A 144,179-nucleotide genomic window follows, 5' to 3' on the forward strand; every position below is an offset into this window, starting at 1 on the left:
GCAACAGAGGAGTTGTTGAGAATTATTTAACTAATAAAATAATTTTTAAAAGAAACAAAAGGAGAATCACTCTATTTTAGAGTTAGAATAATTAAACTAGAAAATACAAACACACTGTACTTCTGAGCTTGAGTGAGCATGCTCTCAGAGAGACAATGTGGCCATGAGTCACCTTCTCAACTGTAACGGTGCAAAGAGAGACACAATGAGATGGTATTTATAGGTTAGCTGGATAATAGGAATAAAGCCCTAAATTACAGACAGTTAAGATACTATTTCTTTCATTCCTCACAGGGGAAAGTATGGCTTGTAAGGTGTCATAGGATGTTTGAGCAAAGTGCCTAAGACAAATATGTTACTAAAGGTTGAACACAGACTAATTAACAAACTTAAATGAAGATTTCAAAATAAAAAGCAAAGAACAAAGAAGGGAACTGTCAGATGTGATCTCGGCATATATTACTTGCTGCTGAGCCACTGTTAAAATGTGTCGCCTTTAGGTAAGTGTGCCCCACAGAGGGAAGGCACATAGAAATATTCATAACCACTGTGCAAGAAGGGCAGACAGCAAGAGTGAGTTTCCTTTGGAATGAGAACGGTTGTAGAGATCATGACACACACACAGCAGTGCATTCTACAGTCTACTATTACTAAAAGAAACAATTAGATCTGCATGACATTGGTGGGAACAGTCTCATATAAAGGGGAACATAAAAGCAAGAAGTGGTTAGAGCTGCTTAATGTATGTAATGTATTTTGAAAGCAAAAGTAAAGAATGCAATGGTGGCTTCATTGGCCACCATTGAGAATTATGTGCAATGATGAGCACTACTTTGTTCATAGAGTAAAATCCAAGGGATTATGGGTGATTCAATGTGTAAGTCTATGGGTGTTTATCATCTCAGTCTGTGAGGTCACTGACTGTCCAGGCATGCCCAGCTGGGCAGTTCTGTTCCATCTGATTTCAGTCATGTATTTAAGTCATTTGACAGTTTATAGCCCACTTGGTGACTAGAATCAGCTGAAGCAGCTCATCTTAGCACCACATTTTTATCCTGGGACATAATTTCCCATTCAGCACCCAAGATTCCAAAAGGGTGAGAATAGAAGCTGTAGGTTCTTAGAAGGTCTACTCGTGAAGGATACAATAGTATCACTCCCAGTCAAAGCAAATCATAATGCAGGGTCTGCTCTTGGGTTGGAGAAACATGTTCTGCTCTACTCAAAATAAAGAACAGCAAAGCCACATTCCAAGGACTCCTCTGCAGTACAGCCTGAGCTGTCCTTGCACCTGTCTTTGGAAACAAAGGGATCACAGTGGATAAGTGGTGCGAAAATTCAGCAAGGAGGTGTGGGAAAATGTACTCGATGTTCTATCCTGATGTGAGTAGCTACAATAGTAAGCTATGTACTCACTTTTGAAATATGAAGGCAACTTAATAGCATAGACTACATGAGAGAGAACCCTTTAGTTCTCTACAGACAAATAAATAAACTGTGGTTAGTTTCTTTTGACAGCAAGTGAAGACATACTTTAGAAATCATAATATTTAAAATAAATGTATATTTAATGTGGTGTATACTCTATGAGAAATGATTTTTAAAGTTTTCTTTCTCCAAATTATCCCACATATTCAATGTGATTACATTCATTAGAATAGAATTTTAAATGAGAATAGACTAGTTAATCTTCAATAAGCGCTAAAGAATACATTTTCAGATATATCCGTTTGGTATAATGAAGAAGAATGTAGATAAAAACAGGCGGACAATGAATTCAGTTTATAATAAGGCAAATAGTTCAAGTTTTATGATGAATTAGTTGATGGAAAGATATTAATGAAGAAGAATTTGACATAAGTATCAAACCTGTACATGTATGAACACACGTTAAAAATAGTATTACCATGAAAAAAAAAAAAAAAAGAAAGAAAGAAAGAAAATCATGTATATTGGGATTAGGGTATAAAACAAAGTTAACATTTAAACTATTTTTCACTAATGTATAGAAGCTCAAATACATTAGAAATCAGATGAACACTAGGTAATGTAGTTTTCATTTTTGACCATCAGAGCCGCTAAATAGAAAATGATTGATGACAAATTCTAGATAAATAGTATAAAATTGACTATGTTCCATGTGGAAGTATCAGTGAATAAGTTATATTTACAGCAGTTGATCATTATTCCAACCTTGAAATTATGTAGATTAAATTGACAAAACAGCCTAATATATTATGTATCCTTAACAATTTTTACCAGGTTTACAGTGAAAAATAATTGATTAAATTCATTATAGAAAGTTATATTCCCAAGGTGAAAAATATTGCAATGTTCTTACTTATATTTATATTATTCACTAAAAATAAGAGGCATAGGTATATGAAGTGTTTCAGGTTCAGTTATATTTCAAAATTGCAAGGTCAGGCAGTGGATGTTGGCTCACACCTTTAATGCCAATATTTGGGATTAAAGAGACAGAAGAAGGTTGATCTCTGTTAATTTGATCCATGCTGGTCTATGTAGTGAATTCCAGGGCATCCAGGTTAATGTAGAGAAACCCTGTCTCAAATAGACAGACAGACAGACTGACTGACTGAGAGACAAATGATTTAAAAATACAAGGTTCACTTATGGTAGTATTTACATAAGTGTCAAAACCTTACAAGAACTACTGTTTATATATGGTCCATGTACTAGAAAAAGTAAAATACCATAGATGTTAAGATATATGCTGGCTGAAAACAATTGCCTCTGAGATACAAGGGCAATGAGATGAAGAAAATGATGAGGTTTTCAAATAAACATGGAATGGCTTATTTCTTTTAAGAACATTCCAAGTAAAAATCACTTAAACTTATTCTAGAGAATGGTCAGAATAAATTTTTCTCTATTATTTTCTGTTTGTCTGAAAATAGGTTAAAGGAAATGTTGAATTCAAATTATTAAGTGGCTATAGTCCTGGAAATAAACACTGACCCAAGCTCAAAAATACTATTATTAAGAACAAATATTTCCTAGTTACACATCATTTGCCAAGACATGTTAGATACACAATTTCTGTTTGTCTTTATCAGAACTCTATGTGGTAGGAGTTTTTGTTTGTTTTTCTAAGTAGAAAAGATGAACCATAGGAAGATTAACTATAATGTTGAAATTACCTTGTACCGGCAATCATAGAAATAGAATTAGAAGTAAGATACTGTGGCCTATGACTGCAGTTCTTAAATATCATGTGAAAGTCAACCCTAGGCTTTGAGTTCATTGAAAACTCAGTTATAAAATATAAAAGTCAAAAAACAAGATTGAACAGAATAGCTAATATGGTCCTTGTTAGGAGAACTGGTATCTAGCCAGTGTAAGGATTTCAAAATAAGTAAACAGGAACTCTGATTGGTGATCTCTAGGATGTCCAGCCATAGGAGGCCAGATGGTGTGATTCTTGGAGACAAAATGTTAGTCTGATTTTAATATGAAGTATCCGACAGTCATGAGGAGATAGATGGTAGTCTGTGACTTCAAAACAGTCTCCGATAGGACTGAGAGCACAATTAGGGAGACACCTGGTCATCAGAAACTTTGAAGAATAACTTATAAAATAGACAGCATTAAATCAAGTTAGAAAATTCATTGGCTGTACCACTCAGTACTAATGTAAATATTCTAACACCTGGGCCTTCTCATGGAGACTTGCTGTATAGATATCAAAGAGATACAGGCAACACCCCAAAATCTCTTTTTAATATTATAAGACCGAGTTATTTGTTATTGTTGGTGGTGGTGTATATGCATGTATGTGTGTGTGTGCATGTGTGTATGTGTGTGTTTGTGTGTGTGAGAGAGAGAGAGAGAGAGAGTGAGCAAGAGAGAGAGAGAGAGAGAGAGAGAGAGAGAGAGAGAGAGAGAGAGAGAGAGAGAGAGAGAGAACATATGAATGTAAATGTAAGTGTATGACATGTGTATGTGGTCAGAGAACAACTTTTCTTTGAAATCATTCCACACCCACCCCTCCCCCCACTGCGGATTCTGGGGATGAGATTCAGGTTGTCAGGCTTGCTTTTCATGTGCATCTTGCCTCTGAGCCATCTTCTAAGCTCCATGATTGAAGTCTAGACTAAATCAAGTATATAGACTTTGATTCAGAAGAAGTCTGGATTTTGATAGAAGGTGTAAAATCACATCTCTCATCTCTCATCATTATTTCTCATTTCGGAAATAATGAAAGAATTCATTTTGTGAAATTCAAAATATCAGCTTTATGGTTCCCAAGGCTAACAGGGGAAAGCAGAGTTGGATGAAAACACCAGCAGAGTTGAGCATCTCAAAGAGAGTCCCTTGTAGCCCACCAGAGAAAGATAAGTAAGTGCTTTATTGTGGAAGATTCATTCCACTCCATCAAAAAGGGAAGTGCCGACTTGTCATTCTTCTTCCTCAGTCTTCCCATTGGAAGTGGAGAAGATGTGTTTGGAAGATCTCCCTCTCTCAATTCCTTGAGATAAGGATATTCCATTCCTTGGTGACTACAGTGGGTAAAAGTTCCCTCTCTCCTCCTTTCCTCCCTCCTTTCTTCCCTCCCTCTCTCCCTCCTTCTCTCTTTTGTTTCTTTTTTCCTTTCTTTCTCTTGTTCTTTTGTTCTCACTTTCTTTTTGACATTCAAGGTAGAGTTTCTCTGGGTAACAGCACTGGCTGTCCTGGAACTCACTTTATAGACCACACTGGCTTCAAACTGACAGAGATCTATTTCCTTCTGACTAGCAAGTGCTAGAATGAAAGGTGTGTACTTATCCAAGTGATTTGTTCCATGAAAGTCTTCACTTACCAGGAGATTGTGATAGGTGCGGGGACCTCCTTTTGGGAATCTAGGTGAGAGAGGTACAGGAGAACAGTGAAATAGAAGGATCCAGAGGGTCCTAGAAATGTACAAGAAGAGCATCATGACAGGCAGATCTGGACCCAAGGGAGTTCTGCTAAAACTACTGCACCAACCAAGGACAATACATGCAGTAAATATTGAACCCTTACTCAGATCTAGCCAATGGACAGGAAATTCTCCACAGTCCTGTGGAGAGCAGAGACTGAATATGACATGAACTCTGATGCCCCATTTTGACCACTTCCCCTCGGTGGGGAGGCCAGATAGCACTCAGAGAAAGAATAGGAAAGCTACCAAGATGAGACTTGATAGGCTGTGACAATATGGTGGGAGAGGAGGTCCCCTTCTGTCACAGACCTAGGGGAAGGGATTAGGGTGAAAGAGGGAGCGAGGGAGGAACAGGAAGAAACAAGCAAGGGGATAACAATAGAGGTGTAATCTGAATAAATTATTTTTAAAAAGCTGTACACCACCAAAATGGTGATTTCTTTTTTAAATATTTTATTAATTTATTCATATTACATCTCAATTATTAGCCCATCCGTTGTATCCTCCCATTCCTCCTTCCTTCCCTCCTGCTTTCCCCCTACTCCCTTCCCCTATGTCTGTGACTGAGAAGGACCTCCTCTCCTTGTATTTGCTCATAGGGTATCAAGTCTCTTCTTGGTGGCCTGCTATCCTTCCCTTGAGAGCCACCAGGCCTCCCTATCAAGGGGACGTGGTCAAAAATGGGGCACCAGGGTTTGTGTGAAAGTGAGTCCCCACTCTGCACTCAGCGGTGGACAATGGTGATTTCTACTGCAAGTCAAATATGGAAGAAAGATTCTGCTCATCTTCCATTATCCTTCAAGTAACGTACCTGAGCAAAACCCCACATTTCATTGCACTTTCTTGGCATTACTTTGCTCTCCAGTGGCAGAGAATACAGCAGCTATCAGCCAACAAGGCAACTGCCTTACTATAAGTAATCATTTGAAAAAAATCCAGGTTTATTTAATTGCTTGGTGCATCATTTTTTCATGAGCATTAATTACTCTTAAAATGCCAACCTTATTAATGACTGATAATGTTGCGTGTGTTATTGTCAGATAATACTTATTATTATTACTCAACTGAAAATATCTTAACCTGGCTTAAATTTCATAGAACACAACAATATGCCTCTCAAGACAATGAGAAGAGTAAAAAGAAAATACATACACATTGGTAAATACTTCTTTTTTTTTTAACATTATTTTTTTTTATTAATTTATTCTTGTTACATCTCAATGTTTATCCCATCCCTTGTATCCTCCCATTCCTCCCCCCCCCATTTTCCCATTATTCCCCTCCCCTATGACTGTTCCTGAGGGGGATTACCTCCCCTTATATATTCTCATAGGGTATCAAGTCTCTTCTTGGCTACTTGCTGTCCTTCCTCTGAGTGCCACCAGGTCTCCCCCTCCAGGGGACATGGTCAAATGTGAGGCACCAGAGTACGTGAGAAAGTCGTATCACACTCTCCACTCAACTGTGGAGAATATTCTGACCATTGGCTAGATCTGGGAAAGGGTTTAAAGTTTACCTCCTGTATTGTCCTTGGCAGAAAGAATCAAATGGTATATACTCACTATATCTGCATACTAGCCCAAGGGGCATGTCCCACAAAAGCCTTCACTTACCAGGAAACTGGGACAGTGGTAAATACTTCTTATCTGAAGCCTTTCTGTAACCTACATTATGGTAAGCTCAGCTTTCCTTCTAAGGAGGGGCTATTGAGCCCTGCTCTTTCCACTAGGTTTGCAGAGGCAGAGCAATAATAGAGAAGAGGGAAAGAATGTGCCAGGGGCTACATAGGGATACTTTAAAGTTTAAAGACCAAGTTAGACAAATTCTGCAATGTTCTCCTCATATGAACCTTTATGTCATTGTTCTCATCTCATTAAAAAGTATAATATTCTAATTTTCATAGTATTCCATTGTGTTCCTTTTATAACTCATGTAGACTAAGTCATTTGAGTTCAGAATATGTATAACACTCTTGCTGATTCCTCTACTACTAATAGGAACCTTTTTTTTGGTATTGAAATTAGTTCAGTATTTATTGAAATAATTAGCAAAAGTATCATCCTAAGTGATTCTTTTAAAGACAAAGATAGCAGAATTTCCAAAACAAAACAAAATAAGACAATTTCCATGCTACATGGGATAAATACAAAGTGAAACTGTGTTATCCTGTGCAGCACCCTTATACCAAGACCACTATTCCTAGCTCATCTTGACGAATCATAATCTATCTTCTGCATTGAAATCACAAACTCAGACTTTGTTACCTGAATCATAAATACTGTTTTTATCTGCAGTGAGATAGAAGACTTAAAGGGGAAAAAAGTAGATTTCATTATACATTATAACAGTTTTTCTTTTTAATATTGGGGTCTCACCAATTGTAGGGAAGTATTCTATATTTTCAGCAACCCCCTCTGACACAGTGTCTGCTTATATGTGTGTGTGTGTTTTCTCGAAGTGGCATCTGGGAATGAACTTCTGGCCCTCACATTTTTTGGAAAAGCACTTTGGTGATTAGCTATCCCCAGCCCTTAGTCTTTTTAGCCTTCATTTTGAGGAAATGATTCCCATTCCTCCCCCCCATTTTCCCATTATTCCCCTCCCCTATGACTGTTCTTGAGGGGGATTACGTCCCCCTATATATTCTCATAGGGTATCAAGTCTCTTCTTGGTAACCTGCTGTCCTTCCTCTGAGTGCCAGCAGGTCTCCCTGTCCAGGGGACATGGTCAAATATGAGGCACCAGAGTACGTGTGAAAGTCATACCCCACTCTCCACTCAACTGTGGAGAATGTTCTGCCCATTGGCTAGATCTGGGTAGGGGTTTAAAGTTTACCGCCTGTATTGTCCTTTGCTGGTGCCTAGTTTGAGCCAGACCCCTGGGCCCAAATCTGCCTATCATAATGTTCTACTTGTACATTTCTAGGACCCTCTGGATCCTTCTCCTTTGCTATTCTCCCATGCTTCTCTCATCTAGAGTCCCGATAGGATGTCCTCCCCTTTGTCCCAGTTTCCTGGTAAGTGAAGACTTTCAGGGGACATGCCCCTTGGGCTAGTATGCAGATATAAGTGAGTATATACCATTTGAGTCTTTCTGCTTCTGGGTTAACTCACTCATTATGATCATTTCTAGCTCAATCCATTTACCCACAAATTTCGGGAATTCCTTGTTTTTAATAGCTGAATAGTATTCCATAGTGTATATGTACCACAGTTTCTTTATTCATTATTCTACTGATGGACACTTAGGCTGTTTCCATGTTCTGGCTATTATGAATAAGGCTGCTATGAACATGGTTGAGCAAATTTTCTTATTGTGTTCTGGAGCATCTTCTGGGTATATTCCAAGGAGTGGGAAAGCTGGGTCTTGAGGAAGCCCTATTGCCAGTTTTCTGAGATAGAACTAGATAGATTTCCAAAGTGGCTGTACTAGTTTGCATTCCCACCAGCAATGAAGGAGTATTCCTCTCTCCCCACATCCTCGCCAGCATGTGGTGTCACTTGAATTTTTTGATCTTAGCCATTCTGATGGGTGTAAGATGGAATCTCAGAGTTGTTTTGATTTGCATTTCCCTGATGACTAAGGAGGTTGAGCATTTCTTTAAGTGTTTCTCAGCCATTTGATACTCCTCTGTTGAGAATTCTCTGTTTAGTTCCAAGCCCCATTTCTCAATGCACCACAGTTTCTTTATCCATTCTTCAGTTGAGGGACATCTAAGCTATTTCCAGATTCTGGCTATTACGAATAAAGGTGCTTTGAGCATAGTTAAGCAAATGTCCGTGTTTTATGGTGGAACATCTTTTGAATATATGCCCAGGAGTGGTATAGCTGTGTCTTGACATAGCACTAGTCTCAATTTTCTGAGAAAGCTCAAGCTGATTTCCAAAGTAGTTGTACATGTTTGCACTCCCACTAGCTATGGAGCAGTGTTCCCCTTGCTCCACATCCTTGCTAGCATGTGCTGTCACTTTAGTTTTTGTTCTTACTCATTCTGATAGGTGTAAGATGGAATCTCAGAGTCATTTTGATTTGCATTTCCCTGATGACAAAGGATGTTGAACATTTCTTTAAGTGTTTCTCAGCCATTCCATATTCTTCTATTGAGAATTCTGTTTAGCTCTGTACCCCATTTTTTAGTTGGATTATTTGGTTTGGTGGTGTTTATTCTCTTGAGTTCTTTACATATTTTGGATTTTAGCCCTTTGTTGGATGTAAGGTTGGTGAAAATCTTTTCCCAGTCTTTAGGCTGTCATGCAAGGAGACCATCAAGTCTGTGGGATCTGGTCCCTGGGGACTGCTCAAACTGTTGCACCAACCAAGGACAATGAATGCAGTAAACCTAGACCTCTGTTCTGATCCAGCCAATGGACAGTTCATTCTCTGAGGTTGTGGGGATAGCAGGACTACCTCTGACATGAACTTTAGTGCCCTGAATTTGATCACTTCCCCTTAGTGGGAAGGCACTGGAGGCACACAGAGGAAAGGGAAGCAGACTGTCTGTATGAGACCTGATAGGCTATGGTCACATGCTGGGGCAGGAGGTTCCCTTCATCAGATGTCTAGGGGAGGGGAATAGGGTGAAAGAGGGAGGGAAGTTGGGAATGGGAAGATACAAGTGAGAGGATAACATTCAAGATATAATCTACTAATTATAATAAATAAAAATAAAAATAAAACAAAATAAAGAAAAGAAAAGTATACTCTTACTAATAAATCTAAGGACTTTTTGAGCTTGGGAACAAGAGAAATAGCCCAGAATAACACTGTCTTACATGACTCTGTCATTGAAGCTGGTCTTTACGATGATTAATTTCTTATATTCATATTTGCCCTCAGCTTCCTATTATGATTCAATAAAATTATTAATGATTAAACACATATGCTGAAGATGTAAAGTAGAAATCAATGATTTTTATATAAAATTAAAGTTTGTGATTCTTTTAAGGTTTTTATAAGATTACCTTTTGAGATAATTAATTCTTTTTTTTTTTTTTAACTGCAAATTGCAGCCTGTCAGTAAAGAAAAGCTGGCTGAGAAACTACCTTGATTGCTCATACTTTGATAATCTATAACAACTTGCTTGTTGCAGGTGCATATGTATTTTGGGAATAATTTGTTTTTCATATTTGTATAAACAAATAATACATAATACCCATAATACATAAACTATTTGATCATTTGAAGGTATTGGGGAACATGTTTTCTCATGTATACGGATATACGCATTGTAATTATTCACTTACAGAAAACTAGAATGTGACCACATTTGTGATTTTTGTACTGCTTGAAAGATTTTGCTGGAATATATAAGATGGCTGTAGGAGAAATAATAAAAGTTGTTAGAACTCTCTCTTCAGAGTTTGATTGGTCCACCAAGATATGTGTATGTGTATGTGTGTGTGTGTGTGTATATATATATGTGTGTGTGTGTGTGTGTGTGTGTGTCTGCAAAGTTGGGTTGGAATCCATTTCCATCTACCCAATATGTGTGTGTAGATTTGTATGTGTGTAAGTATGTATGTATGTGTATATATATATATATATATGCATGGATGCATGGATGTATTTATCTTTATATGTATTTGTAAAGTAAGAGAGGTTTGAACAAGAAGCTTGTTGGAACCTATCTGCTGGAGTCTGTCTTACTTCATCAAGTGTGAGCATTTGTGTGTGTGTGTGTGTGTGTGTGTGTGTGTGTGTGTGTGTGTGTATGGTCTTTTTCTCTCCTTCCATTTCCTTTTTAGATGCTGGCCACCACCAATGGAAGCCCCCATCTAAAAGTCAACAACCTTACCTTCCACTTTCTACAATTAGGTATAATCCCCCTCCAGAAGGCAACCAGCTCTCACCTCCTGCCAAGAACAATTAAGTTCTGGCCCCTCAGTTTACCAGTATCAGTGGAAGCTGCTGTTCCTAACAATCAGCTCTGGTCTATAAATTTGCTTTCAGAAAAAGTCTGCTGGGAGACCAGACAGGATCCATCAATGACCCACTTCAGTTTCCCCTGTTGATATCTAAGCTTGTATTCAAGAAAACCATCTTTTATTTATTTACTTAGCGCTAATGTATTTGACTATTATGTAACCCCTCTATGCCTTAGTCCCTTCATTTGGAAAACTCAGACTATGTTATTATATCTTGAATGATCTCTTTTGTAAACACAAGCAGACCTCACGATAGCATTTGGCAAATAATGACTATAATTATTTTCACATTGTTGTTTTTGCAGATGACTTTGATGATTTTGTGGGGGAACAAATACCATAAAAGAAAACAACTCCTTTCAGTCATTTCAATGGAATTGTATTTATGCGTTAAATGGATCTGGTGATGGGAGAGATGAGATTGGTGTCCTCTGTCAGCCAGTGGCCTTGCTGTATTAAGAAATGAGCATGTCTTTGTCTGTGGATGGGAAAAGAAGCATTTCCCTTCATTTGTTATAATAATCCTCTTATGTGTCACTATTTTCAAAACAAAAATACCAACTCCAGAGGGAGCCTTTAATTTTCAATTGTCACTATTGTCAGGAGGCTTTTAATGGATTATTTTTAAGATTAATATGCAGAAAGATAAAACAAACATAATCACTGCCCTGGAAGGAATTTGATTTGCTGGCTTTTAATGCATGACTTTTTCACAAATGGCACCTTTGTGCGACATCACCATGCCACTGGTTTCATCAGCTAAGGATGCTGAAGACGCGTTCATAAAATTTAGATAACCTAAATGAAATTATATGAAATTTAATGATCAATTATCCAATATAATGAATAGGTAATGAAGAAAATTCAGAAGAAGTTATGTTTGTTTCTGTATTGTATTTTAATTTTTATTGATATCACTAGTCACATGATTATTTTGCTTATGCTCAAAACATGCATTATTCTTGCTTAAGATTGCCCAAGCTTAGAGGAGTATATATCCAATTTTTATATAGACAAATTCTTCTCTACCAATGAAAATCTACACTTTGTAAAAAATGAATTCATGCATTTGAATTGAACATATATGACTAGAGCCAGAATGGAATGGTAAGACGTATTTATAAGAGTTTATACAGAGAAAATCTTTCCAGGCAAAATTGAAACAATGATAGGCACTGCTTGATCTTTTAAATATAGTTTTTTCTATGTAGTTTGCTCTGGTAGGGCTTGGTTTATGTCTTACTATAGAGATGTCAGTTGAAAAACTTGGAAGAATGTACCAGAAGAGGAAGCCAAATGTCTCCATAGAGCATTGAACACATTTTAATGATCAGAGGTTCATTGCGAGTGGAGTGCCATTCAGGATGGCATGTGGTATGGGCAGTTATATTTAAACACTAAGGCAAGAGTGATCCCTATTGCCTCAACTTGTGGAATCTTGGAAGCCTTTGGTAAGTCTATGTTACTTTATTTATGCTAGTTTTACACTAATTTAAATTTGTATTTGACTCTGATTCTTCAGAATTATGTCCCAGATCATTCACTGGTTGCCAGTAGTAGGTATTTGGGAAGACACTGGTTCCATCCTTGAACACATTCCCTGGATGTCTCTTAATCCTTTGCCCATGACCTCTGAATATTACCATGCACTGCAACTCTTTTTTCATTCATTTTACCTCCCAATCATAGCCCCTCCCTCTTTTCTTCCAAGTCCCCTCCCTCTCCCTGTGCCTCCTCTACTCCTCACCACAGCTCTTCAAGTTGCATCAGGACTGAGTGCATCCTTTTCCACAGAGGACAGACAAGGCAGCCCTGACAGAGGGAAGTGACTGAAAAACAGGCAATAGAGTCCATGTTAGAGACAGCCCCTGACCCCCTTAAGAGGGAAGCCTGATGACTAAGTGGCCCATCAGGTACATATGTGCAGAAGGCAGAGGTCCAGTTCATACATGGACCTTAGTTGGTGCTTCAGTTTCCATATGCCCCACTGGGGCCAGGTTAGTTGACTCAGTTGGTCTTCTTCAGTTCTTGTCCCTTCTGGGTTCTTCTATTTTTCCCTCTACTTTTTCACAAGACTCCCCATGCTCCTCCTAATGTTTGGCTGTGAATCTCAGCATCTGTTTCTATTCACCACTGGGTGGAGCCTCGCGGAGGACAACTACTTTAGAATCCCATCTGCAAGCATAGCAGAGTATCATTAATAGTGTCAGGGGTTAGAAAATGGGGTACAGAGCTAAGCAGAGAATTCTCAACAGAGTACTCTCTAATGGCCAAGAAGCACTTAAAGAAATGCTCAAGGATCTTAATGTCAATGATATGCAAATCAAAATGACTCTGTGATTCTATCTTAAACCCATCTGAGTAGCTAAGATAAAAACTCAAGCAAGGGACAGTACATGCTGGTAAAAATGTGAGGAAAAAGGAACACTCTGCCATTGACCAGTGACTTTTAAGTAACTGGTGTTGGTTGCAGTAGAGTATTTGTGTGGCTATATTTTTTTTGCGACAGTGTAGTTATCTACTTCCCATGTAATTTTGGTTGTAGCCTGTCACTTTGGGTTGGAGGTTCCCTTCTAGTAACTTCTGTAAGGCTGTATTTGTGGGTAGATACTGTTTGAATTTGATTTTGTCATGGAATATCTTGTTTCCTCCATAAATGTTTATTTATAGTTTCACTGGGTATAGTAGTCTGGCCTGGCATCTGTGGTCTCTTAGGTTTTGCAGGACCTCTATCCAGGCCCTTCTGGCTTTTTTGGTTTCTGCTGAGAAGTTGGGTGTAATCCTAATAGGTTTGCCATTTTATGTTACTTGTTCTTTTTCTCTTGCTGATTTTAATATTTTTTCTTTGTTCTGTATATTTTGTGTTTTAATTATTATGTACCAGGAAGATTTTCTTTTCTGGGCTATTGTATTTGGTGTTCTGCAGTCCTCTTGTATGTTTATATGCATCTCCTTCTTTAACTTAGGGAATTTTTCTTCCATGATTTTGTTGAATATATTTTCTGGGCCTTGGATTCTGGTGTCTTCTCTTTCCTCAATGCCTATTATCCTCAGGTTTCATCTTTTCATGATGTCCTTGATTTCTTGGAAGAGAGTCAACCCCTGACACTATGAATTGCATCTTTAAGTCCAGCAGCTATTACCAATGACTTTGATTCTCCTCTGGATTTTACTCTAGAAGTATAATTGTTCTTATCCTTATAATTGTGTTCAGGCACAATTCCTAGTGGTTCAAATCTACTTTTAGCAAGAGTAGGCTTACAGTGCTTGCTGAGTACTTTAGATAGAACTTTAGAAACTGAAAAGAGTGAGCAAGAAGCTAAATAATGTTTGTGACTTCCTTGAATGTACTCTACCTATAAATTATGCCCATATGTCCTACTTATCTGCATAAAAATTATCTATGTAAACTCTTGAAACATATTTTGAGGTGAGGAGTCAAAAATGAGGTTTAGTTTCTTGTAATAATCAGCCATGTTGATCTTGAGCTAATAGTGAGTGTCTTGTAGCTTCAAGATTTTGCTTTTAAGTATAAGAGTGTTAGATATATAATGATTTCTGTAGGCTATAAAATTCTACACTATTTAGAAATCACTTAGACTGCTCCTGTGCCCTAGGAAGAGCCCAAAGCACTTGGGCTGTGTCTGGCCTTCAGAACCAAGCACAATTCATTGCCTAAGGGTTTAGGTCTTGGTCTGTCTGCTTTTCTGAAAGTTTTTTTTTTAATAAAGCATGTGGCAGTCTCAAAGCAAGGTGACAACTTTGACTTGTGTGATAGACAGGAAGCCTGTCCTGCTCAGATTTTCCTTGTGGCAAATGGTGTTCTTTTGCTAAAATTATAGCTTGAAGTAAAATACACACAACCAAAATCAACACAAGTAACTTGAAATCAAATTTTTTTTTTTTACCCAAGGTACTGGAGATGAAGCTGAGGGCCTTGTGTAGATCAGGAACTGCTTTTCCAGTGAAGTACTTTTTCAAAACTAGAACATAGCTTTAAAAATCTAAGATTTAAGGCCAGCTGGTAACCTCATCAATATTAGGAATGATCTTTTTAATAGCTTTAAACTTGTATTATTTTATAGTTTCACACAGCGTATTTTCATATTTATTCCTACCCACATACTCACAACTTCATGCACTTATCTTTTTTTTAATAACCCACAGAGTTCCATGTGTGCTGTCAATATAGTCATGATTGGGGCTGGTTCCTGGAGAATAATTGACCTTTCATGGGCCATACCTTAAGGAAAAGTGATTTTCTTCCCTCTGGAAGTCATCAACTATAAATGTAGCTCTTTAGTTAGGGGTGAAGACCCCTCCCTGTCCCAAGCTGCAATGTTGAGTGGTTTATTTGTGTGAGCCTTGTAGAACCAACCAAAGTTTCTGTGAGGTCATAAACAGACTAGTTTTGTCATGTTACTCTTGCCCCACTTGTGATTGAGCTAGAAGTCAGATTCTTGAAGACACCTGTCAACAATACAAATTAGAGGAGCTCAGATTTTTCGCTAAACCAGAAATTATTGAAGACATTCTGAAGATGCTAAAGAGCATCCATATTTCTGTAAATTTTTTTCATAGAATATGATGACTAATTGTATAGTATAGATATTGTAGAAATAAGAGATCAACGGTGTGAGTTTTTTGTTTGTCTATTGCCTCCTTAACTTTTTAGGCAATATAGCAATAAAGAAACATTCTGGTACTGTTGATAATCTTCAACTACTTTTCTTTAAACCTTGGACAAAGGATTGTGTTTAATCATTCTTAATATTTACTATTAGTCAGAACTTTAATAATTGATGCTATTTATCATTTCCCCCAAGACTTTAAATACCAGCTTCAAAAGACTTATATGTATCCCTACGTAGTTACACCACAGCTAATGGAGAAAACATTTTATAGTGAACTTAAAGAATATCCTAATGTCAAAGGAAAAATGCATCCAAACATTTAATGAATACCTTATAAAAATCTTTAAGTCAAAAGTAAGAATTATATGTATCTATAAAACACAGGCCAGTTGATATTGAACTGATGGTTTTGATAGTTGATGACATGAAATTCCTTTCCAATATCCTTGTAATATTCTCATAAAAATGGCACCCCACTCCTGACATCAGGCTATAATTCCAAAGACTATTGCTTTTTTAGAATCAATGTGTCACTACATTGTGTTTATTCTAGTCAGGTTCTTTGTTATTATTTGGTATTTATTTGTTTGTTTTGAAGATAGGGTCTGTGGTGGTTTGAGGTGTGTGGACCCCATAGGCTTATATGTCTGAATACTTTGTTGGCATTTGGTAGAACTACCTAAAAAGGACACGAGTTGTGTCCTTGTTAGAGGGGTTGTGTCACTGGAGGGGAGCTTTGAGGTTTCAAAGTCCCGTGCCATTCTCCGTTGTTCTCTCTCTCTCTCTGTCTCATGGTTGTGTTTCTAGTTGTTGGCTCTCAGCTGCTGCTTCACCACCATGTCTGCCTGCTGCCATGACTCCTGCCATGATGGCCATGGAGTCTAAACCTCTGAAAATATAAACCCCAAATAAACTATTTCTTCCATAAGTTGCCTTGGTTATGGTGTCTTATCACAGAATTAGAAAAGTAACTAAGGCAGTTTTCACATGTGTGGTCAAGGTTTGCCTGGAACTAGCTATATAGATGAACCTAGATTTGAACTTGTGGTATTGCCCCTGTTTCTGCCTTCTGAATACTAGCATTATAGGCCTGTTTTACCACACACATTCTCAGCCTCAGTTCTGTTCCACCTATTGCATCACTCTGTTAATTTCTCTTGTAATTTTATCAAGTAGAAGAGGCAATTTGTAGAATTTTCCAGTAATGTCAAAAGTTTAGAGGCATGTCTATTCATCATCCATCCATTCATTCAAGAAATATGAATTCTCTAGCCACAAAAATTTTTATATAACTATAATTGGTATATGGTTTGGGGAATATGTGCCTACTTCTCTTGTAACATGTAAGCACCAGAATTTCTAGTTATTTTATTTATTTTTATTCTGCTTACCCTTCCTACTTGTACTTCCATCTCTGAGCATAATGCTTGGTGTTTGGTGTATACTCAAATACACACAGATCATGATGACTATTTTGTAAAGTTCATCTTTGCCATATAACAAAATGCTGGAGTTAGAAAATATCATTGTTCATCAATTCATATTCTTTAACCTCATAGAAAAGCATAGAGATGATGATATAGGCAAGGTCTCACTGAGAATTAAATACAGGTTTGAGACTGTTATCTTCCATTCCTTGTAGCATCTATTATAATAGCTCATTTACACTAGCCTCTGTTTTAAACTAATGGTAAATACTCGATAGGATTAGTATTTATAAATATTTACAACCCAAAGTAAATTACAAACATTTTACAAAGTACATTTTAAAGCATATATAATCTGAAGTTAGGCTTTCATAAGATGAACTTTTATTTGATGCTGATTACAGTTAGAACACTAAGTAAAACTAGGTTATAATTTTGTACTCTCAAGTCCCACTATGTCCCACTACAATAACTAATACTAAATATTAAAAAAAATGAGTTCATATCAAAAGTAGAAATAATGACTTCTTCTGATGTTCATTTTGGAAAATGTAGCTTGAAGAAATATCCATAGTCTGGCTCAGAATGAAGCTTTTAGGGAAATGAGGTGTATAATTTTCTTGAGGCAAGAAGAGAACAATAGTATTTGTAGACAAACATTTAGACAGAAAGTTGGAGAGAGAGACTAAAAATAGTGACAATGATTCCTAAAGTTTAGGAGGGTAGCTAAGTTATTTTGTTCTTTTGGTTTGTTTATTTAAGTGGTTTGGGTAATCTTAAAAAAAAAAAAAACTTTCCATGCTGTGTAGCTTACGGTGGTTTGTAGTTTGGCAAAAATTTACAGTGACATTTCTGTGTCAGGACTTGACTTCGGGCATAGTTTTCTCTCACGTACCAAAAACCATCTTTGATGCATTTCGGAGTTTAAATTGTTGTAGAAGTTCTCCTCAATGTATACGGCAATGGGAGACACACTACATTAGATTTCTATAATAGTAACAAGAAAAGATCACCTGTCTACTAAGGGCTGCCCCTGATGCAAAATCTAAGTGTTCACATCTTTTGCGTACTTAAGCCTTTTGTTGCACAAGCAGCATGATTTTAAGAGATAAGAGCAGAAAATGTAGTGTACAGCCAACCACTCAGTGATGTCACTAACCTCTGCTGTATGACCTGTTCTATGAATTCAGCCCAAACTATTCTAGCAGTATCTCAACCACTTCTCTAACGAAGAGAATAAGAGCCAATGTATCTCACCTGGTCTTATTGCTACTAAGTGGTGAAGCTGGGTGTTGGGATTTAACTTGTGCAACTGTTTATTTCATTGGTGCACATGATGGGGTTATTGCCCATGTTTGATCATCATGGATACTGTTGACAGTACAACATACACAATCAATGTAGTAGAAGGGAGTACATTGAATATTGAAGTTTTAATATAACATTTTATATATGGATTATATGCTGAAAGTAAAAGTTTCTAAGATGTTGTACTCAAATTGTAAATTAAATTTCTCTAACTACTTGCATAAACTTCAAAAATAGCAGGCAGTCTAAAGCTCTTTAGAATCATACTAGAGAAGAAAATATATGTGACGGTTTTAAACTTTAATTGAATTTCCTTTAATTAAACACCGAAATTTTAACAAATTGAAGTTAAGGTGTAAATAACACACCCTTTTATATCTCCAGTAAATATTTTACAGTCTCTTTTCCTCTTCCTGTCATCACTTCTTTTCCCATGATTTTCCCAAGAATTTGTGCAACTCTTTAGAATCCTAAAATCAAATCCAAAATCAAAGTTAAACACTTGCCAAGACAGATAAAACACTAGTTCGAAGCACAGATGAAACAGGTTCTCTCCTTTCTCGTTTTTGGGATGTTTACAGTAGCTGAGAATTGTTCACACTGATTACGAAACTATGAAACTTAGTGCTCCCTGACATTCAGGCAGCACATATCTTTGGTACCCCACGACCTTTTCAAAACCTCTGGGTGTCACTGTGTCTTATCACACAGTAGCATTCAGATTATAATGTGAGGGTTTCACCACAGTCACTTTGCCATAAATATTTGATTATTTATAGTGACAGCATAATGTGTTCTTATATAAACATAAGCTAGCTAACATTTTTTTATAAGATCTATCAGTGTACAGAAGGAAGGACGATTAAATACTATGAGAATTTCTAACAGGATTTGCTTCCATTTCCTTTAGAAAATTAGTCGACAAGCATTATCGTGTTTATGCAGTGTCTGAGACATATCTGCATCATGATGTTCATTGGAAAGAAATACTAAAGAATACAGTGGCCTTGCATATTCTAGTGTATCATTGTCTCTTTATTGTTATTGTCTCATCATTCTAAACTCTTGAGTTGCCCTTGGAGGCATTTTTTAAATTTATTTTTTTTACTGTCCTTAGCAAAACTCTTTTTAGTCTTGTGTTAATTTAGATACAGATGATTACTAAGGTTGGTTATAAGAAGTATGAGCAACTTTTTTGTTTTAGTGTGAAAATAAGAATGTCAAATTCTCTCATGGTTAGTGAGGTCACAGGGTACATCTTTTGAGGGTTTTGGATATTTAGAAGCATGCAGCAGTGTGTGGTAAAAAACATAATGAGCCAGCGTTTCGTGGTGACTTATGTTTGTTTATGTAATCTTTGCACTGTGCAATCTCACAGCAAGGAGCTCAAATGCCCTTTAAAGTCATCAAAGAAGCAAATCTTGTAGCAGAAATAGCACAATAATTATAACTGACCTTGATTTTAAGGCATCTAAGACATGTTATTGTATTACAGGTTGCAGATGTTATCATAAGTATGCAAATTTTACTTTACTCATTTTCTAATGTGCAAATCCGAGAGTGCTAACAATGGGTAAGACTTTAATGAAGAATGAATGGAGGTATGTCTATTTTCTCTTCTACTGTAGGTCTCTGGTTTAACCAATGGTGTCAGAAGTAACATTTCTTTGAGATCATATCCTCCTGCTAGTTTACATGTTTAGCAAAAGTGTGGTTTTTTTTTTTTTTTTTTTTAACTTCAACAGGTAATGAAGTGAAACAGTGTTAAGATAGGATAGTGAGCTGTTCTCTCTGTAGTTCTTGTATCTGTAACTCTGAACAGTTTTAAAATGTGTGGATTGATTAGAAGCTTGCATAAACACAAAGAATGTATATGCCACTTTATTTGCTCCTCTGTGCACCATGTTATTCCTGACTCTATGCCAATTTTATGTAAGAAAGTTTTGGTTTTCTTAGAACAATCTATCAGTTACTAATATTCAAAGTTGAGCAGTGGTTACTTAAATGAGAATATAGAGATCTTAGATATAGATTCAGTATTTATATAGGAAACCAATGATTAACTTTGAATTTAGAGACGTCAGACATTTTTTTCTTTTAGAAGTACTGCATTACTGGATATTTTTAATATATTGTGTTTAAGAAAAATTCTGTTTGATTATTACACACACACAACACACACACACACACACACACACACACACACAGAGAGAGAGAGAGAGAGAGAGAGAGAGAGAGAGAGAGAGAGAGAGAGAGAGAGATGATAAAATCTACCCCTATTGCCCACTTCAATTGCATCTATTTAATATCTTCATTTTGCCAGGTAGACCAGTAAGCCCAGTTACTCTTACCCAAATATGGATGGGTATGGAGCGATCCACTGAATCATCAGATCCCTACCAGAGGACACATTCCTAAAAAACAAAACAAAAACAAACAGTGGAACCATTTTTCCGCCTAGGCAATTGTTCAGTTCTGATATCACCTCAGGAAGTGGTCATGTTTTATTTTTGTATTTTTAAAGACTCATTTGTTTGTATCCTAATTAACACTAATATTTCAAGTCTCATTAACAAATTATATGGATGAAATCAAGTTATTATTCATATTTATTCATAACGCACATTTATAAAGATAATAGCTTAACCATCATCTCATTAAATAAGATTTAAAGGTAACTAATAGATCCAGGAATTTTTTATCAAACAGTTGATCTGTTTTGTGGAGTTTAGTTGAAATAGACAATTGTGGTTGTAGGGTTTAAGAATTCCTGGCGAGCCAGGAATAAACATTTGTGTTAATAAACTTTAATTTTTTATCACAATGTATTTCTCCATTCATAAAAGCCAATCTTCAGCACCTAACTTTTCAGTTAGTTCAGCACTTTATTAACATTCATTTATTTATTTACTACCATGAATTGAGGAAAAAATAAAGAGGCGTAATAGTTGAGTTCTTGATAATTTTATAGAAAAATACTAACAGTACAGCAGGGTGACAGTGGTGAGTGTAGAGTAGAGACAGTATTCCATCTGAAGCATGTCCTGGTGAGTGAAAGCAAGCTCGACAACCCTTTGTGTATTGGGAAGATCCTCTTCAATTTAAGGACTTGATTGTTCCTTTAGCCATTATGCAAATTTATCACACAATACCTAATATTTGCATGAGTTACACTTCAGTGCTGAATCTCAGTTGATGTAGCTGTTTATAGGATCCTTACATGCCTGCCATTTCATCTTTCCTGGCTCCTCATGCCTTTAATGAGGACGTTAGCTCAATGATCACGTTACTGTGGCTGGAGGATCCTTCATTCTCTGGGTGACTGCATCAAGTGCTGCTGCATGTCACAGTTTCATCCCACATACCTTGCTTTGGTGCAATAACAACAACAACATCACCGAACAACTCCTGCATGCTATTTTCCAGCAGCAGTTTGTCTTAAAATGTTTTTTGAAAAACGGTCTTCTTTAGATACCATCATAAGCAATAGGAGGCAGGAAATATGCAGCCCTATTCCTCTACTGTTGTTTACAAATGAGCACGTTCAAATCTACCATAAATAAAGGGCATGAATTTGACCAAAGGCCTGGAAATCTAATCCATACAAAATCCACTGACTACCATGTTGTCTGACTGCCAGATGAGTAAATAGTACTTCTGACAGGGCTTGCACATACCTGTGCATCCAATGCTTGCATGAATAATCTTTTTTAAAATTTTTTAATTAATTTATTTTTGTTACATCTCAATGTTTATCCCATCCCTTGTATCCTCCCATTCTTCCCTCCCCCCCCCCATTTTCCCATTATTCCCCTCCTCTACGACTGTTCCTGAGGGGGATTACCTCCCCCAGTATATGCTCATAGGGTATCAAGTCTCTTCTTGGCAACCTGCTGTCCTTTCTGTGAGTGCCACCAGGTCTCCCCCTCCAGGGGACATGCTCAAATGTGAGGCACTAGAGTACATGAGAAAGTCATATCCCACTCTCCACTCAACTGTGGAGAATGTTCTGACTGAAATGCTAAGGAATGGAAGTTTATAGTTACAAAGTAGCTTCTGTGCTCTTTTTAGACAGTCATGTCTTTGTTTTCAGGTTTTATCACATAGAAAGCTGTTTGAAATTAGATTATTTCTATCCACTACTTTGTTCCAGTGGGCCACATATTGGTTTGGGTATGGCTTCATCCATGGTACTTTATCCGGGAGAAAGATACTAAAATCTGGCTAAATATAGACCTGCCCAATGCTACTCTCATATCATCAGTTACTATCGCATGATTTTAGAGTAAAATTTACTACATGATAAAGTATCTACTTGCGGAATTTCTCTTCTTGGAATGGTGCCAGGCTGTGTTAGAAAAATGACTAAAACTTCTAAGGATTTGCACTCTGTTAGCAACTACTTAAAAATGTTTTTTAACAATCTACAATAGTTTGTGCTCTTATGTTTCATAGAAAGTGAGCAGAAGCAGTTTTTACTATCGAGTGTTGTGTTTCAAATTCCACCATTTTTCAATGTTTGAGATTTATGACCTTTTATAATGGTCTCCATCAGATACACGGTATTGTTTTATGCTGTGTAAAATCAATACATAATTTGGAATTGCCCTTTAATTTATTCATAAGGCTCTCATGCATACTGAAAGTATATTACTAGACACCAAAGAGAGGCAAAAATCACTTTTGTCTTCATTGAATCATACTTTCTCATTTTATAATCACATTCAGCCTTTCAAGAAACTAACTCAGATGTGGTGAAATAAAGCTCATGAAAGCCACCATGGTATGAGAAAAAAAAAAAAAAAAACACACACACACACACAAATGAGGTCGTAATCTGAAGATGTTTGAGGGTGAACATTCACAAAGATTTAAAGTTTAAAGACAGAGAAGCTGCAACTGGCACTACAATGCTCAGGCATGCTAGGTTTTACAGATTTTTCACAATTTGAGCACTTTGAGCAGATGACCAATTCTGACTTAAAGTATTGAGTTCCTATTACGTGCAATGGAGCTAAACTGTGTGTATAGTGTCTGTACTTTTTCTCGGGCTATTTACTGGGTCATCTAGACCCTTAGTTCTCAAAAGCTAGCCTTCAGGCTAAATGCCCAAGAATCATCTGGTTTATTTATTAAAGATTTGAAGTCTTGGGTTACACACAAAATTGACTGAACCAAAAATAACCAAAAGTGGTTTCTAGCAATTAATATTTTTATGAGGCTCTTGGGGTAATTATGATGTTTTAGATGTACTGCAGGGCATATTCCACAGTTCACATGATGCATGTCAGCCTTGTTCTACCATTTTCTAAGAGGAGAGAAAGAGAGAAGAGAGAGAGAGAGAGAGAGAGAGAGAGAGAGAGAGAGAGAGAGAGAGAGAGTTGAGATGAGAGAGAATGAATTGCTTTCTTCTAATGGGAACAAAATGCACAAAACTTCCTGCCAGACACACTTTTCCGGGTTCTGTGCCATTTGTTGAGGGACCATTACTCTCCCTAGTCATCATCTGTTATCTTCTGATGAACTCATTCTGTGATTTGAGAGGACAATGAAGCCCCAAACCTGAATAACAGCTTCAGATTTTTTTTTTTTTTTTTTAGCTGTTTTTGTATTTATTTGGAGCGGTGAAATTTCTCAGACCCCTTGACTGCTTTTTGCCTGACAAAATGACACCATAAAAAAAGATTGATATCAAGGTCCTCCACATAATTGTGCAGGAGGAAGCTTCCGGAACCATACATCAGCCCTACTATATTTGTCAACATTTGAGTTAAGTGATCCACAAGAAATCATTTAAAACAAATGAGTCTAAATTTATTTTTCACACCAGTGTTGATAATAGCATTGATCATGAACTTAGCTTTGCACAATGGATAGGCATTAAATCTTTCATAGTCCATGATTGTTAATCATAGTGAGGAAATTTGAAAAAAGAATAATGCTAAATAATTTCAGTGATTCCGACACCAATATGTGAATACTCAGAGAATGCAATAATAAAAGGAAAATATAACCAAAGGCAGTATTCTACTAACTCCAATGAAATTATAAATATTTCCTAACTGGGGAGTTTACATAAAATATTTGACACTGCCATTCATGCATGGCAGCGTTGGTGGACCAAATCATATATGGGAAAAATTGAATTTAACATAAGCTCTTATATTAGTGATTAATGTTTCATTTATTTTTTATTTTCCTTAAGTTATGCCTGCACATCTTTTTCTGGGAGTGTGCATATGGGAAGGTACATGGGGGAGGCCAGAGTTATTGATTCTCCCTTGGAGCTCCATATATAGGTGGCCATAAGTCCACTGGCATGAGTAGTGGGGGAAGGAACCTGAGTAATCCTAAACACCAGTTTCTTGATAAGCCTACTATCTAGCCCTATGTTTCATTTCTTTTTAAGTAAAATGGATTGCTTGTTTTGACATATCCACGTAAACCTGTAATGCTTTTATTTTTATTTTTTACTTTCATTTTTTATTTTTGAAACTATCACACACAAGCACCTTATTTACATAATTTTCTTGCCAAGCTCACTACAATCCAATTCTTCTCATGTCCCTTTCTCAAATTAATTACATCTTTAATTATATATGTATATATGTATGTGTTTATATATGTATATATGTGTGTGTATATGTATACCTGGAGAAGAAACAATTTTCCCTCTGAGATAGGACCTTGTGAGATTTCACCCATTCATGTTGGCCTGCCAAGTGGTATTGTGATTATGCAGATCTTGTGACCTCATGAGTACAATTTGCCTGTCATAAATAGAAGACACTATCTCAAAACAGAGGCCCTGGTCCTCTAGCCTTTACAATGTTTCTACCTCCTCTTCCTTGATGTTCCCCAAGTCTTAGGTGTAAGCCTTGGAATCTCAAGAGAATCCGACTTTCTTTAGAATCCTATGGAGTTCAACACATTCTCACTATGTGTAAGGAGCTCACATTATCAAGCATACCGCATAAAATAAACATACTCCATATGTACCAAAAATAAAGTAAACATAAAATGATGTGTTTTCGGTTTCTCGAACCCTCCATCTACTTTTGAAATTTCCTGATTCCCCATATTAAGTCTTCTACTCATCACTCTTTTAAAATGCAAGCATAAATTTGACTACTGTCAAGAAACAGCCTAGAAAGCATAATGAAATAATAAAAATGCTAGCAATTTATGTTGATGAAATAATGATCTGCTAACGATTTATGTCAATGGGAATATCAGTATTTGAATAATGCAACACATATTTTTGATCTTCTGTGAGTCAGGCACTCTGTTAATTCCTGGGCTTATAAAATACTAATAAGAGTGAATACAAGCTTTAAATGTACCTCCATTGTAATTCTTCTTTATATTCAGACAATATGTACAGTCTCCAAGAGATGAATGATTAGGCTTATATATAATATTTGATGTGTGGGAACAGAAAATATAAAAATATTCTAAATATTTAAGGTGCTTGCTATGCAATTTTGTTGTCTGAATGCTTGATTAGCATGTATATATCTCTGAATTTGATTTCAGGCATGGAATAAACCAAGTGTGGTGACACATGATGTAATCTCAGTAATTATAGAGTAGATATGGGGAAATCAGAAGTCCAAGTTTACCCCTGGCTACTTAGTGAATGTAAGGGCAAATATTTGTCTCAAATTTTAAAAAGTTAAGGATTGCATTTCATATTTTAAAAGCATCATAGAGCTGGGTGTGGTGGTGAACACCTTTAATTCCAGCACTCAGAGAGGCAGTGGCAAGCAGATAGCTGTGAGTTCAAGGCTAGCCTGCTCTACAAAGCCAGTCCTGGACAGATAAGACTACACAGAGAAACACTGTCTCAAAAACAAAAACAAAGAAACAAACACAACAACATAAAAGGAAAAAACATTCAATGGAAAATATTCTTTCTTCTTGCATTAGGAAGATACATCTAATAATCTAGTATTTTGAGACATGTATTTGAGTTTCTCAGATTCTAAGAAGAGTTGGTCCTTGTGTTCTGAGTACACTTAGCATCTTCTAAACCTAGTATAATACTTTATTACAAGAAGGTACTCGGACATGTGGTGTGCAAGAATTCTCAAAATTAACACCTACTCAGGACCCCAGGACTGTACATATTTATGGCACAACTGGCTGTAGGTCTTGGGTAAAGATTGTGTGTGTGTGTGTGTGTGTATGTGTGTGTGTGTGTGTGTGTATGTGTGTGTGTGATCTTAAATCAGCATGAAAAAGGAAAGTCAGCTTCTTAATTTGAGTTTACTGTCAGGGAAGTAAAACAAGGTAATGAAAAATAACCAAAAGCCAAATTACTAATTAATTGTGAAATGTTAACAGAGAATTAGATAAATATTTAAGTACATAAGGAAAGCAAGAAGGAAGCTAGAAAGATATTTGAGGGATATTGTATTGTTTTGGGGTTGTGGGATTTTAGGGGATTTCTTTTACCATCCTCCAGTAGAAGTATTCTGTTTAAGATTTAAAATATTGGATATATATAATAAATCCCATACATTTTTATTGCTTAAGACAGAATACATTTTTTAGCACGAAGAAAATGAGTGTTTTGAGCTTAATAACACTGTTAATTTAAATCAGTCCTTAAATCATTGTCTCTGTTATCTCTTATGTGGGCAGGATATGTAAATTGATATCACAGTCTCAGACAAGGCTGTATGCAATAGATTAACAGTGAACCTGGCCTGTGATGACCAGCATAAAAGCAGCTTGCCATCATCATCTTATGTAAATGATCAGTTTTGTTCTGCCTCTGATTCAACACATCCCAGTAAGTTTTAGAGAGCAGACATGAACTCTTCTTTACATTTGTCCTTGTGAGTTGAAGACTGAATTAGAACATGGAGTAACGAAGCCTTACCTCTGTTGTGAATCAGTTTTATAATCACGGGTTGTGACATCAACTCCCTGGGTCTCCTTTTCCATGGAGATAAAATGAAAGAATTAGAAAGCAATAATCCCTAGCTATATTAATTACAGTGCTAACTCAAGTTATTCTGCATGAGTTCTAAATATGGATGTCTGTAATCACAGTCTAAGCCACACATGCAGGTCAGCATTGTTTCTTCCCTGGATGCAGACAGAAACCTCCTGTCCGCTTTCCTTGCTTCTACCTGACACCTCATTAACACACACTGAAGCTCTCTTAATCATTTAAAAATGGACATTTTAGTATTCTGTTTTATGGCTTACACTTATCTCTGAACTTGGAATAAAATTAAAAAAAATTTTTTTTGTGGCATGTTCTGCTGACCTTTACCCAAAACATTCAGCCATCATGACTGGAATGGTGTTGCCTTGGCTCTCCCTTACCTGAACAGTCTAGGTTCTTTATTCACTTAATAATATTGGAAAAAAAAATCTACTTCTTTGAAATAAAATATTCTTACTCCTGACTAAACACACATATCAGGCCTTATCTTTAATGTCAATTTCTAAGAATTATGCTCTGCAGATTTGGTAACTCCCCTTTGCTGGTGTTGGCTACCACAACTAATTTGGTTTTCTGTCTTCTGTTATGTCCGTACGTCACATAGTTTTAAAAGATATATTTATTGTTGTATTATGCTTATAAATGTTTGCCTACTTGTATGCATGTGTACCATGTGTGTGCAATGACCACAGAGGCCAGCAGATCCTTGAAACTTAAGTTACAGATGGTTTTGAAGCACAAAACGGTACTCAGATCCTGGGTCCTCTGCAAGAGTAAGAGTACTCGTTTTTGTTTGTTTTTTTGTTTTTTGTTTTTTTTGAGACAGGCTTTCTCTGTGCATCCTTGGCTGTCCTAGACTTGCTTTGTAGACCAGGCTGGCCCCAAACTAATGAGTACTCTTAACTGCTAAACCATCTTTGTAGCTTTTCCATACAATATTTTAGCTAAAGAACTGTGATTCATTTTTAAAATATATTTTATTCATTTATTCATATTACATCTCAATTGTTATTCCATCCCTTGTTTCCTCCCATTTCATCCTTCTCTCCCATTTTCTCCTTACTCCCCTCTGCTATCACTGTGACTGAGGGGGACCTCCTCCCCCTGTGTATGCTCATAGGGCATCAGGTCTCTTCTTGGTAGCCTGCTATCCTTCCTCTGAGTGCTGCCAGGCTTTCCCATCCTGGGGACGGAATCAAATATGGGGCACCAGAGTTTGTGTGAGTCAGTCCCCATTCTCCACTCAGCTGTGGAGAATGTCCTGTCTGTTGGCTAGATCTGGGCAGGGGCTCAAAGTTTACTACATGTATTGTTTTTGGCTGGTACCATAGTTTGAGCAGGACCCCTGGGCCCAGTTTTGCCCATCATAATGTTCTACTTGTAGGTTTCTAGAACCCTCTGGATCCTTCTATTTCCCCATTCACCCTTGCTTTTGTCACCTAACGTTTCAATAGGAAGTCTTCCCCTCTGTCCCACTTTCCTGGTAAGTTAAGACTTTCATGGGACATACCCCTTGGGCTAGTGTCCAGATATAAGTGAGTATATACCATTTGACTCTTTCTGTAACTAAATTTATTTTGTTTACTTATTATAATTTTTGACCATCTAAACTTTATTTTATTTTATTTTAGTTTAGTTTTAAGAGAAAGAGATCACATTTGTTTTCAAGGTACAGCTTATGAACTGGTGACATAAAATGTTGGGTATTTTTAATCGATTAAATGGGTGAACATAAACAAATAGGCAAATGAATGGAAAATGGCTAAAAATAAAAACAAAAACCTCGTAAATATATACATGCTTTTGCACTATGGTATTATTTCCAGAACTATAATTTCATTTTACTTAGTTCTGGCAGAATATTTTCTCCTCAAAGACAAGACTATCTTGGCTATAATGTGACTGAAGTTGACAATTTCAGTACTTTGTCTGGATGACAGATGTCAACAGCAACATAATCAAACAGAATTTTCAAATAAATATCAACATCATGGGAGAAAAAGTGACTAGTGACCCTGTGAGTGCTTTTTGATTCATCAAACATATCAAATGGCTTCAAGAGTATGGGGCTTAATATAGCACTAAGTATATTTTTCCTGCTTTTGTCAAGTTTCATTTAAAAATCCATTCCAGGTCATAAACTTTATTGTGTCCTTTCTTCTTTGGTCAAGTAGACATAAGTTGAACTCTTATGTGTATAATTGCAGCTGGCCTCCTCTGGTCGACCTACTGCTTATCACTAACCTCTGCAGTTCAGTTTTATAGGCAGAGTTAAATTGGCATCTGATGGTGTTAGCGATTGTCCCTGTGAAACTCCTGCAAACATTGTTTGTGTTCTTCAAGTGACCTGTCAGATGGCAGGGACCACTGGCTATATTGAGACTTTGGAATGTTCCGTTCTAAATTACACTTGAAAGACAATACCTGTCTGTGAATATGTTCTTCTTCTTCCTTTAGCTTGGTTAATGTAGAATCCTCTATGAGGCCCATGACACATTTGCACTTACTCTTTTTGTTGTGTTCTTTGAGGAAAACCAAGACTGAGTTCTGACATTTGGACACTTTACATGACATGTTTTTTTTTTTTCCTTAGGACACTGGACTAAATCTTTTGTCACTGTGGAGGGACCTTTATAAGATGACATGAAAAAGGCAAAACTCATTCTCATGCTTAGGCTTTGATTATCAGAAACAGGCCTAGTAAAGTAAAACAGGGACTCTAGCTTACTAAAGATTAGCACTGTGGCACATATCAATGTTACTTACTCTAATTATAGAAGGCTTATAAACTGTTATGAATATGTCACTGGTCTCATTTCTATTCAGAAACTCAGAGAAGCTGATTTGCTTTTGAAGAAATACAGAGCTAATCAGTGTCAGAAATACAAATCAAGTTCAGAAAAGCAATGAACAATGTTTAAAATTCTAGAACCTTGGCTATTTTTTTTTATTGATTGATTTTCATTAAGGCAAACCCCTAAAAATGTGTCATACTTCAATAAATATTCTATTCGGAGACAACCAATTGGAGGCTTCATCCCTTGAGAAGACTGTTTCTCACTCTCTCAGCTTTCTTCAGTTGTCTGTAGTTCTTTGTTGGTCTAGATGAGATTTTTTTTTTTTTTTTTGCCTACCTGCTAGCATGCCTTGTTCAGATCTGGTTCAGGCAGCCATATTACTGTGATACTATTGGATAAGCTTCCTTATCATTTATACAAGTCAAAACCTAGCTGCAAAATTTCTGTCTTTCTGTCTTTTACAGTCTCAATCTTCCTTGTACCTTAAATCCAGAAGTTGTGTTGCAGATGAATCAGCTGGGACTAGAAAACTCATGGCCACTTGTCATTTGCATTTTGATAAGCTCTGCTTTTCTGTAATGGCTCCATCTTTTGCAAAGAGAAAATTCTTTGGTGTGTGGTAAGAAATATAATTATCTCTGGAGATAAGGATACATATGACGAAATGGTAAAACAGTGGTGGTTCTCCTCTGAGATCTAGGATCTGAAATCATATATATAAGTAATATTAAATAGACTGATTAGGTTGCAAGTTATATATATATCCCCATATGTGTGTGTAATGATAACAAAAATTGTAGCTGTAATATTGAGAGAGGTTACAGGAAAGGGATTGGAGGTGGAGAGGAACAGAAGGGGAAAATGATGTGTAATTATATATTTTTTCCAGTTCTTTTTTTTTAATTTTTTTTATTAATTTATTCTTGTTACATCTCAATGGTTATCCCACCCCTTATATCCTCTCATTCTTCCCTCCCTCCCATTTCCCCCTTATTCCCCTCCCCTATGACTGTTCCTGAGGGGGATTACCTCCCCCTGTATATGCTCATAGGGTATCAAGTCTCTTCTTAGTAACCTGCTACCCTTCCTCTGAGTGCCACCAGGTCTCCCCCTCCAGGGGACATGGTCAAATGTGAGGCACCAGAGTACATGTGAAAGTCTTTTCCCACTCTCCACTCAACTGTGGAGAATGTTCTGTCCATTGGCTAGATCTGGGTAGGGGTTTCAAGTTTACTGCCTGTATTGTCTTTGGCTGGTGCCTTAGTTTGAGCGGGACCCCTGGACCCAAATCTGCCTATCATAATGCTCTACTTGTAGGTTTCTAGGACCCTCTGGATCCTTCTCCTTTGCTATTCTCCCCTGCTTCTCTCATCTAGAGTCCCAATAGGATGCCCTCCTCTCTGTCCCAGTTTCCTGGTAAGTGAAGGCTTTTGTGGGCCATGCCCCTTGAGCTAGTATGCAGATATAAGTGAGTATTTAAATGGTAATTATATTTTTTAAAAATTTAAAATTTAAAAAGGTTACAGTGTATTCATTTTCTTTCTGCCTCATATGGAATAAGTAATGTCTGTATAACATAAAACACAGTATTCTAGCAAAAAGTTTGGGACCATAAAAATATTGACAGTCAAAAAGGACAGTGGCAGTGCTTTTTTTTTTTTTTTTTTTACCCCATCACTATCTTTATTTTCTTTTAGAAAAAAAAAAAAAGACTTCTGAATCTTTTCTGTCTTGATTTTCTAGTAACAGCAAGGCCAGTTCCTCTGATTTAGCTATTTAGAACGAATCACATAATTTTCAGAGCAGTTAGGATGTATTGTTTCTTTCAGATTCAATTCCTCCTACGTTCTTTTGTTTTTTTTCTTCACAACAACTTCCCACTAAGGCAGTTTACCAATTCTGTTTTTTAAGGAGGAAAAGCCCTGAAGAAGTGAAGTGAGTTGTACCTGGTAATAAAGTAAGTGATTAGCCTGAAGGTAGAGTCAGGATACTAAAATTCCATCTCTTCTGATTTCCAAATATCTAACCCCATTAAGACTTCTTCTGCATATATTCCTTACTGAGCGTATTCGGGGCCATTAGCACTGGGGAAAACAGATGGAGGCAGAAGCAGAGTCCGAGAAGGGCTTGCACCATTGCTCTTTTTCTTTTGTAATCTTATGTGACAGGAAAAGTTTTCCGTGAAAATATTATGCTTTCAGCCCAAATTCTGGAGAGAAAGGAACAAGAAATAAACTGGTATCAACTCATAGGGAGAATAAAAATCCATTTTAAAATTCTCCATCCTGGCGCAGATCTGCCACGTGAGTATAGCCAAGAGCCACATAAGGGTAAATCAGAGTAGATATTTTAAACCACGAGTTTTTAGGTGATTTATAATCAATATTACACACACACACACACACACACACACACACACACACAGAGAGAGAGAGAGAGAGAGAGAGAGAGAGAGAGAGAGAGAGAGAGAGAGACAGACAGACAGACAGACAGACAGACAGACAGAGACAGAGAGACAGAGAGACAGAGAGACAGAGAGACAGAGACAGAGATAGAGATAGAGACAGAGACAGAGACAGAGACAGAGACAGAGAGATTACTGCACTAGCAAGTTCGATGAGGAATAAGCTTGGAATCTTAGGAAACACAGCTATGATTTTTTGGTGCCAGAAATACAAGAATCATTAGATTTAGTAAGATTCAAAAGACAATTGTTTGAAAGCATCTGTATCAAAACATTCCAGTTTTCCATTCTGGGAAAAAAAAAAAAAGCTAAAACAAGACCGTGCAGCAAATAATGGAAAAGAAGACACAACACCTTAAAGGGATCTATAGTGATCAATGGTTCATCCATGTCAACAGGTCCATTTTTTAGCTGTTTTTTTTTTTTTTTTCTGGTGATGCCTCTTTTTTAAATTGTAATAATCCTTTGATTTTTAAAAGCCCCAGATCCTGGAATGCATCAGTTTTAATTCTTACTAATTGAATGACCAACTCAAGTAAAGAAGTGGGGCTTGCCCACAGAATTCCTAGAAAAAAATAACACACTATCTATACAATTAGATAGAGATAAACAGCATGATCTTCACTCTGAACATCAAATTATGCCTGCAGACTGGCTAAATTCCAAAGCAACATTCTGAGCCCTCACCTGAGATGAAACTTATAAAGCTCACCAAGCAGACACCAGGAGGTGAGCACTGTAAGCAACTATTCTCCTTCTCACTGAAGTGCTTCTTGGTGAAACAAACAGACTATCAAATGTAGGACTTTTCAGTAAGGGCCTGGCTCTAAGAAGAAGGAGGAGTTGGTTTCTATTCTATGCATTAGGAGAGAGCCAACAATTTTCAAGTTCCGGCCGTATAGAGAGCACTTTGCAAACACATTATTAGTTTTGAGGACAACGATGCGGACTCTTTGAGAGACTAAGCCACCATGGTTCCCATTATTCTCCATTTAAAAAACTGTGGCATTCACGCAAAGCTAAAGTTAATTTTTTTTTCTTTTGAAGGCTTACATGCAGATGGCACCCACTTAGCAACATGACACCCACAGGAGCTGTTGTTCCGTGGGTGCTGGTGTAGCTACAGAAACACAAAATCCAAGAGTGAGGCACATGAAATCAGGATTCTAAAATAAGAAAGGGTTTTATACATTACTAGTCAAATATTATACATGTGAAAAAAATTTCAACCGCCAATACTGATTGACAATAAGTAGAACTTAGTGACCTGTGATGATTGATGTATTCAGTACTGGTTTGCAATTGTATTGATGTCTTCATTTTCCATAATCAATTATGAAATCCGTGGGATCAGAAAGCAGTCTTCAGCTAGTGTCTATGTGATGCATTATATTAAAAAAATAAAAGGATGGAGAGTATCAGCACAGTACAAAGGGGTGTGTTCTGTTAACAAAGATTCATTTTTAAAAATCTTCCAATAGTACATTCTGGTCTAAGTTCTATATCAGGAAATGGATATGGGTTTAGGTGATTGTGATGTCTATTATAGCATATCTTACATGGCATCAATTATGTGAAAATATAAATTTCTTCAGACTCTGTATATTTTTTGTTAAGGAACCATCACCCTAAGATCATGTTTAACATGGTGAAAACTTTTGTATCCATGCATGATATTTACCTATTCAGTAAAGGCATTAAGAATCCTAAACAAGCCAATCCACTTGATTAAGAACCACTTTGGAAATCTATCTGGCACTTTCTCAGAAAAATGGGAATAGCACTTCCTCTAGACCCAGCTATTCCACCCCTTGGAATATACTCAGAAGATGCATCAGCACACAGCAAGGAAATATGCTCAACCATGTTTATAGTGGCCTTATTCATAATAGCCAGAACATGGAAACAGCCTAAATGTCCCTCAGTAGAAGAATGGATAAAGAAACTGTGGTACATTTACACTATGGAATACTACTCAGCTATTAAAATCAAGGAATTTCCGAAATTTGTGGGCAAATGGATTGAACTAGAAATGATCATAATGAGTGAATTAACTCAGGAGCAGAGAGACTCAAATGATATATACTCACTTATAACTGGACACTTCCCCAAGGGGCATGTCCCATGGAAGTCTTCACTTCCCAGGAAAGCTTGATAGAGGTGAGGACATCCTGTCGGGACTCTAGGTGAGAGAAATATAGGATATGGGGAAATAGAAGAATCCAGAGGGTCCTAGAAACCTACAAGAAGAACACTATCATGGGCAGATCTGGGCCCAGGGGTTCTGCTCAAACTATTTCACTAACCAAAGACAATACAATAGTAAGCATCGAACCCCTTTTCTGATCTACCCAATGGACAGGACATTCTCCACAGTTATGTGGAGAGTGGGGACTGACTTTGACATGAACTCTGGTGCCCCATATTTGACTACCTCCCCTTGGTGGGGAGGCCTGGTGGCACTCAAAGAAAGAATAAGCAGGATATGAAGATGAGATTGGTAGCCTATGACCTATAGTGAGGGAGGAGATCCCCCTCAGTCACAGTCATAGGGGAGGGGAATAGGGTTAAAGCAAGAGGGAGGGAAGAAGGGAGGATACACGGGATGGGATAACAATTGAGATAAAATATGAACAAATTAATAAAAAAATATAATGCAAAAAAGAACCCCATTTCAGACTCTTGTATAATTAGTGTATTACTAAGACAATTTCTGAGGGAAAATCTAAAGAAATTCCCTAAGAGTTCTGGAAGAATATGGATTTTGATAAATGACTCAGTAGTTAAGAGCACTGTCTGTTCTTCCAGAGGACCTTGCTTCATTTCTCAGTACATGACATCTATCAACAGACACTAACTCCAGTTCCAGGGATCTGATATCCTCCTTTGGCTTCCATAGGCACTGCATGCATGTGGTACACAGATGTACATGAAGTAAAAACAAACAAACAAACACTAAACATTTTTAAATTAGAAACTGAAAAAAAAAAAACTTAAGCTTTTACCTAATACAGTTATTTTGGCTTTAAAATCCAAATACAATATAAATATAAACATCTTTAAACTCCTGGCAACACCGAGACTATCTCAAAGACAATGATGAGCACCAAAGAACATCCTTATGGAAATGGCTTCAAATGTGGCAAACAAGCCACTGGGAAAAATGTCCTTATTTCTACCACTGACAGAATTGTGCCTAAAGAAGGGCAAGCCTGGATGCAGACAGAATTGATGGCCGGACTCTGCCAAGACAGGGTAAGCAAGCCCTCAATAGTTCCTGTCTCACAAATATATCTGTCAGATATATTGAGCCAGAAAACTGAAGATGATGCTCCAATGTTATAGAGTGTTTTGGGAGACTATTCAGATAGCAAACTGTCATCTTCTCATTTGGAAAGCTACTAACCTGCACTCCTGGTATACTCAGGCATTCAATTTTATTCCTTCTCAAGTCTCTGATCATGTTGAAGACAGGATAATTTAGGTTTACAGTTAAGCGTAGTTGTTTAGTGGCTAAGATGTTTTAAAGTCTAGATAGATGTTTTAAGTTCATAATGACAAGATATGATAGACATTGATTTACATTCAGAAATTTATATTCACCAAGATAGAAAAGATGTTTTCTTCAAGGTTGCCAAATACAAAATGCCAAAACGCTAAGAATGTAACATTTATATGATTCCTGATTGTGTCATGGTTCTTCTTGCTATAGGTGGTTTATTGTATATATGTGTAGTAATATAAGTGTATATGTAAAAAATAAAAAAAGTTTAATAAAAATAATTCCAGGAAGTAAAAAAAAAATGCTTATTAAGGAGTTTTTGCTTCCCTTACATACTTACCAATTTAAAACATATTGTAAGATTGTTTTTAGTTTGCTCAGAGAGTTGAACAACCATAAAACCAACCCATTTTGAACATTCCATCACTATGAAATGAAGACTTTTAACTTTAGTACATAGTCAGTCTCAAATTTTCCCTTTACCTCAGTTCACCAGAATCCTTTATCCACAATAGCTTGTCAACTTGCTGTCCCTCTATGTTACCTGTTGAAATGATTACCACTAGCTATAATTATGTGTTCTTTGACAAACTTTTCTGGTGCCCCATTTTCTTCTAATCAACCAATGTGTGGTAATCACCACCCTATCGTATACTTCTGGAAAATAAAAACTCAGCTTCCGTTCATGAGGCCATCCTCATGTAATTTTTGAACAATCATTTTCTACATATGTAAATTACATTTCAGTAGAATTTATGATCATATGTTCATATTCATGTTTTTTCTTCTATTCACAAGGTCCAAAAATAGTTGACACTCTTGTGCAAGCCAATGAGTAGGGTTACTGTTACCAATCATTTTTATTATTACATGTTTTGTCATCCTGACTTCTATAGACCTGATTATTAGAGACGTGATTTGTTTGCAGCCTGCAGCTTCTGTATGAAGATCATTTTTTAAACATCTTCCTATTTTCTCTTTATCTCTCTTTCTTCCATCAGAATAACTTAAAACCTCAATTTTCCATCTAGCCTCAGTTGTGTGGCTGTTAAAAAATCCCTATATTTTAAGAAACAGTTCTTGAGGAAGAGCTATGCTACTGGTGTCCCAGCCTCCTTACAATAATTCTGACAGACAGACGTGGTGCTACTTTCCCCCAAGCTCCATCTTTGCCTTACCCATGAAATTGCTCTCCTATGCATTCTGCTAGGCACAAAGTCTTAATTCCCCTTTTCCTGCTGAGAAAAGGAGAGGATATAGGTCCCAGGGTAACCTTATCTGCTGGGAAGGAACATTGAGGTATAATCTTTTAACTCCTTTTGAATCATTTGGCTGTGCTCGGCACAAATGCACTGGAAGACATTTATCTGATCATGAAGCTGAGATTTGCACAAAAGCAGGTTAGCCGTCTTATATTCATATGACTTTTGAGTATTAAGCAAGGCCTGGGGATTAAGAGACAAGGGCCTCAAAATTATTTAGAATTATTGCTAATGGTGAAGGGGTGAATACACATAGAAAAAAAGGTTCAATAACATTTCCTGCTCTGAAGGAGCCTACAATAATTTGTATTGAGAAGTGACAAAATGTCTTGAAATACTGCGATGGAGCTCAAATCACTGACTCTGCTCCGTGGTGCTGGTACTAAGCATGAGTTCTATTGCTGAGTATTGACATGTTTGTTCTAGTTGATAATGAGGGCTTCTCTGACACATCCTTATTGAAAATAACAGGTTCCAAACGTGTGAGCATGTGGTAGAAAATTCCGTTTTCTTCCTTTGCAAGAATTGGATTTCCTTATCATTAGGTCTGAGTTCTGTTCACACTGTGCTAATATAGAGCATTCAAGATCTAGATTAGAGGCAGAGAGTAGCACTCAAAGGTAACAGATACAACTGAGGAGTGGCATACTAAGAAAAGGCTTTCTTGGTCCACACCTTGGCTTGTCTCCTTACTCCCCCATTTTCATTCCATTTTTAGAAAAGAGCCATTAAGATGTAAGGCATATTGTCTGGATGTTATTGACTCCGAATAGTAGTGTAACAGAGAAGCATGAAGGCCCACTTTCCTTCCAGCAGTAATAAAAATCAGCACAAAGATCATTTCATGCTTTGATTTTGAGTTAGGACCCTCAATGGATATGAGGTAGTGTAGTCAGAATTGCTGATTTTTATAGTAGATTGTGTCGTTGCTTCATGTTCAAATTATAATTTTTAATGTACTTCTTATGTAATGTTGTCTTAAATTTTATTTTATTAACATGCATAAATTGTGTAAAAATAATTGGGTTTAGCATTAGATTTCAAATTACACTGATAATTTGCCAACCAAATATAGACCCTTTTTCTCCTCATTTTCACCTCATTTTTCCTAGCTTTTACTAGCCACTATTCTATGGTCACATGGACTTTTAATAGTTTTCATACATGAGAGCCACCAAGAACATACTTATCTTTATGTATATAGTTTATTTCACTTGACATGGTGTCTTCTTATTCTATCTGTGGTGCTGGAAATAAGAGTTTATGTTTACTATGGATTAATAAGAGTCACTGTGTAAAAATAGTAAAACTTTATTTCCCATACATCTATTTTTTTAAACACCTATTTTACTTTGATATTAACATGATATTTATACCTTACCATTTCCTCTCTCTAACTCTTTGTTCTCTCTGAAATTCATAACCTTTTAATTTTTTACATATATGCGTGTGTGTGTGTGTGTGTGTGTGTGTGTGTGTGTGTGTGTGTGATGGTTTGAATGAGGATAGCCAAGATTAGATGGTGAGGTCTTTCCAGAGGAGGTGTTTAACTGGAGGTGTGCTTTAAAGTTTCAAAAGACTGACGCCATACTCAGTGTCACACCTTCTAGGTCAAGATGTAAGCTCTCAATGTTCTTGTCTTTGCTTAGCCATCATGGGCTCACATCCTCTGAAACTGTGTAACTTAAATTTAATGCTTTCTTTGATAAATTATGTTGGCCATGGTAGTTTATCACAGTAATAGAAAAATACCTAAAATTTGGCATATCTGTCTGTCTTTATCATTGTCTATTTGTCTAACTGCCATCTATCTAATCTATCTATCACTTGTAGTATTAATATATTATATTGCAAATCTATTTTTTTAATTTTAAAGGAACTATTATATAATGGCTGCATTAATATGCAATTCCTGCAACAATATTTGACTACTCCTTTTTATTGGTAACTTTTTATCACTATTTATGTTGCTTATTTGATAGTAACCATTCTAACTGGACTGAGATGGCATGTGCTGTGTTTCTGGTTAGCTTTCTGATACTGACCAATGACATGGATAATTTTAAGCATGATATGTTAAAAACCATACTTCATGCACTTAAGTAAATAAGTTAAAACACCATGAATGTAACATTCATATAATTCCTTATTGCTTCATGGTTCTTCTTGCTGCATGCAATTTTTTTATTTATGTGTAATAATTTAAATGTATATGTCAATAAAATAAAATCTTTAGAAAAAAGAAGTTTGAAAAACTTCGTTCTCATTTTTTGTCATTTATTTTTTATTCCTAAGTATATCACATAGTTGTTGAAATGAAGCATGATTACTGTACTCTTTGGGGTTTATACTGAAGAATCAGTATAAACAGTCACTTTTGAGGAACTGCTTATTTTTCTTCCATCATTCTCTGCCACTTCCTTTTTCTTCCTTTCCACAATGATTTAGTAATATCTATTATTAATCTATGTATGTACCCACTGTTCACTGTTTTGACTTTTAGTTGACTATTTGCAATTTTTTTCTATATCAGATAGCAAATTCTTCATATTTGTTGAAGTTTAATGTAATATTGAAAATAATATTTTCTTGCAGTATTGTACTATCCATCATTTTACAAGGTCTGATACAAATAATTTCATACTTAAATATGCCAGCCTTTTCTCCACATACAGTGTCTCAATATTTAATTTTAATTAGTTTCAAAATGGCACTTAAAGGGGATAAAGTATATAGTGATGAAATATTTACTAAAATAATACAATCAATAAATTACCACAGCACATTAGCAATTAAAATTAAATTTCTGCATTCTATTTTAACTCCAAAGGGTAGCTTTCCATGGTGTTCCTCTTGCCTAGGCTGGGTTTACCTAGGTTTTGCCTTTAGTTATAGACTTAGTTGAGTAAATATTCCTAACAAATTCCTGAGTGCTTCTTTCTGTACGCTGTTGGGAATGTCATTTTATGTTGTTTTGTTCATCTTTCTACACCACTCTACACACACACACACACACACACACACACACACAAACAATATATATATATATATATACACACAAACACATATTTCATATATCACATACACACACACACACATACACACACACATACACACACACACCAGCACCACCACCACCACCCCACCACCACCACCACCATGATCTTGCTGCCAGGGATAAACTGTTCCTCTTAGTTACACATGAAGGCCATAGTCTTGGTAGTCTTTTCCAGCATTGGTGAGTTTACGGGACCAGTATGGTTATTTCTAAAATAGACATAGCAGTGAACGTTCAGTTAGTTTTTGAGATAGAGTTTCTTGTATGCTAAACTGGTCTCAAACAATATGTATCCAAGGAAAACACCAAAGTTGTTACCATTCTGTTTATGACTCCCAAGTTCTGGGATTACAAAGTGTGTACCACCATCCCTCGGTTGTGAGTTTCTAGAGATCAAACCCAGGGTTGGTGATGTGTTATACAAACAATCTACCAATTGAGCCTAGTCCTCTGTGTATAAACATTATTTTAAAGACAGGACAGGTGATTTGACTGAAGTTAGCTTTTGAGATCTTCCATAAATCATTGGTCAATAGTTGGCACCAGTGCTAGGAATAAAGATTTCAATATTTTGTAGAAATATTTGCAAGGAGATAAATCTCATGTTTTCTTTATTCCACAACATCAATAAACCATATTGCTTTAGAGTTTGAGAGTATCTACTTTCTCATAATGGAAATAAGAACAGCTTTTCCACCTACTTATCCTTGGATACTGACAGAGGCTATCATTTATTTCAGTTTCCAGGAAAGGGCTTTATTTTATTTTATTTCTGGACAAAATAGGTGGACTGTCAACTGTCTCTCTGTGATGATACTACTTGGCTGAAAACGCAAGTACTTTTCTTCTTGTCTGTTAAAAGCTGCCTGGATAGGGCTTACAATGGAAGCCATAGACTTTGCCCCAAAAACCACATTGTTGAGCATGGTTTGAGCCTGTCCACTTTACAGAAGCCAAAATTGATGATTTATACTGTCTTCTTTGTCCTCAGAGGAGGAGCATTCTTTTTTTTTTTTTTGACAAATATTGCATATTTCTTTTATTTGTAGATGCTATGTTTTATTTATTTTTTTTTTATGCCAGGAGAACTTTATTTATTTATTTATTTTGTGTTGTCTCCTTTTTAAAAATTTTTTATTATTAATTTATTCTTGTTACATCTCAATTGTTATGCCATCCCTTGTGTCCTCCTATTCTTCCCTCCCTCCCCTTTTCCCCTTATTCCCCTCCCCTATGATTGTTCCTGAGGGGGATTACCTCCCCCTGTATACGCTCATAGGGTATTAAGTCTCTTCTCGGTAATCTGCTGTCCTTTCCTTCGATAGCTCAGCTGGTAGAGCGGAGGAGCATTCTTTTTTTTTTTTTTTTTTTACCTTTTTTTTTTTACTAATTTATTCTTATTACATCTCAATGTTTATCCCATCCCTTGTATCCTCCCATTCCTGCCTCCTCCCCCCATTTTCCCATTATTTCCCTCCCCTATGACTGTTCCTGAGGGGGATTACCTCCCCCTGTATATGCTCATAGGGTATCAAGTCTCTTCTTGGCAACCTGCTGTCCTTCCTCTGAGTGCCACCAGGTCTCCCCTTCCAGGGGACATGGTCAAATGTGAGGCATCAGAGTACGTGAGAAAGTCATATCACACTCTCCACTCAACTGTGGAGGAGCATTCTTAAAGGGCATGCGTATTCCAGACTCCATCCACACCAGGTAATTGTGTAGGTTGTGGGAGACAGGCTCAGAATGAGGCCATGGATTCTTTCATCTCTTCTGTGACTAAATGCAGTAAGTGTGTTTTCTCTGATGTGTTGTATATCAATATGCCTGTCACTCGATCAGAACATTTCGTAACCAGCACAGGGAACCTCTTAACAATTCTAAATTGGGTGTACCAGAGTTCATGTCAGAAACAGTCCCCCCTTACCCCACAACTGTGGTGGAGAATGAACTGTCCATTGGCTAGATCTGAACAAGAGGCCTAGGTTTATTGCATACATTGCCCTTGGTTGGTGCAACAGTTGGTATAGGCTCCTCCTGGGTCCAGATCTGCCAGTCTTGATGGCCTCCTTCTGGGGTTTCTGTACTCTCTGGGTCCTTCCATCCCCTCCTTGGTCCAGCATCAAGTCCCAGCATCTGTCATGACCCCCATATGTGTAGGGTCTCTCAGAGGATGTCTATGTTGGGCTAATATCCACTTATAAGTGAGTATATACCACGTGTGTCTTTCAGGGTCCGGGTTTCCTCACTCAGAATGATCATTTCTACTTCCATCCATTTGCCTGAAAATTTCCAGATTTCCTTGTTTTTAATAGCTGTGTAGTATTCTATTGTGTAAATGTACCACAGTTACTTTATCCATTTTTCAGGTAAGGGACAATCGAGGTTGTTTCCTGATTCTGGCTATTACAAATAATGCTGTTATGAAGGTAGTTGAACAAATGTCCTTGTATGGTGAAGCATCTTTCAAGTATATGCCCAAGAGTGGTAAAGCTGTGTCTTGAGGTAGAATTGTTCCAGTTTTCTGAGAAAGTGGCAGATTGATTTCCAAAGTGGTTGTACAAATTTATATTCCCACTGGCAATGGAGGAGTATTCTTCTTTCTCCACATCCTTGCCAACATGTGCTGTCCTTTTCGTTTTTTGATCTTAGCCATTCTGATGTATGTAAGATGACATCTCAGAGTCATTTTCCCTGATGACTAAGGACTTTGAGCATTTCTTTAAGTGTTTCTCAGCTATTTGATGGCAGAGAAAACGGAAGCAGGCTGTCTAGATGAGACCTGATAGGCTGTGGTCATACGGTGCGGGAGGAGATCCCTTTCTGTCAAAGGTCTAAGGGAGAGGAACAAGGTGGAAGAGGGAGGAAGGGTGGGAATGGGAAAATACAAGTGAGGGGATAACAATCGGGATGTAATCTGAATAAATTAAAATAAAACAAATAAAAGGACTGTTCTAAAATCACTAAAGTTTATAAAGATATGTAAAAATTTATTAATTATAAATCCTTTATTCATTTTAAGTGGTGAAATTCATTTTATTTATATTTTTACTACAATGTATAAGTATAGAAAGGTTAACTGCCTTATCAAGAAAGAAGACAGATGAACTGGAAAGGTTTTAGTAGTAAGTCCATACTATTCCAAAACCAGAATAACCTAAAGAAAGATAAGAGTACAGATCAAATGCATTTTTCATATCCGGTCTACTTACAGCCTTTAGAAGTTTCCATACTTTTCTAGTGATTTTTTCATCACATGTGTAATAAATGGATAGCATGACAACTTATCATCTGTATAATGTGTGACCATTTCTGTCGGGAAAAAAGGATTCCTCTTGGAGGAGGAAGGATACTTATGAGGTTCACGAAATTTACAGGAAACTTGCAAAAGACTCATAGGCCTTCAGTAGGATGTGTACATTGTAAATACCTGCTGTGAAGAAATCCAGCCTTTGATTGATCTGTCTGCAGATTGTGCAGGGAACTCTTGCACAAAACATGACACTTAGCAAGATCATCACCCATGCAGAGATGGGCTTCTTGGTGAGAAACTTCCCAAATCACCCGTGATCTGGGCCTCATATATACTCCTAGGTTTCCCGATGTAGTCTTGGGTGGAATGTTTTCTGTTGTCCATCATCTACTCTGTCTCATGAAAATGACATTTGTACGAAAATCAATATCTATCATATGTCATCTCTATTAACTTAAAACATCTATCTGGACCTAAAAATATCTTAACCCCTGACCAACTAAGCTTAATTGTAAGACTAAACTATCTGGTCTTCAACCCCATCAGACTCTTGAGAAGGAATACAATTTAATTACCTGAGTGAACCAGAAGTGCAGGTTAGCAGCCTCCAAAATGAAAAAATGACAGAGACAGTTTACTGCCTGAATAGTCACCCAAAACTCTCTATAACGTTGGAGTCTCATCTTTAGCCTTCTGGACTAATATATCTGACAGACATGTTTGCAAGGCAATAACTATTGAGGACTTGCTTACTCTGTCTTGGCAGAGTTTGTCCTTCAACTCTGATGATAGATACTGATTTTCATTCAGAATTTTAAACTCAACAAGATAGGAAAAATGTTTACTTCAAGTTTGCCAAATACAAATAGCCAAATTGCTATGAATGTGACATTTGCATAATTTCTGATTGTTGCATGGTTCTTTCTCCTGTATGTAGTTTATTTTATTTATGTGTAGTAATATAAATGTATATGTTAATAAGGAAACATAAAAAAGAAAGTAGACATTTGCTCATGTATTTACAAAAGTAACATATAGCAATATGTGACAGTGTAAATGCAAGTTAATAAGCAACACTTTATAGTTAAATACTCCTAGAATGTTTACTTATTTATATATAATTGTGATTTTTTACTGAGTTTCAAATGCTAACTTCAGAGGTATATGAGGAACATATGTAATCTTTTTTTTTGTCTTGGTTACTGAGAAGTGAATCATTGGGAATATGTGTCTATTAAAACGCAGTTCCAAAATTCCCTTTTAATAACTGACAAAAGTAAACTAGAAATAACAACAGATGCTTTTACTGTATGTTAAAACAACATGCAAAGAGTAAGAAGAGGGACCATGATTTTAGCTGTTTCACTTGGTTCTGATACCTTTTACCGGGTCTTTAGTAATAGTGTCATATATGTATAAAAGTGTTCCTAAGTGTTTCAGGTTCTCTGCAATTATTACTTTTTGTTCCTCAGTCCACTGAATGAATGGGAAGAGTAAAGACAAGGTTTTTTTCAACAAGATACCCAATTTTTCCTTATTTCAATTACTTAATATTCGTTAGAGAGGATGGGAATCACTGTTCTCCATTAGCATTATCCATTATCACTATTTTCAAATGTCATTATGTCAACTTTGGGTTACTCAAAACAAAAATACAGTAAGAATCCTTAACCTAGGGTTTAGTTATGAATTCGGTTTTAGGTTGGACTTATTCTACTCTGATTCCAACTGAGTAGGACAAAGTTTTTCTAAACATTATCTCTTCTACTCCTAAGTGGTAAGATTGTCATTTTGATCTAATTATTAATGTGTGAGCTATGGTTATGTTGAAAATCCTCTGAGGACAAATCCCTTCTACAAATCAGGTGGGAAGTATTCCTGATGATATTTCTGAGGCAGATTTTATGCTCTCATATTAAGGCATCTAGTAAACTCTTTTATCCATGCCTAGAGAAGCAGGCAGATCTTTAAATACTCTCTTGGGGTAGTTCTAATTTAACCTAGTAAAAGAAAGCAAATGCATAGCAAATTCTTTCCTTATAGAGTTATAGATAAATATGTTAATATGTAGATATTTACATATGTGAATATGTACAATAAGTCACATATGAAGAACACCAGTAACTTCATCATGTGACATACACATCAGCAGCATAAACATTGACCTAGCTTAGCAAAGGAATGATACTTGTATTGATACTTATGCTTTCTTCCATTGTTCAAGAACACTGTGTTAGTGGCATGTGAAACTGTAATTCAAGGACTGGGCACTGAAACTCTCCTTAGGTAATTCTTGGAGACTTACTTTAAAAATAAATAATATAATTACAGATATGTTCAGAAAAGATAGGACACATTCACATACTGGGACAAGGGAGTACTCAGGAAAGGGGATAAGAGTGGCGTGAGAGTAGAACATCAAAGAGAAACATTATAAATGTTATTTATTCCCTTTCTTCTCTCTCTCTCTCTCTCTCTCTCTCTCTCTCTCTCTCTCTCTCTCTCTCTCTCTCTGTATGCATATGTATTGTTTGTCTTGGTGTATGTGAATTTTTTCACATATTTCTGTTTTTATGGGAAGATGTTTATGAACAAATCTATATGTGCCGCTTTTTAAAATAGTTTCTGCCTAGACTTGATTGTCACCCACCCCAAAATATAAGAGATGCCTTAGGTACACAGCTTAGTTGATAAAGTACATGTGACATAAGCACGGGGACATGAGTTTGACCTTCCAAAATGCATGCTAAAAATTCAGTCACACTGACATGCACTCATAAATCCAAACACTACAGAGGTGGAGACAGGTGGATCACTTGAGTTCACTGACCAGCCAGCAAAGTCTAATTAGTAAGCTCCAGTCCAAAGAGAGTCTGAAGCAATCAAACAAACAAAAGCACCACCCATATCAACAAAACAGAGCAACTGAGACATGCCACTTCTGGCTTCTCTCGTTACAAAGTGTTTCTGTCCATCTCATACATGCATACACGTGGGTAGGCCCCCCAACACACACACACACACACACACACACACACACACACACACACCACAGGTGCATTGAAGAAAGCTTAAAAATATATCTTAGGACAAAAGGTTTAAAAGAAATGTCTTCAAGTATAATGTGCCCATCTTTGTGGTGTGGAGGAATTTATCTATTATATTACATAACTTTCTTTTCATCTAGGGCCTTCTGGGAAGCTGACAGATGAAAATTGTACTTACTTAGCAATTCTTTCATGACACAAACTTTTGTGTTGACTTCTACTATGAAGAGAGGAAGAACATAAAATAAAAGTAAATAAAAACAGGAGGAAGACCTGGACTGACCTGAAGCCCATGACACAATGCACCTTAGTGACTTTGAGGTCTTGTGAATAAGAGAACATGATTAATTCCTTTTACCAAATTTAAGTTAGAAAAAAATATACACGTGAAGAATGTCATTTATACTTCTGGAACATGTGTGATCTATAGAAGAAGGAGTAAAAATCACTGATATCACCCATAGCAGATGAGTAGGAAAATTGACTTAAAAAATGAAAGACCATGGGTCAGGTAGACAAGTGGAAGATGCAGAGTACATAGTTATCTCACTAGCTTGCTACATGTAAACCAATGGAGAAATGATAAAAATTAGTTATGATAGAGTTTAGTGATTATATTACATAGTTTGGTAGTAATACCAATATAAATATACATTGAACTTTTATTTTGTTTCAAATATACCACTTTCCCCTTCCCTGTCCTTCCTCTATGCCCTTCCATGTTCCCCCTCATTTTCTCTTGAATTGGTAGTCTGTTAATTATTATTGTTATTAACACTATATATGCAAACATATATAAATGCAATCTTCTAAATCCATTTCGTGTGGCTTGCAAGTAAAAGCATATTGGGTTAACTTTCATTTGTATATGAAATATGGCAAAAATGGGTCATCATCTTATTTTAAAAACTGCTAATGATGCTCTGTCTCTAATAGAGTCTTCTTCTACACCCCCACGGAGCACAGTCCAAAGGATTGGAACAAAGAGGAATTAGGGGGTGAAAAGTCAGTGGAGCTCTGATTGTGTTTGGCAAGTCATAATGTAGGGTTGGGTGCCCTGCCTCACAGCATCAGGCCAAGGGTTAAACGTGGCCAACGTCCATCCAGCTCATCAACTGCCTGTCAGAAGTTATGTTGATCTGGAGAAAAGGAGGCCTTTTAAAATTCCCACACACATAATGTCATTGTAGTTTTTTAACTATGAAACCCCTGAGAGATTGTACCTTCTAGTTGAAATAAAGTGTTTATAGTAAAAAATAAATAAATAAATAAATAAATAAATAAATATAATTTTCTCTGAGTTTCCAATTCTAAATGCTAGCTCTCCTGTTTTATTTATTTATTTATTTATTTTGTCAATTCAACGTACTAGAGTGATCTAGGAAAAATAATCTCAATTGAGAAAACGACCCCATCAGATTGCCTGTAGGCAAGTCTCTAGGGCATTTTTGTAGTTAGTGATTGACATTGGAGAGCTCAGAACACTGTGGGTGGAGCCGTCACTGGGCAGGTAGGCCTGGGTGGTATAACAAAGCAAGCTATGTGTCTGGAAGATTTTCATTTCTGGTCTATTCTATTTGGTGTTCTGTCTAAACCAGTAAGCAGCATTCCACCACTGTCTCTACTTATTTCTGTTCTTGGCTCTTACTTTGACATACCTTAATGGTAGACAGTAGGTTGTAAGAAGACATAATCTTTCTTTCTTTCTTTTGAAAAGAAGTTGTTTTTATTATCTTAATACAAAAGATATCTTAATCAGCTCATTCTGGTTATTAAAATTTATGCAAACAATAACATTTTTCAGATAAATTCTTATAATTCCTCATTTTCCTAGCTTAGACTAAACTCCAAATTCCATGCTTGAACTCCATTTTCAGGAAAAAAATATTTTTATTAATCATTTGAGAGTTTCATACAATGTACCCTGAACACACTTATTTCCCTTTCTTCCCAGGTCCACTCTTCCACCTTTGCCTTCCAGCGAAAAAGAAAAATGCACGAAGTCCTATTTGTGCTACCCATGTACTCACTGGAGCATGGTCAAACTCTCAGTAGCCAGCGCATTAAAAGTACCTGAGTTCCTTCCCACTCCCTGCCAGAAGTCATCAACAGTGGAAAGCTGTGCTTCTGCAAGTCAGTATAATCACTTTAGTGTCATGTCTGGATTTCAGTCACAGTGGAGTTTTGTTTGTTTGATTTGTTTCTGTTTTTTGCACTAGAAACCTAAGTTTATTCATTTCCTTACATTGTATAACTGTGCCTTTTCCCTTTCCAAAAATGCTAATTAGTGAAAGGTGATGGTACTTTTCTGTGGTGTACAGTTAACCTTCTGCACACTCTCTTTAATTATTATGTCTTATCATCTTATTTATAACTTATTGGGTACTAATGTTCATTGGTAATTAAAGAAAAAATAAATACAAATATACTGAACTTCCAGTCAAAGGTGAAAAATGTATGATATAGTATTTTTTTTTGCATACCTGCTGCTGTGATTTTCAGTGTTGCATTAATTGGCTCTTAATCTCTAATATCCCGTGCTTGTTTACCACACAACAAGACCTTATGAAACGGTTCCCGGGTGTGATCTTTGTGTCATTGTTTAGCACAGGATATTTTCCCTTTATATTTTAAATCTAATTCCAAATACAATCTGCAGGATGAGAAGTTCATATAGTTCATGGGGAACTTGCAGCAACATCTTGTTAACTTAACCCATGTCCTTCCCTTTGGATATTTTCAAAGCTCTTTTTTTTCTGTGCTGTGGAGATTTTCCTGCCAACACTTTATCCACATGTTTTCAAGGAGAACTTTGACACTGGCCCCTCACTCCTCAGCGGCTACAAAACTCTAGCTTGTAGGTCAGAATGTGCCGCTTATGTACAACATATAATAAAGGAAAAGTTTCCAGATGCCATTTTGGACTTTTTCCATTTGGCATACTGAAGACAATATTTCATTATCATACACTGGTTTGTAAATGTCAGATTGTAGAAGCAAGTTTAGCAAGGGCATATTTGTGTCAATTAGAGATCATCACAGCTATTCTACACCTGCCACACACATGTTTATCTGACTAAATAATGAAAATCTGAAGGCTTTTATTCTAAGGCAAAAGCCTTTGGTTTTCAGAAAATGCTAACATTAATTTAATGTCTGACATTTTGCTGATGGATTAGTTGAATGCAAGCTTGAGTGCTGGGGCTGGGTTCTGTTCCTCACTAGATGATTTTTATTAAGCCGTTTACTTTCTGTATATATAATTCTTCTATGTACAATTGTGCTACAAGTCCCCTGTTTCATATCTTCAAATTTATATAAATTATAAGCAGCACTTGTCTGATAATTAAGTTGCGTGTGTAGTTTTAAATTCATGAGACCATATTCATTTATATTAAATATGCTGATATTTTGGTCTTTAAAATAAAAATATTGATTTAATTAATATAGTTCTCAATATATATATATGGTAGATCAATTTTCATTAATTTTTTCCAAGAATATATAGATATCTAACTGTAGATATTATCTGATTTAAATTTTAAAGAAAATACACTCTGAATGAGCATATTTAGAATTTCTTTGAGCACAGTGTAACTTTTTACATATGTAAATTTTGTACATTTTAAATATTTATTTAAAATTGAAAGACCTTGTTTTTAATAGCTGAGTAGTATTCCATAGTGTATATGTACCACAGTTTCTTATCCACTCTTTTGTACATTTTAAATATTTATTTAAAATTGAAAGACCTTGTTTTTAATAGCTGAGTAGTATTCCATAGTGTATATGTACCACAGTTTCTTTATCCACTCTTCTACTGAGGGACACTTAGGCTGTTTCCATGTTCTGGCTATTATGAATAAGGCTGCTATGAACATGGTTGAGCAAATTTTCTTGTTGTGTGCTGGAGCATCTTCTGGGTATATTCCAAGGAGTGGAATAGCTGGGTCTTGAGGAAGCCCTATTCCCATTTTTCTGAGATAGCACCAGATAGATTTCCAAAGTGGCTGTACTAGTTTGCATTCCCACCAGCAATGAAGGAGTGTTCCTCTCTCCCCACATCCTCGCCAGCATGTGGTGTCGCTTGAGTTTTTGATCTTAGCCATTCTGATGGGTGTAAGATGGAATCTCAGAGTTGTTTTGATTTGCATTTCCCTGATGACTAAGGAGGTTGAGCATTTCTTTAAGTGTTTCTCAGCCATTTGATACTCCTCTGTTGAAATTTGTGGATAAATGGATTGAGCTAGAAATGATCATAATGAGTGAGTTAACCCAGAAGCAGAAAGAATCAAATGGTATATACTCACTTATATCTGCATACTAGCCCAAGGGGCATGTCCCACGAAAGCCTTCACTTACCAGGAAACTGGGACAGAGGGGAAGGCATCCTATTGGGACTCTAAATGAGAGACGCATGGGAGAACAGCAAAATAAAAGGATCCAGAGGGTCCTAGAAATCTACAAGTAGAACAATATGATAGGCAGATTTGGGCCCAGGGGTCCCGCTCAAACTAAGGCACCAGCCAAGGACAATACAGGAGGTAAACTTTAAACCCCTTCCCAGATCTAGCCAATGGTCAGAATATTCTCCACAGTTGAGTGGAGAGTGTGATACGACTTTCTCACATACTCTGGTGCCTCACATTTGACCATGTCCCCTGGAGGGGGAGACCTGGTGGCACTCAGAGGAAGGACAGCAAGTAGCCAAGAAGAGACTTGATACCCTATGAGAATATATAGGGGGACGTAATCCCCCTCAGGAACAGTCATAGGGGAGGGGAATAATGGGAAAATGGGGGGGGGGGAGGAATGGGAGGATACAAGGGATGGGATAAACATTGAGATGTAACAAGAATAAATTAATTAAAAAAAAAAAAATAAAATTGAAAGACCTATGACTTTTGTCCTTAACAATTCCAGTTGGTAGCAATGAATTTTGTTTATTTTTAGAGGGTGTATTTATAATGATATATTTCTCATCTTGCTTAATTGTACAATATATACCACACAAAAGCAAAAAGATTGAATATTTTAATATTCCCAATATGTGTTAGTTAGGGATTCACCTAGATTTCCATGCAAGAGTATGTAAGTTAGAAATAAAACAATTAAAAATGCATTTTATATCCTGGCACAGTATTGCCCAGTATAATGTGTATGTTTATAGTACGTAAATATATAATATATAAATATAGTATATCGAGTATATTTAAAGTTCAACTCCTACTTCACCATAACTGCTTTTTCTTGTTTATTGTGAGATCACTGTTTAAGTCTTTGAAAACCTAAACAGGAGTTGATGTGTGCAATTTATATCTCACTATTAAAATATAAGCGCTAGGCTCTCACCATAGCCTCATGGCTCAATGCATGTCTAATCATAAGAGCTGAAGTTCAAGTGAATGCAAAACAAGACACAGAGTGTGCTTGAATTAATGTTTCCCTAGCTGCCTGTGCTGCAGATGATTTACAGTTGCTCCTCATGTCTTCTTGTTCTTCCTAATATTTAGCAATTATTGTCAAGGTGTCAGGGACACAAGATGAATATGGCATATTCTCTCTCATCCACATTTCAGCAAATTTCAATGATTACAAACAGCTAATAGAGAAGCAATTGTTAAATGTTTGAATTTTATAACTAAGGATTCTGCTCTCATTTTCCCTCTGCTCAATCAAGCTAAGAGTGATTGGTAAAAACATTTCAGTTATAGTTTATTGTTTTTATAATAAGGCCAATTATCTAAATAGCAATGATTCTCAAAATGAGAATTAAATAAGCTATGTGCATACACACACACACACACACACACACACACACACACACACACAATTACAAGGTATTTTAAGATAGTTTTGTGTTTCTAGTTTTGTGGAAGAACACCATAGTTTATACAAAAATTTTGGATTTGCAAAATTTTCTTTATAAATTATCACATTGGAGATTTCAAAAGAAGATTTTTGAGTTAATGTTTTATTTTCTAAATTCAGATGGTTTGTATTATATAGTCAACATTAAAACTTAGGAATCCCAGATTTCCCCACTGTTGTCCTGTGTGTTTATTCCCAAGAGTTGCTTCCAGTATGGAACTGATTAAACCTAGTTATAAAAAGTCATATAATCTATATACATAAGGCATTCTTAAAATTTCTCCAGGGAAGACTGATTTTTCAAGCACGTAATTATACAACACCAATAACCCTAAAGTACTTTCAGCAAGTTAGAAAAGTTTATTCACTGGGGTTTCCACAACTCGATATTGAGATAGCCTAATAATGTAGACTAGTCTCACATTCTTATGATTCTAATGCTTCTGTGAATGTGCATTCTACTTGAAAGCTTACATTGCACATTCTACCTGTCTAAACTGCCCTCATAGTTTGGATTCCAGTGTTTATCTGAAGCTCTGGTGAGCCTTGGTCTTTGTGGAGAGGAAATACATCTAATCTAGTAATACAGCTGGGAGAAGAGGTAGCTCCAACATCTCTCATGCTACTAACTCTTTTTTTTTTTTTTTTTTTATTAATTTATTCTTGTTACATCTCAATGTTTATCCCATCCCTTGTATCCTCCCATTCCTCCCCCCCCCCATTTTCCCATTATTCCCCTCCCCTATGACTGTTCCTGAGGGGGATTACGTCCCCTATATATTCTCATAGGGTATCAAGTCTCTTCTTGGCTACTTGCTGTCCTTCCTCTGAGTGCCACCAGGTCTCCCCCTCCAGGGGACATGGTCAAATGTGAGGCACCAGAGTATGTGAGAAAGTCGTATCACACTCTCCACTCAACTGTGGAGAATATTCTGACCATTGGCTAGATCTGGGAAGGGGTTTAAAGTTTACCTCCTGTATTGTCCTTGGCTGGTGCCTTAGTTTGAGCGGGACCCCTGGGCCCAAATCTGCCTATCATATTGTTCTACTTGTAGATTTCTAGGACCCTCTGGATCCTTTTATTTTGCTGTTCTCCCATGCGTCTCTCATTTAGAGTCCCAATAGGATGCCTTCCCCTCTGTCCCAGTTTCCTGGTAAGTGAAGGCTTTCGTGGGACATGCCCCTTGGGCTAGTATGCAGATATAAGTGAGTATATACCATTTGATTCTTTCTGCTTCTGGGTTAACTCACTCATTATGATCATTTCTAGCTCAATCCATTTATCCACAAATTCCAGCTATTCCACTCCTTGGAATATACCCAGAAGATGCTCCAGCACACAACAAGAAAATTTGCTCAACCATGTTCATAGCAGCCTTATTCATAATAGCCAGAACATGGAAACAGCCTAAGTGTCCCTCAGTAGAAGAGTGGATAAAGAAACTGTGGTACATATACACTATGGAATACTACTCAGCTATTAAAAACAAGGAATTCCCGAAATTTGTGGATAAATGGATTGAGCTACTAACTCTTTAAAAAAGTATTTTAGTTGATAAAAACAAAACAATGCTCGTCCATTGGGTAGTTATATACATGAAGACGTCATTCATGACTGAGCTCAGCCTTCAGAACAACTTCATGGGTTGAGCATTATTGTTATCATCATATGCTGTAGATGACGCAAGCTCAGAAGGGCTACAGCATCATCAGCAACTGTGAGTTATTTCAATTATCTGTTATTACCACATGTATTTTTCTGTGCTTGGCATTTTAATCTTTTTAAAGAAACTTATGCAGAAGAGAATTATATTAGCCCATAAGCAATTACATGATTGCTTTTGCTTCGATTCTCTTCAGCACAATCCAAACTCTGGCTATCAGAGTTACTTCTACATGTAGGCTTCTGAGGAAGACCGTGTGTACAGAGCTAGCTAGTGACACTAGGGCTGTGCTGCTAATAACTGCGTTGGCAGCTTGCGCAGGGTGCTGATGCTAGTTCTCCTTTGAATGTGTATGGATGCGGGTGGTGTATGTGGAAATATATGCATGTGTGTGGGAATCATGTTACCCCATGTAAGCACATATTGACATGTGTGTGGAAGCTCCTACTTGATTTTAGGTGTCTTGCACCATTGCTCTTCACTTTATTAAAAACAAACAAACAAACAAACAAAAAACCGGTCTCCAGCTGAACCTAGAACTTGCTGATTTTATCTAGCTTAACTACACAGCTTATCCAGTCTCTTCCTTCCCAGCACTAGAATTTCTAGGGACCAACGTGTATGTCTGGTTTTATGTGAATCCTAGGGATCTGAATTCACTTGAACAGCAAACCATTTATCTACTGAGTTCTATCCCCATCCCTCATGCTAATTTTATAAGAATGGATTCTTGTACCTGTGGTGCTATCATGGTAAAGCAAGCTTTTCCATAGGAAAAAAGCATGACACACTTAAAGAGCATGGAGTTAAAGGTTTCAGCATTGGCTCTGCCTTCTGTTACACAGAGTGTCAGACAAGCGAAACCACTGTATTCCAGCCATGTTTCCACTAACTGACTTGTGCATTCTTTGAGTTCTGCAGTAGAACTTCTTGTTTCTAAATCAAGAATCTCATCTGTGCATATAGGACAACGGTACTGTTTGTCTTGTCCATGTGACTTACATTGTGTATTTGCATGAAGAGCCTTTATGTTTTACTTTAACAATTATTCTTTAAGTTTGGACTTTTATGCTTTTTCACTGTCCTTACATGAAAATGTTAACTATATCATTCTGCTTGGTTGTTTATTAAAGTTCCAAGTTTTTTCATTGATCAACTTTCTGGTAAAATTGTCTAAATAATCAAATAAATTTTATTGGAAACCCAAAGATATTATGAGGTTGGGTATATATTAGTTAGATAAATCTGCCATCTCTTGGTTTTCTTATTCCTAAAAGACATTTTTTTAAATAAAAAATATGTTTGAAAACATGAAGGGAACATGTCTCATTGGTGAGAATGATAGGGAACATGGATGAACTTTAATTGGACTAAGTTAGGCAAACTCACATTCATATTTAATTTAGTCTCGTGATTAGGTTTTAGGGGGACTATCCCTTATGATAAAGTTGACTGTGGTAAAATGATAATTCAAGATATAAATCAAACTACACAGGATACAGATATTATATAACAGTATTCCCAGTGAGATGCAAACAGAAAACTACTTACTCAAGAGAAGGAACTGAAAACAGACAAAAATAGAGGTATCATTAAAGCACAACTTCCTAAGCAAATCATATTGGGGTTAATTATATGAATATGGGTTACATACAGGAGCAGAAATGTCTCAAAACACTACATCACAGAAGTCTACCCTAACATAAGCAACAGCCTATAAAAACGGAAAACGTGGAGTACACTTGACAGCCTGAAGGAAGTTGAACCTGTTGGGGGGTGTCCTTGCTAGGAAGTTCAGTTAGTCTGAGTCTCTTCCAGGAAGCTCAGCTCGTCTGAAAGAATCTGTCTCAGCAGTTCTTCCTACTGCTGTATGCTTGGGGAGGGCAGAAACCTAGGGAATCTGGTCAGTTTCAGGGACTTCCTGAAGCAATTCTAATTTACTATAGGCTTTCACATAGAACCATACAAAAACGATATAAAAATATGTATTTTCTTTTTTAAATTAAAAAAAAATATTTATTACAATTTATTTACATCCTATCCCAATTGTTATTCCGTCCCTTGTATCTTTCTGTTCCCCTCCGCCCTCCCTTTTCCACCCTAATTCCCTTCCCTAGACCACTGGCGAGGGGGCCCTCCTCCCGCACCATCTGACCACAGCCTATCAGATCTCATCTGGGTAGTTTACATCCCCTCCTCTGTTTGCCAGCAAGGCTGTCCAGCCAAGGGGAAGTAATCAAATTATGGGCACCAGAGTTCATGTCAGAGGCAGTTCCTGCTCCTTGGGTATATGTCCAGGAGTGGTATAGCTGTGTCTTAAGGTAGAGCTATTCCCAATTTTCTGAGAAAGTACCAGATTGACTTCTAAAGTGGTTTACAAGATTGCACTCTCACCAGCAATGGAAGAGTATTCCCCTTCCTCCACATCCTCGCCAGCATGTGCTGTCACCTGAGTTTTTGATCTTAGCCATTCTGATAGGTATATGATAGAATCTGATGACTAAGGACTTTGAGCAGTTAAGTGTTTCCTAGTTATTTGAACTTCCTTCGTTGAGAATTCTCTGTTTAGCTCTGTACCCCATTTTTGAAATTGATTATTTGGTTTGGTGGTGTTTAATTTCTTGAGATTTTTATATATTTTGGATATTAGCCCTTTGTCAGATGTAGGATTGGTAAAGATCTTTTCCCAGTCTGTAGGCTGTTGCCTTGTTCTGTTAACAGTGTCTTCTGACTTACAGAAGCTTTTCAGTTTCATGATGTCCCATTTAAAATTGTTGATCTTAGATCTCAGCTATTGGTGTTCTGTTCAGGAAGTTGTCTCCTGTGTCAATGAGTTCAATGGTCTTCTCTACTTTTTCTTCTATCAGATTTAGTGTGTCTTGTTCTATGTTGAGGTCTTTAATCCACTTGAACTTTAGTTTTGTGCAGGGTGGTAAATATGAATCTGTTTGCATTTTTCACGTGTAGACATCCAGTTAGACCAGTAGAATTTGTTGACAATGCTTTTTTTTTCATTGTATGCTTTTGGATTGTTTGTCAAAAATCAAGTGTCCATAGGTATGTGGGTTTGCTTTTAGGTCTTCAATTCGATTTCATTGATCAACAAACCAATTTCTATGCAAGTACCAAACTGTTTTTATTGCTTTTGCTCTATAGTATAGCTTGAGATCAGGGATCCCTCCAGAAGATCTTTAATTGTACAGGATTGTTGTAGCTACTTTAGGTGTTTTGTTTTTCCATATGAAGTTGAGGATTGATCCTTCAAGGCCTGTAGAGAATTCTGTAGGTATTTTGATAGGGATTGCATTGAATCTGTAGTTTGCTTTTGGTAAGATGGCCATTTTTACTATGTTTATCCTGTCAATCTACAAGCATGGGACATCTTTCCATCTACTGATATCTTCTTCAATTTCCTTCTTCAGAGACTTGAAGTTTTTTGTTTTGTTTTGTTTTGTTTTTTGGTTTTGATGCAGTCTTTCACTTGCTTGGTTATACCAAAATACTTCATATTATTTATTTCTGAAGAGTGTAGTTTCCCTAATTTTTTCCAGCCCATTGCCATTTGTATATAGTAGGGCTGACTATGTTTATCAGCTGTTGGAGTCCTTTGGTGGATTTTGAGGGGTCACTTATGTATATTATCAAATCATCTGCAATTAGCAAAACTTTGACTTCTTCTTTCTGATGTGGATCCCCTTGATATCTTTTTGTTGTCTTATTGTTCTAGCTAGAACTTTAAGTACTATATTGAAAAGATATGTAGAGAGTGAGCAGTCTTGTCTAATCCTTGATTTTAGTGAAATTACTTTGAGTTTCTCTCCATTTAGTTTGATGTTGGCTATCAACTTGCTGTATATAGCCCTTATAATGTTTAGGTATGTGCCTTGGATCCTTGATATCTCCAAGACTTTAAACATGAACAAGTGTTGGATTTTGTGAAATGCTTTTACAGCATTTAAGGAGATAATTGAAGAAATTTAGGATTGTAAGAACAACTTTAAATGCCATATTCTGTGTGTCTCTGAGACTTTTGAAGACCTTATTCAACTATTTTACCTCATATATTGATAGAGTCATATCTATCTGTTAGACTTAGGATATATATTCTTGTGTTAAAATCTGCCAAGTATTTGACATGCCCATGTTTTGCATCAATATACTAAATTCTATAGCAATGACTTAGACATAACCTTCATTGTAAGTAACAATTAAGGCCTTGAGTTAAGGATTAGGTTCAATCATCTACCTTTTGTTCTGTCCTCCCTCTATGTTCCTTAATCTCCCCTTCTTTCTTTTCAGCTCTCATTTCCTTGCCTACATATGCAAGATAAAGGCAAAGAGAGATGTTCTAGCATTTCCCCTAATTTTTTCTCTGTATAAGACCAGTGATGACTTATGACCACCTCCCGATGAAAATAAGCATTTGTAGATCAAGCGAGCAAACAGAAACCTCTACAACGCCCCCCCCTTTAGAGGGAATGGGGGCATCGTTCTCTTAAGGTTTCTTCAGGGTGAATTAGGATGAATATTACCATGGAATAGGCCCCAAAAGTTGGAGAGAATGGTTAAGCAATCTGGTGATTGCATTTGTGGTTCAGTTTCTAAATGTTGAGAGATTCCAGGATTAGTAGGAGATTGAAATGGTGGTCCAAATTAGATCAGAAGTTTTCTACAATATTGTCCAGGAAGCTGTCCAAATCTAATGGGTAACAGCAACAGAATCATCTGGGGCTGGAACTAGGAGGATGCAGGTTGTCAGGGTCCATCGTGCTGGGAGGAATGATTCCTGTCATGTCTGATCAAGCTGGTTATTTTATTCTGAAAATATAATTTCTCACAAGCATTATACAGTTCTATCATTATAATTGTATGAAGTATACAGGATGCACAGAACAATTAAAGCTAGTTTTCTGGTCATTGTTTGGATCGACATAAGGCATTTGCAAATCTTCCTTCAAAACAAAACACCAACAATAAAAGAGTATAGTCACATGCTGTTCTAAAACTTTTAAAAGAAATTTTAAAGCATGTGTATCATGAATCACCACGTGACAAAATATGAGTAATTGTTGAGTTATACAAATATCCAATATGTAAAAGGAAAATATAACTATGAATGAGAGACTCAATATAATAAATCAATTTACACATATGAAGCCATTTAAAAATATTTATAAGAAAACTGGTAATTTAACTAAGCTTGCCTAGATAGAAGAAGGGATACAAAAAGAATTATCTGATATGATTCTTGCTATGACAGAAAATTTGATATGATAGGATATGGAATACAATACTGTAATTTTATCCTGTATCTCCATTTTCCACCCCCCAATTTTTACTTTTTTATTTATCTTCTTTCTCCCTCCTTCCCCCTAATACTAGAGAGGGCAAAAAGAAGCATAGAGGAGGGGAAGAGAAAGAGACAAAAAGATCCTTGATTTTAACCTCTACTTTGTTTCTTCCCTGATTATCACCATTAACAACCTGTAATCAACACTCCCCCCCATGACAACACTCCACCTCTTGGGAATAGGGACATTGTGTTCTTATTTTTTGGAGACCCTAAGAAAACTGGGACAGTAGCCAAGTCTTTGCAAGAGCTAGCTATGTCTTTCACAGTCTAGTCTCTGTGGGATAGAAAAGAACAGGGCTTAACTGAAGTTATGGATGAAACAGTTTGTGAGGCTGGACCGTCTGAGAGAGCTATTGTGAAGTTGACCTGAATTCAAATTTTTAAGGAAACAGTAATTGAGGAAGTCTGTGAAGCTGAATAATCTGGGATATTAGCTTTGTCTTTGCTGGTGTCTGGTCTTATTGCTCTGAAAACACACAAACTTTTAAAGGTAATATTATAGATACAATTCTGCATTAATATATGCATGGAATGTCCTGTGTGCAGAAATCAGCTAAAGATGATTTTCTGCCCTATGTTTGAGCAGGTGAAGAGATCTATCAACTTTTTATGTTAGTTTGGACTGCATGACCAAACTCCATCAATGCTATATGAAAAAGTTACTGCTAGTTTAATGGTATGGCCTATGAAATATATATTATTAGGCTTGTACTTACTATGGCAGTAACCAGCTTTTATAATCAATAAAGACATAGACACCAAATGTATATTAGCATAACCTATTTCACCTGGGCCATGGCAGATATTACCTTCTAAGCTACCTTTCATTATCTCCCAGCCTCTATCTCATGTCAGTTGCTTGAATAACTTCTATCTAGGCTACCTCGCATCCACAATTCCATAAGTACTTGCTTATTTTTGGCAGCTTTCCTACATCCTCACCAACTGGGCCATATTTCATCCATGCTAACTCATCATGACTTTCTTCCTTCATCCTTTGATACCTGCATCTTTCTTCCTCTGCTACCTGTATGCTTTCTCTTTGCAAAATCCTTCTCTTCCCGAAAGCCTGTGAACCATTGCCATTCCTACCTTCCTCCAGCCCTGCCCAGGTATTGCATTTATTGGTCAAACAAAAACAATTTCTCAAACAAGGTTTGTACAGCAAGAACAGGAGGACATGAGAATGTGTTCATCTTGGCAACAACTAGATCTTGGGAGCCAGTAACTAGCATCAAAATAAATAGTGCCAGACCAACCTACAACATGAAAGGATGATGTGTAATAAGTCATAAGAACTAGGTATCCAAAATGATTCGTTGTCTATGCAGAAACATTAATGTTTCAGTTAGCAGGAGGTCTTCTCTGGTCAAATCTAATCTATATAAGTTTTGATGGTAACCATATTTTTTCATTCCCTGTAGAACCATAAACAAAACTGCTTCCCAATGTGAAAATAATGTAGGTTTCGTTTTGTTGTTAGGATATATACTATATCCTTATAGTACATAGGTTTATTCAATTATACAGTTTTATCTGTAACCCCGATGTCTCTCAGTATCTGTTGCTCTTTTATTTTATTTATTTTTTTATTAACATGAAGAGAATTTAAAGTTAACAAAACACTATTTCATCTATCCCTGGAGGGGGTCCTTACTCTTCCTTTTTTGTTTTATAAGCATCTCTTTTAACTTATGATTACATCTTTCTGCTTGTTCTGTAGGATTGCATGTTTCATTTTACTAGATACATATGTGAGGGCATTATCAGTCTTAATTTCCAATACATGTGTAATCACAGAATATGGTTTTTCAGAACTCAATGCAGTTACCCGTAGGAATGCCAAATATGTATCAGTGGTATGGGGTGCTAACTTTAGTTTTTCACATGAAACACATCAATCTGGCAAATTTCTTTTTTTTAAATTTTTTATTAATTTATTCTTGTTACATCTCAATGGTATCCCTTGTATCCTCCCATTCTTCCCTCCCTCCCATTTCCCCTTATTCCCCTACCCTATGACTGTTCCTGAGGGGGATTTCCTCCTCCTGTATATGCTCATAGGGTATCAGGTCTCTTCTTGGTAACCTCTGGCAGATTTCTTAAAGCTTACTTTATTTGGGGGTTCTTTAATGCCTCTACCTCCCTTCCAATCTACTACCCTATATAGGAGAGAAAGGTTAATAGGGACAGTGAAACCACACCTTTATAGACTCACTTCCTTGCATCTATTTTATTCTTCATCAGGATTTCAACAGCAATCATAGCAACAGGAACAAGCAGCAGAGGGAGCAACAACAAACACAGAAGTCTCTTTGCAGTCTTCTGGAGAGTGTCTCTCTCTCTAGGAGAGTCTCAAGTAAGAGTGATGAACAGCCAAGTGATACGAAGCAATGCAAAAGTGAAAAGCGAAAAGCCAAGCCCCTGGTTTCTTGGCTTCTATTTATCTCTATTTATTTTTTATCTCTCTCTATATATTTCTCTATTTAGTTTTCTCTTTATAGTCAACTGGCAAAGATCACGCCCTTGCGTAAAGCAGTTCTCTTCCTAGTAGACAAACATTAATAACATGCCATCACATAAGTCTGCTTCACACCCCACAGTTGGGATCAAAACAAAAACATGCTTACATCCACTACACCCAGTGTTACTTCCAGTTGGTAATGGATTTTGGTTATACAGAGAACAAGTAGAACATTATATTATATAGTTTTTGACTTGTTGCCAAGTGATAGGACATATTTTTTGCACTTTCACTTTTTATATGGTGTTTTTCATGAATTTTGGGGAGTTTTAATACATTTCCTATGAATAATTGATCAATTTCCTCATTTCTTTGTAGCAACAGACCTGGCAAACCTGTTGGAGACTGAATATGAATAATATCTAATGGAAAGTATCTATTTCTGATTGCTGCTACATTGCATAAATAACAAAGTTAATTATCAAGAATAAATTCAGCAGTTTATATATACAAAATACTTATTTCTACATAGTGAGAGTCAGTAATTATAGTAGAAGACTCAGGGAAAATCTAATAATGCTATATATTGCATACGATTTTAATTTTTGAGTTGAAATTTATGGGTTGTGGATCACCTTGCTATTTTGCCTGCTATTCCCAACTTATTTGCATCAGTACAGAGAATATGTGCTTGAGAGATTGGTGTCCCCTTTATAATATGTGGGAAAATACAATTAGCTCTTTTTATAAATTGTAGAACTTGCTTTATCATATATATTATTAATTTCTTCAAAAGAGTTTTTAATAAGTTTTTTGCCAATCTTCATTGATTACCCATAATGATATAATCTTAGCATTAGTAAAAGGCACTTCAATTTTGGCCGAATCTGTTTTTTATTCTACCTTTTATGATAAATTCACAAACTTTCCATATAAGTCTTTAATTTTTACTTTGCTTATGTTCTAAGAAATTCCATTCTGTAATACTATCTTCACGTTGCATATTGAGGCTAGAAGGAGAATGAACTGAAGGCAAAATAACCAAAATACAAAAGCTTAGCATCAATTTGATCCATATATGCATCTTGATGTAGGCATAAGGTTATTGTGTAATTCAAATGCTGATTTCTTTACCCCTTCTTCCATGTCTGGTTGCAATCCTTGTTCTGAGAATCTCCTTTCTCAGTGTTGTATAAACACTGCACCCCAATTGTTCCCTGATGCCAATAGAGCAGCTTACAGCCAATCACTGAGCAGGGCAGAGAATAGGAGTGGACATCTTACCAAGCACGGGAGGAGCTAGAAGAGGAACTGATGCACCAAGCAAGGACATTGCAAGCAGAGAACCTAGACCTTCTGTTCTGATGTAGCCTTTGGACAGCACATTCTCCACATGCAGAAGGGGAGGGAAGAGATGGAGACTGCCTTTAACAGGAACTCTGGTGCCTAGGATTTTATCACTGCCCCTTGCCAGAGAACCCTGTGGGAACACAAAGGAAGGAGGGGATGCAGGCTGTACAGATGACCCCGGATAGGCTGTGGTCAGCCAGTTGTGGAGGAGGACCCCACCGCTCAGAGGTCTAGGGGAGGGGAATAGGGTGGAAAAGGGAGAGAGGATGGGAAAAGGAAGATAAGAGAGATGGGATTACAAGCAAGATGTAACATAAATATATTATAATAAAATATGTATAAACATAATAAAAATATGTATAAAACATTTATGTTGGACCTTAAAAATCTAACAAAAGGTAAAAGTCATATGGCAGCTAGATACACTTTACATGTAACCAGAAGAAATAATGTTTTTATGCACATAGAATAGATATTCATAACCCCACAGAATATGGGTTTCTTTTTCATTAATTTGTCATTTCAGTTATTCAGCAAACTATTGTGTACTCTGTTAAAATGTAGTTCTAAGTCTACAAAAGTTGAATGAGAAGATGGTACTTTCAGTTTGGGAGACTCAGGCAGTCGGAGAAACTAAATTATCTCCTGACATTTATAATTATCTCCTATTTTAGTGTAATGTAGTAAATGCTGGTAGGAGAGTGGATAGGTAGCATTAAAAGAAACAGATGAGATCTTGAGCAGAGACAACAGTTTCCCTAGAGAGGCACCAGGCCTTTGGTTTATTTTAGAAAGAAAAGTATGGTTTATTTGCACAGGAGTGGGTGATGGTCAAGATCCTGAGAAAAAAAGTTAAGTGATATAAGGCAGCCTGATGGGGGAAAATGAACAAGTGGCATGGGATAGAATTCTGTTAGGACATTTTCACAATAAATGCAAATCATGGCACTGCCATGTCTGTCTGTTTCACTTGTTCAGTACTGTTTCTAGGAATGGTGTCATGGAGGGTCTTGGCTGCCTCACCCTGTTCTCCAGAGGCTCTTTCACTGTTTGCATTGGAAAGTGAATGTACTTTCCCCACACTCCTCCACCTGTTTTTAGTTAAGACCATGCCCTCTCAGTTTCTTTAGGAAAAAAAACAATTAATGAGCAAATGAGGAGTCTGACTGCTTCACAAGGCAGCATAAATTGTCACAGCACTTCAACCACCGGCTGGGGTAGATTTACATTCGTACTTCAAAGACCCCCATGAGAGTCATTAGAAGGGCAGACATTCCCCGTTTTGTTGTTTCTTAGCTCCTTCCCTTCATCGGTTTAGGCCACACACCTCATGCCATTTTCTCCTACAAGTATTGCTTAATAAATCACTTTCATAAATTCGCATCTCAAGCTCTGCTTCTAGGACCATAGCCAAGACAAGTGGAGTCTGGGTTTCATTCATCTTTGTGTCAAAGTACCAAATAGTGGAGACAGACTGCAAGCGCTGAAAAATGAATTGTTAAGTGAATGAACATGAAAGATACTTGCTTTCGATAGGATTCAAGTGTACAGGATATTTGACATCAGACAATAGTTAATATTTATTGAATATTTGTCACATACCAAGAATGTTGTAAAATTTATTGCATGTATTATTTCACTAAAGTTATTAAATACCCCATGAGATAGAGGGAATGCTATCTACATGTTATCAATAAAGAAACTAGATAGAGTAATCAATTCTTTTGACTTTGAATATCCATAAATAATAAATAATGGCTTATAAAATCACATTTAAGTTTTTATTTTTAGTTGTTGGTGGAAAACTGATAATTAGAATTTCATTAATTATGGTTTATTAGATTTTGTAAGATTTGTTTTTTAAGTCTGAAATTCAGAGATGGAAATGTTTATGAATACTAACTCAGGAGCTAGATACAATGTCTGATGTATTAGAAAATCATTTAAAATGAAAATCCATTAAAAAATATTTAACTCTATCTATGTTTAGACAGTTTCTTAGTTTGAGGCCATCCTGGTGTCCACAGGCAAGCTATGGCTTCATAGCTCTTCCTCAAAATATAAAAAGAAAGACAGAAAGAAAAAAAAAAAGAAATTTTCTTTTCCAAATAGAGTGTCATAATACCATCAATAGGTATGACCATGAAGGATAAATCAGTATTTAGATTACTTAAAATACAGTTGGATTTACTATTTAAAATCAGATCTGAGGGTTTTTTTCTCTGCCAACATCTGATGATCCAGCCTTCCCACACCCTTGTCATTCAAAGGAGTTTTAAGCATTTTGTGTAGTACTTTGGAAATCCATCTTGACAGTACTTCATAATAGAATCAACTATCAAGTATGCTGTTACCAATAGCCTTTCAGACCCCAATTTGAATGGAAAGTAGTGATAATTTCTGCTTGTGAAATAGTCTCCATAACACTTAAGATCAACCATATGTGAAGAGGTACATGCTTTTCAAGGCAACGGCAAAGGAGTAGCTTGAAATGTAGAAACACGCCTTGAGTTCACAGCAATTGAAATGCTGTCAGTTATTAACACTCTCGCTCAATCCAAATCTTGCTAAATTTCACTCATAGCCCTTAGCACAGCTACATTTAGTGAATTAGCTCTCTAAAGGAAAAAAGTAACCTTACTTACAAAGCACCAATATAGTGTTATGAATTCTGAAACAAAATCTATCGCTATCGATAGGAATTCATCTGAACATCTAAAACACGAGTAATCTATTCATTGGGGAAACTACTTGACATGCACTACATGAATTAAACAAACTGAAATTCAGTGAGGAAATAGGTCAGCATGCCAATGTCAAGTGCAAACAACATTCCCCGAGAAATTTCAGTATAATTTTTAAGTATGATTATTTCTGTGTTGTAAAGGAATGTAACATGGGTTGTAAAAAAAAGTTCTCAAATTAATATAAGCAGCACTGCACTTTAGAATTACTTGTATAACTCAGCCAACTTCTGTACAGTTAGCATGTAAGCATTCATGTTGGAAGCTGTGAAGCCTCACATTAAATTTCACACTCATTGTGTTGTAGACTCTGGGACTTGTTAAATTTGTAAGTCACGTTTTTATTATAGCATTATTAAAAATTTTAAGGATAGCTGGCCAGATCTGAAATGAGTTTGATTGGTGAATTTTAAGTGATAGACACTATATATGTGTATACACACACACACACACACACACACACACATATATATATATATATATATTTTAGTATACATATATATACATATGTAGTTTTAACCCTTATGTGATTGATATGTGAAGATATATTTTGCACATGTTTAACACATCTATACATATTGCCTATTGTGGTGATGATCATGTTGTACCATCTAACTTCTAAGATACATGATTACCAACGTTTCTGATAGCAATTATGACTATATGCACGCAGCAGCTGTGCCATCCCTTAACTTTAGGAAAGTTCTTGAGTTTGTTGGATACAGAACTGGCTTTGATCTTAACAGCCTTTCATGTCAGCATTTTTATACCTGAAAAGGATATTTTAGCCTAAGTGTGCCCACTCTGTTGTCCTGAGGCAAAACTATGCTCATGTCTCAGGTGGGTGAAGCACTAAAGGGAAGGGATACCGTGCTTACTGTATCTTAGAGAGGGGAATCATGGTACCGATGGAAAGCTGCAGAAAATTTATTTTATCCTAGTAAGGTGGACATAAAACCAGATGTTACCTGCAGCTGGCCATAAAATTACTCTACAAAGTTCAGAAATACAATAAGTTGTGACAGAGTATATGCCCAAACACTCATTTTCAAGGTATATGTTTGCCTAGAACAGATCTGTCATTGACAGCATGTGTTGCAATGTAGATTTTCTTTTTCATTTTCCTTTCAACAGTAACCTCTCTCATACTTCACAAAACAAAGGAAAAGCTCTAATCTACTTGTGATTTATTGTAGTAGATTGTTCTGGGATGTAAAAGTCTCAGAGGTTCCAAAGGACCAATTCAAAATATCAATGTAGATGCTGAAAAATAATGATCCAGCCTTCTGTGTGGAAAAAATCCTTTTGCAAATCAGTTGTTTCCTAATTTTTATTTTTAACGACATTGAGGGAAGATCACATAAATACGTCAGTGGGGACTTTATTAATAATGATTTTTATTTGGTGTCACCTGCAGTTTGGGGATATACAGGTAAGTAGTTTAAATTTTTTCCCTTACCTCTTTGTTAATGTGAAGAGAATAGGTCATCATACACACTTGCAGAAATGGCCTTAGGGATCTAGGTTTAAGTAATATTTCACCCACATTTCAGTACATATTTCATAATGGAGTCCATTCATATGACCTACAAGAATAGGCTGCTTTCATAGGTTGTAACTATTCTGAAATATAGGCAGCAGCAGAGGTTAGAGTGTCCTCCTGTGTATGGTTGTTTTGAATACTGAGGTCCTTACAGCCCTGAGTCTAGATTCCATTACGATGCTGTGTTGCTTGACCTGTTCAGGACTAATTCAAGATCTTTTGCTTCTGTCTTTTGGTTTCAAAATGGGTACTAAGTTTTACTAAGTTTTGATGTTAGTATAAACATTATCTCTTTATCTCTCTGACACACACATACACATTCCCAGACACACAAAATTAGTTGCTGTTGCTGCTGTGGAGACGCAATTATTTTATATTGATCTCACAGCACTAATGTCTTGTTGTGCACTACCTAGCAGTTAGGTTTTGTTGGGGAAACCATGGTCTATATAGCTAAGCCTGTTATTTATAATTAAAGTCTTACTTCTGTTTTAAAAAACTTTGTTTATTATCCACACTGACTTGTTGTACTTCAGAGGCATTCCAGTAAAATGTGGAAAGGCTTGGAATATTTACTAAATCCAGCATTTAAGATGTTCTCTTGCAGTCCCATTCTGCATAGTTGTATTAATAAGCATGTAAGATTTTTTGTCTATTATTCACCATTATTATACCTATCAAAATTTTATAAAATGATTAATTTTCTAGTGTGTTTAATTAATGTGCTTGCTAGTTTGATTTTAATCTGTGAATAGACATATTTAGTCAGAACACATGTCTGTTTTAATATAACACTTATATATTCTATAAAATACTTATGCTTTCACATAATGCTGTACAATATTGGTATGATATTTTCATTAAGACAGAAGAACATTCTAACTTTATAGATCTGAATTCAGAATCTGTTTTATTTCAATTAAATTTTATTCTGAAAAGACAAATTTATAAAAAAATAAATCATAATTGATGATCAAGAACATAGAAATTTGGGGAGATTGAGTACTAAGTGATGAAATGGATCTAGTTAGAATGTGAAAATGTTCTATTTTTTGAATAACTATATATATATGAAGTGTTTAAACTGTGTAATCGACACTATTCTCCTAAAATGATGAGTGTTACTCAGCAAATTACTCATTAATATATGGAACTTAAAAAATGTGTCACACACTTAAATATCAACATTATACCTTAGTTAATTTTATCAAGTGTTTTCAACTTGAGTGGAAGTTATTTCAAAAGAAGTGTTTTTAAAATGTGCTGCATTTGACATGAAGAATGAATATTAATCTGTTCTGCTCTTCAGTTCTGTAGTCTTAGATGAGTCACTTGCCTTCCCAGAAAAAGCTCATTTGCAATAGAGACCTTCATCTCCATCATCTAGCATTCTTAAAAATTCCATCAAATGCTATTTGAAAATATTGAGGCCAGGGAAGCAATTATAGACATATTCCTCAGAGTTGAAAGTGACATGCTGCTAAGTATCCTCTTTATCTCTTTCTTAAATAAGGCCCCTAGGAACCCTTCACTGAGATGGCAGCTTCAAGTTTTCAAAAGGCGGCCATGCAAAGGAGGGAATTCCTTTTTATTTGCTTAAACTTCACCAGATTGAACTAATTGAAAAAGATTGTCTGGAGTAAAAACAATACAGCTTTATACGACCTCACTGTGTTTCCAGTCACCAAGTCTAAGCTACTTGCCATATATCTACTTGGTTTTGATTGTGTAAGCTACTTGATCTATGCAATCAAGAAGACATTATTAATATCTACGCCATTGCTTATTTCTTCAGAAGGCAGTCTAACCAGGTCCCTCCCTGCTCGTCTGTCCCAGCCACATCCAGAGTGGTGACAAATCGACCAACATTTAATGTGTGGCTACAACCCATACATACATACATACGACTTCCCTTCATTTCAGTCAGCTACTCAACCCTTTCATTGATTCAATTGTCACATGCAACTTTCAACAAATGTCTTTTTGTTTTACATTTGTTATTATTAGCGTATCTTTCCCACAATTATAACTTCAATGAAGTAAAAATAAAAAATGTCATAAGTGCCTAGGCTCAATGGATACACTTAGATCACAGTTCCTTCATCTATGGCTCAGAGAACATTGCAGGGAGAGCAGAAAAATTAATTCTATGACCCAGAATGTCAGGAATTATTCTATGAGACTACCTTTCTTAGAAAGTAATGCATAAGGAAACCTAATCAATGACAACATTAGCAAGGATGTTAACAAAAAAAAAAAAAAAAAAAGAGAGAGAGAGAGAGAGAGAGAGAAAATCCCAATGGTTCCCAACTCTAGAGAAACACATAATTAGTGACTTAAGAGAGTGAGAGAATTAGCATCTTTTAGACATGAGTCTCCTGATTGGGTATTGAATACAAAATCATAGAATATACCAATAGCAGAAACAAACTTATCATGTTGCATTTATATAATCTGTATATTATATATTGAAAACAATAATGAAAGGAAAATGGGTTACAAATGTGAGAATGGAGTTGGGGTCAGAGGAAGAGTTAGCTAAAATAACGGAGGGTGACAGTGGAAAAGCGAAGGGGGAGTGATGTAATTATATTTTATTCTAAGTGTATCTATAAAAATAATATAAGTTAAAAAAAAGAATTCTCAGCAATCTCAGGGTATGACTGTATAGGTTGGTATGAAATTAGACAACCTACAACACAATCTGGGTCATCTGTGCAACAATGGCACAAGAATTGTGGAGGTAACAAATCACCTTCCAAACATATTTGAAGTCTGATCCACAGGTAGAAATTTATACTTGGCTCTGAAAACTAGGTAATAATCCACATCTGGGGAGGTAGTAAGATGCTTACTACAATTGTCTAACTAAACTGACATATCATCAGACCACCTTCTAAATAGCTGTGATTAAACATATAGAGTCTACATGCTTTGTCCATATTATAGACAAAAGCTACTGTTAGCCTCAGACATAGAAGTCTTTCTTTAGAGTGAATATCAGTGAATCCAGAGACTGGTGGCTGCCGATAGAATAGAATAACGGATAGTCAAAGGCCCATCTCTGAACAAGGTATTTGTACTAATAGAAGGAGAAAGTGGGAAGCATCTAGGAACAAAAACAGAGAAAAGAGCTCAAAATACCTCTAGACTTAATTACAGCTATTATAGTGATAAACTCACAACAATGCTATTACTTGCACTGGGAATGTACAAGGCTGGCCTTTTGACCAATTAGTTACAGAGGGAAAAGTGACTCATAAGTCTTTAGTCATTACTGCTGAACTATTGGCTACTGATGAATGCTGGGAGAGGGGGATCAAGACCTTTTTTGAGCATGAGATGCCATAGACAGGAAGTCCTGAGCAATGTCTAAGATTCCAAAGCACTCACAGTGTGGTACAATAGCAGCTGCAGTCTGTCTGCCCAAACCCTCTAAGGTTGCTCCGCAAAGATTCATATAGCTATCTCTCATGCATTATAGAAAAATAACATTAGAAGAGTCTCAAAGTTTCCCATAATTATATAATTTATTCTCCTAGTAAATATTTGAATATTTGGAAGAAAATAGCAGATTTAAAGGCTTAATTGATTCTTTATTAGGAAATTATATTCAGCAATTTGGTACACTATTTCTTCATTGCCTAATCCAACATGGAGAAAATTGACAATTTGCAAACACCAAACAATTTACCAGAGTCAGATAAATAGCAGAGACATTTTAATTATTTTTTGAATATAAATTACTTGCTGTGTTATAAATATTTTATTTTAATTAGATCTACTGAAATCAAATAGATTAATAGTTGTACACTCACATTTTCCACTCTCAGGTACAGAGTGCCAGGTGATTTATTCATTTATCTATCTATTGCTTTTGAATGCTTTCTTTACTTTTATTTACTGCCTGGTTGGTGAGTTTTATCTTCAAATGCAGAAAACATAAAGCTTGTGGTTGCCAGGAACCCTTGAACCTAAGATTCACATACAAAATTTAGGCTTTTCTTATCAAGCACACAGAATAGTTCATACAATAAGCAATATGGAATCATAGGTTTTCAACAAATGTATTATAACATTGCTCTTGTTTTTGGAAGAGACAATAAACAAGTGTTTTAGTTTCCAGTTTTAAATTTCACAGTGCCTAGAAGCCTTGATGTGTGTAATCATTACACATTTCCCTTATATTGTGCAGCTCCTGCCATGTAAGATACAGAATGTCTGGTTAAATTAAAATTTCAGATAAATACTTCATAATTTCTTTTTTAATTAATATTTATTTAAATAAAATTATATTGCTTTCCTCTCTCTCCTGTTTTAGTTCAGGGCATATCAGGTACTATCTTACCAACCCATCTTATTCTCTCCATCACACGTGTGTGTGTGTGTGTGTGTGTGTGTGTGTGTGTGTGTGTGTGTGTGTGTTTCTGTGTATAAAACTTCCTGAGTCCATTTTTGTTGTTTGTTTGTATATGGCTTCAGAGCTGACCACTCAATCTTCCTCTATAAGTCTCTATGATTTGTTGAAACAGGGTCTCTTAGTAAATATGGAACTTGCTGGTTTGGAGGTTCTAGAGAATTATGCAAGCCTCTGGCATCTATTTGTCTCCTCTTTTCTCTCCCCTCCCAGTGTTGTAATTACAGTACACTGTAGCATCCATGGTTTTACTTATGTGCTGATGCTTTAAAGCCATGTTCTTATACTTACTCAGCAAGCATTTTACCCACTGGGCCCTCTTTCCAGAACCTGATACTGTGAAATAGAAAACACATCACCATTGTCATCTGACTGTGCAAGGGAACACAGGATCTTGTAGGAGAACCTGGAATACATGATGCCAGTAGAAGTTATGGAACCCTCACTTGTTTGAAGAATGTGGGTACAATACTCATGGAAACTGAGCAAAGAGTGATTACCAAAGATTAGGTGCAATGATGGGCTAGGAGAAAAGAGAAATGGCTTGGGGGTAGGGGGTTGGGAGGTAGGGGGTGAGCAGGTTCTATGTTACTACTCTTAGGAATCTTTTACTTTTAAAACCAGTTTAAGAATTTTATACTCCGAGGAGTGGAATAGCTGGTGACACTCAGAGGAAGGACAGCAGGTTGCCAAGAAGAGACTTGATACCCTATGAGCATATACAGGGGGAGGTAATCCCCCTCAGGAACAGTCATAGGGGAGGGGAATAATGGGAAAATGGGAGGGAGGGAAGAATGGGAGGATACAAGGGATGGCATAAACATTGAAATGTAACAAGAATAAATTAATAAAAAAAAAGCACACACACAAAAAAGAATTTTATACAAGAGTACACTGCGTGTATATAATTTCCACTCTGTCCTCTGCTTCTTCCAGTTACTCTTATGTCTTCCACACCCCTCTGGAATTCATGTTCTCCTCATCCAGCCATGGTGGAAAATGTGGGGAACAAGCTCTGGAAACATGGTTAGTTGGACACAAAGAAGAGGGGAAGAGGAGAAGAGGAGACTTAACTGGGTTGAGAAGAGAAAGGATAATACAGAGTGAGGAGGAGTGAGAAGAAATAAACAACATAAAAGATACACAGAGAAACCATTTTAGGATTACAGAAAAGACTATCTATCTATCTATCTATCTATCTATCTATCTATCTATCTAATCTTTCTTCTTTATCAACTATTATCTATGTAGAAAATATTGATAAATGATTTGTTTTGTTTTGTTCAAGACATGGTTTCTTCTGTAGTTCTGGCTTTCCTGGACTTGCTTTGTAGACTAGGCTATCCTTGAACTCACAGAGATCTGCCTGTCTCTGCCTTTCAAATGCTGGAATTAAAGGCATGCACAACCATGTCTGCTTGATAACTATTTTTAATTAGGAAGTATGTTACTCAAACACACATGCACAGACACATATTATTACCCAACATGAGGAAATATTGTCCCCCTTCAGGAAACAGACTATACCACAAAAAATTCAGTGCCAAACCAAAGACACCTTCCTCTGAATTGTCTGTTAAAGAGTACAAGAATGCTCTCCCCACAAATAATATAGGCTGTTGCCATTGGTTGCCTTACAGAACTTTATGGTAGGACCCTTATTGATGAAGACACAACACATTTCAGACACAGGACTTAGCAGAATCAAGCTAGTACTGGCTTCATCCTTGTTGTTTAGCTTTCACGGTATAGGCAGATGGTATGTAAGCTGCCATGGAAGAAAAGTCATCCATTCAGGCTCTTCTGGGCAAAGACAGATGAAGTTTTAAAACTAGGGCAATGCTCAGAAGGCAATCAGAAATAACTACCACCATCACCGCCACAGGCAAAACATTTTATTCACAGGCATTAATACCAAATCAACACAGTTTTTTTTTAATTTGTTTAAGTTATACCAGTTGAAAGGTAGCTGAGACATGCTCCATTCTATGTCATCTTGATAATAGAATAAAAGAATGAAGGTGATTGTCATTATGTAGAGTCACAGTGCTCATACAATTATATGTGACACGGAATCAGTGCAGAAATTGAGGGAGAACATAGTGCTGTGTTGACCACTATGAATCTTAATTTTAGCCACATCTTAGCAGTTTCACTTTCAGAACTTCGCTGAATTTATGATGCCCACACACTCTCCGTTTTTAGTAGTTTCTTACTTGTCTAATCTGAAGTGCTAAACTTCAAAAATGCGCTCCTTCACTCCTGGTTTTCAAGAGAACGGCAACACAAATACTTATTGCCCCTGATAAATCCCAAAGATCCCTGGAACTTCCCAGTATTCCACTTCTCAGGCCAAAGTGCAAAGTAAACCCTTAAAAAATGTAAGTAACATGTTTGGTGGGAAGGAACTGGTTGGTCCACAGTCCAAACATGAGCGTGATCGTTTCTTGGCGTAGTATATCATCAACATACACGGAACACTGTGGGAGAAGAAAGAGGTAATAGCAGCATTAGGATAGGTGCCAGGAGGTGAGCGTGAAAAATATCTTTAAAGGGCTGAAGTGATTTTTAAAAAACTGTATTGAAGGACTTAAATGGGGGCTTGCTTAGGTAGATTTTCAGATTATTTTAATTAAATCATGGTGGCTCAGAGTGGAAATCTCCCCTAAAGATCTAAATTGGGCTAAGATCGCTCATCAAGTTGACACTTTTGATTCTTTCTCATTAAGGAAAGCCTGTGTGTGTGCTTTAACTGAGGCCCGACATTCCTTCTGGAGAAGTGCAATTAAGAGTGCTTAAAGGTCTTTTCTGTAAAAGAGTGGACTTAATATTTCCTGCCTGACTCTAGCGTACAGATCTAGGACCAGTGAACTGCATGAAGAGGGCAATCGTGTTCTGCTTAATATAGAAGACAGTGCCCGGAATCGCTCATTAGCTGGAATAGTGTGCCTTTCAAGGTCATAAGCTTTATGTCAAAGAGATGTGCAAAATTTTTGTACTTTTTAATTATGTGGGGGATATTTTTAAATTATTGTAAGGTAAAAATCTCCAAGTTCTTAACTCTTTTACTTTACATTCGATAGGATTGAGCTTAGTTTGTATAAATTTAATGGAAGCTGCATTATTAACCAATCTGTTTTAATGCAGTATCTTTGCATTTATAATGAAAATGGGATAAAAAAATGAATGGGCTCGGGATATTTTAATGTATTAGTTTCTTTTTAAAATTAGGACAAGCTAGAAATCAGTACGCTGAATTTTTTTATGTGCCCAATTACATGCGATAGTGTATGTATGTATGTATGTATGTATGTATGTATGTATGTATTTCCAACTCCCTTATTATACACAAACATATAAGTATACATTATGGATCCTTTACCTCAGTGAAAGCAATTTGTCATGGAGACTTTTAACAAGAGGGCCTACAGTAGGCTGAAAAGAGTAAATTGAGTGCTAACAAGGCAATTGCCGTAGGTTATTTTCCCTTGGGAATTCCAGGATCTTGTAGTCCCTTCAGTGAGAAGTCATTCCCTTAGAACTCAAGTTTCCCTTGGACTAGTAATTCTTTGATAAACCAAAATGGAATTCTCTTTTTATGGACTCTTAAAGGTTTGCAAAGGATAAGACAGGGACACACACTTGATACCCTATGAGCATATACAGGGGGAGAAGGTCCCCCTGAGTCACAGTCATAGGTGAGGGGAGTAAGGGGAAAATGGGAGGGAGGGAGGGAGGAATGAGAGGATACAAGGGATGGGATAACAATTGAGATGTAATATGAATAAATTAATAAAATATATTAAAAACAACAACAACAAAAAAACAGATAGGGACACACTTCATTTGTTTGTGTACGGGTTTTCACCACAGGAGGAGAACTGATGAGTGGTGAGAAGAATCACCCCAAACTGATCAGAAGACCAGGGTAACGGCTGAGTATAGATGGGTACTCATCATTCTCCTGCTGCCGTAACCGCCCATGTGCTCAGCTTCATTCACTTTTCCATGTTGAAATTGCCAAGGAAATAAAATTGAAGGACTCCATGTGCTTTGTTTGTTTGCTTGGTTTTTTTTCCCAATTCTAAATGAAGTCAAAACAGCGATGCAAGTCTCTGCAATATGCAGAGAAATTTACATATTGATTTTTCTTGTGGTTTTTCTACATTGTCATAAATTTTCAATTATTTAATTGAAACAAAGCTCTAAAGTAAGTTTAATAACTTTAAAATCATATCAGTGACTTTATTTTAAACTCTGCATTTTATTTTCCTGTTGATATACTTCCCTCAGACAAAAGTGCGAGAGAAATGTTTGCGTGGGACAAGACTTAATAAGGAAAGGAAAGAAAAATTTGATTAATAAGATTGATTACAACAAAGCACACTTAGTTTTTTAACCAATCTGATAGGTTATACTCTGAACCACATACTTTAGAGAATCTTTTTCTTTTTTAACTTGTTAACTTTACATTCCCACTGCAGCTCCCTCCCCCACCCCCTCTCCCCCCTCCCCTAGTCCTCAGAAATGGGGAGCCCTCCTCCCCTAACATCTGACCTCAGCCTATCAAGTTTCATCTGGAGTGTCAGTATCCTCTTCCTCTGTGGCCTGACAAGGCTGGCCCACAAGGGGAAGTGATCCAGGAGTGGGTACCAGAGTCCATGTCAGAAGTAGCCCCTACTCCCTGTATTATGGGACCCACAAGAAGACTGTGTCCCCAATCTACTACATAACCCAGACCCAGAAAGACACACATGGCATATACTGACTTATGCGTATGTAGAGAATCTTTATAGAGAAACACTACACTTAATACTACTAGCATCCTCATAGTATAAACATTCTTACTTAAATTTAAAAATGATGAATTTGAGCCACAATGTGATTTCAATGACTCATCCAAATTCCCCTGCAAGTAAGTTATAAAGCTGAGATCAAACCAAAGTAGTTATCTTACTTACTATACTGTATTCTTTTAAAATTCTATTTTTAGGATATTCTGATATTTAGCTTGTTTGAGACAAACATTTATGAGAAATATTTATAAGGGAGGAAATAGGGGAGGGGAATAAGGGGAAAATAGGAGGTAGGGAAGAATGGGAGGACACAAGGGATGGGGTAACCATTGAATGTAACAAGAATAAATTAATAAAAAAAATAAAATAAAGGAGGAAAGATTTATTCAGGTAAAAACTTCAGAAATGTTGGCTCCTGGTAGGCTTGTTCCATCACTTTGAGACTGAAGACAGTGTCATGGAAATTGCAGTTCATGTCAGAGGCTGACCATAACATGGTAGCCAAGAAGCTGAGTAGAGAACAATATTTTTTTCTTTTAAAATACATAAATAAATAAATAAATAAATAAATAAATAAATAAATAACTTTACAGCCTGATCCCTACCCCCTTCCTCCTGTCATCCCAGTTCCACTTTCTCCTCCCTTCTCCACCCCCTCTTCCTTTTTCTCAGAGAAAGGGAGGCCCCCAAGGCGTACCAACCCACCCTGTTTCTTCAGGTGGCATCAAGACTAAATGCAGTCCCTGAAGCCAGACAAGGCGGCCCAGATAGGGGAAAGGGATCCAAAAGGAGGCAATAGACAGTCTTTACTACTAATGTTAAGTACCTGCAGAGATTGGATCATCAAGCAAAGAGCACAGGCTGGACTTAGACTCCATACATATATGTATTAGATATAAAGCTATGTCATTGATGTATATTTTTCAAATCCACACCATTAGTCTACAAAGGCCCCAGCTTCTCCCACATACCAATAATCTATTCAAAATTTAGATTTATCATTGAATTAAATCATCGGCTAGGGTATAGCCCACATCATCTATTCATCTCTAGAAAAGCCTTAGGTGGCCTTTCTCAATTGCTAAGCATCTTTCTGTCTGATCAAGTTGGTGTTCATGATTAAATGTCATGGTAATTAATGAGCTATTGGAGTTTCTTCTGATCCAATCAATTCTCCGTATGCAATTAAGGTAACTAATGTGTTTAAGAAACACCAGAATCTCATTATTTCCATGCTGTAGTTGAATTTATATCCCAAATTTAATTGTATATACAACATGTTTCTGCATTATTTTTAATTCATATTCAAAAATCTAATGACAGATAATGCAAGCCAGTAACTTCACTGTACCTCTAGTAATTCATATTTAATTCATTCTTATTCTTGTGTGTATTTTCTTTCTCTTCCATATTTTATCCTGTCTTTTATTGGATATAATAACCCATTTATTACTGTACAATGCAAACTCTATCTCATTTAAAAACCCCTTCTTTCTATTTCTATCACATTTACCTAGGGAAATATATGTCTTTAACTTATCTCATTTTACATTTTGCATTGTATTACAAATAAATAGTTAATGCATAGTACTTTATATTATACATTTAAGCCTTATGTTTAGTAATATTGAGTAACAAAGTAACTTTAGTATAAAGGAGAATGAATGCACTCAAACTATAATATTATTTAAATGATTTAAAATGTTTCTCAGATATAAAAAAAGATCTTTAAATGGTTAATTTTATTTTCTTTAATAATTGTTTTGTTTGCATGTATTTTATAAGTTTAATGCATGAATGCTAGGTACAGCAGAGGCCAGATAGAGTGGTCTATATTCCTTGAATCTAGATGTAGAGATGGTTGTAACCTGATTTGTAGGCGCTGGCATCTGAACCTGTATCCTGTGCATGATCAGCAAGTTCTCTGAACCACTGAGTCATTTTTACAACCCTTAATCTTAGATGTTTAAAATCATGAAAAAATATTCAAGGCTTTACAGATTATCTCTTTCACTATATCCATATAACAATATAGAATGAAATTATCCAACGCCTGTACTGTCTCATTTTTATGCACTCAAAATAGTTTGGGACCATTTAAAAGCAGAATTCAGGGCTGAAAAGATGGCTCAGTGGTTAGGATTCTTGTTGCCCCTGTAGTGGATCAGAATTGAAGTTATAGCACTCAGGTCCAGGATCTTGAAACTGTCCTGTAATTCCAGGTCTAGAGGGAACCCCCTCACACACAATCATGTGTGCTAGTGCACACACACACACACACACACACACACACGCACACTGAAAAAAGTTAAAAACTGACAGTAATGTTACACTGATATAAATGTTGTGTAATTTGTGGGTGTTCACTTACTATCTCTTAACCTGAGTGCCCTTCTAGAACAGATTTAGAGTATGGTGTCTGTTCCCTGTGGTTAGTTAAAAGCACAACATCACCTCTGTCTCACTGTAGTAACATCCTCTTCGGTCTTGCTTCTCTGTTTGTTGTTATCCTTTATACTCACCATGATTTAATTCATTCTAAGCATTTTTAAAAACCTAACATGTAGGAGGCATTTCAATCTTTTTTTCTTTGATATTGTGTCTATATTTATTAAATACCGTCTAGAAAACTGATCTGAATGAAATTTAATACTAGAAGTATGTTATGGAAATGTTAGGAATTAGAAATGCTTGGAGAACAAAAGTAATTTATAAAGAAAAGAAATGTTCAGCAGAGTGCAGTCATGGCAAGAAGCTGTGAACTGTGCCCTGGACACACGGGGATTAATAAGGAAAAGCATTAATGTCTGTGGGCCTCTCAATAGAGGAAGCTGCTGTTGCCTCTGGGCTATGATGTGGATGAGGTACAGGTGTATTCTAGGAAAAGAGGATATAGACACAACTGCTGATGCCATTTATATAAGACAAAAATCTGTGAAGTGATTTGGCACAATGTTGTTTTCAGAAAGTCTCTCTTGGAGTAGTGTAGTACTTGGCTTGTTGCTTTTGAAGACCATAGTACACCATCAAGTAGTCTCAGGGTGAGACAGGTTGTAAGGTGGTGATCTGTTTCTATCTCTGTTGGATGTTGATTGTTCTAATGTGGCTGGAGTTCTGGTCTATAAGTCATTTTCAAGTTTTCAAAATTATATATATTTGGTGTTCCAAAGTCTTAGTACAGAAGGAAAAAGGAAGCTGTTGAAAACACATACATAGTGAGTTTTAAATTAATTTCTGCCTTTACTGGTTTCCAACATTTCTACTCATATCCTATAGCCCTACTATAGTAAGATTAACACTAGCTTCCCTTTTGTTTACTGTGAATTTGTCAAGAAGATGCAAATGGTACCATCATAGCTAAGTCTAGGAGAGCATGAGCAGTGGTGCTGGTCACTGGCCAAACTCTCCCTACTTTGCTTATGTGTAGCTTTTTGTTGACTCTTTAAATGTTTCCTAGGATTATGAGGCTGACAAATGGAAATACACTTTTGTGACAGAAGACTGATACTGCCTCCAAACAACAGAGGGCCTCATAAGGTCAGATTACCTCTTAAATCAAGATGATCACCCATGATGGTGTGGATTCCCTTCAAGGGAGCACTAAGAAAAGTGTGGGCATCAAGTTGTTCTCCTCAAGTGATAAAAGAGATGACAGTAACACCAGATACCCCTGCAGAGCCAGAACTGAAGTAATGATCAGAATTTCCTGGTTGTCCATCATGTGCAGGCTAACTTCAACCTTTGTTGCCATTTTCCAGAAAATTCCAATGCTCCTGTTAATTACTCTAGGATTGACTTGAGGCCATGAAACTCCTATTTCTTTCCCAATCAACCGAGGTGATTAAGTCTATTGTTCCCCCTTGTCTGCTGTTTATCTCATTGATTGGCGCACTGGGATAAGTGACTTGCTTAATCTCTTGAGAATGCAGGAACTGGGGGTCTTTGAGCAAAAACATATCCTCTTCACACATAATGAATGGAAACATTTTCCATAGGAAAGAGAAGAAAACTTGCACTCAATCTCATCTTGGATAAAAGATCTTTTCATATCTCTATCTCAGAAATATTTGGTCAGGAAATTAAAATTTTAATTGAGAGAAATAAAATTCTCTCTCCCAAGTACCTAGGTTACATAATCAAAATGGATAAAATAGTACCAATGATACCTTCCATTTCAGAAGTAGGGAAAACTAATGGCACACAGGAATTATAAATATTATCTATAGATATTATAGAATTTGCTTTCGATATTTCTAATTCTGCCTGAGAGTAGTGAGGTTTTCCCAGGTGATCATAGTTCTATATTGTGAGATGTTTTTGTGGCTCCTAGTTCCTGCTTCTATCTCTGAAAAGTTTTCCTTTCTCATTTCTTTCCTTCATCAAGAACAACAAAGACATTTAATGATATGATTTATGTTCCACCTTTACTCCACCTTAAAAACTGGGTACCTCTGAAATTATTTTACACCTAGGCAGGCAGCATTTTGTGACTGTACAACTCACTCAAGAACTTTGTCTGTATAATATTCACTAGACTCCAGTAAGGGCAATTACACCAATAGCCTGACCCATGCATCTTTAAAATAATGTTAGTTTCTGTGAGTTAATAAATTCCATACTGTGTATTTTGACCATATTCACTTGCAACTCCCCCCATATTAATTCACCACACTCTAACCTCCCTACCCAGTCAACTTTGAGTTTTCTTTCCCCATCTAGCTCTTAAGTCTTCAAAGCAGTATGTAAGTCACTTGATTTCATGAAAGTGTCACACTGATATCATTTTTTTTGATACACTGTGTCTGTCTATAAGAATTTTGAAAACTTATTAAGGCTGCTCAACTTTTTAAACAAATCACTGGTGACTTCACCTATCCATTATCTCTCCTTGTAAGCCTCTAAATTTCTAGAGGCTCTTTTCCTTTTCTTGAAAGCCAGCCGAACATTTTGCTAGCTAATCTATTTCCTAGTGTAGCTTGTAAAGTGTTGCTAATTTTAAACAACCAAACCAAACCAAACCAAACCAGAATCACCAGATGGAGTTAAACAAACACAGAAAATGCTTTCCTATGGGTCAAGACTACTGCAGTGGGGGAAGGATTATATTTAACTCCTCTGTGAAGAAAAAGAAATTAGAGATTTTAAATGCTGAGTTTAAGAATGGAAAATTACTGGAAGATGCTGGGGCGAGGTTGAGTCAATAGGATTAGACCCTCCATATTTGCTTAAGCATGCTTCATCAAAAAGTTAGACACCAGCTCTCCTCTAGAGACTGAAAAATGGGAGCCCTGCCTTTGCTGATGATAGCATTTCAAAGGTGTGTTTTCTCTCCTTGGGAAAGACATCCCTGGACTATAAGTGTTTTACAATTTAAAGCTGTAGAGAACAAATTTACAATTGCAGGTTTTCTGAGATACTTGCTTTAAAGGACAGAGAAGGGCAAGTGGTCAGAGCCACCAAACCTCACCAGGTGTCTTTCGTAGTCTTACTCTGGCATCTTTTACAAAAGCCAGAACTCAGCACACCCTGCTACCCTCCTTACAAATAGCCACCAGGAAATACTTTACAAACGACTTTGCATCTTTTGCACATAATGTGGCTGTGTTTCTAACATTCTCTGACAAATTTGGCCTTCCCCTCCCCACCCCCCAATCAATCCTACAATCCCAGAAGCAACTGCCACATGTTTTAGGCTGATCTCACAAAAGAATCTCATCTCAAGTGACAATTTTACTAGATTTTGCTTCACAGCCTGAAATATAAATGGCTGATACATACATTTGTTTATTTCTCACTTATACTAGATGTCATTAGCTATGAATTTCTTGTATCTTAGTTGCATGTATCCTCTATTCAGGAACTCAATTTGAAAGACTGCCTGTGTTCAAACCATGCTGTTTTCTTAGAAACCGGTCAGGGTAAGAGTTGGCAAGATTACAAAAAAGTGAATTAGACTTCTATATATGATCCACTTGCCCCACACCTGACCCACATTTTGATGGCCAAAGAAAGCCAAATGGATTCATGAAATTGCTACCATGAGAAGTCTCCAGAAGCCACATGGGCAAGAGGATGTTTTTGATTAAAAAGGAGGCATAAACATTTTAGAGCAAATGTACTGCCTGTTATAAAAGTGCGTTGTAAGAAAGGACTTGAGAGCCTGGGGACAGGCAGACAAAAACAACATTGGATTTTAAAATATTGCACCGAATCTTAATTTTACCAATACTGATTGCTTTGCAGAATGCTTGTGCAAAACACCACGTGATCTTGTAATTGCAAAACATTTGGGAAATCAATTTTTTCAGTGAGTAGTTTAATGTTTAAGTTCATTTGACTGAGGTCTTGGTCAAGTGGCAGTCAGTTGAATGAACTGGAAAAGATCGGAGAATAGTGTTTGGCTCAAGCCAATTCATTTTGTTTTACTGCTCCCATCCACGGGCTCATAAATATTCATGACATTTGAACATGGAAAGGAAATAGGTTCTGCAGAGCAAGTGTTATGAAGTAAGCACTTCCTGTCATATATATATATTCAAATAAGAACATACAAAAGATGTGACTGTGTTTTGATTCATGCCAGTAATTTCAGTGGTTAAAAATGAACAAACTGTAAAATTATACTGCACTTAGGGTTAAGAATAAGAGAAAAATACATCACAGTAGAGACAGATTCAAGTGATTTTTCTCCTAAATTTGAACATATAAACTAGGTGGGTTTCTCTACTGAGGTATGGGAGCTGTGACTGTGTATATTTACTATGAAATGACATCCAAGGGGCAAAGGCAAAGACCATGAGATGAGAATTGAAGGCCTTACTGTTATTCTATCCCTGGGGGCTAAGCCAGTTTCTCAGGAACCAAGGACAGGTAAACTAGAGCACCAATGGCATGGCTTCTGATTAACAGGTGTGATATTAATGTGTTAATTTTAGAGGATTAGAATGATTTAGTGAAATATATAAAACTCTACTGATTAGAATTGCAAATGACTATAAACCTAGTCTCCTGACCTCATATAACTTCTCCAATTGCTACTGTGCATTTCCCACTTTGAGGTTTATCTCAGCAGAGTGAGGCATATACTAAAACCATTCACTCACATATAGGCTGTGGGTGTGTTATGCAGAATTGGATAAATAGTTAGATAGACTCAGTGCATATTCTTTACATTTTGGGTATCTGTGTCCTTCTCCCTACTTGGGCTTCTTGGTCATCCAAAATATAGACTGAAGAAAGAATCACTATTTCTTTCTGATATTTGCAAAATATATTTAAATTATGGAATCTCCTGGATTTTTATTATACATATTAAATAAAGGAAAGACCTCTATGGGACTATATATTAGGGGGTAAGGGATGGGAACCATGACTTGGTTTCCTTTCAGCCTGTATGGTTACTGCAATCACTTGCATGCTCACTAGTTCCTTTCTGAGGTTAAACCCCCAGTGGAAACAACTTCTGACTCATGCTTTGGCTCCAGACCTGGAAGGTTGTTCATTCCATGGTGAATATTAGTGACAGTACAAATCTCCTGAGGACAAAAATAAAGAACAATGACAGGCCCTGAGGAGCTGGTTGTTGCTCCAGGGTCTCCAGGCCTCACTTTGCTTTACCATGGAGTTCCTGAAGGACCTGCCAGCAAGCTTGGCCTTGCTGCCCAGCTCTTCCTCAGTTCTAAGGATCTGATTGTACTTGGCCAGGTGCTCAGATCGGCAAGGAGCAGCAGTCTTGATCTGCCCAGTGCAGAGTCCCACCACCAGACCAGAGATGAAAGTGTCTTCAGGCCCCCTGAGAGCGATGGTGTGGGTTTCTTTCTCTGGGAGGCTGGGCTGAGAATCTGGTCAGAGCTTTTGTCAGCCTTCTGGAGGCTAGCTGAAGAAGGCTCTGTCCTGAGAACTGGTCAAGAAGAAGAGCTTCTGGGCAGGGAGGGAGCTTTCTGGCCAGATTCCCCAGCTTGAGGGAGTGCAGGGCAGCCAACTGGGATTGAGACAATGGGAATCCAAGTCTCTTTCAGCAGGGGAAAGAAGCCTCTGACTTGTGAAAGGGTAGATAACCTACTGCACTTGATTAAAATACAATCAAGATTCAAAGAGCTAGATTTTAATTCACTAAGTTTAATGATAAAAGAAAGACAAAGGCCAGGCTTGGTGGTGCATACTTTTAATCCCAGCACTCAGGAGGCAGATGCAGGCATATCTCTGTGTTAGAGGCCAGCCTGGTCTACAAAGTGAGTCTAGAATAGCCAAGACTACACAGAGAAACCTTGTCTCAAAAATCCAAAGGGGGGGGGGGGGAAGAAAGAAAGAAAAAAAGAAAGAAAGAAAGGCTAGGACAGGGAGCTACAGAGGGAGAAACGGGGAGTGCACTTGCCAACCCCCCAACCTCTGGGCTTTTTAAACCAAGGGTTCCTGAATAGCAGGAGACACTCCCAGGACACTTCCAGGGTTTGTCTCCAGGGTACCTTTTATATGTTTTCCTTCAAAGAATCAGCTTTTGACACCTTTTGGCTTAGAGTTTGCTTTAAAATGTCCCTGTAAGGAACTAGTCTTTTAACACATTTGGGACCTGGTGGGTTGTTAATACCTATGTTCTAGCACTAAGCTTACAGGGCAGGAGCTTCTTTTCAGCCTGCAGACAAGGGCCCACATGATGGGACACCATGGTGCCCCAACCTGGAGCTCCTGGAGCCACCACCAACTGCTTAGATCCTGTCCCTAATGTCATCAAGGCAGCTCAAGGCTGCTCCAGTGTTTTCTCTTTCCATGTCACTGCTTCCTTAGACCACCTGGAGCACTGCTGGAAACCCCAGCTTTGTAGTCAAGTGATTGGTCAGAATCATTGTTTCTGCCGCCTCACTTCCAAGCTAGTGTCTGGAGCCCTTGTGATTCCAGTGCAGTCTCTACAGTGGCCCCAGGCAAGAAGCCCACGTAGTTCTACATGCAAGATAAAGGCAACAATTAACCCTTTTTAAAAAGCTAACGACAGATAGAAACACATCATCCCAGAACACAGGTCCTTTCTGTCATGTTCCAAAATAATCATAAAAGGGTATAGGAAGTCAGGAAAGCTGGATGACAGCCAGTTGCAAAAAAAAAAAAAAAAAAAAAAAAAAAAAAAAAAGAGATTTGTGATTATGAGATTTCTTAGTCTAATATTCTATCATTGGTAAAGCAAGAGCTCATCAGTTTTTTAACAACCTGGGAAAAAGCTGTTATATTATTTTTGATGCATATTTATAAGCTATGATTTTAAATACACTTTAAAATTCTTGCCACTTTATTATTAGCTGTGCTACTGTTACTTCTCATAATTATGATGAGACTACTATTTCCTATATCATATGTGTCTGAAGCTATATAGATGATATGGAGGAAGAAATTTAAGATACTTATGGAAAATAATACATAATTTCTTGTAAATCAGTTCCATTAAGTCACAATTGCTTATGTTATATTGTAAGGACCAGACAAACTCCATTTTGAAAAAGAAACTTCATTTTGTCTTAAACCTGGCCAAGGGCTGAACCCAGATTCCAGGAAAAATCACAAAGTATTCTGAACAGAAAAATATTCCCTAACAACACAATCAGATCACCTTGGGAAAGTACAAATATACTTTCTGTTGGTCAAGCTGACCAGCAGGTGTTCCGTCACATAGCAACAACCAGTTAGGAGAAGCCAGGCCCAAGTTCCTAACGCCCACATGCCTGCTTCAACCCATCTTCTCTATAGGTCAACTTGCCCTGTTCCTATTACCCAACTACAAACTGCCAACGCTTGTAACTCCCTGCAGCTTTTCTGCCCAAATGTCATCCAATCGTATACTGTAAAACCCATTTCTTTGTCTGAAACCTATAAAAACCCCTCTCAATTGAGACTCAAGGCCACTTCCCTGCATCTCCTGTGCCAGTGCATAGAAGGTGTGGCCCAGGCTCAAGCCTGTAATAAAGACTTCCTTTTGATTGCATTTGGGCTTGGCTCTTGGGTGGTCTGTTTGGGAGTCTCCCAAAATTTGGGCATAACAATATTATAATGACAAAATCTGCAGTTTGTACAGATAACACATAAAGAGCTGTCCTTAATGCAACTGTCAGATCTGTGTATTATGTGTGCATTTGCTACAGAGTAGTTGTTAGAAAATCACAGTGCTTGCCAGTGAGGGTAGAGAAAGAGTCTAACTCTGACTGTTGAAGTATAACACAACCTCTGTTCTCAATCACTCATAACTTCTCTCTCTCTCTCTCTCTCTCTCTCTCCTTGTCTCTTGCTACACCTTCCTCTCTCATTCTCCTTCTTTCCTTTGTTGTTCTCTGTCACCTTTTATTACTCTCATTATCTTCTGAACACAGAAAAGGACAAATAATATTCCATATTCATAAACATATAAACCACTAAAGGAACTGTTTGTAAGTACTTGAAATAATAATGATGACACAAGTACATGAGCATAGTAGTAATTTTTAATCATAATAGGTATGGTTTTCCCCAAATGTTTGTACTAAAATATTTAGAAAAACACAATTATATATATATATATATATATATATATATATATATATATATATATTTACTTTACCTAGCTGTAGTTATAGTGGGGAATGGGTGGAATGTTTTCTGCTTCACCACAAACTCTTACGAAGTGACTGATACTCTTAGAGTTAACATCATAAGAAAGCTGTTATTAATAACTTCAGACACTTGCTTAGCACCTCGTGGGCACCAGACGCATTCAGAGGGTTTTACTATAAGTTCATTTTATTATCCATAACTCCACTTTGTCCTGAGCTGACCAAAAAAGAAAAAGAGCTTGAGCAAATGTAAGGATCCTGCAGCTGATCAGCAGAACTGTAATTTCAACTCAGGCAGTTGAGGCCCCAGCACCTGTGCTCTTAACAGCTCTAACAAATTTCCAGAAATGTGCTGAGTTCACTCTGTAGTCACACAACTCCACTTGGCAGAGCTCTTCTGGAGCTTTGGAATCTGAGCAGTATCTAAATTTAAACTCAAGACCTCCCTCACTTCTTCAATCTGCTTTGCCCTACTTTGGCTTCCCTTCTGCTAACACTAGAATCTGGACTAGCAGAGGTCACACCTAACAGTTCCAAAAAAATATTGTAGTTTTATTGTACGTGGTGAGAATCAATTTTTTTCTTCCACCCGCTCATTTCATTAGTCACCTTGGCCTCTATCAAGATGTTTACTTTATAGATAAAATCTGTGTATGTGTGTGTGTGTGTGTGTGTGTGTGTGTGTCCGTGAGAGAAAGAGAGAGAGAGAGGAGAGAGAGAGGAGAGAGAGAAAATGAAGATCCATTAATTTGCACACATCATTAGAATACCCAAGTCTGCAGAGCATATAGAAGTATTTGCTGTCTGCTTACTGAAAGCTTGCATATTTTTTTTGATTAATGTAGGCAGAATCTTTGATTAGAGCAGAGGTTCTCAACCTTGGGGTTGTCACCTCCAAAAGACCATGGGAAAATGAAGATATTTACATTACCGTTTATAACAGTAGCAAAACTACAGCAATGAAGTAGCAATGAAAATAATTTTATGGTTGGGTATCATCACAGCTTGCAAAATTGAATCCAGGGCTCACAGCATTAGGAAGGTTAGGAAGCGCTGGGGTAGAGGGGATGGTTCTCATATTCTCTCCTACCTTATTCTTCCTCTCTTTGTTACAGACTAAATCTAGGTTTTCTCTTTGTCTGTAATGTGCCTGTTTCTCTTAAAAGTGGTGCAGGACTTGTGAAGGAGATGGCCTCCTTGCATGGGAAGCCTTCCAGCGCTCAGCACTCTAAAAACACAGACCAAGATCTCCTGTGGAGTGTCCCGGGAAAGCAGAGTTTCGGGTTCTGCTCTTGTACTTTAATGAGAAATAGATGAATCTAACATGTACAACACCAAATATACAATTATATCCCCTAGCATTAAACCCAGAACATAAAGAAGAAGGATATACCTATTTCCCTACTAACTTCCAGTGATTTCTACTAAAAGTAAATGAGCCTATCAAGTGGCTCCTTTGAAATTTTTAATAAGCCAGAATAAGTTTACATTGACTGAGATATTGATATGTTATCATTCTTTCCATTGGTGAAATGAGCTAGATTTAAAACAAGGTGAAGTATATAAATACATATTTATTGGGAGCAGCTCTAGATATGTTCCCTGGTCTGGAAGAACTGGGCCAGACAAGACACCATGCAGGAGTAGATAAGAAACTACACAGAGAGGAGAGAGAGGGAGGAGGAGAGGAAATGCAGGAAAATGGAGGCAAGGTGGGGGGTGGGGGATAGGGGTGGGGCAGAGACAAGAGTGAGAAGAGGAAGCCAAAATGTCTGGATTACTTTGTGAAGAGACTCTGGAAAGCTTTGCTCCTGAACTGGAGATTTCAGGCTAGAGGGCAGGGTATGCTGCCTATAAATGTATATGTAGAAAATTAAAAAAAAAAAAAAACAAGTTTAATTAAAAAATAACTTTAATTAAAAAAAAAAGAAAAGGCATCTTAGTTGTTTGTCCTGGGTCTGAAGCCCAAAAAATATAAAAAGACTATTTGAAGACTCAAACCAAATAGAACAAGATGTTAAAAATAAATCAATGTTAAAGTATATTTGAACCCACATGATATTCTAATTGTACGGAACCGTGTTCAGTAAGTACTAAATCTTAAAGACCTAAATGAGATTAATTTGTAGCAGAGGCTTCATTAGAGAAACAGCCATTGGGGAGGAGGGCTAAGTTTTTCTAGACAAGGCGCAACAAAAGCCCTGAGAGTAGTTAGAGAAAGAATGGATGGCATCCCAGCAAGGGACTAAGGATGGGCTTTATAATGGAATGGTTGTTACTTAACATCTCCAAGCCTCAGTGCCTCCTCTGCAGAATGAGACCACTAATAGCATCATCCTCAATGTCCTGGCTGTTAAATGAGCTGATAAGCATACAGCTTTTAAAAGAGCCCTTGACACATAGTATGTGCTCAACCAAAGTTAAATGACATCATTACTACCATTGCTAATAGTATTATTCAAGAGGGACCATGACAAGGACAGTAGGACTTTTTAAGTTTAGGAAGACCTGTGGAAAACAGCATTTGTATGAAACTGAACATTTCAAGAAACAAGGAAGAATATAGTTTGGGTATTTATTGAGGATACTGATTGAAAAGTGATTGATAAAAATGTATTTTATTAGAAAATATTTAGCAATGTGATTGAAATCTTTAATTTCCTTTGTCCTAACATTTCACTGGTTTCAGTGTACATACCTGTTTTTGGAATATCTGGCCAGATTCTGACTTAGAAAATCCCTGGTGGAGCCAGACGTTATGCACTTATAACTTAAGTGCATATTATATATGTATATAATATTCCCCCAGCAGGCCCACGTGGTAAACACATGTAACCCAATATTACATCTATGTTTCAAAAAAAGTATTCTTCCTTTACAGAACCTGCCACAAGACGAAACATTAAGTCAATTAATTCACACATTACAAGTCTTCATTTCACCGCTTATATTATTCCTTATTCTCTTACAAAGCATTTTAATTAACCCAACATCTACACACTACTCTAGGATTTCTTAAGAATCGAAGCTGTTTTCTGGAAAGGTCACTCTGTGCTTAAAAGCACTTACTATTCTTCCAGAAACCCCAATATCATATCTCAGCACCCATGAACTCCCAAGGACCTACAGTTCCATCTCCATGGACATCTGACAGTCTCATCCCTCTTTGGAAACTGAACTCACTTGTACATATACACACAAACACACATGCGCATGGACACCCATGCAGACACACACATACATACACATGCACACATATACACACACATACATACACCTCTACACATACACAGAAACATACACACCCACACACACATGCATACATGAAAGTACTTGCACACTTAAAATAAATCTTTAAAAGAATAAGGCAACAGAAGATGTGCCAGTCTTTCAAAGGATTATCCTAATTATCCTTGTTTTCTTCTGTAGTCCTTATAAGTAAAGCAATACGATGAGGCCCAGACCATCAAATATCTCAGAAACAGCCATATAGCACTAAACATTACAGTCTTCCTCAGCTAACTAAATGAATTTACCTTGTGTCATTTTCTGCAAATAAAGGCGATTTTAAATTCAAATATCTGGTTAGCTTTATTTAATGAGGATAATGTTCTATTAGGGTACATTATGTTTTTGGAGGATCTGTACTATTTTCAATATCCATTGTTCATAAATGATCTATTTTTGTAGGTAAGCCATAAATAAAATCAGAACTCATACATGTTAAAAAGGCAGACTGAGCCTGTCACTTTGACTTCAACTTCGGTTGAAGTCAAGAAAATGTGTTTCTGGTTCCACTTAGCTCCTCATTCCTTTTGGATTTTTCCTGGGTTAATCTCATCCTGTCTGAACATTTGCTTTTTCTAATAGCATCAGTACTAAGTAGCCTCTCTGGGGCCCCATCTCTGAAGAAAAGTCACTCTTCCTGATCCCCTTATGCCGTTCATTCTGTGCTTTTAGCTGGCTTAATCTTGTCTGGGTTTTGTACATACAGTCACAGCCCATGTGAGTTCATGTGTGCAATGACACTTTCACATCCTGAATATACTGTTTCCCTGTGTGTGTGCATGTGTGCATGTGTGAGTGCATGTGGGTGTATGTGTGCATGTGTGTGCATACATGTGTATGTGTGTGTGTGTGTGTGTGTGTGTGTGTTCCAGTGCCTCTGGCACTTATCTTTCTCTTCACTCTTTTGTGATTCCCCTTGAGCCTTGTTGGGAGGTGGTGTGATATAAATGACCCATTTAGAGCTGAGTACTTCACATATCCAATTCTCTGCATGTTAGCCAGTAGTGGGTCTTTATAGTATCTTCTATGTACTACAAAATTAATCATCTCAGGTGAGAGCTGATAGATGCACTAATCATGAAACAGTATATAATTCTATACACATACACATACAGGAAGCAATAAGAAGATATAATAGGTTTAAAAGAAACAACACATGAAATTGGGGGTGGAGTGGAAAGGGTATGGAAAGAACTGGGAGGGACAATGGAAGGTACATTTTATCAAAACAAACATATCTTATATATGCATGAAAGAGAAACAATAAGTTAAAGAAAATGGGGTACATGCTTGCCCACATTATATATAAACTATTAAAGAAAAGAAAATCCAATGATTTAAAGCTATTGGCTCTTCTGACTTAGTCACCTGTATCCAATTCTCTCCTACTTCCTATCTTTGTCAATATCTTCACTGACCAGTTTTTCACTGCTTATTACTCCATGAGGAAAATATTAGACTGTAAAGATTACTATTTCTTTTTTGGTTTGTTGATTTTAGGAATGAAACTTTGGCTTGTACATGTTAAATGCATACTTTACTACCAAGTTAAAACTCAAAACCTAGCATTTCTTTTCTAAAAAATATACTTATTCTTTTATAGCTTTGTTTATGTATACAATGAAATATGATGTAATCCACTCATCCTCAATTCTCCCCTTGAAGGTTCCCAGGCTCCTCCAACACACCTCCTTCCAAAGTCATGCCCTCTTCTTTTAACTTTTATTTTTAATGACCTACCAAATGCACTTAGTGATACCCATATGTACAAAGATGTGGAGCTGTCCACGGAAACACCTGAACCTATCAGTTCTAGCATAAGATTTATTTTTCTGATGTTTTACTGATTGATTTATTTCACATTTTACATTGGGAATAATAAATGCCTATTTTAATTTGTTTCCAAAAGGACTTTTATTCAGAAAAAGCACTTTCTCAAATTTAACTCTGCAAAATAGAAAACTAATAGGCATCTATACATTTAAACCCCTTTGCATTTAAAAATAATTTTGAAAAAAATTAATAGATTAAACTGGTAAAAGATCATGTGACCCAGTTAATAAGCCTTGCTTGCTATCATCTGGAGTTTTTACAAAATTATCCAATTTTAGTCTCTAACACTACTGGATTACTTCAGGCAGTTTTTTTTTTTCCTTGCCAAAATGCCTGGTAACAGGATGTGTATTTCTCTTGAATTTGTTGAGTGCTATTTCTGGCTTAATGTTTTACCATAAGAATTACTTGACTCATTAGTGAAGTGATCCATGTTGACAATGCACCTTCAAATATATTTACTGTGTTAAATGATATTTAACATTTAATTAATACTGAGTATTTGTTTCTCATTATATCCTCTGGGTAGCTAGTCGCTGTGACTAATGATGCGTCAAGAATATGTTTTAAGCCACTGTTACAGCTTTCCCAATGCAAGCATGCTAGTAACCTAAGTAACATTATTTTCTTAATTCCTAAATATGTTCCTGCCATTGTACTGGTTTCACGGGGATTTTGTGGCAGCATATCACAGGTTGGTTTGCTTACACATTATAATTTTTCTTTCTTATAGCTTCAAAGTTAAAGATATAGAAGATAAAAATCAATGTGTTGCCAGCTTTGGGAGTTACCATAATGCTGGGTCATCAGATCAGTTTGTGTATGTAGGTGTTTATGTTCTAAGTTCTAGTACAAGAACATAAATCATATTGCGTTAGAACTCACCAGTCTAACGTGTTTCAGGTAGGTAGCACTACTGAATGCCATCACAGTTTCTGTATGTTATCTATTGTTCTTCTATCACTTGTTTTTCTTTTTCTTTCTTTTAGAAAGAAATTAAAGTCTCATACACACAAGACTTGCATTTGTGGTGAGATGTATTTAAATCAATAAGTCAATATGTGCCCAGGTGTTATAAGATATATACTTATTGCTAACATAATTTTCACTATAGTATCTATAATACCTTAAAGGTTGTAATTCTTAAATACCTGGACCAATAAATCGGAAGAAGGTATGTTTAGTTCAAATTTTTTCTTATTGTCTATATTTACTATCTAAGTATGAATATTTTACATTTGCAAAAGAGAGGGAAAGTGACCACCTCAATCTAGGGTCCTTGAATCTTCATTCACCTCCATCCGTTTCCAGGTTCTTTCAACATGTCATTCTGCTAAATCCTAGGAGCATGAGATCAACTCACGTAGCATTTACTAAGTGAATCAGGGAAAAAGTAACATTTTTGCCAATATTTTCCTTCACCTAAATAAAGATATTAATATAAGGTTATTGACATGATTAATTATCTCATGAACGTTTGGTGTTATTCAGACAATTTTTAATAATGCTTATAACTTGTATAAAATTACTAGAAATTTCAACTCAAGGAATACATTGAACAAGGTAGTTATTCAAAGTTTAGTTGTTTCCTGATTTTCTGAAGTTTGCTCTAACTCTGCTTAAAACAATGTATTAGTAAAAACAAAGAAAATATGCTACAGATAGTTTCCACATGGAAAAGTTAAATGAGTTACAATTCACTATTCATGGTCTACTATTAATTAATGTCTGTCTTAGGCATTAGGATAATTAATGGAAACACTTTGGGGAATCAAAAATTGTTAACTCCACACCTTCTGCAGAGTCATTCATAGTTATTCATAGTTGAGAAGAAGAATCTTGAAAATGTTTCTTGCACATATTCTCTTTTTGTACATTAAGATATTTGTCATTCAGTTTCTCAGGCTTAGCAAGAAGGAGGCCCTCTAGCTGGAATCTAAGACACTGTGTTTGCTTGATAATACTATTTTTTAGTTAAAATGTACTAATAGCACTAGGGGAAATTAAATATTTTTTACTACTAATTACTATAAAACAAATCCTAAAAATTAAAAAAAAAAAAATCAGGTAAAATGTAACCCTGTCTGTTTGTCTATGCAGCTGTCTGTATATCTGCTTACCTACCAATCAATCACCTATCTTTATCTATCTATCATCTGTCTGTGTATAATATAACTATCATGTATCTACTTACGTAGAAAAGTTTACAGAAACACATTACCGTAGATATCAGAAGTCATTGAAAGCATTTAAAAAAATAAACCAAAATTATAAAAATTATAGAAATGGAATATAACAGAATAAAAAGAGCAAAATATAGCATAGTAGAAAATAAAGAGAGTAGGTAAATTTTCATACCAATATCTAAAGTAATTCTGTGTGTGCATGAAAACACATAGCCTGAAAGGGCAATTTGTGAAACAGCAAGCTGAGATCCATTATTCTAGGCTCCCTAAAGGTATATGGTACTGCTATGAGCTATGTCACAGTAAACAGAACAGTAATCAATAGCCTGTTTTTACCTGAGAGCTACACTTTAATTTTAGTACATGGCAAATTAGGCTTTTACAGTCTTGAATCTCCCTCAATGTAAACATTGATCCATGTAGGCATGAGTTCCCCAAACTAGGATGAATATAAGGCTTCTATTTAAATATAAGGAAAAAAGGAGTAGCAGTCAAAAAAATAAGAGGGAGAGAGACACAGGGTACTTTAAAATAGATTTATAGGACAATAAGCTGTTGAGAACACGGCACGAAGATCCTTGTGTCCACAGATCTTTAGAGAAACTAGGAGTGTTAAGCAAACATGATTATCTTTCCGATGGGAAGGACAAAAAGACCAGTTTTTCCATCCAGAAGGTGAGGAATTGGAAGAGGTTAATAGCTTGATGATGTGAGATATCTGTTGGGCCAGCGATATCAAGCTTCTCCAACTAGGCCTGGAGGTGGCTATAAATCTAAATAATTCTTATATCTCGGGGTTCCTCAAGTTCTCCCAACCAAGACCAGAGATACATAATAGTCTAAAGGACTGCTGCAATATCTGTGTAGCTAGATGCTCCCCTAAGCTCTCATAACTAGAACCAGAAGTGGCTTAAAGCCCAAATGACCTCTACGCTCTCTGTAGGACCAAGACTAGGCCAGGCCCTTCCTTAGACCATTAAGCCAGTATGGACAGACCATCTCTAGAATCCACCTTCTTGGAAAAAATGTAACGTACCCTGAGTCAAGTTTCAATCTAATTATGCTTCCATTGCACTGGGGATTGTTTTACACCAGGAGGGATTTTTTTTTTTTTTAAATTGTAGTGTGTTTTAAATATGCTGACAATGAATTCCCTGGCATCAAACTCTTCAGAAATCTTTATCCAGGTTGAAAAAGTCAATTTGAAGTAAGTTTTCATTCTCACCTCTTCGTGGCTCCCATTCCTGACTGACACCTGCAGAGACCCCACCATCTTAATAAGCCTAATAGAGAATAGATAACCATGTTTATAAATTTGGAACTAGTGAATTCTACATATATTAACTTATTGAATTCTGAGTATGGATCAGTTACAGCATATAGTATTTGTATTGGTGGTAAAGATAAAATAGTAACAGTTCATTAATGTATGCACTCATCAAAGACTATTTTTTTGATTCCTCTTGCCTTGCAAGCCCATGAGAGGGAATGTGAGTGGTTGTCAAATGTCTAAACTGACTTATAAATATCATATTATACTCTCTTGATCCAGAAATTCTCACAAAATCGTGAAAATTAATATGTAGAAATCTTTGTGTTGACTCGTGAAACTACACACATCTGCAAGGCGACATATACTGGAAAAGCCACTGAGTGTCTGAACTCTGTCACTTAGCAGCAGTGTATGTCATTCTAAGAGGACAATGGCGTGGTTAGTAGGTTTCCCCAGAACAAACAGTGGGGCTATGCACAAAGTACTCAGCCTTTAAAAACATGCTCAACTTTTTTTCTTGCAGGTGTTTAAAAATTTACAGAGTAGTGTGGAACTTAGAATTTTGACCTAGATATTCTAGTCATTGAACATTTCTAAATGTATCATACCCACAATGTGCTTACTGCTAGTCAGATTAACCCATACTGGAACACTTTCTACCAGTGGAGCGTAGTTTCTCAAAAAAGGAACAACTTGTTCCTAAGCAAGAAGAGTAGTCTGCAAAAAAGAGAAGGCTATCCTTAAAGAACCAATGGAACTAAAGAAACCTCTGACCAAGGGACAAATTCAGCACACTACATATGCAATTACAGGAAGAAGACAAGACAGACAAATTCAAGAAACCTATCAGAAAGTGGGCTTCAAATAATGAAAAAAATAAAATATTACAAATCACATTAGGATAGTTAACATTACCATAGCAACAATGGGGACCGAAAATGTAGGCTACCTAGAGACCTAAAGAAAAGAATGATTAACTGGACAAATGATTTGCATTTAAAATATCTAAAGAAGCATCTACAAAATATCTAAGGAATAAATAACCTGAATATTTTTTTAAAAGCCTGAATTGAGTTGATTTTAGAAGAAGAAATTTCAGATGAGAAGATTTTGATTAGGAAATACCTGGCTTCTGCCTCTTAGTGAATTCATCTATTGCCAGGTAGGTCTTACGCAGAACAACTACACTGGAATTTTCAGCTATTCACTAAATACCACAGTTTTGGATGACTTGAAAAAAGTTCTTGAAACACACCAAAGCGGTAACCCATCATGATCAAGTAAGCTGCATCCCAGGGACCAAAGAATGGTTCGGTATATTAAAACCCATCAATGCAACCCACCATATAAACAAACTGAAAGAAAAAAAAAACCACATGTTCATCTCATTATATGCTGAAAAAGCCTTTGACAAAATCTAACACCCCTTCATGTTAAAGATCTTGGTGAGATCAGGGATAAAAGGCAAATACCTAAACATCAAATTAAATGGGGGAGAAACTTAAAACACTTCCACTGAAATCAGGACCAAGACAAGGCTGCCCACTCTCTGCATACCTATTCAACCTAGTACTTGAAGTCCTAGCTAGTTCAATAAGACATCTAAAGGAGATCATGGGGACACAAATTGGAAAAAAAAGTCAAAGTAATAGCTATTTACAGATGATATGATAGCATACATAAGTGACCTCCAACATTCTACCGGAGAACCATAGCTGATAAACTTCAACAGTGGATGGATACAAAATTAAATAAAAAGCCTGTAGTTCCTTTTTGTGTTAGTGATAAATGGACTGAGGAATACCCTTCACAATAGGCATAAATAAAATAAAATAAATGAATAAAAGACCTGTATGAAAAATCTTCAAGTCTCTGAAGAAAGAAATGAAAGAAAATAGAAGATGAAAAGACCTCTGATGCTCGTGGATCAGTAAGATTAATACAATAAAAATGGTCATTTTACCAAAAGCAATCTACACATTCAATGCAATTCCCATCAAAATACCAACACAATTCTTTACAGACTTGGAAAGAGCAATTTTCAACTTCATATGGAAAATTTAAAAACCCCAGGATAGCTAAAATAATCCTGTATAATAAAAAACTTCTGGATGTATCACTATCTGTGATTTCACACTGTACTGTAGAACAATAGTAATAAAACTGCATGGAATTGGCATAAACATAGGTCAAGCTGTGCATTATGGCTAATGCCTTTAGTCCTCACACTTGGGAGACAGAGGCAGGCGAATCTTTATTAGTTCGAGGCCATCCTGGTCTATACTGTGATTCCAGGACAGCCAAGGCTACATAGAGAACCCCTGTCTCAAAAAACAAAACAAAACAATAAATAAATAAATAAGTTAAAAAAAATAGACAGGTTGATCAATGGAATTGAAATGAAGACCCAGAAATAAACCCACAGACCTATGGTCACTTGCTTTTTGATAAAAGAGCCAAAACCAAGAAATGGGAAAAAGAAAGCATCTTCAACAAATAGTGATGGTCTAATTGGATGTCTGCATGTAGAAGAAAGCAAATAGATGCATATTTATCATACTACACAAAACTCAAATCCAAGTGGATCAAAACCTCAACATAAAACCAGATATACTAAGTCTAATAGAAGAGAAAGTAGGGAATGGCACTGAACATATTGGAACAGGAAACAGCTTCCTGAATAACACCAACAGCTTAGGATCTAAGATCATCAATTAATAAATGTGACCCCTTGAAATTAAAAACTTCTGTAAGGCAAAGACACAGTCAAGAGGACAAAATAGTAACCCTTAGAATAGGAAAAGATTTTCACCAGCCCTACATCCAACAGAGTGCTAATATCCACAATATATAAAGAACTCAAAAAATTAAACATCAATAGATTAAATATCAATTAAATAATGGGGCATAGGCTAGCCACAATGGTGCACTTCTGTAATCCCAGCACTCATGGGGGTCGGGCAAAGGCAGGTGGATCTCTGTGAGTCTGAGGCCAACCTGATCTACAAAGTGAGTCCAGGACAGCCAAAGCTATACAGAGAAACCCTGTCTCTGAAAAAATAGGGGGGGGGTGAGGGGGATAGGCAGCAGCACAGAGATGAACAGAGATTTCTCTCTCTCTCTCTCTCTCTCTCTCTCTCTCTCTCTCTCTCTCTCTCTCTCTCTCTCTCTCTCTCTCTCTCTCTCTCTCTCTCTGTTATTTGTTTTTTTGTGTGTATGTAGGTGTGTGTGTGTGTGTGTGTGTGTGTGTGTGTAGGTGTGTGTGTGTGTGTGTTAGGACAGGGTTTCTCTTGTAGTCCTGGCTGTCCTGGACTTGCTTTGTAGACCAGGCTGGCCTCAAACTCACAGAGATCCCCCTGACTCTGCCTATGGAGTGCTGCGATGAAAGGCCTGTGCCACCATGTCAGGCCAATAGAGAGTTCTCAACAAAGGAGTCTCTAATGGCTGAGACACACTTAAAGAAATACCCAATCTCCTTAGTCATCAAGGAAATGCAAATCAAAATGACCGTGAGATTCCATCTTACAACCTTCAGAATGGCTAAGGTCAAAAACTCAAGTGACAGCAAATGCTGACAAGGATGTGTAGGAAAGGGAACACTTCTCCATTGCTGTGGGAAGTACAAACTTGCACAATCACTTTGAAAATCAATCTGGCGTCTCTCATTTAGAGTCCCAATAGGATGCCTTCCCCTCTGTCCCAGTTTCCTGGTAAGTGAAGGCTTTCGTGGGACATGCCTTTTGGGCTAGTATGCAGATATAAGTGAGTATATACCATTTGATTCTTTCTGCTTCTGGGTTAACTCACTCATTATGATCATTTCTAGCTCAATCCATTTATCCACAAATTTTGGGAATTCCTTGTTTTTAATAGCTGAGTAGTATTCCATAGTGTATATGTACCACAGTTTCTTTATCCACTCTTCTACTGAGGGACACTTAGGCTGTTTCCATGTTCTGGCTATTATGAATAAGGCTGCTATGAACATGGTTGAGCAAATTTTCTTGTTGTGTGCTGGAGCATCTTCTGGGTATATTCCAAGGAGTGGGATAGCTGGGTCTTGAGGAAGCCCTATTCCCATTTTTCTGAGATAGCACCAGATAGATTTCCAAAGTGGCTGTACTAGTTTGCATTCCCACCAGCAATGAAGGAGTGTTCCTCTCTCCCCACATCCTCGCCAGCATGTGGTGTCACTTGAGTTTTTGATCTTAGCCATTCTGATGGGTGTAAGATGGAATCTCAGAGTTGTTTTGATTTGCATTTTCCTGATGACTAAGGAGGTTGAGCATTTCTTTAAGTGTTTCTCAGCCATTTGATACTCCTCTGTTGAGAATTCTCTGTTTAGTACGCATGGGAGAATAGCAAAATAAAAGGATACAGATGGTCCTAGAAATCTACAAGTAGAACAATATGATAGGCAGATTTGGGCCCAGGGGTCCCGCTCAAACTAAGGCACCAGCCAAGGACACTACAGGAGGTAAACTTTAAACCCCTTCCCAGATCTAGCCAATGGTCAGAATATTCTCCACAGTTGAGTGGAGAGTGTGATACGACTTTCTCACGTACTCTGGTGCCTCACATTTGACCATATCCCCTGGAGGGGGAGACCTGGTGGCACTCAGAGGAAGGACAGCAAGTAGCCAAGAAGAGACTTGATACCCTATGAGAATATACAGGGGGACGTAATCCCCCTCAGGAACAGTCATAGGGGAGGGGAATAATGGGAAAAAGGGGGGGGGAGGAATGGGAGGATACAAGGGATGGGATAAACATTGAGATGTAACAAGAATAAATTAATAAAAAAAAAAAAAAAAAAAGAAAGAAAATCAATCTGGCAGTATCTCAGAAGGTTGGAAGTAGTTCTTCCTAAAGACTCAGATAAACCAGTCCTGCGTTATACCCAAAAGATGGACCACCATACCACAAATTACTCAACTATGTTCACAGTAGCTTTATTTATAATAGATATAAACTGGAAACAAAGATGTCTGTCCACCAAAAAAAAAAAAAAAAAAAAAATGGGTAAAGAAAATGTGGCACATTTACACAATGGAATACTACTAAGCTATTAAAAACAAGGACATCAAGAAATTTACAGGTGAATGGATGGATCTAGAAAATATCATCCTTAGTGAGGTAACTCAGACATTGTTTATTAGTCATATAGTACAGGATAACCATGCCTCAATCCACAGACATGAAGAGGGTAGGTAACAAGGAGAGTCCAAGGGAGGATGCTTGAATCTCATGCAGAAGGGGAAATAAAATAGACATCAGGAGCAGATTGAGGAAGTGAACTGGGTGGCACAAATTGGGGGAGTGGATAAAGAGATGGGGATCAGATGTAGGGAAAACAGGGGCCACGGAGAGGAAAGGAAAGCTAATGGAGATCGTTAACAGGCATCTCCAGCTTGTCATCAAGCTGAGAGTCTATGGGGGTGACCCTAGCTGAGATTCCTAGCAGCAGGAGGTATGGAGCCTGAAGTGGCCACCTCTTGTAGCTAGGCAACACTCCCAATAGAAAGAGGGTGACATCAACCCACCTGCAAAACCTTTGACCCCAAATTTGTCTTGCCTATAAGATGTGCAGAGACAAAGATAGAAGAGAGATTGAAGAAATGGCCAACCAATAACTGGGCCAAATTGAGACCCACCCCATGGGAGAGAGAGCCAACCCTGATATCTGCTGTGCTTGTAGACAGGAACCTAACATAACTGTTGTCTGAGAGGCTTCATAAAGCCAATGATGGAAACAGATGCAGAGACTCACATCCAAGTAGGTGAATTTTGTGGAGGAAGGATTAAGGGAGCCACAAGGATGAAGGACACTACTAGAAGACCTACAGAGCAAACTAACCTGGGCCCATGTAGGCTCACAGAGACAGAACTGGCAACCAAAAAGCAGGCATGTGCTGGACCTAGGTCCTTTACACTTATGCAGCAGATGTGCAGCTTGGTCAACATAAGAATGCCTTAACAATTGGACTAGGAGTGGGATGTCTCTGATTCTGTTGACTGTCTTTGGATCCCTTTCCCCTAGCTGGCTGCTTGTCTGGCCTCAGCAGGAGAGGATGCTCTTAGTCCTGCTTTGAATTGGTCTGCCAGGGAGTGTTAGTACCAGGGTCCTCTTGTATTCTGAGAGGATGGGCAGAGGATGGACAGTGGAATAAGAGGAAAGGTTATGAGGGTGGAAATGGAGGGAAAGAGGAAGAGGATGTGAAGTGAAATAAATAAATAAATAAATAAATGGAACAACAAAAACCAATTTCTTTGTTTGCCACAATACAATACGGATTTGTATGCCGTTTACATGACATGTTTGAGATAGTCCTGGGGACAATCTCTCATGTTCCAATTTTTTGACAGTGAGAAGCTTAGAAAGTTATGTCATAAAAGAATGGGGCACTAAAGAAAATTGAGGGTTTTTTGTCCTTGTTCGTTCATCTCCTACATTACTAACAGTATGTAGTTTGTATGTTTAGAGAAAACTTGGAGGGCTAATAGGAGTCCTGGATTTGGATTTCTATCACAAGAAGCAAAAAGCTGAGCACACGAAACCCTCATCTCAACTGAACAACGTGTCAGGGCCATGCAGTTGCTGTCCTTCACTGTGATGTGCAGTCTGTATTTTAAATAACACTGTGTTTGCATTTACCATCTGTCAAATCATAAGCACATTCTGATTTGTGAATGCTAGCTCACATGTGACCCTCCCTCACTAAAAAGGGGCTTTCCTACTGAAAAGACCTTGCCATGACCCTGTGTTGTGTCTGAATTTATATATAAATCAACTCTGATCTGTATTCATTTGTATCTGTTGAGTTATGATACATGCTTCAACAGTGATACCTCCAAAGTGCTGTGGGAATTTCTAAGACAAAGCAATCATAGCGAATGACTTTGTTTTCCTTTAATGTTGCACAAGTAAATAGGGCACCATTATTTTTTTATTTTTTTTATAACAAATCTTTATAATGAAAAAGAACAGAAAACACATGCATGTCTTACCCATGCTTCTACCTTAGACATGCTATTAACACAGCAGAGAAAAGCCTGACAGTCTAGGTTTCTTGCTTCCCAGAACAGCTTTCACCCAGCTCAGCCTGCCTCTTTATAAAGTCAGACTGTAGAGGTCTGGAACTGACAAGGCAATTGACCCAGTCCACTGGGCTTGTGATGCACAAATAATAGATAATGTTTTAAACACTTCTGCCAATTTCCACAGTGATAATGCCAGAGAAGAAGAATTTCTGCAGATTGTGAAAATAGCTCTGTTGAAGGTGATTTCACAGCCTTCGAGTCAATAATTAATTCTGCCAACAGGTAGTCTTGTTATTCTTCTCTGAAGGTCATGTCGTTGCTCATCTTTTATTAAGATTTTATGAAAAGGAAACAAATGACCCCTGAATCAGCTCACATCAAGGATTTTCTGATAATACCTAGCATTTGCACAACACTATTTCCCACTGTGCCTGCTTCTGGGTCTACTGAAGCCTTTAATATTGGGAAAATTCTAGATCATTATTTGTTAATATCAATTTCACAAATACCTGTTTTGATAAATCATATTTTACTGAGCTTATTCAATATGGATAAGCTGCAATAGACAATAGTCATATTTCCATCTGGGTGGTTTTAATTGAGAAAATAATTCACTAAGCATTTCCAGGAACTAAATATTATCTTCTAATAATATCGATTCAGAATTATATTTTAAAGGGTCTTTTAGTGCATTTATTTGTTACTTTTCTTATTTGACTAACCCATTTGTACTTATTTCTGAGGAATTTAGCTTCTTTTTTGAATACAGAAAATTTTGCCTTAAAAAATTTCATGGTAAGACTCAAGGATATGGTTCAGCAGATCTCTGTAGCACCCAAATCTATGTAAAGGTGAGGAAAGCCAACTGGCTCCACAAAGCTGTCCTCTCACTTTACCAGTTGCTCTGTGATGCAAATGTGTCTATGAACACACTTTGCACCAACACACATGATAATGATAATAATGATAATGATAATAATGATAATAATAATAATTAATAATAATAATAATAATAATAATAATAATAATAATAATGTTATTTAAAGATATTCTATTGTTTCGGAAACACAAATGCCAAATATCTAGTAAGTAAGTAGATACACAGTGTTTAGATTATTCTCAATTCAGAGCATATAGTCTTTCTGTTTTCCAGTTTGGTGATTCGGTTAATATCTCTGCAGTCTTCATCTGTGTAATAAATTGAGCTTCATTGTCTTAAATTTTTCCATTTGGATTTCACTCAAACCTTTCTTGGCATATGGACGCTGTCTAGTTGCTCTGTGTGTCTTAAATTCTCTGGGGAAGATGAGTCCACTAGCACCGTTGATAACCAGCCCCAGCGTCTAATGGAACATGCACATCAGTGTCGATGATATTTGCAATTATACAGCACATTTCTTCTGAAAAGCTTTGGGCACTTTCAAATAGTGTTTCTAGAAGTAGGTGGTAAGCTTCATTATGCTCCTGGAGGGTACAAACAATGTCCTTGTACATGCAATATTCAGTGACCAGGACAAGGGAAGGCTTTAGAAATGTCTGATAATCAGAACAGTAATTTTACAGACTGCTGGATTGAGAGAGAAGAGATTTAACTCCTCTCTGAGTATCTAATATACGAAAAAGTTGAGAAGCCCTGACTTACATAGTCTGGGGGAATGTTCTTCCATAATCTTTTTCAATGTTTTTATAACTTGCTTAAAAGCCAGACTTCCCCAATGTAAATAGACCTACTCAGTTATCATTTACATATATTTGTCATGATGCAGTGAGTGCTGACTTGTGGAGGCAAATAAATTGCAAGTTAAGAGAACTGGCTCATTTTGGTGTCTCTGTTCTCAGGAACTGCTAGACTGTGCCTCTCTCGATTGCCTGGGAAAGAGCCATTTTAGATTGTGTTGAATATTGGCCTTCTCTAAATGACTTCTGATTCTTTAATTCTTTTGCTGGTTAAAGTATCCCTGATGTATGTTCTCATATTATTTGGGTCCCGGTCTGTTTGCACAGTGCTCTCAAATATCCACACATGAAATCCTCCATGGTCTTGGATCATGGAATGTATTTGAATTTTTACAACGTAGCTTTGAGAGCATATTAATTTGATTAGGGTAAATAGGAAAATATATTGAGAGGAGTTGGTATCTATAATTATATTGATGCTTATTGATACAGTCTTTGAATGGGAACCAAAATAGGCACTTGGGCTCATTAACATGGAAGACATTAACATTTCCTTGAAGACTTAACTTTGTCACACCAATGTTAGTAGCCAGGGATATTTGATTTGCTTAAAATAATCTACTTATCTTACATAGCCATTGGGGGGGGGCCTGTAGTGACTCAAATCATTTCATTGTCAAATTAGTTACTAGCTGATTTCCTTACTTATTTCAAAAGAAAATATTCTTATCATCTTCTGAGTAAATATGCATGTGAGATGCTCATGTTTACTTGTTTTTTCCTGGATATTTGGAAGTTAAAGATTAAATTATACTACACAGTAGGGAAGCAAATACATTTACATAAAGTAAAATAGGCTTGAAGAGAAAGGGAGAGAGGATGTGTGTGTGTGTGTGTGTTGAGTATGCAAAAAGGACCCACAAACATGAGAGTCCAGCTCAAAACACTGAACCATGAAAGGCTCAGGTACAAGTGGAACCACTTTAACTAGCTCAGGAGCAAATAGTCTACAGATCCTGCGTATTTATTTCTGAAGGAGATTCTGTTACTGAGCGGAAAATGTTTTACCCAGATCCGAGGCACCATACTTTTTACAATGCACCAAAAATTCATAAGGGAGGGGTGTTCATGACTTTCACTAGACTGAAGCTTTGTGGATGGATTGTACTTGGGAGGGTTGTAGATCCTGGTGTACTAGGAGACTCTCAAATGTCAGAAATTCTCAGGAATAATGCTGAAGAAAGAGGGATGCAAATACCAAGGTAAGGCTGACATTCTTTTAAAAAAACATTTTAGTTTACTTTATTAAGATTTTACCTGATAGGGTATCAAGTCTCTTCTTGGTAACCTGCTATCATTCCTCTGAGTGCTACCAGGTCTCCCCCTTCAGGGGACATGGTCAAATATAAGGCACCAGAGTACGTGTGAAAGTCATACCCAACTCTCCACTCAACTGTGGAGAATGTTCTGTCCATTGGCTAGATCTGGGTAGGGGTTTAAAGTTTACCGCCTGTATTGTCCTTGGCTGGTGCTTTAGTTTGAGTGGGACCCCTGGGCCCAAATCTGCCTATCATAATGTTCTATGTGTAGGTTTCTAGGACCCTCTAGATACTTCTACTTTGCTATTCTCCCATGCTTCTCTCATCTAGAGTCCCAATAGGAAATCCCCCTCAGGAACAGTCATAGGGGAGGGGAATAAGGGGAAAATGGGAGGGAGGTAAGAATGGGAGGATACAAAGGATGGGGTAACTGTTGAGATGTAATAAGAATAAATTAATAAAAAATTAAAAAAAAAAGATTTTACCTGATAGTCAAACCAGATGAAGACCATGCAAACATGAAAAGGTGAAGTATTGAGTGGTCTGTAGACCTATGTCCTTCTTACATATACACACAAAGATTCTTAGTTAAGGCACTGTATCTCAAACCAAAGAAGAAAAAGTTATATAATCAAATGGATTATTCCAGAGTCAACATGGCCAAAATCTAACACTTGTTGATTTAAAAATACATTTAAGGATATTAGAAAAAGTAGAACAGAGTGTGTAAAGACAACTGAGTATCTTTACTAGTATGTTACTACATAGAGAGTATAGATAAACAACCTTTTATTATCATATAGTTGGTTAGCAGCACCCAACTTCCATGTAGGCTTTATAACAGAAGAATTAAGGTTCAAAATACCATTTAGTATGTCCTAGGAAGGATCTTACTTATTAGATTCACAAAATGTGTGTATAATTAGTGAAAATATGGCCTGGTGATATACGGGTCAGCAGTCAAGAAGACTGCTGCTCTTGTGGAGGACCTGGGTTTGATTCTCAGCACTCTTGAAGTGGCTTACAGCTGTCTACAACTACAGTTTGGGGAGATTTATTTTATTTTATTTATTTTTTACTTTTGGCTTTTCAAGACAGGGTTTCTCTGTGTAGACTTGGCTGTCCTGGACTCACTTTGTATACCAGGCTGGTCTCGAACTAACGGAGATCCACCTACCTCTGCCTCCTGAGTGCTGGGATTAAAGGCATGTGCCACCATCGCCAGGCCAGTTCTGGGAGATTTAGTGCTATCTTTTTTGCATTTGCAGATAGTATGCACACATCTACTAAGTACAGAGACATCTATGTAGGTAAACCACACCTACATATAAAATAAAAACAAATAATATATTTTAAAGTGAATATAACATAAATTAGACTTCAGGACTAAGATATACTCTATTTTGTTCTTGAGATATTTGAGACAACTACATATGCTTGATCAATTAAAATAGAAAAACTCCATGAATATTATTTAGAGAATGGTATTCAGGTGTAAATAAAAGCAGTATGTCTGACTGGCTGTCTTGGAACTGTGAGGGAAAGGTGAATTGTCAGCATGTGACATTTACTGAAATATTTGTATAACTAGATTCTCTGTGTGCAAATAAAAGCATTCTCCTTTTGAGCATCGAGTTAGAATTAGATGCTTTTAATAATATTGCACAAGTTTATATATCCCATCTTAGACACATCACATAACAATGAATTTAGGAAAACAAGTTTCAAGGGTCAGTCAAGGAATCTCATATATTCTATATTTATTCCTCCCCTGCTTCCTATTCTGTCTAGCTAATTTAACTGAGTGAAAATTCAGCTTCTGATCTTACAAAGGGGAATAAAAAGGCTCCACCTTGTAAGACTATTGCATGATTCAAAGACTACTAAAGAACTTGGTGAGGTTATTTAAATATATTTTTCAACTTAGTGGCTAACGTTCAAATCTACATGGTAATTCAACAAAGGCAGCTTCTTTGTTCAAAATTGTATTATTTAGTTAGTGGAGAGGGTGACAGGTGCATATAAAACTGCAATGACTCATATGGTCCATTAGAAGCATGTGGGGCCATGATTACACCTCCTTGTGAGGGCATTTTAAGGTTGACTGTGACCTAATTTACATCTACTATGTCAGATTACTATACTCAGGATTATCCAACAATCCAGCCTCACAGGGCTGAAAGCACTTCTCCTGAATTTCCCTTTTGGTGATTTTTAAAATTTCCATATTTCCCCCTCATCAGTCCATGGGAAGCCTTAGAAAGGCACAGTTCCTAAGACATCTTCCTCTCTCAATTTCAATGCTCCCAGCTCTGCTTTGTGTCTTTTTTGACTCAACTTTTCAAGCTCTTCTACAATCTTCCATTCCCATCATTTTGTTTAGTTCTCTGTTCATCTTTTCCAGCACTTAGAAAGGATGACACACATGTCAGTTGGAACACAGTATTAAGAATTTAGATAGATGTTTTAAGTTGATAATGACAAGATGTGATAGAGATTGATTTACATTCAGAAGTTTAGATGCACCAAGATAGGAAAGATGTTTTCTTCAAGGCTGTCAAATCCAAATAGCCAAAACACTAAGAATGTAACATTCATATAATTCCTGACCATGTAATGGTTCTTCTTGCTACAGGTAGTGTATTGTATATATGTGCGATAATATAAATGTATATGTAAAAAATAAAAATGTTTAATTAATTAAAAAAGAAAACAAGAATTTGTTGCATGTTCTCATTGTAAACTGAGTTCCTTATTTAGAACTTATTTGTTGAGACTTAGCTATGATAGTCCTTGTGCATAGTGAAAATGAAGGAAGTTTGCATTGATAGAAGCCAGTGAAGTTATTTGAGAGTCACCGTCTCCTCTTTTCCAAGATGACTAGCTATTATTTTCCTTCTGTGGTTAATCTTCCATGACCACACAAGGTCTTGAAGGACCTACAAGGCACAGAGTGCAGGCAATGAAGACATCTTAAAGTTCTCAAAGTGGCGCTGTGTTACGTCTCATTTCTTTTCATGATTTTGGATTACTGGTGACTATTTTCAGTGGAATAAAAAAGCTGATTATATGAAAGACTGGAAGCCAACCTGGGGTGGCTGCAGGATAATGCTTACCATTTATTCTACTGAAATTGTTGTGGCTAATAACATTATTTTGCCAATGAACACATTCTACTTCACATACACAAAATTACAAAACCACGTATAGTGGTAGTGGTGGAAATTCAAGCCACTTTCGCATTAGTATTTGTTTCTGATGGTTGTCCATCTCTTTTCAAATGATGCCCTGGGAAGTTGGGAGCTGGCTTTCTCTTCAACCTGGCTAAGAGCTTCTTCAGTTTGCTTCTCCTGGCCTGGTACTGATAAAGGTGACAAAATACTCACTGCTGCTGTCAGTTCCTCTTGTCTTATTGATAATCTTCCTTGCCTTCATCATCTGTGTCTCACGTCTCTTGTAATTATGAAACAATATGATGCCTGGCCCACTGCATATCTGCTAACACTGTGCTGTCCTGCCTGGTTCCAGTTCATCCTGCTTCCTCATACTTGCCTCTGGAAAGTCTTCCCAATAGTCCACATATAATAAAAATGTGTCTCTTTCATAAAACATTTTCTAGTATCTCCAAATAGATAGGAATAGTTACTAAAAAACAAAACAAAACAACAACAAAATGAAACACACCAGAGTTTCCATGGTATGCATACTTTTATATTATAGCCTATTAGTTATCTCCTCATATGGACATTGCTAAGGGCTATACATGTTTTCTCCTTTATATATGAAATTCTGGCATTTTGAGGGATGATATAGTTTGCCAAAAGTTCTGGATGGCTAGACTTCATTTTTAAACCTATATCTACTCTAACTAAACTAACTTAACTATATTTATTATGAATAAAAATGTCTAAAGGCTGGCTCATGAGATGCCTTTTCAGGTAAAGGTGTTTGTTTCATGAACATAGTAACCTGAGTACATTTCCTGGGATCACATATGTAGAGGAAGAGAAACAACGCCATTAAATTCTCCTTGAACATCTACATGTGCACTTCAACAAACAGGAACACACACAGACATGCACGTATGCGCGCGTGCACACACACACACACACACACACTCATAATAACTTAAAACATTAGAAAAATGCTGAGTCATATAGAAGCACACTGAGTCATATAGAAGTATCCTGTGCATAGGATGAAATTTTATTAGTACTGTGAAACATTCAGTGTTTAAGCTGAATGACTTTGACATATTAAAGATTTTCTTAAAGTTCATAAGCTCTTTTTCCTCCATTTCCATGAAAAAGATCTGTTGAACAGTCGCCTTTGTCTAGGAGAAGAGAAAAACATGAAAACTACAGCATATGTTGAAGAATCAAAAATGACAGCCAGGTGCCATGGAGCTTAGAAACAAGAATGAACAATGGGTCCATGACATAGCCGTGGACAAGGTGAAAGTGTGAAGGCTGCAGAGAAAGTATTAAGTTTATAGATAACCAACACCATTAATAGATGATATACTGAATTTAAAAACATTTTCCATTCATAATGAATTATTCCTGAACTTATTTGTTTCTGTGCAACCAGATCACAACATTTCTTGCAAAGAGCATCCACTCTTTAAAAAAATTGTTAAATGAACAGATGAAAGGCATCATCAGGAGTTTTGGAATACATTGCTGTGGACATATTTGATTAATATGTGGTGATTCGAGGTGACTTGGTGACTCTTATGCATACTTCTCCATTTTCAACTCAACATCAGGTTTGAAAATGCAAACAGAGATGTATCTGATGAGAAGGAATCAGGCTTGGACACGCACAACCTGTGCTTAATGTTGCTTTTGAAGAGTTTCTTTCGGAAATTTTATTTTCCTTTTCTGCTCGATACTGCCTAACTCATTTCTTTGGATGAGGCTGGTTACTTGGCAACAACACCCTTTATTCCTAAATCTTAGCAAATCTTTTTAAAGATGACATGATTGTGCAAACCGTAATCAGAAAAGAAACGAAGCAAGTTTTCATGACGTGGTTGGTTATAAAGAAACGCAAGTCCCACTGTAGTCATAATCCACCACACAGTCCACTAGACAGGGGTAGTCGACTGAGTCATGATGAAATATACAACCAGTTGTTGTTGGGTATGTCACTGAATTTGGGAGCTAGAGTGGGTGGGGAGGGCTTAGAGATGTGATAATCAAGGCCTTACACTGTACAGGAGCCCTAAAAGAATACTACAGCGTCCCCCTTTCATTTGAAGATTTTAATCACAACCAGAGCATATGAAGTACAAACAGGGTACGGACACATCAGAAGAACTTGTTTCTAAAAGTGCTTATGTTTTCTTTTAGATAAAATCTAGCACTGAGCAAACAGTCTCATAGCTTTTCTAATGCTTCATTCATTCAATTGGCTTTTTATTTAGGCTTTTCTTTAGCTTGATCTCAGATAGACATTTATTTATAGTTCCAATCCTTTGGACACTAGAGGCGAACATCACAGTTTATAGCAGGAAAGGGAAATCACTGTGTTGGCAAGACCCTCACCACTGAATAGTTCTATTTGATTACCAAGTAGAAAATTTGAAACCCCAAATGCCTAAAACACAACTCCCGACTTCCCGTCTAAATCAGCTGTTCAGGATGAAATCCAAATGTCATCTCCGCATCCTCTCTCTTTCTGTTGCCTCATGTGCAGTTCCTCAGAAGTGCTCATTAGCCTTTTTCTTAAACCCCCAAACCCAGATTCCTCATCGTCTTCTCCATGTCTGAGCTAAGGGAAGCTGCAGTTAGGACTGACCTGAATTTCCACAAACCTTGCTTCCTGCCTCCTCTCTTAATTCACTCTCCTTATGTTTTATTTTTTTCCTCCACTGAGAGAGCAGCCTGATCTCAAAAATCCAATTCTCTCTTAGCATTCTCCAAATAAGAGCAATGCAGGCACACTGAAGTAAAGACTGGTACTGGGAGCTAAGGCAAGGCAGTGCATAACAAACAGCAAATACCCACCGCAGAGTGGACAGAAGCAGTAGGAGTCTAGGGTTGTTTGAGAGTTTAGAAATGTGGAATTCAGTGTGAGGGGATCTATGGAAAGCTTCAGAATGTTTGATGAGCTGGTAGATTTCAATAAAAAAAAAAACCTTATAGTTAAAAGTGGAGAGAGAAATGTATTGTTCTTGTATATATATATTTTTTAACAAAGGGAAACTGCTTTGAATTAAAGATGGGATTATATAGTGTTTAGATTGTCTGGTGTGATTGAATAATCTGTCAAGTATTTTCGCCCTGGAGGAATTTTAGTTATTCTCAACAAAATTAACTGAAGGAAAGAGGATTCTCACTCTGGAGTAGAAAAACAACTTCTGAACCAAACAAATCATCCATATGTATTTGGTGACCCAATAACAAAGTGCAGACATAAACCTATGAAGCAGGAGACGCAGGCTTTGACAGAGGCGCCATCCTAGTGAAGGACAGTAGATGGCGGTGGTGTGCCAGAAGAGAAGCCGGAGCTTGTAGTTGGAAGCCTAGAGGAGGTAGCTTGTCCAGGTGCACGCTTACACAACGCTGTTTTGTCTGAGGAACTGTAAATTGTATTCCTCATTCACATATCATTATTAATTCATTTTGTATTCATTATCATACGGCAAATTCATTTGACAGTTACGCAGATGTCAGAGTGTAGGTACCTACTGCCCGGAGTGAGCTATGCGGACTCTGACCAGGCTGTCCCTGTTCTGGCTTTGTGGGAGCTTAAGTGAAAAGGTGCATTTTTTTTAAGTCTCAGAAGATTTGGGTTGTGGATTGGAGCAAAGACCCTCCCCCCAACACCTTTCAGGGTGTGAGTCTGTGCCTGCCATCAGCCTATTGCTTCTTCTTGTGTAGTTATCCCAGACTAAGTGTGACAGATGGATCTCCTTGTGTAGAGAAGCTCTCACTGTGATAAAAAATTAACAATCTTATTGCTGACCCAGCCAGTAAGGGTAGGGCAGGTGATCTTTTTATAGTGCACTTCAGACATCTGGTTTGCATATTTGGGTAGAGGAGAAAGAAGTCTTACAGACAGGACAAGGAAGGGTTTGGTATTGGTGCTTTCATTAACTAGCTGTGGGACTTAGGGAAAATCAATTAACCTTCCCAGGCCTCAGACACTAATCTATAAAATGAAGGTACTACATGACATCACCTCCAAAGTTTCCTCCAGTGCTAAAAATAACTGGTCTTCCTGATAGGGGAGAAGAACACAGAGGTTTGAAATTCTAAGAGTTCTTTGTGACCTAGTTCAAATCAGAGAAGCTGTAAAGCTTGCCATGAATTGTAAAATGTGTATCATCTGTGAGTAAATGCACCGCAAGCATTTAGTTACAAGTATGATTTATCGCCAGTGGCTGGTACAGCGTCACACATAAGTGACAGCATTTGGTCTTGAGACTGTCTTAAAGTCTCAGAAATGACAGAAGAGGAACTTTGGGAGGGAGTTCTGACTTCAGGACTGCTTTCTCACAAATGAACACAATTTGACAAACTGGTGTTTCGTGCTGTGTCCTGCACTTCAGAAAGGTGTGAAAAGATGATCTCTCTTGCAGCACCCTCAAGACTAAACCAGCACTTCCTCAGTGCTCCAGTCATGCTAGAAACAGTGGCAGCTCAGAGAAAAAGCATTAACTCTTTCAGGGCAGCGGGCTTTCCTCTCTACTGCACTGTAGAAACTGTGTTCTCTGGGATGCTTTCTAGGCTCAGACGTGTCCGCTGATGAACGCAGGAAATACCAAACTAATTACTCCATTCCAAATGGAGTGTTGACCTGGGAAGTTAAAGAGAACAAGCAGGTGAAAATGACCCTGTGCCTTGGAGGAAAGCCACATTAGACTCTGTGCTAAGACACAATGCCTTCTTCATAACGTTCTTGGGCGTCTGCATTTCTTTGGGTATCTATCTATTGACATAATTTGGCTCTATTTTATTGGAATTACTTGTTCTTACAGTGCATCTTAGTTTCTAATTTTGGATAGCTAATCATGATGCATTCACAATTCATTGAATAACCGTAGGCCACCTCAGAAAGATATGCAATTAAATATTATAAACATAAACCCAAAACATATGGGTTCATTTAAATGACCAATGAATATGACAATACCTATTTGAAACTTGATGAGCTGGATAGGTCTTTAAATAAGGGTGCTGCCTTTTGAGGCAGCTTCTGGAAAGAGAGAAATGTTTGTCACACATCTCAGGCCTCCATCTCTGTATAAATGAATTGATAAGTAAAGCCTGAAAAGAACAATCAATCCCTCAGGCATCAGTGTTGACGCTCTTTGTTCAGAGTAGCTAGGAGCAGAAGGAAGTTCCAGTGTGCCCACATGTCTGCAGGTAATTCCAGACTCTTGAATAATTTCAAGTACTGTATCCACTGAGAGGAAACGTTTGAGTATTCATTAGAGTGCTGAAACCTGAAAAGAAATCTCTTCTGAAAACTCAAGCAATACCACCTACAGTTGTGTAGTACAGGGAGTTTTAAGAAGCTACATAAGATGCTAGGTAAGTACAGAATCTGCATGTTACAGCGTGCCGCTATGAAAGGTCCTGCACAAAGAATGTTGAGAGCAGTGCTGCAGATAGGGCGTCTGGAAGGATGGTACAGGGGCCTCTAAGACAAAAACAAGACCAGGGCACGTAAGTAGCTTGAAGAAAGGTTCAAATAATTTCATGCTAAAAGGCAGACATATATGGAATGGCTTAAGAGGCTAAAATCCTGTGGTGCTTGTTGAGCATTGGTTAGTGTGATGTAACTAGAAAGATGATGACAAAGGTTATAGTGTTGGGCACCTGGAACAAAGTGTAGAGAACACAATGTGGGACTAGCACACGGTTCTATGTGAGACAGAGTGAGCTTTGCCCTGTTTCTTACAGTTACTGTGTAGTTAAAAAAAAAAAAAAAGATGTTGCTTAATTTTGAAGAGTGTTTCCTTGGCTTTGAAGGTAGGGAAATACAACAAAATCATGGCGTCACTGTGAAATTTTGGAATGTTAAAAAGTAGTGTGATAGAGAGATGGCGATACTCACAAATGGTAGCAAACAATTGTTCCCAGTAAGAAAATCCTGAAATTGTGGTAAATTTAAGTTCTAACAATGGTCTAGCCAGCTTTAAATTTATTAGAAAAGATTCAAGTCCAATCTTTAAATTCCCATAGTGTTTTCATTTAAAATGAAAGAAAACACGAAGTACTTTCTAACCTTTTATTTTATTTTCTTCTATGTTCAGTGCTAGTCAAGATCCAAGGGAACCTGAGTCACACTCTAGCTGAAAAGATTTACAATAATTTGACTCATGTCCCTTAAATTAAAAAAAGAAAAAAGCACATGAATAGTGCATAGATTTCTCACGGCACTAACGACATTCCCTCAACATAGGTGACTTTAGTTGTCAATGTTATTACAAGATACTAAAATATTTGCAATACATTACATGGTTCAGCTGGACTCTAACTACTATTAGTGAACAGACAACAACAACAAGAAGAAAAAAACATAAAAAAAAAAAAAAAAGAAAATAGAAAATTATTTGCCTGGCTTCTTATGGTAACCTTGATCAATCTTTCCCAATTGTCTGATGTCTGACACTTAGGAACATAAGATATTTTACCAATTTTATATTAGTCACTTCTAGTGCCAGACATATCAGATGGCAAGGAAAGACCCACCAGTTTGTCACAGGTTCTGTCCTGCAATATGACCTTTGATGTATTTGAGTCCATTGAAGTCTTGACAAAATTTCCAGACTGGTGCCAGCACTATTTTCTTTCTTTTGTCCATATTTTTTAACCTTTAAATTTTCTCCTTGCAGCCTAGAGAGACTCCTTATGCTCATTTTCTTTAATCCATGGAAATCACAACCTCACACTCCTTGTGTCGGCTATTGTTAAAACTTTGGAAGGAGCTGCAGTGCACACTTAGACTTCCCCAAGTACTTTATCCTCAAATTAACCTTACCTCTGCTTTGCTTTTGAGTTTTTCAGAATTGAAACAATTCCTTGGGGTTTGATTGCAGATACCCCTTTTCCATTCTTTCATCCTGGTCTGCTGCTCCAAAGCTTTGATCAACTCTTGTTTTGTTTTTTTTTTTTTTCTAAGAAGCCCTGACAAGCTTTGGCTACTCCATTTGCTCCCAAACTGACTGCTCTTCTTCCCCACGTGACAGAAGACAGCATGATTTTGAATGTTTGACTGCCTCTCATTTTAACTTTGCTTCTTGTCTCATTTTCATCCTTCCTTTGCATTGTCTTGTAGAGTCCATATGGTGAAGATCCTGAGTAATAGACATATTGCCTGGCCCTGGTTCCATTCCATTATTAGGCACTTTAGAGCCAGTAGATTTTGAATTTCTTCTTCTTTGCCTTCCCTTAGAGTCTCTGCCTTAGTCAGGTTTCTATGTAATAATAGAACCCAGAGAGTCAATGACAAGATTGGGTGGGGTTTGACTGAAGTGATCATGGGGACTGAATAATGCCCTGAAAGGCCGATTGGACTCTGGGTGGTTTTGTTCCAAACCCGAAAGCTTCAGAATCCGGAAAGTCAATTGTTTAACTTCTAGTTTGAGGCTGAAAGCTGGAAATACCAGGAGCTGAAAGTCCTGGGGTGGAAAGTCATCAACAGAACCTGGAGTGTTGATGCCCAAGGGCAGGGGCAAAAAAAAAAAAAAAAAAAAAAAAAAAAAAAAAAAAAAAAAAAAAAAAAAAAAAAAAATGGAGTCTCTGCTCTATGAAGGATAGAGCAAGTGAGCCTTTTCACTGACTTGTTGTTTTACCCAGGTTCCTAGCATATTGGACCATATCTGCTTGCATTAAGAGTGGACCTTCCACCAGGCATGGTGGCAGATGCCTTTAATCCCAGCACTTGGGAGCCAGAGGCAGGTGAATGGCTGTGAGTTTGGGGCCAGCCTGGTCTACAAAGTGAGTCCAGGACAGTCAAGGCTATACAGAGAAACCCTATCTCAGAAAAAGGAAAGAAAAGAAAAGAAAAGAAAAGAAAAGAAAAAAGAGTGAACCTTCCATGTAGAGTTCAGGAACTCATGTGCCAGTCTCCTTTAGAAGCACCTCTTCACAGCTATTTAGATAATCCTGATTACATCACCTCAATACCTAAAATTAAATGCACGCTTCTAACTCCCATGTGTAAGGAATGAGCTTGGTCACTAAAGCTGGACCTCCAATCATCATTCTCTGTACATCAACTTCTTGTCCTTTTTCCATTATTCTCAGTCTCCTTCAGGCTCTCTACTGGTCAACTACTGATCCCATTTCTTTTTCATCTCACCCTCTTAGACATCAAGCCTCTATGAATTTGTGATTGCTCTTCCTTTTCTAGGGCAAACTCTAGAGCAGTGCCTGACAAACAAGAAATGTTCAAGTGATCACTTGAATGAACTCTTAGTAGGCAGGGAACAGTATGACAACAGTGAAGTGAACCTGGTAATGCACAGAGTGCTTTGTAATCTGTCTGGGCTTCTCTCTGAAATGTGCAAATAATCCGTAATGGCTTCATGTGGCTTTCCCTGCCTTCATGCTTTCCTAACTGCTATGGCTACAGGCTTCCCATCCTTTCTTGAATGTCAGTTCTTCTAGGGAAGTCAATCAAGCTACTGCTGAGAAATTTCTCCATTGCCAGAGGAAGAACAGTTGCTGTAGATGAGGCTCATCTTCCTTTTCATATAGTTCCGACTTGGTGTGCACCAATGACTCTAAGGTAAGTCTCTAAATTTCTTGATTCTTTGCTGTTTTCAAGTGTAGACCATATTATTTTATGGCATTTTAAATACTCCAACCTGTTTTTATTTTCTTTTTCAAATTATCTGCTATATAAGGAAGGAAAGTGATATATCTTTATTAAATTTGGGGTTTTAGATTTATGCTAATTTCATTCATCATAGTTCCTCAAACCATTTCCTAAAAGCCATTTCCAATGTATGATGACTCCCATCCCTGTGTCTGATCACTTATTGATTATTCCAATCAAGTACTGCCCCTTTCATGAATCAATTCAGAATCATTCTGAATGGTAGTCCTTACTTTGATCCCATTCAATAACCAAATCAGAGTCAGTTTGAAGCTGTAACGTCGGGGGTGTCTCAAGGTGAGTCCAAGTCTTGTAAGTCTCAGCTTTAGGTCTTGGCAGGTCTCACATGGCATTCTTTTTGGAGTTGGATGCCCTTTCAAGTGTGGAAAAAGGAAGGAATTTCAAGCAGGTAAACTAATGGCTTCTGTTAATGTCAAATGCTAACAACACAAAGGCTAAAGCTACTCCCACTTGCTTTAGAGCCCACATAGATATTAACTCCCTCTGTGGATGGAAGTCTCAGCTAGTTGATGACAAAAAAACACTACGAGAAACAGAAGTCATTTCACTCCTCACTGCCTGGAAGGCCTGTATGAAGTGAGCCTTAACTGAAATGAAAAGACTCCCTTTCCCTTGATAATCTAATCCCTATCTCATTCATGCTTGCTTAGGTCAAAGCTGCACCTGTATCAGTCAAGGTCAGCTACAAAAGTCCATGAAGGATGTGCTTACAAAGCTGTCTACTGCTTATAAAAAAGCTGCTAAACAGCCTAGATGTCTAGTACAATAAGTTTATGTGACAAGCTTCTGTGATCCTAAGTGGGAAAGAGCAGAAGTCATATCTGAAACAATGCATCCAAATAATAATGTGTTTTATATGCCACCTGATCGCTGCTGACCTTTCAACAGTTTTTGCTAGGGTAGCAGCACTTGATTATTTTGGGACAGCAATCAATAATTAATATGCCTTTCTTTTTATATTTAAATTTGTTTTTTATAAGTGCTATCTATCACCTATCACGTATCTATCTATCTATCTATGTATCTATGTATCTATCTATGTATCTATCTATCTATCATCTATCATCTATCTGTGTGTACATGGGTGTATGCATGCTATGGTTTCCCTGTGAATATCATAGACCAACTCTTCTTCTATCATACTGTCCTGAGGCGTCAACCTAAGTCAACAGGCTTTGCAGGAAGTGCTCCTATACTATACACCGAGTCATCTTGCTGGGGCTAGAACGTTATCTTTTACCTCAGCCTTGTGAACACAGCTGAGCAAGGAGATGCACAATTTCTCAGATGACTGCAAAATTGGCAGTTTTATTACTGAAAGAAGAAGGGCAGGTGGCAGGAGAGAACCTAGGTGTTTCCTTCTTGTATTAGTTTGTTAATTGAACTTACCTATATAAGATGACAAAAGCTTCCCAGCTAAGGAGAGACATTGCCTTAGCAATATACCACATATGGATGGAGTTGAGGATATCCATATGACAGTGATATGGCAGCCTAAACTGGGATGTGCAACACAATCAAAGTGTAATCATAACCAAACCTGGTAAGAGAGATTGTGAAACTAGGTCAATGTACATTCAGACCCTTCTTTTTGGTTTTGTAAATGAGTCTCTATTATTTAACAAAATTAAGACAGCTAATATTCACTGTGTAATTAAAGTTTATTGTGGGAAACAAGTATTAGAAACTTAAAAGGAGTCTACATAAAAACTAAAGCCCCTGTGAGAAAGAAAAGCTTTTTTGTTTTAGAAGATAAAATGTTATTGAAAGATGGTTAAAGACAGATTTTATTAAACAAAGGAAGCACTTACGTTGTGTCATTAATGAAAGTAATACAATATATGGGAAAACATTGAAACTGTGAGAGAAGGGTTAAAGAGGAGTGGCCAGAGAGATGGCTTATATGAACAAACATATGGAAATAGAGATGAAAATGAAAAAAAAATTAGTAGATAACAAAAGAACTGAATGACAAAAGTGGGTTTTTTCAGGGCTAATTTGATGATGTCAGAAAACCTTCTCAAGTAGGTACAGAAAGAGCACCACTGCTGATAAGAACCGTGCAGTCATTATTTGTACACAGACAAAGAAAAGCTGTAATCAGCAGAACTTGAGGAGAGTATAGTTAGTAGAAAGATTGAACAACATTCATTTACACTGCATCCAGAAAGAAGGACAGTCCCTCACCTGGTTTAAAGCTGACCACGTTTGTGTTGCTTCTTTATTGGTTGACAAATGTGTCGTTTTTGTTCCATTTGGTGGACAGACGCAGAATTGTGTGAGAAACACAGTTTAAAGGAACAAGAATTAGGAAGCTCAGATTCTGGCTTTACTCTTTTCTAAAGGTATCCCAATGCTAAGCATATCCAAACATGGTGTGCCCTTGGTTTCTTACTTTTCATGAGACAATGCTGATGTTCACCTTAATTTCACTTGGTTTTAAAAGTTATATTTGTTCACCAGAAGATTTTCATTTAGTAAGTGACATGAAAGATAATTGATTGACAATAAAACCCAGCAGATAAAACTAACACAGGTTTGTGCATTATTTTTTCCTTTGATTAAAAATGGATTTTTTCATATAATATATCCAATTACATTTTCCACTCCCTCTACTCTCCCTAATTCTTCCCACATCGTCTCTGTCTCTCACCTTGATCTACCCTCTTTTGGTCTTTGTTAGAAAATGAACAGGTTTTTAAGGGAATATAATATAACAAAGTAACATTTTAATATAGCAAGATATAAATAAAAGCAAACAAATCAAAAGAGGACAAAACAAAAAGCAAACAGAAGGAAAAGAACCTATGAAGAGGCATAAGAAACAGACACAAACACCAAAACCATCAGCACACTCCAGAATCCCATTAAAGCACAACACCAGAAACTATAATATATATGCATATGACCTGTTGGGTAAAAAGATAAATAAAAATAAAAATATAAATATAGAAGTAAAGAAGATTTAAAAATTAAAGAAAAAAACAACCTGACACAACATTAGGAACCCCCAAAGATACTATTGAGATTGTTTTCTGTTGACCATGTACTGCTGGCCATGTAGCCTACCCTTGAAAATAGCCCGTTTCCCTGGTATCTGTATTGTTAAAGATAAAATTACATTTGAATTACATTAAATGCATTTTTGTGGCATTCACTTAGTATCTGTGTATAAGTTGAGGTTTTATACACTCTCAAATATGATATAAAAGAGAGCAACAGCTTTGGAGAGACACATTTCCAATGCTTAAATCCCAGCTCAGTGGCCAGGGATATGCTATATAAATTTCTGCGCCTGAATCTTCTCATCCATGAAATGAAGATAATAGCACACTTATGGGATGTTTGTGAGATTAAAACACATCATGGTATGACGCACTCTGAATACTGCGGAGTACCATGTACTCCACTGTTTACTATCAGTGTACTTGTTGACAGGGAGCTGGACTTCGACTTAAGATCAAGCTGCCACCCGCAACTTACCGGATGTGAATGATCTGTCGCAATAGAAGACATGCTTGCATTCCGTATTTGAATATAGTGGATTACTGAGAGAGTGTGCATATGTTTCAGGAATCTTAGAGCTTATGAATGGCTAATTTGCATTGGTATATGGACCTTTCATGGTTGTCTCTGTGTGTTCTAGTCACCTTCCTTATTAAACAGAAAAATTGCAAGCTGGCATACAGCTTAGTGGTAGAGTGCTTGCCTCCCATGCACAAAGACCTGGGTTTGATTCCTAATTCTAAAAACACAGCAATGGCAACAACATCAACTAAACTTTGTTCTCTAGTAGACCAAATGTGTAACCTGGGTTGCGGTTTATTGGTAAAAGAGAGAATAGAAGAGAGTGTCCCCAAATCTTTACATCATTGTGCCATATTGCTATCTTTTCAAGTGATATTGCTATAAATGTGGTCAGATAAATTAATATTCTCCTCCCTTCCACCTCACTAAGCAGAAATGAGTGAGCCTATTAATTTAAACAGAGAATGCTCTGATCAAGTTGACAAATCAGACTAACCACTAAAGGCAGTAAGAGGAGAGATGGTCAAGCTACGAGATGGTCAAGACCAACAGTTCTAAACTTGGGCTAATAGTCTTCCCATTGCTAATAAGTCGTGTTCACAATATTTATTCTTCATCCCATACCCAGTTTGGTCTCCTTTGTAATAACTTTGTGGAGAGTTTTCTATGTTTAAGAAGGAAATATTTTCTTCACTTCTTTAAAATTTGTTATTAAGTTTCCCCATAGAAAATAGTTAGGTATCAAAAATTCTTCAGCTCCCAGAATATTAACATTTTTTTTTTCATGAAATAAAAATCTAAAATATTAAAAACAACTCATTTGACTTTCCTTTTTCCTTTTTTCCCCCAGACAGGGCATGATGCAGCACACTCTACCCTTGAACACATAAGGTAGCCAAGGATGGCCTTGAGATTTTGATCCCTCTGCCCTCTTCCTCCCTAATGCTCAATTAGAGATGTGGGTCACCACACCTGATTTGTGTGGCTCTAGGGATGTAGTCCTGGCCTTTGTGCATGGTAGCCAAGCATTCTTCCAAATGAGCTACACCCCAGCCGTCATTTTCCACGGAAAAATACCAAGTCCAAGAACCCACTCCCATGGCAGTCTTCCCCTTCTAACCTGGCCAAATTTACTAGCTTTTGTTTGTTTGTTTGTTTTACAAAATATGGGTAAATGAATAAACAAATGCCCCAAATAAGCAAAGACCTCTCCAATTCTTTGATGAGAACACTGTTCTGGAATTTGAAGATTGTGAAAACACAAGACATTCTGACTTTAAGGGCTCATCATTATATTGTGGGCTGATAAAGATTCATGAAGTCATTAGTGTTTGAATTCCTGTCAGCTCTGGATAAGTTATCTTGCCTAAGAAATGACAGTTTGCAGGTGTGACGATGGGGTGTTGAAATGCTGGTACACCATCAGACTGTCCAGACTTAAGTGTCCTTTGAAAACACAAAGATGGCCGAATCTGGAAACAACCTAGTTGTTCCTCAGCTGAAGAATGGATAAGGAAACTATGGTACCTTTACACAACAGAATGCTGCTCAGCTATTAAAAACAAGGAAATCTTGAAATTTGCAGGCAAATGGATGGAACCGGAAATGGTCATGCTGAGTGAGGTAGCCCAGACTTAGAAAGACATGGTACATACTCACTTATAAGTGGATATTAGCCACATAATACAGGATAACTACAATACAATACACAGATCTAAAGAAGCTAAATAAGAAGGAGGACCCTAGGGAGGATGCTTAATTCTCATTTAGAAGGGCAAATAGAATAGACACTGGAAAAGGCTGAAGAGAAGGAAAAGATGGAGCATACCATAGAGGTCCTCTGAGAGACGCCACTTAGTGCGTGATTGAAGCAGATGCTGAGATTCAGGCAAATTTGGGGTGGAGCACACAGGAAGTTTTATGGAGAAGTTTGAGGATAGAAGGACCTGGAGGGGTTAGGAGCTCGACAAGGAGACCAATGAAGCCTACAAATGCAAGTGGGGGTGGGGAGGGTGGTTGTGCCAAAGAGACTTATGGACCAACCAAGGACTATGAATGGTGAGGACCTCTACCCCCTGCTCAGACATTGTCAATGGGCAGTACAGCCTCCTTGTAAGTACCATAATATAAGGAGTAGGGTCTATCTCTAACATTGACTCTGGTGCCTACTCGTGGATTACTTCATAATAAACTTGCGGAGAGTTTTCTTCTCCCTGGCATGGTGGTTTTGTCAGGCCACAGAGTAAGAGGAAAAGTTACAGGCAGTCCATATGGGACTTGATAGGCTGAAGGCAGATGATAGGGAAGGAGGGTTTTCCGTTTCTTATGACTATGGGAGGTGTGGAGAGGGGATGAATGAGAGGGTGGGACTGGGAGGAGAGGAGAGAGGGGGCTATAATCAGGATGCAAAGTGAACAAATTAAAAATTAAAAAATTAAATATATATATAGAGATATATGGTGTGGACTGGAACACGGAACATCAAGCTACCTGCCGTTGCCTCTGTTTGTCATGTTTTAGTCATCCGGGAATAACTGGCACACCAGAAATGAGGCCGAACTTGCAATACCTTTTATATCTGTACTGGTTCACCTAGAATTCACTATATTCCACCCTGCTCTTAGTTGGATAATGCCATTTACAAGATTTGCACAATTTCCAATTAAACTGTTAATGTGATACACTTTTTCATGCTCAGGTTAGGATAATGAAATATTTTAGTATGTGAATAAATCCTGGTATATAGTAAATAAATATATTTAGAAAGGAAGAAAGAAAGAAATAAGACACAACAAAAAGGCCAAAGGAGGACATGCTGAGTGAAGCAGAGATTCAAATGATGTGCACTAAAGCCCAGGAATGAAATATGCTCTAGAAATTAAAAAAACAAAGGCAGACACCCCCTTGGCCTCTGAATGATTAATCTTAGCTAGAACCCCGATTTAACACTTCAACACTCAATTTAGACCTCATTTTATGCCTCAATTTTTGATGATTTATTACAACAGCCGTAAGAACTTGATAATGTCCAACAATACTACTAATAATTGATGTGATAAGTCTGCTGAGCTGTTCAGAGAATGCGCACCTATAATTATGGGGAGCTGATTTAATATCACCTATTTTTTACCCTAGGACAAGTTGTCATTTATAGGCATTAAGCAATTTACAGCATTAGGGAACTGTGTGAGTGACAAAAGTACCTATGGATGTAAGGCTGATACTGAGCAATCCAGCACCCAACACATGCCTTTGGTTGCCATCTTTATCACAGCCTTCACTCTCTGCTTCTCCACTGACTGTTCATGTTCATCTATCTCTCAGATTCCTGACCAGAGGCTTAGGGTACAGTCTATTGGTCCAGGTGGTAATCATTTCACATGAGATTTCAAAATGTAGCCATTAATTAATCAGATATTTAGCAAACAATCATTATATGCCAGGCAGTCTACTACCCACACAGGTGAGTAAGAGCAAGGAATTTTCATTAGTTGGGCAGCTGAGAGTCACAGCAAAAATAAGACCTTTTTAAGGACTTCCTACATTTCTATTTTATACTTTGTCTCGGTACTTTCCCCACCCCACCCCTGCTTTTTAGCTATTTTTTTTCTGAATGCATTACCACTGCTGGGTCACCACAAATGCAGGCCATACAACTCAGCTATATCTGTGTTTATAACATTGCTCTCTGAAGTAGAGGAGAAGGGTTTTTTTTTTTTTTAAAGATGAACAGCAAATGTCGAATACACTATTCCTCTGTAATATTGCCATTAAGAACGCTGCGTTCTGGCATTCTTTACAGGTGATGCATCCACTTTCAATTTTCATTTCCTTTACTCCCTGGAAAGCAAGCTGAATTAAGCAGCATCTCCATGTTTTCAGGCATGATGGAAAGCTTAAAGTGAGGCTTTTGGGAGCACAGAAAACATTTTAAATGAGGTAGCAGTGAGTTCAGAGGACAGATGCACTTGCAATCGGAGAAAAACAAAAGGATACTTTCTATTATTTTAATCTCCCTTTGATTTCATTGTAATTCTTCTTCGTGAGACAGATACATCAGAGTCTTATGTCAAATAAAAACAAAAAGCTTCATTGCATGCTATTAAATGTAAAATTATAAAAAATAATTACATAAAATGTATTGCATTTGGATTTTCCCCAATGCTACTTTTTCTGGTGAATTTGAGCTCATTATATGCATCTGACTCTGCTGATTCTGTTTTTACAGATCCTAAGTGATATTTTACAGTTTATCATTGTTCTTTTAATTAAGCATGCATGTGTATTACAGCAGCAGGCATAATTTATTCCATAATATTAATTCTGCAGCTGCACAAATACAAAACACTTTATATTAAGCAAACAAACTATGCCGCATGGCCTACAAGATGAGGTTCTATAGGACACTCTAGGGATTCTAGGCTGTGAGTTTTCTGCCTCGGTTCTAAAAACATGGTTCTCTTTATCTCTGAGTTAACAGACCACCCTGACTGCATGCACCTTAATCCTTGCCTCTGTAAAACCAAGCTCTCTGGAGTTTTTCTCAGCACAGTCTCTACAGGTTTCTGTGAGTACTCGCTGCCTTGTGTTGCATTCTCTTGCACTTAGAAACAGGCAGTATTGGCCATAAAGGCAAATTCACCTTACATGTCAGTGGTCATCAAGACTGCCTGGGGGAAACTTTCAAATGCCTCTTGAGTGAAAAGTAGCTTGCTCCCAAATTCAGTTCTAACGCATTTCTTATTTCCTGTTTGCTTTGTTGGATGGCTAGTGCTCTGTCACAGGTAGACTTGCTTCTGTTAATTCTCCAGGGACTTCGCAGAGCGTTTTGGGTTTTTGAACCACTACTTTCCTTTCTCATAAACTTTCAGCTCCAGAGAGCCAAAAGGGGAGGAAGTTTTCTTCTGAAGTTTGCTTCCAAAGTCTTATTGCCTACTGTGATGCTCCCTTCTTTGTTGTCATAATGTTAAGTGAAATAAGTGGATTCAGAAAAACAAGTATCATGTTTTTTCATGTGTGTGTGTGTGTGTGTGTGTGTGTGTGTGTGTGTGTGTGTGTACACAGAGAGAGATATCTTAAGGGATGCAGAAGGAGAATGAAGACTAATATAGGACATGTGAAATGCGAGTAGCACAGACTACTTTTTGAATGAAAGAAAGAAGGAAACTAGCAAAAGGGAAGTAAATGGGCATGAAGAGGGCAATGGGGAAGGAAGACAGATTACAACAAAATACAGTCACACACACTAACACACACCGTACACACATACACATACACACATACACACCACACACACACACACATACATACATACACGCACCACACCACACACCACACACATACATATACCCCACATAACACATACATACATATATAAAAATGACACAACAATGAAAGCCAGTGCTTGAAAGTTAAAGAAATTAAAATATAGGTTTTTAGAAAATAAAAATGATAACAAAACCTGAAGACCAAGATGTCTAACGGCTGTGTGCTACCTTTGAATGCCATTTGTATAAAGCCAATTGAGAGAAAATACAACATTAACAGCAATGAATCACAGCAAATGTTTCAACATCTGGAAAATGTGAAACCTCCTTTAAATGATTTAGGACAGTATGGTCCAGTATGTGCCCCTTGAATAGCCTCATCACATCTCAGGGACCCGTAGCACCTTCTGTTTTGGCAAGCAGAGACACGTCTCTCCTCATTTCAATACAGATTACATTTGCTGTTGGTGAGCACCATGAAAAATGATTATTGTCACTTACAAGCCTATTTTCATGATAAACAAAGATGCTAACGCTACACTCCTCTCAGTATTATTACACAGATCAAAGAAGATAAAGGACATAAAGACTCAGCTTCCTATGCATCATACCCTGGTAGGATGAAGAGTCTCATTGTGTTGTAAAATTAAACTTCTATGACTACAACTGTTCCTAGAAAAATATTTGTACAGCTTTAAGATATCATTTGTATGCTTTTCTATTTCTCTCTCAAGATACAATTCACAAATAAAAGTATGAATATATGTTTGTGATGTAAAACATGATATTTTAATATATTTATGCTTTGAGTCATGATTACTACAAAAAGCTAATTAATAGACTTACCAACTCACATAGTTGTTATATTTACAATGCAGTTTCTAGTATAGAATGCATTATTTATACTCTGACCTCTGACATGCAGAGCTCATTAATTATATTCCTGAAGCCTTCATTATTTGATGATCATCTCCCTCATTCTGTCTTATCCAGGCATCTGGAAAAAAATCACTCTACTTGTTGTTTCTAAGTCTTGCTGGCTCTGTTTCTTAACAATTAAACATTATTATACGACCCAACTATCTTACACAACAGGGAAAAAAGGTTAGAGGGAAACAAGAGTGAATCTTCCAGTATCCATTCCACGGACGGGTCCCTAGGTGTCTCTGGCCTCCATGCTGATCTGGCCTGTTTGCTGATCCTTTCCTGGTCTCTGTGTGCTTGAGCTTAGTCTGAACCTACTCAGCCTAGGAAGTTGTCTCCCGTGCCAATGTTTTCCAAGCTCTTCTCTACTTTTTCTTCTAATCAATTTAGTGTTTCTGGTTTTATGTTAAGGTCTTTAATCCACTTGGACTTGAGTTTTGTGCATGGTGACAAATATGGGTCCAATTGCACTTTACACCCATTAGAATGGCTAAGATCAAAAATTCAAGTGAGACCACATGCTGGCGAGGATGTGGAGAAATAGGAACACTCCTTCATTGCTGGTGGGAATGCAACCATTTTGGTAATGTATCTGGCACTTTCTCAGAAAACTGTGAATAGGGCTTCCTCAAGACCCAGCTATTCCACTCCTTGGAATACACCCAGAAAATGCTCCATCACACAACAAGGACATATGCTCAACCATGTTCATAGCAGCCTTATTCATAATAGCCAGAACCTGGGAACAGCCTAAATACCCCTCATTTGAGGAATAGATAAAGAAATTATGGTATATTTACACTATGGAATACTACTCAGCTTTTAAAAGCAAGGAAATGCCGAAATTTGTGGACAAATGGACGGGACTAGAGATGGTCATACTGAGTGAGTTAACCCAGAAACAGAAAGACTCACATGGCATATACTCAATTATAATTTGGCACTAGCCCAAAGAGCATGTCCCATGAAAATCTTCACTTACCAGGAGATTGGTATAGATGTGAGGACATCCTAGTGAGACTCTAGGTGAGAGAAGTATAGGAGATGGAGAAATAGAAGGATTCAGAGAGTCCTAGAAACCTACAAGAAGAACATCATGATAGGTGGATTGGGGCCCAGGGGGATCTGTTCAAACTATTGCACTAATCAAGGACAATACAATAGTAAGTATCGAACCCCTACTCTGATCTACCCAATGGACAGGACACTCTCCCCAGTTATGTGGCGAGCAGGGACTGACTTTGACATGAACTCTGGTGCCCCATATTTGACTACCTCCCCTTGGTGGGGAGGCCTGGTGGCACTCTAAGAAAGACTAAGCAGGATACCAAGATGAGACTTGATAGCCTATGACCATATAGTGGGGGAGGAGGTTCCTCTTGCACATAGACCTAGGGGAGGGGAATAGGATGAAAGCAGAAGGGAGGGAGGAATGGGTGGACAGAAGTGATGGGATGGAAATTGAGTTGTATTCTGAATAAATTAATAAAATTTGAAAAAAAAAAAAGGATCCCAAAGCCAATTGACTATATGTGGCAGGCTCATGAAGAATGGCAAAGTTGTCCTCAAGAGCCAGGGTATGAGTGCTTAGGAACAGTTGGTGAGTGAGGACAAAGATTATCAACTTTGATAGTAATTGCTAGAGGTTGCTCACATACAGAGACTTTCTACCAACACTAGGCTGTACTGTACCTTGTAAACACAGTGAGGTTTGAGGTGGCTATGGTTGCATTAGCAGAAAATCCTATGATCCTAGATTCACAGAATGTGTGTCTGTCTGCATGTCTGTCCTTTCTTCATTCCCTCAGATGCCACCTGCCCCTCCCCAGTCATGGTTCCAGGACCTGAGCTGTCTGGAACTCTGAAACTTTTAGGTTGCAAGTGGAAAGCACATTGCTGTTGTCAAAAATAAAAGATCAGCTTTATCATATAATGAAATGTTACTTCATTTAGTTTCCTGTGTACAGCCTATTATGATAGAAGATGTGAGAACAGCTCACCTTAACTGTTTTTTCCAGATGTAAGCAGGTGCATCTCAGAAAGAATGGCTCATCTTCTAAATCTGATAAGTGGCAAGCCATCAACTGTCATTATAAGAATAAAGAGAAGATTTGATGGAAGAAATTGGTTTCTTACCTGAAAAGCATTGCAACACTTTTCCTAACTGAAAAACCCATATTTATTCAGAAAAATCAATCATACATACCAAGCATAAATACGTGTATCTATCTAATATCATTGATGTCCTACATTTACCTTATTAAAAAAACCACACTTTTAATCTCAGCATTGCACTTATAGTAAGGTTTGTCAACTTCTAACTGCAGGCTAGTCATGAAGGTGAAGAATTTGATTTAAAGAAATAGTTTGAGCGGGGCGTGGTGGCGCATACCTTTAATCCCAGCACTCGGGAGGCAGAGGCAGGCGGATCGCTGTGAGTTCGAGGCCAGCCTGGTCTACAAAGTGAGTCCAGGGTGGCCTAGGCTACACAGAGAAACCCTGTCTCAAAAAAACCAAAAAAAAAAAAAAAAGTTTGTTTTTATTTTATGTACATTGGTGTTTTGTGTGCATATGTCTGTATGAGGGTGTTGGATTCCCTGAAACAGGAGTTATAGACAGATCTGAGCTGCCATGTGGGTGCTGCAAATTGAGTACTCTTAACATCTAAGCCATCTCTCCAGCCTTGAGAGTTAGGCTTTTTGTGTCCCTCAATGAATCTACCATAAGTGTGGATGCTGAGTGGATAGTGATGTGGACCATTTCACCTAGAGAGAAGATGCTATGCTTGCCAGACTATATAAATATCTCACCTAAACTATTTTAGTACACAAATTTAATTTTACAATAGGCAATGTTATATTATGATCTATTTCCTCATTCTATTTTTTAAATGTTGTGTCTCAAATATTAACCCCTCAAATATCCACACTAGAATGGAAGGAACTTTTGAAAATCCTAACCTACAGTTTTTGCCATAATTAACTTGACATTGCAGGTGGAAGTGAGTTTGAAAATTCTCTAATCTTGCAGTAGAGTATTATGCTACATTGCATAGTCATAGAGCAGTTGGGAGGGTCTTAGATTGGGAAAAGTGGGGCAGAGGACAGCGAGACTCAGAGTGTGATGTGAGAGTCTTCAGATCTCTATTATGCCAGAGCTTAGGAAGTCAAGCAGCCTGGGGAAGCTGGGAATGGTCAGAAATCAACACACTGGGCATGGTAGTTGCTTTTGCAGCACTATGCCCAGTTTACCTCATGGAGACAACTGAAGGAAGAAAGACTTTTTATTTAATTTTACGATTTATGAAGGTTTCAGTCCATCGCAATGGAGAGGGCACAGATCATCTATGGTTCTTCCATGTTGAAGGGATTATGTAGAAAAGTTAATAAGCCCAGAGTAGGAGCACTGGACAAACAGGCAGGCTACAATCTTAAAAGCAAGCCCTTTGAGACACACAACTACCAGTCAGGTCCGACCATTGAAAGTTTCCAAAGCAGCATCATGAGCTGGGGAACAGTATTCTAGACAGGAAGCTGTGGGGCCAAACTATGTGTTGGGGCATAGTGGAGGGAGAATATCAACCCACACTAGGATGTAAATTTTATTTCCATATACATTTTGTTCTATAACATGTAGTGATCTCTCTTAGAGATATAGATCCATTTGTTGGTGCCACTGGAATTCTTTTCATTAGCTAACTTATTCACAGAGAGAGAGAGAGAGAGAGAGAGAGAGAGAGAGAGAGAGAGAGAGAGAGAGAGAGAGAGAGAGAGAGAGAGAGAGAGAGAAGAATATTAACCCTACTGCACTCTCTTTCATATGTTTGTGTTCTTTGTCTTAAGCTGACCCGAGAGGGGTATATGCTTTCTGTTCCAGCCTGCTGTTACTAAAACAATCTTCAGTCTAATGATTAGGGTCTTAACATGCTTCCACTGTCTCTTTGTATGTTTTTAAGGATAATTTTTGTCTTTACCAACAAAAATAGCCCACTTTGTAGATATGTACTGATTTTTAATCTTATCCACTGTGGGGTCAAAATTATAACAGCATGCATTTCTTTCAAACACTTATGACATTAGAGAAATAAAGGTAGAAAGAAAGGAAAATTACATTAATTTACATTATTTTACACACACAAGTGCCAAAACTTTATGAACTTTTTATATTTAATTATTTTACTCTTATACATTAGAGTAAGTTGGCTAATTATTCACTACCTTTATACACAATGATATTAAAGCTTATTTTTGTCCATAATTTGTTTAAGGTTATACAAAACTGTATCACCAAATTAGTCTTATTTCAGTTTATATTTATAGGACTTGAAATCTATAGCATATAGAAGTCAATGGGATTCATTCAACACTGTCCAAACTTAACTCCGGAATTTCAAGCCAGTGTGGATCTTTTTGTAGCCTGTTATCTCAGCTCTCTTTGTCCAGCTTCTGAAGCCAAATTGGGATTTCTCTGTCCACTGTACTACGTCTATTTTCCTTTTCTTATTTCACCAAATACGGGTTCACTTCTTTCTCCTACAGGACCACCACCCTTGGAATCTTGTTGAATGCTACTCCCCATCAATGAGGTGCCTTCAGGAGAAGAATGGATAAAGAAACTGTGGTACATACACACTATGGAATAGTACTCAGCTATTAAAAACAAGGAATTCCCAGAATTTGTGGACAAATGGATTGAGCTAGAAATGATCATAATGAGTGCGTTAACCCAGAAGCAGAAAGACTCAAATGGTGTATACTCACTTATAGCTGCATACTAGCCCAAGGGGCATGTCCCATGAAAGCCTTCACTTACCAGGAAACTGGGACAGAGGGGAGAACATCCTATTGGGACTCTAGATGAGAGAAGCATGGGAGAATAGCAAAGTAGAAGGATCCATAGGGTCCTAGAAACCTACAAGTAGAACCCTATGATAGGCAGATTTGGGCCCAGGGGTCCCGCTCAAACTAAGACACCAGCCAAGGAAAATACAGGCAGTAAATTTTAAACCCCTACCCAGATCTAGCCAATGGACAGAACATTCTTCACAGTTGAGTGTAGAGTGGGGTATGACTTTCACACGTACTCTGGTGCCTCATATTTGACCATGTCCCCTGGAGGGGGAGACCTGGTGGCACTCAGAGGAAGAATAGCAGGTTACCAAGAAGAGACTTGCTACCCTATGAGCGTATACAGGGGGAGGTAATCCCCCTCAGGAACAGTCATAGGGGAGGGGAATAAGAGGAAAATTGGAGGGAGGGAAGAATGGGAGGATACAAGGGATGGGATAACCATTGAGATGTAACAATAATAAATTAATAAAAAATTAAAAAAAAAGAAAATAGGTAAGTTATTATTTCTGTTTCAATGCAGTGTAAGGGCATCTGATTGGGCTGAACTAGTACTGAACTCTTAGACTCTTGGTGCTGTTATGGCTGCTTATCTGCAATGGTGTGTGTGTGTGTGTGTGTGTGTGAGAGAGAGAGAGAGATAGTAAGTGGATGTGTTTTAGATTGACGTGAATGGTCAGGATCTTATTTTAAGGAGTCCAACATACATTCCTATGATAGCTAAATCTCAAAACAGATTCCAAAGCCAAATGCAGAGTAAAGGATACCACATCAAACTTGATTGCTATTAACCTCCAAGACAGTCTGTCTGAGCAAAGGACACAGAAAGCCATTGTCTATCAGCAACAGAAACCCTGCCACTTTATTCAACCCAGCATCTTTGATGCTTGCGTGCAAGCTCATCCATTTGTCACATTAGGCTCTAAGGGAGCCTGTGAAGAGCTCATTTTCATCTCCTGAAGGATGCTGGTCCTTTCCTTTAGCACATCCCATGGTACATTTGGATATGGCCTTTGAAAAATGCTGAAACACATCGTCACTTCAGAGCATCTCAAGTTAGTTGTTCAAATTCTGATCATTTTTTCCTCTGGTAGAAATATGCTAGCTATTCCACAAACTTACAGGTCCTCATTGGTTATTTATGATGGATTCTCTGTATGTGTAGTCAGTAGATTTAAATTGTAATCTGATTTTTAAAAGAAATATAGCTGTGATACACACACATACACACACGCATACACACACGCGTGCACGCATGCAAGAGAGAGAGAGAGAGAGAGAGAGAGAGAGAGAGAGAGAGAGCGCGTAACATGTTTGCATTTTCCAATCACAAATATATTAGTTGTTGAAGATTCAAGATATGATCTTGGGGCTTTCACAAGTGTCTAGTCTTTATGAAGCCATCTATGAGGAAACTTCAAGAGGCCAGTAAAAACAAATTCTAATTCTGCACCTGTGCTTCTGTATATTGCTCCTTTTCACTCCTCCATACATGACAGAGTCCAGTAGCTGAGATAATATCACCATTAAGAAGATGAGGTTTCTCCCTTGACACTGAATGTAGTAAGTCTCCACAGTCCAGATAAATTCAATACTTTTATATGAGAGCCCAGGTCTGGTACAAACACAACCTCAGCTTGTCCCTGGTGATGTTCTTGTTGGCAGTTGTTCACGGATGATAAATTGCTTTGATTCAAGAGAGCAGTGAGGCTTACTACTTAAGGTGAAGCTTATGAAAATACCCAGCCTCCTTTCTCGGGTACTGCCAGATTCTAATTATTCTTTGTTGGATCATTTGTCATCTGTACCTCAATGTTACCAGAAACTTGCTGATTTCCCTATTGTTAAATTTCTCACCCTGAAATGCTGATAATCTTTTGGCAATTTAAACGTACCTTTCTTCAATGCCTGTTTTGTTTGCAAAGGGTCTCATTGTTATTATTATTTTTTTATTTGTTAATCTATGAGTTTAGAGCAATCTAATGGATAAACTCATGCAAATCCACCTGAATTTTTCTAGATACAAAGATCTGTGATCAGTTCAAATCAGTGGCTTTCTCATTCATTCCTTTATAAATGGATGCTCACTGTGACCTTCACTGAGAACTTTTTCATCAGTTAAAATTCCAGTCAACCATTTTGGCAATAAGCCCCACCCAGAGCTGCAATAGTTGTTAGAATGAGTTATGTTTTCAAATAAAGTTTGTATATTAGGAAAGAAGGTGATATTAATATAACAACTAAGAAGAAAAACTGTGACAGGAGCTGCGATACATATTATGTGAAAATGAGCGGTTAATATTTAAGGCATGAAAGGGTGATTCTTTAGGTCTACAAATAATGAACGTACAAGAACATTTTTTACCCCAGCCATCAACTTCTTTTTAATCTTGTCTCTCATGTGCCAACTCCCACTTCCACACTCTTGTATGTGGGAACAACTAAACATATTTATTGATTTATTAGTCACTAGTTTCCATTAGCTCTATTGTATTTACGTTCGATACATTTATTACTAGAACATTATAGTTTTATGGGAGGGAGCATTATCTTTCAAATTACATAAACAAGTGCTTATATTTCCACTTAGCCAATCAGGCAGACTGTTAGTCTTGTACTGCACTGCTGTATCCTTGTATTTAAAATGGTCACATTAGTCTATATTCCTATGTGTCACAGGGCTTTCCTTAGTATTATGAGGAGTCACTGTTGGCTGGTTGTAGGAACGAGGCCCGACTGGGCTACCTGCCTGTCTTGCTGTTTCATGTCCTGTTTCTAGCAGCTTCCATGTCTGTGTTTATCTTGGTTAGCTAGTCATGTTTACTGCTCTGAGAACGTGCCCCTACCTTTCCTTCTGTGTGCCATTACCCCTTGAGGGATTTCACCTGGGAGGAGGATTCCTGCTTTGCTGCCTATAAGAAGTCTCTTTGGAACTCTGGGGTGGGGGTGGGGGGCCAAACAAGGAGAAGAATAAACCGCTGCCGTGGCTGCTGCTCTCTTAGCATGAAGGACCAGCTGTGTTAGTTTGTGTGTGTGTGTGTGTGTGTGTGTGTGTGTGTGTGTGTGCGCGCGCGCGCGCGCGTGCGCCTGTGTGTGCATGAGTTAAATCCTCAGTCCCTCGCCCTCCACTCAGTACCGTGGTGGCGCAGGCGCCACAGCTCGTAATGTCCTGTGACTCTGAAAATTCTTTAATATAACAATGGTTTGTTTTTACTTTAGTTTAGTATTATTGCAACCTTTTTACTAATATCCAATTTCTTCATTTTATGAAGTTATAACATTGGTAAAATGAGAATTGTAGGAGACTTTTAAAAAGGTTTCTCTCATTATTTTTGCAAAGAATTTTTCTACAAAAAGTTCCCATTCTTTTTCATGTTTTCCTTATAGTCATAACACCTCATACTTCTGTGCTTTTGAGCTTTCTATTGTTGTGCTACGATTCCTATTGCAAGTCTTTCTCTTACCATTGTTCCCACATGTCTAGTTCTCATTGGAACGAAAATCAGAGTGATCTAGCATCGCTCTCTTTCAATTTCTCTTTGACATTGCTCCCTGCATTCTCTGGTCTGTGGATGATTCATTTGCCTATGTTTATCATCTATGCCTCAATTATCAATCTAATTTGTCGAGTACTAAAGCACTAAAGGTATTTTCAGTAATTAATAAACAGTCAATGATTATTTGTGTTCTGTTTCATGATGTAATTTTTTTACTATTATGATTTAAGTTCTATAAAGTGTCACCTTCCTTGCTTTTGGTAAAGCTGTAGTTTGTTTAATCTAATCTTTTGTTTTCTGTCCTCAGCCTACTCCTTAATGTGTGATTGCAAGAATCTTTTATTATTAAAATAATGCCAACCATGCTTCTTTAGATATAGAAAATCAGTAGTATATGTGTGTACATGCATATAACTATTGTATCTATTATAAAAATATATAATATTGTGCTAGTTGTCATCAATCAATCTATATATTATCTATCATCTATCTATCTATTCTTTGGTTTATCTATTAATCTCCTTATCAATTTATCATTAAAATGACTTACTGTAAAAGGTTGTTTTATGCAATTATGAAGAATGAAAACTCTTAAGATCTAAGTCAGTGAATTAAAGGAAGAAATAGTTTTATAATACAATTAATGGTCAGAAAACTGATAAGCTCAAGATCCAGAAAATTTTATCATTTTATCTCAACTCAAAAGTCATCTACTTGCAGAAAGGTCAGCTTTTTTTTTTTTTTTTTTTTTTATTCAGGCCCCATCTGACTGAATGAGCCCCATTTATATTGTAGAAGACAACGTTTTAAACTTTTATGTCAAGACAAAAAAAAAAATGATAATCTCATCCAAAATAATTCTCACAGCCTTTCTGAAATAATCAGTAACCAAATATATGGGCATCTATTACCCAATCAAGTTGACACACTTGACTGTCCTTGAGTGCCTCAGAAAATCTCTTCACCCCTTTTACATTTTATAGATAAAAATTGATTTATTATATCTGCTACACTGAGCTTGATTCCTCTGTATCTTCAAAAACAGATATAATGTTACTTTTTGTTCTGTTCATATGAAAATGATGTATCAAAATAGTCCACACCTATCAGATGCCTATGACACAAAATCAGACAAACAGAAAATATTAATGTTGGGAAAATAGGGAAAATATGAACAAATAGCTGACTTTTGAAGGAAATTTATTGTCTAGACACTGAATACACATTATTGTTCCACCAAAAATTTAAAACATCAATGCCAACAATTTTGGTCACATATCCTAAAAAATAAAATTATATACTCAACTACATTTGTATATCTATATTCACAGCAGCACTGTCATTATAACTAAAAGATTAGAGTGTTTGAATAGTTATTGGCTAAATTAGTAAACAAAATGTGATATATACACATATACATTCACAGAGTCACATGAACAATGAGAAACAGTGAGTATGAAAGAAAAAAAATCAAAATTCTGACATGTTTCAACATGTATAAGCCTTGAAGACACTAATTAGAGTGTAATGAGACATACACATAAGAGTATACATGATTACATGTATGTGAAGTGGTTAGAATATTCAAATTTCATCCCTTCGATAGCTCAGTTGGTAGAGCGGAGGACTGTAGGTGATTGCTGATATCTTTAGGTCACTGGTCCGAATCCGGCTCGAAGGAGGAATGTTTTGATGTTGACTTTAGAGCCTATTGTCAAATTATAGTAATAAAATGTAATTAAAACGCCAGTACTAAATTAAGAAAAAGAATATTCAAATTTCTAAGGACAGAAAACAAGATGCTGGTTATAAGGGATAGAAAGGAAAAACAGCAAGTTGAGATAATATTTAACGAAACCAGTTTGTGCTTGCGAAAACATAATAAGTCTAGTGATGTGTGGTAGTGAATGCTGCACCACTTAAATGTACTCCATGTACTTAGCTGAAAATATAAAAGTGAACAAAATTGATACATTTTATGGTATTAATACATTTCCATAAAAATGGACTGTATCTGAAATATCTAAATAGCTACCAATCAAGGACCTCATAGCAAGGTTCCTTTTCTCCTTGTTAGTAATTTTGTTATTCTTAAATTTATTTATTTATTCATTTTACATCCTGATCCCAGCCCCTCCTTCTTTTCCACCTGGTCCACCCTGCCACATTCTTCCCCTTTTCCTATATGCCCTTGTACCTATACAAACCCACCTAAGGCCACAGAGTCCATGTCAGAGACAACCCCTTCTCCACTTGCTAGGGGACCCACATGAAGACCAAGCTGCCCATCAGTTACATATGTGTCGGGGCTTTAGGCCCAGCCCATGCATGATCTTTGGCTGGTACTTTAGTCTCTGTAAACCCCTATGGGTCTAGGTTAATTTATTCTGTATGTCTTCTTTTTTTTTTAATCATTCCAAGTTTATTTTAATGAAAATATTACAAGAGAAAAATGCACACATCCAAATTTATATGCATACAATTTATTTATGAGTGTGTGTATACTAACATTAATATGCACTCGGGCATTTAATTACACATGCAGAGTCAACTTCAAGTTTCTTCCTTGACCATACTATACTGTGTGTGTGTGTGTGTGTGTGTGTGTGTGTGTGTGTGTGTGTTGGATATGAATGTTCCTCTGGTTCTTTGCAATATACTTATAATGAAAAAAGCACATGCATATGGAGAATAGCTGTTGAAGCAATATCCCTTTCTGACTTACTCTTAAGGAGTTTTTGTCCCCCTGGGGACCTTCTTTCCTTTCCCCCACTCTGCTACAAGACTCCCCAAGCTCCTCCTAATGTTTGCCTATGAGTCTCAGCACTTGCTTCAATTCACTGCAGGGTGGAGCCTCTCAGAGGCCAGTTATGCTAGGCTGCTCTGCAAGCATAGCAGAGTATCATTAATAGAGTCAGGGGTTGGCTCTTTCCTATGCGGTGTGGCTCAGGTTGGGCCAGTCATTGGTCAACCATTTCCTCAATCTCTGCTCCATCTTTATGCCTGCATATCTTGTAGGCAGAGTAAATTTCAAGCCAAAGGCTTTGTGGGAGAATTGGTGTCCTCCTTCCTCCACTGGAATTATTGCCTGACTAGAAAGTGGCCTCATCTCTCCATACTACCACCCCCGGCTAAGAGTCTCAGCTAGAGTCACCCCTATATACTCCTAGGAGCCTACCGAATTGCAGAAATCCAGTTTGTCTCAGAGATGCCCTCCCTCTAAGAGGTAGAGTCTAACCATATCCTCCTTATACACAGTAGAGACTTCTTTCTCCTCATGACAGTTCTATGAGTGGACTTGCAATGCAATGCCTGTGGTAGTTCTGGTATGAATGTGCAATGTCCCTTCAGGATTAGTCCCTATTACAACCGTGTCCAAATGCTGGGGGCAGGATCCTGGAAGGAAATTGTAACACAGCAGTTCTAACTTTAACAATTCATCCATGGATTCTACGACCCTGAATCTTCATTATAAACTGGCATAGATTTTAGCATTACCATGGAAACAAACTTCTTGCTGTGTTGAAAGGGAGTTTCCAGAGGGGTTTTAGTAAAGATATATTTACTGCAAGATATGGTCACTATTATTTTATACACTGGGTCTCAGACCTAATAGAAAGGAGAAAGCGAACTGAATACCAATATTCACTTCTTCCTGTTTAGACTGCCACACCTTCTCCAGAATGATCACCACATCCCTTTTCAGCCATGAGTCAAATGAAATACTCCTGCCCTGACTCTGCTTTCAACAGTGAGAAAAGTAGCCAAAGTAGCAATGAGGAACATGAGCTACAGATGTGTAGCTTAATGGGCTAACAGGGGTGGGGCAAACTTTGGGAGGTTGTGGATATTTGGAGGGAGTGTGTCTCTGGAGGTATTTCTTAGGGATGGATATTTTGTCCATGTCCTCCTCTTCTCTTTTTTGATTTTTTTCTTCTTATTTGCTCTATCAGTTACTTTCCCATTGCTATAATAAAATTAAGACCAAGGCAATTTATAGAAAAAAAGAACTATTTGCACTTATGGTTCCATGAGAATAGGGTCCGTCATGATGGGAAAAGCAGCAGTCATGAAAGCAAGACTGGCCCTGGAGGGCAAGTTGAGGCACCACATCTTCAACTGTAAGCCAGAAACACCAACAGAAAAAGAGAGAGGGGATGAGGCAGAGATGGGGGAAGGGAGGCACACCTAGGAATTGTAGGGGACATTGGCTTTTCAAAGCCCACTCTCAAGTGATGTACTTGCTCCAGAAATTCCACACCTCCCCACCCTCCCCAAACAGCACTACCAAGTGAGGATTAAGTGTTGAAAGGACAGAGGTTATAGGGGACTTCATCTTATTCAAACTACTACATTCCACGCCTTGTCCTAAACCCTTACACCCTCAGGAGTGATTTGAGTTCCTTTTTTCACTCTAAGACACAGATAAAACTTAATAATATCTAATTTTCTCTGCTTGAAAATGGTTTTTAATAAGTGTTACATTACTTTTCAATTGATGTAAAGATGTTACCCTTCCTCCATTACTTTAGCTCCTTAACTTTATGTTAGTGTCATTTTGGAAGATAAGGAGGCTGATCAAAAGAAATTGTTAATAATATTATTTTGACATTTTATTTTTTGATATTTATTTATTTACTTATTTATTGAGACAAGTTCTCATTGAGTAGCCATGGCTGGCCTGGAATTTGTTATAGAGACCAGGCTTGCCTATAATTCACTGAGATTTACCTGCCTCTGCCTCCTGAGTGCTGGGATTGAAGGTCTGCCTCTCATGTCTGCTCTGTTTTTGAGATTGTATAGTGCGACCAACTTCTCTCAAGTGTCTTACGTATTGATAACAGAGGAAGTGGCAGCTACTGAACAAACATTTAAGGTGAACAGCTCCACTTAGCAGGTCTCAATGTTACAGGGATTGGAAATCCTATATAACTAATGATCCACAGCAGAGTCAGTCTCTTCTTAGATGGTTCTACACACTTCTTAATTATTGCCCGCAATTTAACTATACCCTGAAGGAATAAACTACACTATCTTTACAACGTTAGCTCCTCAGTCTGTCTATGAAAGCCTTTAGCTTCTAGGTTGTAAAGAATGACAAAGTAGTTTTAACTGTTGTTGTTTTGGATAAGAAATGCTGAGGAAGATGCTCCAACATTATGCAGAGTTTTGGGTGACTATTCGGGTAGAAAACTGTCCCTGTCATCTTTTCATTTGGAAAGCTACTAATCTGCACTCTCAGAATAATCAAGTTTACTCCTTTTCAAGTTTCTAAGGGAGCTGAAGACCAGGTAGCTTAGTTTTACAATGAAGCTTAGTTGTTTAGGGGTTAAGATGTTTTTAGGTCTAGATAGATGTTCTAAGTTGATGATGACCATGTGTAATGGAGATTGATTTACATTCAGAAATTTAGATGCACCAATATAGGAAAGATGCCCTTTTCAAGGCTGTCAAATACAAATAGCCAAAACCCTAAGAATGTAATAATTATGTAATTCCAAATTGTGTCATGGCTCTTCTTGCCATAGGTAATCTATTGTATATATGTGTAGTAATATAAATATATATGTACAAAAGTAAAATAATTAAAAAAAACAGAGATGCTATGAATAAATACTTATGGGGGTTGTCATGTACTTCTTTTTTGACTTGAAAGTTTAAAAATATTCATCAAATCTACAGATAGCATCATATAAAAGAATAAAAAGTTATTTAAAGAACAAACCTCGTAGGTTCATTAGTGCCACTTACCAAGAAGCCTGAAGGAACACTTTTTTGTTTTCATAACTTCATTTTTTAGGAATCATTCATGTTTTACTCTCATCTTTGACCCATTTTTTTCTTCTTGGCAACTTTGCTGGGTTCTCATCCTCGGAAAGAGACTGACATGTTGGAACAAGTACCCTTTCTCCTCAACACTGAGGCAGAGATTCTGCATGGTAAGGGCCCATTAAGGAAAATGTATAGAATAACTACTTATCTTATATACCAGATTGGCATAGGGTTATAGGCCTTTTTTGATGCTCTGGCACTTCCAAAAGAAAGGGATTATTTTTCAAGACAATCTCTAGTTCAATATTGACAGTAGCATTAGAAGACACTTTAAGCTGCCCATTTCTGCTGGCAAGAAAGTCCCAATACTGTGGCAGGCAAGAAACTGGAAACCTTTGGTGGCTGACAGTGAAATACTTGATCTGAGCTCCTAAAGCCTTTGTAGATATTTCTACCCAGCGAAGATCATCAAGGCTGCATTAGCTGAGTCCTTGAGATGCAATGGAGTAGGTGATGCTATTTTCTTCTGTCTAAGAGAAATGGCAGAGCTTCTTTGCAACAAATGATCATAAATTGCCTGAGTGTCTCTGAGGCAATGAGAGGACTTGCATGCTTGTGCTAATGCAAGCTGCTCTCAAGATCTTGAGTGCTACACACTACTGGAAAGAAAAGAGCCTGAGCATAAACTACCAAGGCATATCTCTATCTCCCAAGTATATGTGATCAAAAAAGGAAAGCCTTTCAGCCCTTCAGCTACTTTAAAAGCAGATTTCCAAGCTCAATAATCAAATCCAGTGGGGCACAGAGTCAGCAAGCAGAAGGAAGTAAATGTTGGACATTGGAGAATGAGAAAACAAATAAGCTCCTCAGTACAGTTAAGTGGGCTGCCAGCCTTTCCTGTATCAGTTTATTATTATTTTCTTCTTATTCTTGTTGTTTATTAAATTCTGTATAAGGATTTGTAGTTCCTGTTACTGAAGTATGTCATGCCTGCATATATTATGCATCTAATGTTAGAGCACTGTTCCAGTCCATTATGGCCTATTTTGAAATAATTTTGCTCTATAATCTAGGTAATCTTTTAGCTTTTTTTTGGCAGCAGACTCTGGTTTTTCTCCATACATCATTTTATGCAAATACATATATTTACAATAGGTAACTCTTAAAGTGGGGCTCATATTGTGCCTATAAAGATTTCTTAGATGCTGGGGAGTATCATGTTTTTTTTTTTTCTAGAATTCCAGTCACAAGAGTTGGTTCTCTGTAACATAAAGATGGACTTTCTCACGTACTCTGGTGCCTCACATTTGACCATGTCCCCTGGAGGGGGAGACCTGGTGGCACTCAGAGGAAGGACAGCAAGTAGCCAAGAAGAGACTTGATACCCTATGAGAATATATAGGGGGACGTAATCCCCTCAGGAACAGTCATAGGGGAGGGCAATAATGGGAAAATGGGGCGGGGGGAGGAATGGGAGGATACAAGGGCTGGGATAAACATTGGGATGTAACAAGAATAAATTAATAAAAAAAAAAAAAAGAAAAAAAAAAGATGGTCATCATAGCCTGTTTTTGCTTTTAAAGGCTCTTCCAGTGACAATGAGGTTGATACAGATGACACTATGTATCATTTGGGAGATATTTCCTAGGTGAAAGATATTTTCCTTGTTATTTGTTTATGAAAGATCTTGGAAAAATTCTGTACCTAAGAAGTCTGATTGACACACTACATTTTCAATCATGTAATACTTTGGAATGTTGTAGGTTTAGAGCCAAATTTTTTTGGGTCACCTTTAGTCTTCCTAACACTCTTTTATTGCCAGCTTCTGCATGGCTTAACATCATTGTGATTATAAAAAAAATCTGTAATGTGTGAACATATCCCCTAAATTACTTCAAATCCAGTGATATCCCACAGCAGTTGAAGCCTCAAGCATTGATTACCATGCTTTCCCATAAACTGCCTGCCTGATACTTCACTACTGTGTTTGAAAGTGTCTTGCTTTATGACTTACATGGGCTTGGGTATGGCAGTCCAAGATTATGATGTCAGGCATAATCATTGATTGCTTTTCCACTTTATTCCTTAAGGCAAGATCTCTCAGTCAGACCCAGAGCTTGTTGATGAGGCTAGTCTTACTAGCCAAGTTTCTCTGAGGAGCCCCAGTCTCTAGCTTCCTTGGCTAGAATTACAGTAAGGTTGTCACTACCACCTGGCACACACATGAGTTTCTGGGCCTCTGAACTCTGCTTCTCAGATATAGGTAGCCAGTAATTTAACTACTGAGCAATCTCCCAGGCCCAGATTTTGTTCTATTAATTAAAATCCTATCTGGTGATTAGATCTGCACTGGCTTGTGTTCACAGATGGACCAGATGTTTGCCAAAGCATCTGAAAAAGGAAACTCTTCCTTTAATTTCTATTCAGGAAACTAGCAAAATATACATTTTGTTTTAGATTGCATGGAGTTGTGTGAAAATGTAAACAGTGGAAATGAAATATTGGACATTGTGCACATATAAAACCAAACAAAACTCCTT

General features: G+C 37.3%; 1 non-coding gene across 1 annotated transcript; it reads left to right on the forward strand.

Annotated features, from left to right (window-relative positions):
- Nucleotides 1-137,463: 137,463 nt before the first annotated feature.
- Nucleotides 137,464-137,548, forward strand: Trnay-gua (transfer RNA tyrosine (anticodon GUA)). The gene is given in 2 exon segments: nt 137,464-137,500; nt 137,513-137,548. It is a non-coding gene; the product is annotated as a tRNA-Tyr (tRNA).
- The last annotated feature ends 6,631 nt before the right edge of the window (nt 137,549-144,179 follow it).

The sequence above is a fragment of the Acomys russatus genome, chromosome 22 (assembly GCF_903995435.1).
Source record: "Acomys russatus chromosome 22, mAcoRus1.1, whole genome shotgun sequence".
In the NCBI taxonomy this organism is placed as follows: Eukaryota; Metazoa; Chordata; class Mammalia; order Rodentia; family Muridae; genus Acomys; species Acomys russatus.